General features: G+C 45.0%; 3 protein-coding genes across 13 annotated transcripts in view; 2 read left to right on the top strand and 1 right to left on the bottom strand.

Annotated features, from left to right (window-relative positions):
* LOC122919853 (beta-1,4-galactosyltransferase galt-1-like) overlaps positions 1-2,455 on the top strand; it is a 2,480-nt gene extending 25 nt beyond the window's left edge. The window contains exons 1-3 of the mRNA XM_044269042.1: positions 1-74; positions 736-887; positions 975-2,455. The exon at positions 1-74 is cut by the window's left edge and continues 25 nt beyond it. Of these exons, the coding sequence (XP_044124977.1) occupies positions 1-74; positions 736-887; positions 975-2,121 (1,373 nt within the window). The 3' untranslated portion in view covers positions 2,122-2,455. The remainder of the gene's footprint in view (positions 75-735; positions 888-974) is intronic.
* Positions 2,456-51,533: 49,078 nt separating this feature from the next.
* LOC122919852 lies at positions 51,534-52,950 on the top strand. Its single transcript, XM_044269041.1, has 2 exons — positions 51,534-51,582; positions 51,642-52,950. The coding sequence occupies exons 1-2, from the start codon at positions 51,534-51,536 to the stop codon at positions 52,814-52,816; spliced, it is 1,224 nt and encodes a 407-aa protein (XP_044124976.1). The 3' UTR covers positions 52,817-52,950.
* An 18,713-nt stretch (positions 52,951-71,663) lies between these two features.
* LOC122919421 (beta-1,4-galactosyltransferase galt-1-like) lies at positions 71,664-143,100 on the bottom strand. 11 transcript variants are annotated; one of them, XM_044268434.1, is made up of 3 exons: positions 142,957-143,100; positions 82,397-82,509; positions 71,664-73,876 (listed from the first exon to the last, which is right to left on the bottom strand). In XM_044268434.1, the coding sequence occupies exons 2-3, from the start codon at positions 82,406-82,408 to the stop codon at positions 72,437-72,439; spliced, it is 1,452 nt and encodes a 483-aa protein (XP_044124369.1). In that variant the 5' UTR covers positions 82,409-82,509; positions 142,957-143,100; the 3' UTR covers positions 71,664-72,436. The 11 variants fall into 11 exon arrangements, with proteins under 11 accessions (XP_044124369.1, XP_044124372.1, XP_044124376.1 ...); XM_044268437.1 differs by having other exon boundaries at positions 82,397-82,516; positions 142,957-143,096; XM_044268441.1 differs by having other exon boundaries at positions 143,039-143,085.
* Between the last annotated feature and the right edge of the window lie 1,079 nt (positions 143,101-144,179).

Below are 144,179 nucleotides of genomic sequence, written 5' to 3'. Positions count from 1 at the left end.
TCACAAGAGCAGCCCCCATCCATTCACCTCTAGAGAGTTCTGAAAATAGGCTAACACTGGCCCGACTATTTCTGGTAGGCCAATAATGGTGAATGGAGGTGGCCGTGCATGCTAGGTGCTCTTTCCATTCATCACTATGGAACTTCTGAAAATAACCAAGCGAGCTCGGTCAGCTATTTTCGGAACTTGCATATGAGTGAATGGAGAGCACGCTGGGCATACAGGGTGTGCTCACCTTCACTTCAAGGGCCTCATTCTTGGGAAAGGAGAGAGGTGGGACCTGCACCTACTTGACATTGATGGCCTATCCTAGCGATAAGCCATCAATGTCTGAGACAGACCAACCCTGGAGAGACTATAGAAGAAAACAAGAAAGACTATAAGAATTTAATTTATATAACATTAAGGAAAGAAGGAAAAGGGCGACATAAAGCAATGTCAGACAATATTATTTTACTGAAAGACCAGTATTTGCTTGGCACAAACTTCGAGCAGATTTGTTTGTAAAAACTGTATGGAATGGAAGTAATATAAGTACAGATGGACCATATAATATAATGGACCACCTGGTCTTTGTCTGCAGTCATGTTTCTATGTGTCAACAATTCTTTTTCTAACCCGACCAGCCCGAGGCCAAGCTACACTGTGATTAGGTGAACGACTTCTCCAGTTTTCTTTCCAATAGTTTTTCACTCACCGCTCTCCCATATTAAAAGTGTACACTTTTGTTTGCAGATGTCCACCATTCTTAATATTTTTGGCCATTCGTCCACAGTCACTATGAAGCTGTGTTTTGCGATCTTGATACTGAACATCATTTTCCTTATTTATTATTATCATGCTTTACCTAAAGAAAGAGCCGGAGGAAAAGGCCCGGACATTTCCAGGTATACAATCATCCATGTAGAAAACAATAAAACAATGTAATTTCCAATTACGCCTTAAGATAACAATAAAACCTTTGTCATTTCCAGGGACACAATCACCCCTCTAGAGAACAATAAGACCTTCATCATAGCAGCTTATTATGATGGCAGAGAGTCCAGCCAAGTGCGTGTGTTGACCATTATCCACGATGAAGATGTGAAAGAGCTATATTGTTGGTTTTACTGTATGAATAACCCTGGATATGTTTCCGTAAAAGCAACCATAGAGATCCACTCCCAATGGTTTGGGTTTCCTTATGGGCCAGCAGATGTGGTCTGCCCTGAACCTCTGAACTGCTCTTCTCAGCACATCTCCATCCATTGGTCCAAAATAAGAAACACAAATAATGTTCCTGTGTTTGAGATAAAGAACCGCAGTCCCCAGCCTTTCTCTGCAAACTTCACAGTGTGTATCTCTACCATGTTCGGAAACCAGGACAACATATTGCAGCTTATCCAGGCCATAGAGATGTATCGTCTTCTAGGAGCCCAGAAGGTGGTCATCTACAAGAATGGCTGCAGTAAGGCCATGGGGCGAGTCCTTAATTACTATGTCTCAGAAGGATTTCTAGAGATTGTACCTTGGCCAATAGACAAATTTTTAAGAACATCTGTTGCCTGGCATCAAAGTATGAACCCTAAAAGCCAAATTGGTTATTACGGGCAGCTCTCAGCACTGAATGATTGTATGTACAGAAACATGTACAAAAGTCGATATGTCACCCTCAATGATATGGACGAAATCATTCTGCCGAGACATAACAAAACTTGGAATGAAATGATGGAGACGTTGGAGAAAACCTATCCAGATACGGCTGTATACCTGGTAAATAACTATTACTACCCAAAGAACATCACTGTGCCTAATTTTCAGATGGCTTTTCCCAAAAATGTACCAGGAACCAACATTCTTCAGCTGATATACTATGAGCCAGAAATTCCAAATAGCTTCAACAACCATAAGATGATAATCAACCCGCGAGAAGTCATTCAGGTGTCAGTTCACTGTGCATTAAGAGTTCATAAGAAAAGTGTTCATGTTCCCGATAATATCGTAAGACTTCACCACGGCCGGTCACCAATGCAGCCAAATCTCCCAAAGACATCTCTCATAAAAGACACGACCATATGGAAATACAATTCTACTCTTATTACAAATGTTAACAAGGTTTTAAGACAACTGAACTATCACTGAAATCCAGGTTCTCCATACTGTATGTAGATACTCACCTGTCAGGAGATACATATAGCCAAAAATCAAGAATTCATACGATCGTTGTAAAGAGTTAAAGGAACACTAAACACTAAGCACTTTCTGTGAGTCCCTGAAGCAAGCAGTCAAATAGAAATCTTTGTGTAGAACAAAAGGGTTAATCTAATGATGATCTGCTCCATCTTCAGCTGGAGACGGACCAAGCCAAATAGAATTGGCTTAGTGATCTTCTTGTCCTAGTGCAGATAGGGCACAGCAGGGAGGCTCCTGCTCCAGCCAGCTTCTCACAGTCCTGTGAGGAGGAGGAGGAGGAGGAGGAGGAGGAGGAGGAGGAACATGGCTGACCTCCCAGGACATGGAGAGAAATTTTCTTTATTTATTTCTTGGTTTTAACTATAATGTGAGACAATATAGAACCAAGGGAAGGTAAGAGATGAAGGGATATTTTTTGTGTCTGCATTTTCTGTTTCTTGTTCCTTTAAACGAGGAGGCACTGTTAGCAATCCTCAGTCCTCTTGTGAGAACTGCTGATGTGGGCTCTTTGTAGGGAAAATATCCAAAATTAGGCAGCACTACCGTTAGGTCCAAACTGGACAGTTCATGAAGTGATGGTGCCAGCAGTGTTAGGCCTTAATAATGAAGGATTATGGAGGAATACTGCAGCACACAATGCTTTCAATGCAATTCCTGATTTATTCACCAAGAATGCAACATTTTGACTGCAATGAGTCTTTTTGAAGCCACTCTGCTTGACAAAGACTCATTGCAGTCAAAACGTCACATTCTTGGTGAAGAAATCAGGAATTGCATTGAAGACCTCGAGTGATGCAGTATTCTCCCAAATCCCATCTGTAGAGATGCCGACCTGACAGTGAAACCTAGTGTGTCCTGAGAGTATTTCCACTGTTGATGTGTGAAGGTTCACCTCCAGCGTCACCCTCCTCATCAGTCTGCTAGATGTTGTTCACTGATAAGACCAACACACTGCACCCTCAGTTTATTTCTAAATATGAGCTGATGTCGGCTGACCATCAAATAATGAAAAAATAATAAGTCTGGTATGCAAATTGATCATTTTTGAGTTTCACCTGCAAAAACCTGTAGTGGTGTTCTCATTCAGAAAGTTAAATATATATATATGAGTAATCTTCCGATCCCAAATATACCATGAATTGGCCACCCATATTTAAAATTCAGAAACTTACTTTAAACTGGTTCAGGTGCTCTCTAAAATGACTAGGCCGCAGATTTTTAGAATATCCTGGAACATATTTAATATTTATAGCTTCTATATTATATAATCTTCAGGTAACAAACAGATGAAGAACATACATTAAAGGAAATGCATTGCACACAGACATGGGAAGTCAGCGAGGTGAGCAAGGGGAGTATAGAGCCGCCTCCAGTGGCGGGTGCCGGCTTTGTAATACAGCCGACACCCACCCGCAAAAACGGGCATCGAAGAGAACTCTGGTGCTGGTTATTTAACCCTTAACAACCTCAACACCTGAGAGGTTATTCAGAGGGAAGGGGCTCTCCCTGACCTACAGCTGGACCCCATAGCGAAATCACAGGATTCTGATCTGTTGCTCTGGCGGCCTGGTGCCTTTTTAAGGCTCCCTAATGGAGAATCCCCATAATAGACAGTACTGAAAATCCCCATACACTGCAATAGTAAACAATTGCAGTCTATGTTATAAGTGATCGAATGATGTTCAAGCCCCCTTGGAGGACTAATAAAAAAATCAATAAAAAAAATATAAGAATATATATATTTATTTTTTTTATGCAAAAAAGAGCAGCACTCCAACGCAGGATAAAATAAAATACAAAAAGTTTATTCACCCATAGTGTAGCGACATTTCGGCTCCACAATTGAGCCTTTCTTTATATAAAAACTCACTGAAAAAAGTGGCCCAAATGGGTGGAAATGCTTCAAACCCAGACACTGTGGCGCGTCTATAACCGGGGGGAGCAATTCCTCCGCATGCGCTCCGCAGACAACGGCAATCCCCAGCAAAAAATGCGTACAATGGAGGATGCCTGTGCGGACCGCATGCACCACAAGGACATCTTACACAAAATGATACAATTCCTCAAGCCAATGTTAAAAGCTGGGAACTTTGCCAATATAGTAGTAGGACCCCATGCGTGCTGAGACACGGTGACGTGGTGCATGAGGGGCTCCGATATGTTCCTGACTGGAAGATATTGGCAAAGTTCTCAACATTGGCTTGAGGAATTAGCTAGTATTGTCAGTTGCGTATCATTTTGGTGCATTTTCTGCAGTGACTTTCTTTATATACAAAAAAATAAAATAAAATAAATATATATATTTTTATTTATGTTATTTTTATTCATTTTACTTAAATACCAATTAGATTGAAGTTTCCATTTTCAACAGGAGCTCTGAAAAATGGTGGGATCTGATACTTTAAACCAGTTTAACCGACGCCTTAGGCTACTTTCACACTTGCGGCAGAGTGAATCGGCAAGCAGTTCCGTCGCTGGAACTGCCTGCCGGATCATGCAATCTGCATGCAAACGGACAGCATTTGTAGACAGATCCGGATGCGGATCAGTCTCACAAATGCATTGCAAGAACGGATCCGTTTCTATATTTTATTTTTTTCACATTTTTAACGGAATGTCGGATCCAGCACTAATACATTTCAATGTAGATTAATGCCAGATCCGGCATTCCGGCAACTGATCTGGAATTTTAGACGGAGAGAATACAGCAGCATTCTGCGGTATTTCCTCCGTCCAAAATGCCGTACAGTGACTGAACTGAAGACGTCCGGATGCATCCTGAAAGGATTTCTCTCCATTCAGAATGCATGGGGATAAAACTGATCAGTTCTTTTCCGGTATTGAGCCCCTAGGACGGAGCTCAGTGCCGGAATAGAAAAACGCTAGTGTGAAAGTAGCCTAAGCGTTTAAACCAGTTTTGATCTATCCCACCCATTGTCACAATGTAAGTTCCCTATCAGTACATCTTCGGAGTCTTGTGAGAGGAAATTCGAGCATCTGAAGAAAACCAACACAGGCCGAGGGAGGACATACAAACTCCATGCTGGTGTTGTTTTTGGTTGGATTCAAACCTAGAGACCCAGCTCTGCAGGGCACCAGTACTAACCACTGAGCCAGTCTGCTACCCCCCCCCCCCCCCCCTCCACACTTTTCCAATATCACATAATAAAATAAATAAGCAATAAAAAAAAAGAACATAATTGGTGTCACTGCATCCAAAAATGTCAGCACTACTAAAATATAGTTCATCATGCAAGGTGAACATAGTAGCTAAACAGAAAATCAAAATGGTCTCATCGCCTTGGTCACCTTGCGCCCTGAAAAAAATAAAATGAAAAAAAGTTGTTTGTGCACCAAAAATGTACCAATAAAAATGATCAGTCGTCCTACAAAGAACAAGCACTACACAGCTCTGTGGACGGAAATCAATAAAGGTTATGGGCGTCAGAATATAGCAATGGAAAAATAAGTTTTTGAATTTTTCACACATTTTTTTTTGTATATGTAATAAAACATAATAAAACCTATCTATGTTTGGTGTCGTCATCATGTCATTTTCAGAACACAGTGAACAGTGTAAAAACAAAACCCAAAAAACAATGGCAGAATTAGGGTTTGTTTTTTTACTCTAGAAAGATTTTTTTATCACATTTTTCAGTACAAGATGAGGTAAGGCCTCATGCACACGACAGTATTTTTTCACGGTCCGCAAAAACGGGGTCCGTAGGTCCGTGATCCGTGACCGTTTTTTCGTCCGTGGGTCTTCCTTGATTTTTGGAGGATCCACGGACATGAAAAATGAAAAAAAAATCAAAGTCAAGTTTGCCATTAAAATGATAGGAAAAAACGGACACGGATCACGGACACGGATCACGGACACGGATCACGGACACGGATGACAATCTTGTGTGCATCCGTGTTTTTTCACCGACCCATTGACTTGAATGGGTCCGTGAACCGTTGGCCGTGAAAAAAATAGGACAGGTCATATTTTTTTCACAGCCAGGAAAAACGGATCACGGATGCGGCTGCCAAACGGTGCATTTTCCGATTTTTTCACAGACCCATTGAAAGTCAATGGGTCCGCGAAAAAAAACGGAAAACGGCACAACGGCAACGGATGCACACAACGGTCGTGTGCATGAGGCCTAAGTTAAATGGTGCCGTTAAAGATACAACTTGACTGGCAACCAAAAAGCTCTTATACTATTAATGGAAAGGTAAAAAAAGTTATGACTCTTGGAAGGTGGAGAGGAAAAATGAAAACGCAAAAGTGAGAATTGGCCCGTTCTTCCACATGTCGCATAAACGTAGCAATCAAAGAATGTACAGTCTTAAAGGGCATCTGTCAGCAGTTTTGTACCTATGACACTGGCTGACCTGTTGGAAGCTGAAGACATCTGTGTTGGTCCCATGTTCCTATGTGTCCGCATGTTTTATTATATGCAAATGAGCCTCTAGGAGCAACGGGGGCGTTACCATTACACCTAGATGCAACGGTTGCATCCTTTTTGATTGACAGGTCGAGGCATGATGACATTTTCACTGCCCGCTCCTGTCAAAGTGCAGAGGTCACTGGTAGGTTGGGAACCTGATCATTACAATGGCTATGCTTACATAACATAAGGATTAATGCCTTCTTAATGACGTGTAAGATGTTGCTGGCGTCCTGTTTATATATGCAATCCACTTTCTTATTTAAAGGTATAGATCAGGGATCAGCTGCTGTGAAACTACAACTCCCAGCAAGCAAACATGCTCTGCTGTTCTTCTTACTCCCACAGAAGTGAATGAAGCATGCTGGGAGTTGTAGTTTCTGAACAGCTGGAGTGCCGGAGGTTGCTGATCCCCGATATAGATCATACTTGCCAACAATCCTGAAACTTCCAGGGGGATCTAGGAAAATGGAGGGACCTTCCAGACTCCCAGAAAAGTTAGGAAACCTCCCGGACTCACCTTCTCCTGGAAAGCAGCCCTCGATGTACCGTAACCGTATGTGGCGCCGAGATTCTGCACCACATTAGATGCAACCCTGCGCTGGAGGTGCATTAGGTGACCAGGGTGACGTACAAAGTGGGCAGAGCACCCACAAAAGGATCAGGGCTCTGTACATAGGAGAAATGTCCTCACCCATAATAGGTCACCTGTAGGGTTTCTAAAAGCCTGTGCACGCAGAGTCTGTTTCCTTCTACGAGGGCAGTGACGGATCCATCACACAAGAGACACTTGAAACAAGAACGCAACCCTTATTGGGGTCTTTTGGGTGTCCGTCGTTCAGACAGGGGGGGGGGGGGGGGAGTGTTGCACGCTGCACAATTCTTCCTGACGGCAGAATGCGCCCAACTTAGACAGGGTTAAACAAAAAAAACTGATCCTGTATTTTAGGCATCCGTTAGGCTCAGTTATGCGCATTTCAGCCATTTCAGTCTGCGATTTTTTATTTAAGTCCTACAGTAAGTTTTTTAACGGATAACGGATCTCAGACAGAAATGGCTAAAACAGATGCAAAATGTGCACGACTGAGCATAACGGATGCTTAAAATACAGGATCCGTTTTTTTTTTTTTTTTTTCTGTTCTTCTGACACATCAGATGAACGTAAGACTAAATGGGGATGAGAACCTGGGCTTAAAATTGGAGGCAAAATTTTTACATTAAATGTCCACCAGAGGGGGCTATTAACCAGCAAATCTTCACCAGACGAGACCAATAGTGCAACATAGAGAGGATCTGTGTGATGTGCCTCAGGGAAAGCATTGACGAGGACGAGGACTATGGATCGGGGTATGCATGGTAATATAGACCTACTGCAGGAAGCCTGACTATTACTACCACCATTTTTAAAAGAAGCCTGCAAAATAAATGATTACCCCTCGTTGCACCTTTTCCAACAAAAAATACCAGCCACCAGACTTCAGAAGCAGTAGCTACTTAATATATGGGGTACCACGTTTGTCTATAGGGGGTCAGATCTCTGATCAGCAGTTTGGGGGGACGTTAAGTAGGTAAGAATTGAACTAAGTGGTTCAGCTCTTTCGAGGGACTTGGTTTCGTTAAAGGGGTTCTCTCACTTCAGCCAATGGTAATTATAATGTAGAGGAAGTTAATACAAGGCCCTTACTAATGTATTGTGATTGTCCATATTGGCTCCTTTGCTGGCTGGATTCATATTTCCATTACATTATGTGCTGCTCATTTACGACCACCGCTGCAGCGCAGATACGAGGTGGCCGGAAAGGGAGCTGCTGCGCATGCGTGCCTAGGAGCGATTTTTCCTATAGTGTGTAAGCACGACCACTGCTGATGGATTGCAGGGTGGTCATAACCCCTGGAAATGGGCAGCACATAATGTGATGGAAAAATTAATGAAGTCAACAAAGGACGCAATATGGACAATCACAATACATTAGTAAGTGCCTTGTATTAACCTTCTCTATATGATAAATGCCATTTGCTGAAGTGAGACAACCCCTTTAATAGTTTCTTAAAGTCCCCAAGACTCAAAATGTACACAAAGTTGGTTAAGTACCAACTATAGCACTCAAACTCATCTTAAAAACTAGTTGCTGGTTCCCCTGGAACAGCTAAAGCAGCCCTTTATTTGGATGTACTGGGCAAACAGGACCATAGATCTCAGCTTCCTGTACCTCTTCTGTCTAGTGCTGTGCTATAGGAGAAACATTGGTGGTACCATAGCAGCAATGAATGATTTTCAAGTCCACGCTAGACCATATATGTGCAGGAAGTTGTCACGCAGATGCTTCCACCGTTAGAGATTCTTTTGCTGTACAGTCCCTGAAGAAATGGGAACAGAAACATTCAATATCATCAGTTTTATTATTCAACGCTTTAAAACGATGTCCAACCTGAGAAAAAAAGGCATACACCTTCATAACATACATTGTGCAAGGGTGGACTGAAGGGTCGTGACCACATAAAGATAGTGGACCATGAGGTGGACCTCAAGGTGGCATCACTGACAGCTTTTGATGGTCAGCCCCTCAATCAACTATGGGTCTGTCAGCAGTTTCGATCCTTCAAAACTGCTGACAGTTCTGTGCATGTAATTGTCGAAGACATTCCCGCGACAGGTGGCAGCAGATCGGTGAGACTGGGAACGCGTGGTTTGATCTGACATGTTTTCCATTTGGATCAAATGACGTCTGCGTTGTTTCTGGTGCTTGCCGCACCTTCTTCCCAGGTGTGTGGATCTCGAGTCTGCGAGTTCCTGGTGCTGCCATAGCCACTTGAAGTTAAGTGTTTTCTTTCCCTTTTGTATTTTGTTTGGGCTGTTTTGTGTGTTGCATTTCCCTCTCATTTATATTAAGGCCTGAGGAAGACTCCTGTTCGTCCTTCCTTTTGGAGGAACAGGTTGTCTCAGTCCTGACATTAGCACCAGGGTCCTATAGGGTGAGTTAGGACACTAGGTATTCCTGTGTATGAACTCACCTACCTCTGGGGTCTGTTCATACTGGTAGTTAGTCAGGACTTTGATTAGGGTTTTACTAGGAGATGTCCATCTTCTTTCCCTAGTTTCCAGGCCTTATTCCCTCACCTCTTTCCCTCCTATGTTCGGTGTTTCACTCCCAAACCCAAACGTAACAGTAATGGAGTAAGAAGCGCAAGAATACCTGGTTGCATGGCCAAAAAATCCAACCTTTATTCCCCCTACATTGCGATCACAAGTGCCAAGGAGGTGGACGCTTCATGCTTCTTGCTCTCAGCTCTCTGCACTAACCCCTTCCCCAACCCCTCTCCACAAAGGGAACACCTCAATGGCACCTGAGATCACAACGCCCAGGTGATTAAAAGTTGGATTTTAGTCAAGCAACTTACATGAGCTTCACCCCACGTATGCCGACACTGCTTCTCATCATCATAATAAAACTGTCAGCACTTTTGGGCACTCAAAACTGCTGACAGATGCGCTTTAAGTGACCAAGCACTCAGTGACTTCACCCTTGCCATTATGTATCTAGCTTAAAATGTTTTCTGTATTATTTCCCACTTATGTCAGTCTTGTAAAAAATTCCAAATTTATATCAAGTGTACGGCTCCATGGCGACAGCCAGTCAAAGAAAAGTCACGCGACACAAAAGGATATGACTACATGGCGACATTTGTCTCGTGGCACTTAATATAATTTATTTCAATGCTACGACTGCAACAGTTACAAATAAAACTTGACTTGGATGGATTTTTTTATGACTGTCGTGTCCCATTGCAACATCATTGAAATACATTGTATTAACATGTTGCATGACATTCTTGTGTTGTCACCATGTAGCCATACCCTAAATGAGTTAGGGCTCATGCACACGGCCACAGTTTCGCTCCGCATTTTTTGTGGATCGGATGCAGAACCATTCATCTCAATGGGGCCACAAAAGATACAGACAGCAAACCATGCGCTGTCCACATCCATATGACCGTTCCGCGGCCCCGCAAAAAAAAATAGAACATGTCCTATTAATGTCCTTTTTGCGGACAAGGATAGGACATTTTTGCAAGAGTTTAAAAAAAATTACCGCATGCACTCGTCGCGGATCCCTAATTTGCGGACTGCAAAACCCTTACGGCCGTAAAGGGGTTGTCTCATCTCAGACAATGGGGTCATGTCCTAGCGATATTATGCCCCCATTGTCTGAGATCAGACAACCCCTTTAAAGATATATATAAAAGATTTTACTCCTGTGTCACGGTTGAGGTTGCAGGCTGCCTGTGAGAAGACCTTCTCTGCCTGTGTGCCAATGACAACACTTCCTGTCTCTGTTCTCTGGCAGAGAAACACTGGGCCTCCCAACAACCCGTGACGATGCAGAATGAAATTCTCTGGCGTAGGTAAGAAACCTAGATCTAGTTGGTTGTTTCGAAGCCTCGATGTCTGTACGATAGCTCACACAGCACACAGGCAGGCAGTGTTGTCGTGGGGACCCAGGCAGAAAAGAGTCATTCAACTTTTTTGCTTCCTCAGACATTCACGTAAATGTAGATACAGCTGAAAATTCCCCGGAGAAGTTCCCTTGAAATTATCTATTACGGCAGAGGCTGCGACGGGAATAAAATGATCCTTCTTTTATTAACTCTTTCCCTCCTGTCACACTTCTGGACTCTTTGGTACAAAATAAATTTGTTTGTTTGTTTCATATCACTTAAAAAAAAAAAAATGAAATGTGAACATAAAGTCCCCGGTTCAGGATCAATAAATTCTCTTACAATATGGCTGGAAATTATCTTGTGAATATTGTCTGTCTTGGCTTGGGCAGCACTTAGGAAATGCATTAAGAGTTTTTTATTCCCTTGTGAAACAGTAGTTATTAAATAATCAATATCCACAGTTCATCCTTGCTGTGCAGACAGCGTAGAATACAGTCCTATCGTTTCAGTGCAAAGGAGAAGAAAAGCCGCAATCCCTCCATTGTCCTGGCTTTCTAAGGGTACAGTATGGTCGGCCCATTACAGTCACTGGCCAACCATGTGGCTTGTGAAGAAAGTTGAGCGGAGCCAACAGGAGGCAAATTGGCACTACGCCTACACAGCGACACTGCCACTTCATTCTAGCGAGCAGAGGGGGTCTAGCCAATCAATTATTGGTGGCATGTACCAAAGAGATGTCCCCAACGTCTATCCCTAGACAACCCGTTTTCTCATTCTGAATGTGATGTCCATCATACCTCAGATTTCTTATTCTTTCTATCTCTTGAGCTCATGGTTACCCCCTGGAAGTAATACGCTTCCATGAAAAGTTGAGAAAACTCATTTCTGGATTAGAAAGATGGTCGTAACTTTAGTCCATTTAGCCACTTCTGTGATTTTTTTTATTTATGTAGTGTTTGCTTGAGGGAGTGGCACCTTCAAGTGTGAATGCGCACCTAGTATCTTGGGAGTAGCATTCCTCTGCACTTTTGCCCCCCTCCCCTATCCAATGAGCGCCTTAATTAGGTGGTACATATGGCTGTGCTTGCTCCTCCTCCCATTGGTTGCTTGATGCACATGGAGGTTACTAGGAGCAGCACACCATATGTGCGGCGTCTGCGCTCCTGAACATAGAAGCCCAACGGCTTAGGTAGGTTTAGCGTAGGACCCGCCTGACCTGAGACCACCTTGACGTTCGGTAGGCGGGCTTAGATGTGTTTTGATCAAAATATATTGACTAAGTGTCTCAGACATTATCATATCAGAGTGAGGACTTAGTCCATATATAGTGCTTGCATCTGCTTTAATAAGTGCATTATTATCTTATTTCTGTGGTTTTCTTCAATAATATGGCCAGGGACATCCGCAAATTTGTATCATATCGTGCAGGATGTTTTTATCTTAGTTTTTTCTGTGATTTTTTTGTTTATGTAGTGTTTGCTTGAGGGAGTGGCACCTTCAAGTGTGAATGCGCACCTAGTATCTTGGGAGTAGCATTCCTCTGCACTTTTGCCCCCCTCCCCTATCCAATGAGCGCCTTAATTAGGTGGTACATATGGCTGTGCTTGCTCCTCCTCCCATTGGTTGCTTGATGCACATGGAGGTTACTAGGAGCAGCACACCATATGTGCGGCGTCTGCGCTCCTGAACATAGAAGCCCAACGGCTTAGGTAGGTTTAGCGTAGGACCCGCCTGACCTGAGACCACCTTGACGTTCGGTAGGCGGGCTTAGATGTGTTTTGATCAAAATATATTGACTAAGTGTCTCAGACATTATCATATCAGAGTGAGGACTTAGTCCATATATAGTGCTTGCATCTGCTTTAATAAGTGCATTATTATCTTATTTCTGTGGTTTTCTTCAATAATATGGCCAGGGACATCCGCAAATTTGTATCATATCGTGCAGGATGTTTTTATCTTAGTTTTTTCTGTGATTTTTTTGTTTATGTAGTGTTTGCTTGAGGGAGTGGCACCTTCAAGTGTGAATGCGCACCTAGTATCTTGGGAGTAGCATTCCTCTGCACTTTTGCCCCCCTCCCCTATCCAATGAGCGCCTTAATTAGGTGGTACATATGGCTGTGCTTGCTCCTCCTCCCATTGGTTGCTTGATGCACATGGAGGTTACTAGGAGCAGCACACCATATGTGCGGCGTCTGCGCTCCTGAACATAGAAGCCCAACGGCTTAGGTAGGTTTAGCGTAGGACCCGCCTGACCTGAGACCACCTTGACGTTCGGTAGGCGGGCTTAGATGTGTTTTGATCAAAATATATTGACTAAGTGTCTCAGACATTATCATATCAGAGTGAGGACTTAGTCCATATATAGTGCTTGCATCTGCTTTAATAAGTGCATTATTATCTTATTTCTGTGGTTTTCTTCAATAATATGGCCAGGGACATCCGCAAATTTGTATCATATCGTGCAGGATGTTTTTATCTTAGTTTTTTCTGTGATTTTTTGTTTATGTAGTGTTTGCTTGAGGGAGTGGCACCTTCAAGTGTGAATGCGCACCTAGTATCTTGGGAGTAGCATTCCTCTGCACTTTTGCCCCCCTCCCCTATCCAATGAGCGCCTTAATTAGGTGGTACATATGGCTGTGCTTGCTCCTCCTCCCATTGGTTGCTTGATGCACATGGAGGTTACTAGGAGCAGCACACCATATGTGCGGCGTCTGCGCTCCTGAACATAGAAGCCCAACGGCTTAGGTAGGTTTAGCGTAGGACCCGCCTGACCTGAGACCACCTTGACGTTCGGTAGGCGGGCTTAGATGTGTTTTGATCAAAATATATTGACTAAGTGTCTCAGACATTATCATATCAGAGTGAGGACTTAGTCCATATATAGTGCTTGCATCTGCTTTAATAAGTGCATTATTATCTTATTTCTGTGGTTTTCTTCAATAATATGGCCAGGGACATCCGCAAATTTGTATCATATCGTGCAGGATGTTTTTATCTTAGTTTTTTCTGTGATTTTTTTGTTTATGTAGTGTTTGCTTGAGGGAGTGGCACCTTCAAGTGTGAATGCGCACCTAGTATCTTGGGAGTAGCATTCCTCTGCACTTTTGCCCCCCTCCCCTATCCAATGAGCGCCTTAATTAGGTGGTACATATGGCTGTGCTTGCTCCTCCTCCCATTGGTTGCTTGATGCACATGGAGGTTACTAGGAGCAGCACACCATATGTGCGGCGTCTGCGCTCCTGAACATAGAAGCCCAACGGCTTAGGTAGGTTTAGCGTAGGACCCGCCTGACCTGAGACCACCTTGACGTTCGGTAGGCGGGCTTAGATGTGTTTTGATCAAAATATATTGACTAAGTGTCTCAGACATTATCATATCAGAGTGAGGACTTAGTCCATATAGTGCTTGCATCTGCTTTAATAAGTGCATTATTATCTTATTTCTGTGGTTTTCTTCAATAATATGGCCAGGGACATCCGCAAATTTGTATCATATCGTGCAGGATGTTTTTATCTTAGTTTTTTCTGTGATTTTTTTTGTTTATGTAGTGTTTGCTTGAGGGAGTGGCACCTTCAAGTGTGAATGCGCACCTAGTATCTTGGGAGTAGCATTCCTCTGCACTTTTGCCCCCCTCCCCTATCCAATGAGCGCCTTCATTAGGTGGTACATATGGCTGTGCTTGCTCCTCCTCCCATTGGTTGCTTGATGCACATGGAGGTTACTAAGAGCAGCACACCATATGTGCGGCGTCTGCGCTCCTGAACATAGAAGCCCAACGGCTTAGGTAGGTTTAGCGTAGGACCCGCCTGACCTGAGACCACCTTGACATTCGGTAGGCGGGCTTAGATGTGTTTTGATCAAAATATATTGACTAAGTGTCTCAGACATTATCATATCAGAGTGAGGCCTTAGTCCATATATAGTGCTTGCATCTGCTTTAATAAGTGCATTATTATCTTATTTCTATGGTTTTCTTCAATAATATGGCCAGGGACATCCGCAAATTTGTACCATATCGTGCAGGATGTTTTTATCTTAGTTTTTTCTGTGATTTTTTCATTTAGCCACTTCCCTGACAAACTGCCAGCTGCTAAATTATTGCACCTAAGGATCTGGCCTGACTGAAGGCTCCTTTTTGATGTAGTCAACCTCATTCAATACCCTGTTAACTTTTTCTATCAAACTGGCTTCATATTTTGCTAAAATGTTGTCTTCAATCAGGAAACTCTGGTCGAGCTCTTTTTGCTTGGGTTCTCGGTAATGGCAAAGTTTGGCAATGTCACTGGGAACTTTGTACTCACTACCTGTATACTCAAGTGGAACATGGACCGATACTTGGACAATGCTCCTGGGATTTACGATCATCTTCGTAGGATTGACCTCGTCAGGCCGGTTGGGCTCCCGGTATATATGGTGGAGGATGTTAACTCCTGGGACAGAGATCCAGTCTTCTGGTGTTTTCTGGTTAGTCTTATCTTGAGAAGTGGTCGGAAAGAGATGGTTTTCGAAGATAAACACGCTGAAGGTAGGGTCGATACTGAGAAGATAGTCCAACATTTCTGGCCAGTCTTTGTGGATTATTGGGATGATCAGCTCATCGATGTCATTAAGAGCTATATACTTACTCCTGTACATGTTGCGATAAATGCAGTCGTTCAAAGCTGCAGTCTGACCAAAGTAATGGAGATCTCCGGGATGATCTGGGTAGTGCCAACCCTTGGAAACATTTATGAAAGAGGTAATGGGCCAAGGAATTGGTTCTACAAAGTTCAAGTCTATGTAATAAGACAGAATTTTCTGCATACGTAGACTAGATTCAGTGTGGTAAATTATCACTTTTTGGGCACCCAACATGCGGTACATCTCCATTGACTGAATAAACTGCAGTTCATTGCTGTAGGCACCAAACATGGCTGAGATGCAAATAATAAAGTTATACTGGAAATCAGGCTCTAATACATTAAACTGTTCATCAATGTTTTGTATTTTAAGGAATACAGGTTCAGGGTTGTCCTTTGGGTACAGAGATACGTATTCAGGGGCTACGTTGCCTTGAACGTTGCATAGAAGATCTGTTGTACCATAAGGAAAATCAAAATGGTCAGTGTGGACTTGATGCTCTGCCAAAATGCAGATATTTGTGTAAAATTGACAAAAGTCACACAGCAAAGCATCCGGTTCATTGTCATTTCGATAATCCGGCTAGAACGAAAGTCCAAGTAGGCCGATACAAGGAAGGTTTTACTGTTTTTGACTTTTACTATGGTATCTTTCATTATGTTGGGCTTACATACTGGATATTTTGATGCTGTTGATTAGAGGAGGTGGAAGGTGAAGAAACCGTCAGGCAAACCAACTTTTACAAACACGATAATCTATATCAAGTAGACCAGGGAGAAAGTCGCAAAAATGACAGAAAAGACTTTACAGAGTTTCTTGAAAGATGCACATGGCTTCATTCCTGATAGGTGATCAAGATCCAACGTTTTATCTTCTGTTCTTAACTTCTGCCATTGAAGAGTTACAGTCTATAAAATAATCAAATATGGGTAAGTTTCAAAATTCATATGTTATGATCTATCATTAAACCCCTAGTTTCAATATTAGAACCGTTCTCTGCCCTAGAAATCCCTTTTTGGTAGAAGGATCCTCAGATAAGTCATTTACAGAATGTACCATTCCTGTGATCACCAATGATTGGTAAAGGAACCTAGCACCAAGTGTTCAATTTCCCTGCAGTGCCACCACTGGGGAAGTGAGGCATTACACCATCCCTATTGACATCAATGGGTTCTCCATATCATGCACAGATAAGTTGGGTCCTCCAGAACAAGAGTTAATCTTTGTACTGTCCATTCTGGACAATAAATGAAGGTGCTAAACAGGGGACTCCATTTTGTATATCTATTCTTCCTTTTTAAATATATTATTTGAAAATGAGTGTTTTAGACCACACAACCACTGTAACTTGCACCTATGGGAAACAGGGTCATGGGTGACACCTTTGTCTACTTAAATTGTACTACCACCTTAAAGGGTTGGTCTCAGGACGACAGCCCATGTTCATATGAGTGTCACAGAGGAGATGCCCCAATCTGAACTAGAGTGAATCAGTTCTAAAATGCAGGGATTTGATCAACATTTTCCAAAAAGTTCAGATTCAACAGAATTTGAATTTTTGTGCAATTTGTTTAAAAAAACAATAGCAAAAACAGACAGAAGAGACAGAGAGGAGAGGAATTTAAGTATAGACAGAAGACAGAGAGAGGAGAGAAAGGGGGAGAGAGAGAGAGAGATAGATTTCCAGGCAATCAGGGCACTTGCTTTTTGGGTTAAATTTATCTGGACCCGAGTACAATTGGATCACCAATTTCGGCAATTTGGAGCTGAATTGAATTTTAAGAAATTCACTCATCACTGCTCAGAATCCATCGTTTGGCACCTGAAGATACAGCTGATTACTGATCAGCATCAACTTCCTTTTACAAAGGGGTTGTCAATATTACGCAACCCCTTTAAAGGAATAGAATATTTTGGCATGCAAGATAGAGGGAGCCTCCATGATCAGATGCTATTTCTGTGGTTGGACACTATTATGTGGGAACACAACATAAAGCATTTCATCAAGGGACCCTCCTTGACAGCTCAACATGCCTCAAAGGGTTTGTCCAGCACTTAATTACTAATGATCTATCCTCAGTACAGCTCATCAATATCTAATTGCAAGAGTCCAACTCACGACGACCCCGCCGATCAGCTGTTGATAAGTGAGGGACATGAACATGTGGAGTCACTGTGGGTAGAGATACATGGAGCTAAAAACAACAATAAATTACTAATAGGAGTTTACTATAAACCACCTAATATGCCAGAGTCCACAGAAAATCTACTACTAAACGAGATAGACGAGGCGGCAAATCATAATGAGGTGGTTATTATGGGGGACTTCAACTACCCAGATATAGACTGGGAAACTGAAACTTGTATATCTCATAAGGGAAACAGGTTCTTGGCAATAATCAAAGACAATTACCTCTCCCAACTGGTTCAGGACCCGACTAGAGGGACGGCCATACTGGACTTAGTATTAACCAATAGACCGGACATAACAACAGACGTGCAGGTCGGGGGACACCTGGGAAATAGTGACCATAAAGTAATAACCTTCCAATTATCATTCAAAAGAGCGTTTCTACAGGAAGGAACAAAAATACCAAACTTCAAAAAAGCTAAATTTAGCCAACTAAGAGAGGCCATAGGCCTAACTAACTGGGACAAAGTCCTCAAAAATAAAAATACAGCCACAAAATGGGATATCTTTAAAAGCATCCTAAAATCTCATTGTGAGAGGTACATACCGTATGGTAATAAAAGGTTAAAAGGAACAAATAGAAACCACTGTGGATAAATAGAACTGTAAAGAAAGCAATAAATGACAAAAAGAAAGCATATAATTCACTGAAACAGGAGGGTAGCACGGAAGCACTGAAAAACTATAAGGAAAAAAATAGAACATGTAAAAAACAAATAAAAGCGGCCAAACTAGAGACCGAGAGATTAATTGCCAAAGAGAGTAAAACTAACCCTAAAATGTTCTTCAATTATATAAATGTTAAAAAGTATAAATCTGAAGGTGTCGGCCCTTTAAAGAGTAATGAGGGGGGAGTCGCAGAGAGCGACGAGGAGAAAGCAAAGCTGTTAATATTTTTTTCTCCAATGTATTCACTGAGGAAAATAAACTGTCAGATGACATGCAGAATGCAAAAATAAATTCCCCATTAAAAGTGTCCTGTCTGACCCAGGAAGAAGTACATCAGCGACTTAAAAAGATTAAAATAGACAAATCGCCAGGACCGGATGGCATACACCTCCGTATCCTAAGGGAATTAAGTAATGTCATAGCCAGACCCTTATTTCTGATATTTGCAGACTCTATACTGACAGGGAATGTCCCACAGGATTGGCGCATGGCAAATGTGGTGCCAATATTCAAAAAGGGGCCAAAAACAGAGCCTGGAAACTATAGGCCGGTAAGTTTAACATCTGTTGTGGGTAAACTGTTTGAAGGTTTTCTGAGAGATGCTATGTTAGAGCATCTCAACGGAAATAAGCAAATAACGCCATATCAGCATGGCTTCGTGAGGGATCGGTCATGTCAAACAAATTTAATCAGTTTCTATGAGGAGGTAAGTTCTAGACTTGACAGCGGCGAATCAATGGATGTCGTGTATCTGGACTTCTCCAAAGCATTTGACACTGTACCAGATAAAAGGTTAGTATATAAAATGAGAATGCTCGGACTGGGAGAAAACATCTGTATGTGGGTAAGTAACTGGCTGAGTGATAGAAAACAGAGAGTGGTTATTAACGGTACACACTCAGATTGGGTCACTGTCACTAGTGGGGTACCTCAGGGGTCAGTATTGGGCCCTATTCTCTTCAATATATTTATTAATGATCTTGTAGAAGGCTTGCACAGTAAAATATCAATTTTTGCAGATGACACTAAACTGTGCAAAGTAATTAATACTGAAGAGGACAGTATACTACTACAGAGGGATCTGGATAGACTGGAGGCTTGGGCAGAGAAGTGGCAGTGGAGGTTTAAACACTGACAAATGTAAGGTTATGCACATGGGAAGGAATAATGCAAGTCACCCGTACATACTAAATGGTAAAACACTGGGTAACACTGACATGGAAAAGGACCTAGGAATTTTAATAAACAGCAAACTAAGCTGCAAAAACCAGTGTCAGGCAGCTGCTGCCAAGGCCAATAAGATAATGGGTTGCATCAGAAGGGGCTTAGACGCCCGTGATAAGAACATAGTCCTACCACTTTACAAATCGCTAGTCAGACCACACATGGAGTACTATGTACAGTTCTGGGCTCCTGTGAACAAGGCAGACATAGCAGAGCTGGAGAAGGTCCAGAGGAGGGCAACTAAAGTAATAACTGGAATGGGGCAACTACAGTACCCTGAAAGATTATTAAAATTAGGGTTATTCACTTTAGAAAAAAGACGACTGAGGGGAGATCTAATTACTATGTATAAATATATCAGGGGTCAGTACAGAGATCTCTCCCATCAGCTATTTATCCCCAGGACTGTGACGAGGGGACATCCTCTGCGTCTGGAGGAAAGAAGGTTTGTACACAGACATAGAAGAGGATTCTTTACGGTAAGAGCAGTGAGACTATGGAGCTCTCTGCCTGAGGAGGTGGTGATGGGGAGTACAATAAAGGAATTCAGGAGGGGCCTGGATGTATTTCTGGAGGGTAATAATATTACAGGCTATAGCTACTAGAGAGGGGTCGGGGATCCAGGGAGTTATTCTGATGCCTGATTGGAGTCGGGAAGGAATTTTTTATTCCCCTAAAGTGAGGAAAATTGGCCTCTACCTCACAGTTTTTTTTTGCCTTCCTCTGAATCAACTTGCAGGATGACAGGCCGAACTGGATGGACAAATGTCTTTTTTCGGCCTTATGTACTATGTTACTATGTAAGTAGTTGTAAAGGGGTAGCTAGGTTTTGCCATGTGTATAACACCCCTTTAAATAGGGGGTGAATTGCCAAGCCTGGTTGGGGTTTTCCAGAGATTAGATATCTCAGATGGAGAGAGAAACAGAGAAGCAATGGTCACACCTAGTTTGTTAGTGTGAGGGTTAAGCAATTCTATGTGCTATATACATTGTGATATCTGGAAGACCAAAGCCACCCATACTCTTAGGCAAAGTCAGGAGTTTACAGTGGGATGCGAAAGTTTGGGCAACCTTGTTATTCGTCATGATTTTCCTGTATAAATCGTTGGTTGTTATGATAAAAAATGTCAGTTAATATATCATATAGGAGACACACAAAGTGATATTTGAGAAGTGAAATTAAGTTTATTGGATTTACAGAAAGCTATAATTGTTTAAACAGAATTAGGCAGGTGCAGACATGTGGTCAGTGTTGTTGTCATTTTATTGATTCCAAAACCTTTTGAACAAATTATTGGAACTCAAATTGGCTTGGTAAGCTCAGTGACCCCTGACCTACATACACAGGTGAATCCAATTATGAGAAAGACTATTTAAGGGGATCAATTGTAAGTTTCCCTCCTCTTTAATTTTCTCTGAAGAGCAGCAACATGGGGGTCTCAAACCAACCCTCAAATGACCTGAATACAAAGATTGTTCACCATCATGGTTTAGGGGAAGGATACAGAAAGCTCTCAGAGATTCCCGCTGTCTGTTTCCACAGTTAGGAACATATTGAGGAAATGGAAGACCACAGGCTCAGTACAAGTTAAGGCTCGAAGTGGCAGACCAAGAAAAATCTCGGCTAGACAGAAGCGACGAATGGTTAGAACAGTCAGAGTCAACCCACAGACCAGCACCAAAGACCTACAACATCATCTTGCTGCAGATGGAGTCACTGTGCATCGTTCAACCATTCGGCGCACTTTACACAAGGAGATGCTGTATGCGAGAGTGATGCAGAGGAAGCCTTTTCTCCGCCCACAGCACAAAAAGTGCCGCTTGAGGTGGGCTAAAGCACATTTGGACAAGCCAGCTTCATTTTGGAATAAGGTGCTGTGGACTGATGAAACTAAAATTGAGTTATTTGGCCATAACAAGGGGCGTTATGCATGGAGGAAAAAGAACACAGCATTCCAAGAAAAACACCTGCTACCTACAGTAAATATGGTGGTGGTTCCATCATGCTGTGGGGCTGTGTGGTCAGTGCAGGGACTGGGAATCTTGTCAAATTGAGGGACGCATGGATTCCACTCAGTATCAGCAGATTCTGGAGACCAATGTCCAGGAATCAGTGACAAAGCTGAAGCTGCGCCGGGGCTGGATCTTTCAACAAGACAACGACCCTAAACACTGCTCAAAATCCACTAAGGCATTTATGCAGAGGAACAAGTACAACGTTCTGGAATGGCCATCTCAGTCCCCAGACCTGGTGCTGTGACTTAAAGAGAGCTGTCCATGCTCGGAAGCCATCAAACCTGAATTAACTAAAGATGTTTTGTAAAGAGGAATGGTCCAAAATACCTTCAACCAGAATCCAGACTCTCATTGGAACCTACAGGAAGCGTTTAGAGGCTGTAAGTTCTGCAAAAGGAGGATCTACTAAATATTGATTTCATTTCATTTTTGTGGTGCCCAAATTTATGCACCTGCCTAATTTTGTTTAAACAAGTTATAGCACACTTTCTGTAAATCCAATAAACTTAATTTCACTTCTCAAATATCACTGTGTGTGTCTCCTATATGATATATTTCACTGCCATTTTTTATCATAAAAACCAACGATTTATACAGGAAAATCGTGACGATTAACAAGGTTGCCCAAACTTTCGCATCCCACTGTATAAGATAATCGTGGGCGGGAATTTTTCCAAACAAATGCTGAAAAGAGTTTCTAGATTGGGGCCAAAAAGCTAAATGGGACATGTATCGGGGCAGTTTGCATAATATATAGTAGTTTGGGGGTGATGAAGATTTTCAATACGTTTTTGCGCCCTATCCAAGACATGAACGGGATATTTAAATTGTTTAGTTGTGTAATCTCTTTTAATAGAGGGGGATAGTTTAGCTGGAACAAGGTCTCTGTCTTGGGATCTATGTTAATTCCTAGGTAGGACATGTGCGTGAGGGGCCATTGAAAGGGGTATGTCTGGGAAAGAAATGTCTTTATAGTATGTGTTAATTTGATCCCTAATGTCGAACATTTTGGGAAATTAATCTTGAAGTTCGACAATAAGCCGAACCTGTCAAATAGAATCAGAAGGGCCTCCAGTCAACCCTATCGAACGCCTTTTTGGCATCTGTGCTAAGGAGCGTTAGACCTGTTCCAGTACGATTGGCATATTCTATGGCCTGTATAACCCTGAAGGTACTGTCCTCTACCTTCCCTTCCTTTAACAAAGCCTGTTTGTTCTGGAGAGATTATTTTTTGAAGCAGTGGGGCGATACGCGATGCCAGGACTTTGGCCCAAAGTTTGGTATCTGCATTTAAAAGTGATATAGGCCTGTAGCTGGTTGTTGCTTCAGGGTCTTTAGCCGGTTTAGGCAGCACAACTATGTGTGCTTCTAATGATTGTTTAGCAGGGGGTTATCCTTCCCAGAGTGCAATAAAATATAGTTCAATGCGATGGCCCAATACAGGGAAAAATCTTTTATAATATGAGATAGGCAAACCGTCTGGTCTGGGGCTCTTACCAGAGGGTGTGGAATATAGAGCTGATTTAATTTAATCTAAATGAATTGGGGCGATGAGGGCTTCAGTGTCTTCGTCACTTAAAGGGAACCTGTCATGTGGATATTTGATTATAATCTAACTAATTATATACAATCAGTAACTACTAAAAAGTGCCTTAGATGTATTCACTTACTGGTGTGACAGATGGTTACCTCATAATATACACACAAGATGCCACATGCCGCATGCTAATGAGCTGATCTGAGTCCAGTGTGATGTCAGTGAGTCCAGCGTTTATTTAATTCAGAGCTATAGCCACTGCCCCTGCCCACCTGCTGCTGATTCATATGGAAAAAAACTGTCAATCAGCAGCAGGTAGGCGGGGAGAGTCAGGAGCTCATAAATATTCATGACTCATCATTATCAGCTGGAGCTTTTCAATACAAGATGTTGGCAGATTGACTGGGTCAATTAAAGAAAGTGACCCAGCATTTTGCTAAGAGAAGTCAGTCATTCATTTATGTTGCCCTTAGTTAGGACACCATAAAACTGGTGACAGGTTCCCTTTAAGGAGGGGAGCTGTAAGGAGTCTAGGACTTTTTTGATAAGTGAGGATATTTTTGTGAGGTCTTCCTGAGATTCCTCCTTTCTCAAATTATATAGGGAGTGATAATACGTGGAGAAAGCGGAAGCAATATCTGACGTGTTGCTTAGTACATTGCCGTTCAACGTTTTGATAGCTTTTATGTGGGTTTGTTCCATTCTTTTCTTTATAAGGGCAGACATAATCTTATTCCCTTTTTCGCCATGTGCGTAGTGTTTGTTTTACCCACATATAAGCTTTAGCTGCTCTAATATTCAGTAAATCCTTAAGGGAGTTGCATAACTTTGTTAGTTCTCCGTGGTCTCGCAGCGCCAAAGATCTTTTGTGTGTTTTCTCCAATTCGCTATATTTTGGAGGAGTGAAGTAATTTGAGATGAGCGTTGTTTCTTCAAAAAGGAACCTAATTCTATGAACTTGCCTGATTACAGCTTTATGGGCTTCCCATATAGATGACTTTTGTGTCTGAGGGGACGCATTTTCTGCGAAATACCTATGTAGTTTCTCAGAAAATGCTTGTATCATATCAGAGGAGTCTAAGAGAGTGTGATTGAGTTTCCACATCCACATCCTTTCAGGTAACTCAGTGAATTCTAGAATAAATGTAATGGGAGCATGGTCCGATACAGTGTATGTCAGTTTTCACCACCAGAGGGAGACATCCACTGCTAATTAAAAAGTAGTCCAATCTTTGGTAAGATTTGTGGGCATTGGAGTAGAAGGTGTAATCTCTGACGTTTGCATTGAGGGTGCGCCAGACATCACACAAGTGAAGATCTTGTCATTGACGGTGGATCCCCTTCAAGGCTGATTTCTGAGAGGATATATCTACAACAGGATTCAATGCAAGATTAAGGTCTCTGTCCCAAAATAACAAGACCTGAGGCAAATTGAGATATTATGCATAGTGTCTCTCTCAGCCATTTCACAGTGTAATTATTAGGGGCATAGAGGTTACATATGGTAAGTTCCTTGCTGCCAATTTGGCCTTTAAAGGGGTATTCCCATCACAATGATCACTGTTAAATCTGTTAATGATTTGACAGTGATCATTTTTGTAAATACATTTTATTACCCAATTCCCACCCTTTTTGAGAAAATAAGTCCCCTCTTACCTGATTGTTGTCTTTCGTCTCCCCTGGTTACGGCCACCTCTCGCCTGTTGAATCCTGTGGTCGCGCTTGCGCAGAAGACTGAAGATTTTCTCCCGGCCGGGCCGCACAACGACCTGAACGCGCACGCTGCCGCGCATGCACCTTGATGACTTCTTCCTGGCCAGTATAGTAGAGCCGCGTTCAGGACATTGTGCAGCCCGGCCGGGAGAAAATCTTCAGCCTTATGCGCAAGCGCGGCCCGGCCTGGAAAAGACGTCAATCAAGCTGACTGAGCCCGCCCAGCCGAATCCAGGAAGTGAACGTCGCGCTCGCCGCAGGTAAGTATGAAAACTGCTGATGGGAATACCCCTTTAAACAAGAGATATTTTCCTTCTGGATCGATAAGCTTGTCTGACAATGAAAAGGGAACATTGTTATGAAGGCCAGTGCTGACACCCCTAGACGCCGAGCTATCTTGGCACGCGTGGTACCATTTCTGATAGTGAGAGAGATTGGGATACAGACTCTTTTTAAATGCGTTTCTCGTAACAGAACGATGTTGGCTTTGGTCTTTCTCAACACTTGGAAAACACGACTTCTCTTAACTGGTGAGTTAACTCCTATTTTACATTAAAGGATGCAAAGCCAATATGTAGCTTAGCCATAGTAGGTTACATGGGTTATCAGATGCATTAGGCCTCATTCCCACGAACAAACCAATAACAATGAATAATATAGATAACAGTATAAAACTAAATAAATGTGGTGTTGTATGGTAATGTGAACAAAGTGTGTGGCTTAGGACGTATGGGCTCCGAACGGAGCAGATAAGGGGGAGAGAGGTGATGTTTCATGAATAGCCTAATCGATCAGGCCCCCATCCTAAAAGCCCAGCAACTGAAGCATTGAAGAAATCTCCCTATGTGTATGTATCCATGAGTAATAACGGATATATAGTTGAAAAATGAAATCTGAAAAATAAGGTGAACAGCAGAAAACTAACGGCAACTCAGGTGGAACCCAATTGGGTTACAATAAGAAATCAGAATATAACGTCCCTTGATGGATACCTCCGGACTTTTGGTGGTTTCAGCTTTTTGGCTACTTCCCATGAGGGGGCTGGTTGGAGCTGTGGGAGAGAATGGCCTTCGGACAGTGGCATCCATGAAGGAATTTCCATTGGTGATATACGAAGAGAGTCCCAAACAGATGGGAGATCTTCCGGTGCCCTAACAGTCAGCCTTTTGTTGCCATGGATTGTACAAAAGGGAATAACCACCTATATGGGTTCCCCTCCGCTCTTAGCTTATCTGTAAGATCTTCCGGTGCCCTAACAGTCAGCCTTTTGTTGCCATGGAGAGTACAAAAGGGAATAGCCACCTATATGGGTTCCCCTCCGCTCTTAGCTTATCTGTAAGAGGCTTTAGGAGTCTCCTTTTCTGCAGAGTGGATGGTGCTAAATCTTGAAAAACTTGCACATTTGAGCCATCAAATTGGTGTCACCAAGCTCTCTTGCTTTGCCTAATATGTCTGCCGTGCCGCAGAATGACAAGAGGCCACAAATTATGTCCCTGGGTCGCTCAGTGGGTGGTGGTTTAGAGCGCAGGGCTCTATGAGCTCTTTTAATAATAATGGCGTCTGCTCTTTCTCCCTTTAATAATCCAGCGAAAAATTGCCGCGGCACTGCAGCTGAGTCTTCTTTATCAGAGGCCTCAGGTATACCGCGGATTCTGACGTTTTTTAAGCGGCTTCTGTTCTCCTGGTCCTCTAATAGGAGCAATGGATTTATTGATGCGGGCTGAGTGTGCCGCTTAGATTATCTTAATGTCACGGGAAGTACGAGGAAGGAAAGACAACCAAATGGAACCACAACTAAACAACAAATGACTAGGCCCCAAACCTAGGGAACGAAGAGGTCACCTTCTAGCAATCCCTGATACTCTCCCTAAGCTGATAACCACATGTGCAAATCTCAAAGGTAGAAATGCACATACACAGGAACCTGAGACTGCTGAAACACTGCACCAAACCCTCAGCTTAGGGAACAGGGAAAGAGGCAACCGGCTCCTTCCCAACTGAAGGAGCTAGTGTCGCAAATGTACTGTTCTTATTGTATATAAATTGCTGTTTCTTCATATATTCTTGTAGTACACCTGATGAAGAGACTGGTGATGTCTTGAAAGCTCGCTATGTAACATCATTACTTCTATTTTTGTTAGCCATTAAAAGGTATCAAACCTGCAATACTCTTATTTTGTTTCTCTTAATGAGAGCACTAGACAAATTAGTGAAATGTATTTCACAGTCCACTAGGTATAGCATTGGTATATCACAGCCAAAAATGTGGGATATGTCACCCAACAATGTATCAGACAAATTAGTGAAATGACTTAAAATAACATAAAATACTTAAAAATTTAAAATAATAATCTTGATCTAGGAGGTGGAGGTCCATATAGAGTAGGAGGTTGAGGAGGCGGTGTATGTGGAAGCGGCGGTGGAGGAGGACGAGGTAGCCAACACTAGTTTTTTATTTAAATTTTTTGTTTAAAATAGGGTACACCCCAAAACATTGGGAAATATAAAAAATACAACAATGACAAAGTGCGCTGGAGTATAACAATGGCGGGTGCGGCCGGTATACATGTCTATTCTCCACAAGGTACAAAAAAGTCTTGTGGGATCCATGCCTGGTTCATTTTAATGAACATGAGCTTGTCCACATTGGCTATGGACAGGCGGCTGCGCTTGTCTGTGATGACGCCCCCTGCTGTGCTAAACACACGTTCAGACAATACACTGGCTGCAGGGCAGGCCAGCATCTCCAAAGCGTAAAAGGCAAGCTCAGGCCATGTCCCTAATTTGGAGACCCAGAAGTTGAAGGGGGCAGACCCGTCATTCAGTAGTTGTAGGCGTGTGCACACATACTGCTCCACCATGTTGCTGAGTTGCTGGCGGTGCCCCAGCTGTGTTGGCAACCTCTTCCTCCTTCTCTGCCTTCGCCTTGTGCTTCCACTGTGCTGTCAGGTGGGAATGCCATCAGCAGCACGTCTACCAGCGTGCACTTGTACTCGCGCATCTTACGATCACGGTCCAGTGACGTAATTAAGGACGGTACGTTGTCCTTGTAACGGGAATCCAGCAGCGTAGCCACCCAGTAATCAGCACAAGTTAGAATGTGGGCAACTCGGCGGTCGTTGCGGAGACACTGCAGCATGTAATCGCTCATGTGTGCCAGGTTGCCAAGAGGCAATGAGAAGCTGTCCTCTGTGGGAGGTGTATCGTCTGTGTCCTCTGTATCCCCCCAGCCATGTACTAGGACCGTGGTACGGTTACACTGATGCCAAATTATGCAGTGGGTCAGGATATGGGTAAAATAGTCTATAGTTTTGTTCGTGACGCCAATTGCAGCTTGCACAGGGTACTGTCACAGGGCCCTATAAAGGTGTTATGATACACGTTTAGGAATGCCATAGTGGTGTAATGTCTCTGTATGGTTGTGATAATGTTGTCAACGGTGTCTCCTACCTGGGTATGACTGGACTCCTGGATCCTGGCTCACTTGCAATAAATTTAGTGTAGTGCTAGTAGGAATAATAGAGGGATTTTGCAGCCAGCAGTAATTGAGATCCAGACCTTTGGTAAAGTTCAAACTTGTCTTTACTGATGGTAACTTTCATCCAAGCAAGATACAGCTTTAGTCTTAGGTCCCAGCAGGTATTGGCAATGGTTGGCAGGAATTTATCTTCTGCTCTATCAACCTGGAGCTTGCAGGAAAGGACGTCTTCTTTGTAGCTCTATACTGTGGCAGGAATTTGGCTTCTGCACTTTCTATCTTCTGCTGTATGGGGACTGACTAGCTGAGGAGGAGTATGGCTTCTCCTAGGTCTCTGGACTTTACTCACAGTTATCATCTTAGGGAATGGTTTTTTCCTGGAATTGGAGTTGTCTGCTTGCTTCATCCAGCTGAGGCTGTAGGGCTTAAGCTGGGGATGATGATCAATGTCTCAGCCGACACAAGATCCTGGTTTGGTTCCCTATATCTGGGAGCTCCTAACATGCACACCCTACCCCTAGCAGCGGGTGGGCTACACTACTCTAACTTCCTTCTCTCCCCATGCTGCAGGATGTGGGCACAGCCCACTCTGCTCACAGAGGGGGAGCTAAGCTGGAACAAACTATTTCAGCTTAGATGTACTAAACTGAACCTAAGTCCTTGCTAACACATTGCTGCCACCTGCTGGTGAACATGTAAATTACAGAAACGCCCTGCAATCCTCGGTGGTGGAAGGAGATGCGTCAAACTGCTATCCGCCTCAGGCCCAGTCGCAACTACCCAGTGTGCAGTTAGGGAGATATAACATCCCTGACCGTGCTTACTGGTCCACGTATACATAGTTAGGTGGACCTTGCCACAGATGGCATTGCGCAGTGCACACCTGATTTTGTCCCCCACTTGGTTGTGCAGGTGCAATGAGCAGGACCATGATACGGTTACACGGATGCCAAATTATGCAGTCGGTCAGGATATGGGTACTGTCACAGGGCCCTTCAAGGTATTATAACTCACTCCTTAGGTTAGGAATTCCAGAGTAGTGTAATGTCTCTGTATGGTGTTGATAATGGTGTCAACGGTGTCTCCTACCTCGGTACGGCTGGACTCCTGGATCCTGGCTCACTTGCAATAAATTGAGTGTAGTGCTAGTAGGAGTAATAGAGGGATTTGCAGCAGTAATTGAGATCCAGACCTTTGGTAAAGTTCAAACTTGTCTTTACTGAAGGTAACTTTCATCCAAGCAAGATACAGCTTTAGTCTTAGGTCCCAGCAGGTATTGGCAATGTGTAGCAGGAATATATCTTCTGCTCTATCATATACCTGGAGCTTGCAGGAAAGACGTCTGCTTTGTAGCTCTATGCTGTGGCATGAATTTGGCTTCTGCACTCTCTTAGTGACCCAAGTGGTGGCGTTGCTGGCACATTCTCTGTTTGCAGGGTGGCAGGAGCCACTGTCACTCCAGAGGGGGATGAAGATGCCGAGACTGCAGCAGAAGAGGAATCAGGAGGAGCCAGAGATCTTGGTTTTTGAGGTCTCTACTCCACTGCAGCTCGTGCTTTGCACTTAGATGCCTGGTCATGCAGGTTGTGCTCAGGTTTAGAACGTTTATGCCTCGCTTTAGGCTCTGATTGCATAGCGTGCAAACTACTCGTGTCTTGTCGTCAGCACATTGTCTGTAGAACTGCCACGCCAGGGAACTCCTTGGAGCTGGCTTTGGTGTGCTCGGTCCCTTGCTGCGATGGGTTGTATCAGGCGTACTGTCTAGGGGACGGCCGCTCCGCTTTTGCACCCTGCTCCCTCTTTTGCTGTGTTGGCTGCTCTGTGCGACCACCGCCTTTTCCTCCGAACTAGATAGGTCACTCGCATGACCTTGATTCCATGTGGGGTCGAGGACCTCATCGTCCTCCACATTATCTTCAACCCAGTCTTCACCCCTGCCCTCTTTGTCAGTCTGCACACTGCAGAAAGCCACAGCAGTTGTGTTTCGTCATCATCCAAGATGTGCTGCGGTGGTCCTCCCATGTACTCATCCTGAAACATAAGTGGTTTGGCATTGTTGCACTCAATCTTTCCACTTTTGGGGCAGGGCTATGTGGATGGTCCACGGAAACCCTGCTAGCAGAGTCATCAAAAAGCAGAAGAGACTGCTGCTTGACTTGGGGCTCAGACTGCTTGGCTGATTTGCAAGGGCGTGAGGTGAAAGCAGGGCAGTTTCTAGGGAATTTACAAACAGGGTGAACATCAAAAAAGCACCCCCCCCCCCAACGATTGTGGGCGGATCTCTGCCGTACCCCAATGTATTTGATGGGGGCGGCAGGCATTCAGTCTGCAGTGTCGGATCCTGTGAATTCCGGCAGGCTGTTCTCAGCTGGAACAGCCTGACAGAATCATTAACACAGTTATGAAAGTAGCCTAATACAGGTCCACATACCTCTTACATCCAGTGATGTCTCCTTTGATGTAGATGTTCTCTTTCTTTATCTTCTCCATTCAGACCAGACCGCCATGATGATTTCTTTCAGCCATCTCTTCTCTCTGCAGGGTTTGACAGACATCTTAGTTTCCTACTTTTCCATCATCCTTCCACCTTCTCAACATCCCATCAAACTATACTGCATAAACTGATAAACCCCGGGAAAATACTAGTTACACACAGATAGCGCCCCCTTCAGGAATTATTGGAACACAATGCTCTAAAATATAACTGTACCCGGCAAATAGTGTCCCTGACACTACAGGGAGTGCAGAATTATTAGGCAAGTTGTATTTTTGAGGATTAATTTTATTATTGAACAACAACCATGTTCTCAATGAACCCAAAAAACTCATTAATATCAAAGCTGAATATTTTTGGAAGTAGTTTTTAGTTTGTTTTTAGTTTTAGCTATTTTAGGGGGATATCTGTGTGTGCAGGTGACTATTACTGTGCATAATTATTAGGCAACTTAACAAAAAACAAATATATACCCATTTCAATTATTTATTTTTACCAGTGAAACCAATATAACATCTCAACATTCACAAATATACATTTCTGACATTCAAAAACAAAACAAAAACAAATCAGTGACCAATATAGCCACCTTTCTTTGCAAGGACACTGAAAAGCCTGCCATCCATGGATTCTGTCAGTGTTTTGATCTGTTCACCATCAACATTGCGTGCAGCAGCAACCACAGCCTCCCAGACACTGTTCAGAGAGGTGGACTGTTTTCCCTCCTTGTAAATCTCACATTTGATGATGGACCACAGGTTCTCAATGGGGTTCAGATCAGGTGAACAAGGAGGCCATGTCATTAGATTTTCTTCTTTTATACCCTTTCTTGCCAGCCACGTTGTGGAGTACTTGGACGCGTGTGATGGAGCATTGTCCTGCATGAAAATGATGTTTTTCTTACCTTGCAGACTTCTTCCTGTACCACTGCTTGAAGAAGGTGTCTTCCAGAAACTGGCAGTAGGACTGGGAGTTGAGCTTGACTCCATCCTCAACCCAAAAAGGCCCCACAAGCTCATCTTTGATGATACCAGCCCAAACCAGTACTCCACCTCCACCTTGCTGGCGTCTGAGTCGGACTGGAGCTCTCTGCCCTTTACCAATCCAGCCACGGGCCCATCCATCTGGCCCATCAAGACTCACTCTCATTTCATCAGTCCATAAAACCTTAGAAAAATCAGTCTTGAGATATTTCTTGGCCCAGTCTTGACGTTTCAGCTTGTGTGTCTTGTTCAGTGGTGGTCGTCTTTCAGCCTTTCTTACCTTGGCCATGTCTCTGAGTATTGCACACCTTGTGCTTTTGGGCACTCCAGTGATGTTGCAGCTCTGAAATATGGCCAAACTGGTGGCAAGTGGCATCTTGGCAGCTGCACGCTTGACTTTTCTCAGTTCATGGGCAGTTATTTTGCGCCTTGGTTTTTCCACACGCTTCTTGCGACCCTGTTGACTATTTTGAATGAAACGATTGATTGTTTGATGATCACGCTTCAGAAGTTTTGCAATTTTAAGAGTGCTGCATCCCTCTGCAAGATATCTCACTATTTTTGACTTTTCTGAGCCTGTCAAGTCCTTCTTTTGACCCATTTTGCCAAAGGAAAGGAAGTTGCCTAATAATTATGCACACCTGATATAGGGTGTTGATGTCATTAGACCACACCCCTTCTCATTACAGAGATGCACATCACCTAATATGCTTAATTGGTAGTAGGCTTTCGAGCCTATACAGCTTGGAGTAAGACAACATGCATAAAGAGGATGATGTGGTCAAAATACTAATTTGCCTAATAATTCTGCACTCCCTGTAATAGTGTAACCATAATGTCCCCCAAAAATAACTGTGCTAAGCTGTGACTGTGTCAGGGCGCCCCCACAGTAATAGTGCTCCCAAAAATCCCAACAATAGTGATAATTCTGTGCCAGAGTGCACTTAGTAGTAATAGTGCTCCTACAGTGCCCCCAAGAGTAATTGTGTCCCAGAAGTACGGTAATAATGCTCTCATAGTCCCCCAGTTGTAATAAAGCCCACCATAATGCCCCTGGTAGTAATAATTATATTTATAGTGTGCGCCAGTGCCAAAAATGCCCCGTTGTGTGTCAGTAAACAAAGACAAAAAAAACTAAAAACATCTTAGTGCCCCCAGTAGAGTCAATGTCCCCAGTATGCCCTCATGTGTTCCAATGACCCGTACTGGGTGCCACTAGAAAAAACACTTAGTAGCCCTAGTTGAGCTTAGGTGCCCATAGTGCCACTATAAATTGTGACAGTATAAAATACTCCTATATAGTGCCCCCAGAAGATGCCCCATAGTGCTCCTCCCCTGTCCCCATAGTGTCCTCCATAATGTCCCAGTACAAAATGCCCCTACGGACTGCCAGTACTAACTGTCCCTATATAATGCCCCCATAGTGCTCTTCTCCCCCAATTCTCCATAGTGCCACCTATAATGCGTGCCAGTAAATAGGGCCCCCAGTAAATGCCACCATAGTGCTCCTTTACCCCCCACTTCTCCATAGAGCCCCACATAATGAGTGCCAGTATATAGGGCCCCCAGTAGATGCGTCCCCTCTTCTCCATAGTGCCCCCCATATTGTGCCAGTATATTGGGCCCCCATAGTGCTTCCCCTCTTCTCCACAGTGCCCCCCCATATTATGCCAGTATATAGGGCCCCCAGTAGATGCGTCCCTTCGTCTCCATAGTGCCCCACATATTGTGCAAGTATATAGGGCCCCCATAGTGCTTCTCCTTTTCTCCATAGTGGCCCCCCATATTGTGCCAGTATATAGGGCCCCTAGTAGATGCCCCCATAGTGCTTCCTCTCTTCTCCATAGTGCCCCCCATATTGTGCCAGTATATAGGGCCCCCATAGTGCTTCCCCTCTTCTCCATAGTGCCCCCTCGATATTGTGCCAGTATATAGAGCCCCTTGCCACAGTATACTATAAATAATAAAAACAATAAACTCATATACTTACCTTATGCTGCTGTTAGCGATGCGATGCAGGCCTCTTCCGGCCTGTGTCCCTCTCTGTACGGCTCAGGCGGCACGTTGACGTCATCACGCCGCCTGCACCGGACTCTGATAGGCTACATGCACTAGGCCTGTAGCCTATTAGAGGAAGGGTCAAGGGAGACGCCTCTCCCCTGCTCCTCCGCACCGTTCATCTGTATCGCTGTCCTGAGGACGGCGATACAGATGAATATGGAGATGAGCGCTTCCACAATGGAAGCGCTCATCTCCACTCCTGCTGCCTCCGGACAGAAAGGGCCCCCCTCCGGCGCTGGGCCCTGCTGACGGCGCCCCCCCTTCTGTCCTGAGGGATGCACCCCGTGCAGTCGCACCCCTCGCCAGCCTCTAGAAACAGCCCTGGGTGAAAGACTGATGGCCATGGGCTGCAGGTGCCAACTCTGATCTTTCAGCAGGAGACTGGGTGGGAGACAATGTGAAGGACCTGGCGGCACTGTCAGCCACCCAATCTACTATCTCCTGTACTTGTTCTGGCCTCACTATTCATAGAGCCGCATTCGGCCCTACCAAATAACGCTTAAGGTTCTACTAGCGCCACAGTGTATAACGCAGGCGTGCCGGACTGCAGACACTGCCTGGCAGTTTGGGAGTTAAATCCCACTGTCTTCCTGCTGAAGCAACATAGCTGGTTTTTTCGGTGCTCGCTCCCCCCCTTCCTTGGGGGGGGGGGGTAATAGGTGAAGACACCACCCCTTAGAGTTAATAAAAAGGAGGGTCATCCCTGTGTCTTGCCTCTTAGTCTCCGGCACCTCTGGAAGGATTCCGATGTTTTTGCATGTTTCTTTTCAGTTCTGATTTAAGTCACAGCTGGAGGTCGGAGGATTACAAGAGTTACAACAGAGGGGAAGGCGGACTTGCGCACCAATGTCTGGTGTGGCATAGCGCTTCTCGCACTCCGGGGACCGGCTTTGGGCCGGGCAGTTTATAGTTGATGGTTATTCTTAACCCCTTAAGGACATAGGACGTACCGGTACGCCCTATTTCCCGAGTCCTTAAGGACCAAGGACGTACCGGTACGTCCTAACTTTAAAATTCCGGCGCCCCAGGGGTTAATTTGAACAGGATGCCGGCTGAAATCATTAACCTGTTAAAACGCCAGGGGGGGGTCATGTGACCCCCCCGTGTCGGCGATCGCAGCAAACCGCAGGTCAATTTAGACCTGCGGTTTGCTGCGCTTTTTGCAGTTTCTGATCCCCGCGGTCCCTGACCGTGGGGATCAGAAACTTTAGAGTGCCTAAAATCAATATTGTACACCCCCCCCCTGCACCCCTGCACGATTTGATGGCGGCGGGTGGTGCAGGGGGGGTGTTGCGGGCGGTGGGGGGCGTTGCGGGAGGCGGGCGGCAGGCGGGATCGCGATCCCCCGCCCGCCTCCCATTGCGTAATCGTTGGTGTACTAGTGGGTATACCAGGGTGCCAGCACATTGCTGGCACCCTGGTATAAACGGCTGACATCGTTGATGCGATGTCAGCCGTTTAACCCTTTCCATACAGCGGTCCGTACGGGACCGCTGTATGGAAAAGGTTAACAGTAAGAGGGAGCTCCCTCCCTCTCCGATCGGGGGGCTGCTGTGCCTTTGCAGCCCCCCGATGGGAGAGGGAGAGAGCCCCCAGACAGCCCCCCGAAGCCCCGTCCTCACCCTTCCCCGTCTGCGAAGTTGTGGCAGACGGGGAAGGTTCCCATGGCAACAGGACGCCTGCTCAGGCGTCCTGCTGTCCATGGTGCTGAACAGATCTGTGCTGAAAGCATAGATCTGTTCAGTGTAAGTAAAATACAGTACAGAAACCTATATAGGTTCTGTACTGTATTTTACAGACATCAGACCCACTGGATCTTCAAGAACCAAGTGGGTCTGGGTCAAAATATTAAAAAAATAAGTGAAAAAAGTTAAGATGAAAAAAAACAAACATTTATCACTGAATAAAAATTAAAAAAATAAAATAAACTACACATATTAGGTATCGCCTCGTCCGTAACGACCTGATCTATAAAACGGTCATGTTACTTTCCCCGCACAGTAAACGCCATAAAAATAAAAAAATTAAAACTATGAGAAAATTGACATTTTGCCCACCTTACTTCCCAAAAAAGGTAATAAAAGTGATCAAAAAAGTCGCATGTACGCCAAAATAGTACCAATCAAACCATCATCTCATCCCGCAAAAAATGAGACCCTACTCAAGATAAACGCCCAAAAACTGAAAAAACTATGGCTCTTAGACTATGGAAACACTAAAACATCATTTTTTTTGTTTTAAAAATAAAATCATTGTGTAAAACTTACATAAATAAAAATAAAGTATACATATTAGGTATTGACGCGTCCGTATCGACCGGCTATATATAAATATCACATGACCTAACCCCTCAGATGACCACCGTAAAAAAAATAAAAATAAAACTGTGTAAAAAAAGCTATGTTTTGCCATCTTACGTCACAAAAAGTGTAATAGCAAGCGATCAAAAAGTCATATGCACCCCAAAATAGTGCCAATCAAACTGTCATCTCATCCCGCAAAAAATTAGACCCTACTCAAGATAATCGCCCAAAAACTGAAAAAACTATGGCTCTCAGACTATGGAGACACTAAACAATTTTTGGGTTTTAAAAATGAAGTTATTGTATAAAACTTACATAAATAAAAAAAATTGTATACATATTAGGTATCGCTGCGTCCGTGACAACCTGCTCTATAAAATTACCACGTGATCTAACCTGTCAGATGAATGTTGTAAATAACAAAAAAAAAAAAAGTGCCAAAAAAAATAATTTCTTGTTACCTTGCCGCACAAAAAGTGTAATATAGAGCAACCAAAAATCATATGTACCCTGAACTAGTACCAACAATACTGCCACCCTATTCCGTACTTTCTAAAATGGGGGTCACTTTTTTGGAGTTTCTACTCTAGGGGTGCATCAGGGGGGCTTCAAATGGGACATGGTGTCAAAAAACCAGTCCAGCAAAATCTGCCTTCCAAAAACCGTATGGCATTCCTTTCCTTCTGCGCCCTGCCGTTTGGTTTTACAGCAGTTTACAACCACATATGGGGTGTTTCTGTAAACTACAGAATCAGGGCCATAAATAATGAGTTTTGTTTGGCTGTTAACACTTGCTTTGTAACTGGAAAAAAAATATTAAAATGGAAAATCTGCCAAAAAAGTGAAATTGGGAAATTGTATCTCTATTTTCCATTAAATCTTGTGCAACACCTAAAGGGTTAACAAAGTTTGTAAAATCTATTTTGAATACCTTGAGGGGTGTAGTTTCTTAGATGGGGTCACTTTTATGGAGTTTCTACTCTAGGGGTGCATCAGGGGGGCTTCAAATGGGACATGGTGTCAAAAAAACTGTCCAGCAAAATCTGGCTTCCAAAAACCATACGGCGCACCTTTCACTCTACGCCCCGCTGTGTGCCCGTACAGTAGTTTACGGCCACATATGGGGTGTTTCTGTAAACGGCAGAGTCAGGGCAATAAAGATACAGTCTTGTTTGGCTGTTAACCCTTGCTTTGTTAGTGGAAAAAATGGGTTAAAATGGAAAATTAGGCAAAAAAATGAAATTCTCAAATTTCATCCCCATTTGCCAATAACTCTTGTGCAACACCTAAAGGGTTAACGGAGTTTGTAAAATCAGTTTTGAATACCTTGAGGGGTGTAGTTTATAGAATGGGGTCATTTTTGGGCGGTTTCTATTATGTAAGCCTCGCAAAGTGACTTCAGAGCTGTAGTGGTCCCTACAAATTGGGTATTTGTAAATCTCTGAAAAATTTCAAGATTTGCTTCTAAACTTCTAAGCCTTGTAACATCCCCAAAAAATAAAATATCATTCCCAAAATAATTCAAACATGAAGTAGACATATGGGGAATGTTAAGTCATCACAATTTTTGGGGGTATTACTATGTATTACAGAAGTAGAGAAACTGAAACTTTGAAATTTGCTAATTTTTCAAAATTTTTGGTAAATTAGGTATTTTATTATGCAAAAAAATTATTTTTTTTGACTTTATTTTACCAGTGTCATGAAGTACAATATGTGACGAAAAAACAATCTCAGAATGGCCTGTATAAGTAAAAGCGTTTTAAAGTTATCAGCACTTAAAGTGACACTGGTCAGATTTGCAAAAAATGGCCTGGTCATTAAGGTGAAAATGAGCCCGATCCTTAAGGGGTTAAAGGATAATGAATAATAATAAAGCTGTGACCGATCTTTCACCCACAAAAATTTGGCTGCTAGTGGCGTTTTTTCAGGCAGAGAGACAGGAGTTTGTGTGAGGTGTGTCAGTTGTCTGCAGGCTGTCGCCTACTCGCACCTGAGGAAGGTGTTTCACTTGTGCGTGTAGCTGGCACAGATCGACCACGTCCTCTCCCTGCAGCAGGAGCTCCACCAGCGGCACCACGACCTGGACCACGTCCCTTATTTGACGTGCTCCTCATTCTTTGCATTCACCAACCAAAATAACAGATGGTTTATGTCGGGCGACAACGAAATCCCCAATAGTCAACAATTAGGTTCACTGACAGTAAGGCAGTGCCGGTGTCATAAAGAGGAAAAATTTGTTGAGGTCACATAACAGTGTGACAGGCGAATTTTCACTTCACCCCCCAAAAAATGTTAATTTGTCAACGAACAATGTAACAGCAGTCAGGTATAAAATTGTGAATGACACACCTTAATAATCATTAAATCTGGACCATCAAGTCCATCAACCACAATGCCCAGACATTGGGGTTGATGGACCTGATGGACCGGATTTTATGATTAAGGCGTGTCATTCACGATTTTATTGTGAGTATAATTAGGGCGTTTCATTAACACAACTTTGCAGCCCGGTACCCAAAACTTTGATTCCGTAGGAAGGTTGCTTTGAGAAAAGGCTGCTATCCAGCAGGACTCAGGTGTGCTGGTTGTGTCAAAGAAGATTGCCGCTTCTCTTGAGCTTGTGAATTAAGACGTATACCTGGCAGCGCGACCACCTTTTGTATAGAGACTGATTCATTGCGATTTTACCTGCATCACACGGAGGTCAGTGAAGCCGATTTGACATCAAGAAACGCAGTGGTGAACTTTTTAGTTTTATTTTAGGTTTCTTTATTTTTATTTCTTCTTTTATTTTATTTTAATTAAATTTATATATTTTTTGAATGTAACAGCAATATAGACTGGTTGTATTGGACTGTCAGAAATGCAGCAAAGGCCCCAAATGTAGTATCTAGCACAAAATGGGTGTTTTTTTAATGCCAGAATATAGCATCAGTATTTAACGCTTGTATTGGACTGTCAGAAATGCAGCAAAGGCCCCAAATGTAGTATCTAGCACAAAATGGGTGTTTTTTTAATACCAGAATATAACAGTAGTATTTAACGCTTGTATTGGACTGTCAGAAATGCAGCAAATGTAGTATCTAGGACAAAATGGGTGTTGTTTTAATACCAGAATATAACAGCAGTAGGGTTAAGCGAACCCAAACTGTAAAGTTCGGGTTCGTACCGAACATTAGGATTTTTGGACCCCAAACCAGAACCCGAACATTTCAGTAAAAGTTCGGGTTCAGTGTTCGTCTATTTTATGGCGCTTTTAGAAAGGCTGCAGAGCAGCCAATCAACAAGCGGTTAACTGTCTGCCCTTAGAAGCCATCAAAGCCATGCCTACTAATGGCATGGCTGTGATTGGCCAGTGTAGCATGTGACCCAGCCTCTATATAAGCATAGCATTGCACATTACTCTGCTGTGATTAGTGTAGGGATAGGATGCTGCTGCTGTGAGGGAGAAACTAGGAGAGAATCTTTAATCAGAAGTGCTTGTTAACTCAGCGATCTACCTAGATTTAGTTTTGTGGATGCAGTGCACAATCTTTTTACCCAGCCCTGGACCCAGTAACCCAGAAAAATAACTTTTATCCGTCTGTTAGTTAGCTGGGCGGCGGCGGCAGCCATATTATGCAAGTTCTGTGCAACAGCACAACATATGTGCATTTGTGACAGTCAAATAGAAGCTTGAACTACTGCAATTATATTCTGGGTTCAAAAAAAAATCACCCATTTTTGGCAAGACCCTACATCTGTGGCTTTTGCAGCATTAGTCAGTGTGCAATTTAAGCTAGAAATACAGCAATAATTTTCTGGCTATTAAAAAACACCCTTTTGGAGCAAAATACAAAATTTTACAGCCCTTGCTGCATCTGTACGTGTGAAATTCAAGCATTATATACAGCTTTCATATTCTGTTATTAAAGAAACACCCTTTTTGGGCAAAATACTTCTGTCAGTGTGAGATACACGCTTTAGATACTGCTGTGCTATTCTGTTATTGTAACGGGGTTCCGAAAGTGCACTCGGTCTCCCATTAGCCGCAGACCTGCTGCTTAGCTTCGGGAGCGAGGATCTGTGCTTGACCCCGTTCCCAGGGCGGCTTTGCTAGCTGGGAGGTTCCCTGCTCCTAAGTCTGCCTTGAGCGCCGAGCTGATCACTCGGTGCTCGACTGGTTGGTCTGTCGGTCATGTGACACTGGCCACGTCACATGACCCTCACTCCTCACTATAAATACAGGCAGCCTGCTGGCCACAGGTTGCCTGTTATTTTAGGTTCCACCTGTGATGTTGTATTTCCTGGCGTACTTACCTCCTGCTGTTTCCTGACCATCCTCTGCCTGCTCCTTGTGTACTTTGCTGCTCTCCTGGTATTCTGACCCCGGCTTCTCCTGACTATTCTCTGCTCTCTCCATTTGTACTTTGTAGCTTTCCTGGTATTGACTCGGTCCGTTCACGTTCTGTTGTTTGTCTGTCTGTCATCCCTGCACTTAGTTCAAGCTAGGGATTGCCGTCCAGTTGTACCCTGTCATTAGGACTCTCGAGGCAAGTAGGTAGGGCCAGGGGTAAGGGTGGAGCGCAGTGGTCACTTCCCTCCCCCCGTGTGTGTGTGTGTACGCGACCGTTACAGTTATTATCGTTCAATACGTTTTTATTGAGATTTTTCAAAAGATGAAAATAAAGAAAGTGAAATACAAGTACATTAAATGACAGTGCAATACATCGTACATATGGTATACACAGTGGAGTCTAACAATTCCAATGACTATTCCAATGCACAGGGGTGAGAGTTGCTACCTTATAACAGAAGGAATGTCTAAGCATGAGGAGATAGTATCCCATCTGCAGCGGTGCTATCGGGAGGGGGGGGACTAGGTGCGACTGGAGCGAAGGGAATAGATTACCTCAAGCATTCAGGTAATGCAATTGCGAATCTGCTAGATAGCCATGGAACCCAGTGATTGTGTGAGCGGATGCGGGCAGCAGACGAGGGCCCAAAAACCATTTCACAGTGCATGTGGTAGTTAATTATTTGGATTACATCAGTGATTGTAGGAGTGCACGCCTGTTTCCATTGGCAGGCGATGACATTGCGAGCAGCGGACAAAATATGTGCCACCACCCAGCGTGCTTTTGGAGCGACTTCTGCCAGGCCCTGCCCGAGAATGGAAAGAGCAGGGGTAGGGGTAATTTTGAGATCAGTGGCTTGGAGAATCAGGGTTTCCACTTTGCGCCAAAGTAGGCGGGTATATGGGCACGCCCACCACATATGCAGGGGGGGTTCCTATCCTCCCGCATTTCCTCCAACAAAGAGGCGAGTAACCTGGCGAGCAGTGTGCCAACCTATTAGGGGTCAGATACCACCTCAGTTGGATCCTTCTGGCTTGCTCAACGTGGTTTAACATTTAGAGCTTTTAAAGGACCAATACATTGCGGCCTTCCATTGTGTAACAGTGAACCTGACATTAAGCTCTTGTTCCCACCTGATTATGTATGGCTGTTTAGCGAGAAAAGCCCCGAATACAAAGATGATAACCTAAGGCGGCATGGTGTGGCAGCCGAAAAGTATGCTTGACAAATATTAGTGCTTGAGAGCGTGGTTGCAAGAGACTATTTTGAGGTGTCTAATTCTGAATAATTGGTAGAATTGATGGTGCGGAAGGGAGTAGTTAGAATGTAAGAACTGAAAGTCTACCAGGGATGAGCCTGAGTATAAACAACTGAGATGGTGTATCCCGCTATTGGACCACACAGTTAAGTCCAAGTCCGGGGTAAGATATGTCAGTGAAATTAAGGGAATTTTTTCCCTTGGAATGTTGAATAACTTTAGAGCGGCCGTGAGGTGTGACCAAATATATAGCGTTGCTTGCATCGTGGAGAGAGGAACACTAAAACCAACTCGTTTCAAGCTATAGGCAGCTAGGAGAGCAGGCAGGAACTGTTGTCTAGTGTACAGTCGAGGCCAAAAGTTTTGAGAATTTGATAAATTTTGGAAATTGGAAAAGTTGCTGCTTAAAGGGAACCTGTCACCAGGGTTTGTGTATAGAGCTGAGGACATGGGTTGCTAGATGGCCGCTAGCACATCCGCAATACCCAGTCCCCACAGCTTTGTGTGCTTTTATTGTGTAAAAAAAAATGACTTGATACATATGCAAATTAACCTGAGATGAGTTCTGTCCCTGAGATGAGTCCTGTACGTGAGATAAGTCAGAGACAGGACTCATCTCAGGTTAATTTGCATATGTATCAAATCGTTTTTTTACACAATAAAAGCACACAGAGCTATGGGGACTGGATATTGCGGATGTGCTAGCAGCCATCTAGCAACCCATGTCCTCAGCTCTATACACAAAATCCCGGTGATAGGTTCCCTTTAAGTTTTTATAATAGCAATTTGCATATACTCCAGAATGTTATGAAGAGTGATCAGATGAATTGCATAGTCCTTCTTTGCCATGAAAATTAACTTAATCCCAAAAAAACTTTCCACTGCATTTCATTGCTGTCATTAAAGGACCTGCTGAGATCATTTCAGTAATCGTCTTGTTAACTCAGGTGAGAATGTTGACGAGCACAAGGCTGGAGATAATTATGTCAGGCTGATTGGGTTAAAATGGCAGACTTGACCTGTTAAAAGGAGGGTGATGCTTGAAATCATTGTTCTTCCATTGTTAACCATGGTGACCTGCAAAGAAACGCGTGCAGCCATCATTGCGTTGCATAAAAATGGCTTCACAGGCAAGGATATTGTGGCTACTAAGATTGCACCTCAATCAACAATTTATAGGATCATCAAGAACTTCAAGGAAAGAGGTTCAATTCTTGTTAAGAAGGCTTCAGGGTGTCCAAGAAAGTCCAGCAAGCGCCAGGATCGTCTCCTAAAGAGGATTCAGCTGCGGGATCGGAGTGCCACCAGTGCAGAGCTTGCTCAGGAATGGCAGCAGGCAGGTGTGAGCGCATCTGCACGCACAGTGAGGCGAAGACTTTTGGAAGATGGCCTGGTGTCAAGAAGGGCAGCAAAGAAGCCACTTCTCTCCAAAAAAACAATCAGGGACAGATTGATCTTCTGCAGAAAATATGGTGAATGGACTGCTGAGGACTGGGGCAAAGTCATATTCTCCGATGAAGCCTCTTTCCGATTGTTTGGGGCATCAGGAAAAAGGCTTGTCTGGAGAAGAAAAGGTGAGCGCTACTATCAGTCCTGTGTCATGCCAACAGTAAAGCATCCTGAGACCATTCATGTGTGGGGTTGCTTCTCATCCAAGGGAGTGGGCTCACTCACAATTTTGCCCAAAAACACAGCCATGAATAAAGAATGGTACCAAAACACCCTCCAACAGCAACTTCTTCCAACAATCCAACAACAGTTTGGTGAAGAACAATGCATTTTCCAGCACGATGGAGCACCGTGCCATAAGGCAAAAGTGATAACTAAGTGGCTCGGGGACCAAAACATTGACATTTTGGGTCCATGGCCTGGAAACTCCCCAGATCTTAATCCCATTGAGAACTTGTGGTCAATCCTCAAGAGGCGGGTGGACAAACAAAAACCCACTAATTCTGACAAACTCCAAGAAGTGATTATGAAAGAATGGGTTGCTATCAGTCAGGAATTGGCCCAGAAGTTGATTTAGAGCATGCGCAGTCGGATTGCAGAGGCCCTGAAAAAGAAGGGCCAACACTGCAAATACTGACTCTTTGCAAAAATGTCATGTAATTGTCGATAAAAGCCTTTGAAACGTATTAAGTGCGTGTAATTATATTTCACTACATCACAGAAACAACTGAAACAAAGATCTAAAAGCAGTTTAGCAGCAAACTTTGTGAAAACGAATATTTGTGTCATTCTCAAAACTTTTGGCCACGACTGTATATTGCCACAAAAATTGGGATTTTCAATGTCCCAAAAGCTCAGATGCAGTGCTGGTGCACTGAGCTTGCATAAAATAGCCGCCGCCGCCGCCCACCTAACTGACTTATTAAAGTAATTTTTTTTCGGTCAATGGGCTCAGGGCAGGAAAAAAAAAGAATTAGGCCCTGCACCCACAAAACACAATTTATGTAGATCGCTGAGTTAGATTCAGATTTTGAGCAAAGACTCTCTCCTATTCTCTCCCTGAAATCACCAGCAGCATCCTCTCCCTACACTAAGCACAGTAGAGTGACGTGCAGCGCTACGTGTCACCACCAGACATCTGAGAAGCTCTGACAGATGTCTTTCAGAACCTCCTCCTTGAGCTTCCTTTTGTTTTGCTTTCATTTTCTCATCTCGTTAGCCTCTCTCAGCTGTCATGTAGTTGCACTGATTGCATCCCTTTAAATCCCTTCCCAGACTGCTTCACTTTGCGGTTTATATTACTTCCTGGAGTGTGTGCATGCTGATCCTACTTCTGAGTCTCCTACAGATAAGTTTTGTTCATTCATTTGTGTTTTTCTGTTTGTGCTGGATCCCAGGTGACCCTGACTCCCTCCGTATCAAGTGTAGGGAGCCGGTGGCCGTGTCCCCTCACTATTATAGGTGGTTCAGGTGTTATACAGTCGAGGTACGAGGATATGCGATCATCTACCATTGGGATTTTCGCATAGGCTGAGCAGTCAGGGAGAGAGCCAGGTCTGATGCAGGGCTCTCCCTTTTGTTCCTTAGTTTTGGATCCAGTGAGTCGGATATTCATTTTGTGTCTTCTAGTTTCCTGTACACCTTCCGTGACACTACGTGACTCCAGATTATATAGAGGCTGGGTCACATGCTACACTGGCCAATCACAGCCATGCCATTAGTAGGCATGGCTGTGATGGCTTCTAAGGTCAAACAGTTAACCGCTTGTTGATTGGCTGCTCTGCTGTAACGGTCGCGTACACACATACACAGGGGGGAGGGAAGTGACCACTGCGCTCCACCCTTACCCCTGGCCCTGCCTACTTGCCTCGCGAGTCCTAATGACAGGGGACAACTGGACGGCAATCCCTAGCTTGAACTAAGTGCAGGGATGACAGACAGACAAACAACAGAACGTGAACGGACCGAGTCAATACCAGGAAAGCTACAAAGTACAAATGGAGCAAGCAGAGAATAGTCAGGAGAAGCCAGGGTCATAAATACCAGGAGAGTCGCGAAGTACCAAAGGAGTCAGCAGAGGATCGTCAGGAGGAGGCCGGGGTCAGAATACCAGGAGAGCAGCAAAGTACACAAGGAGCAGGCAGAGGATGGTCAGTAAACAGCAGGAGGTAAGTACGCCAGGAAATACAACATCACAGGTGGAACCTAAATTAACAGGCAACCTGTTGCCAGCAGGCTGCCTGTATTTATAGTGGGGAGTGAGGGTCATGTGACGTGGCCAGCGTCACATGACCGACAGACCAACCAGTCGAGCACCGAGTGATCAGCTCGGCGCTCAAGGCAGACTTAGGAGCAGGGAACCTCCCAGCTAGCAAAGCTGCCCTGGGAACGAGGTCAAGCACAGATCCTCGCTCCCGAAGCAAAGCAGCAGGTCTGCGGCTAATGGGAGACCGAGTGCACCTTCGGAACCCTGTTACATCTGCAGCCTTTCAAAAAGCACCGAACCCGAACCGAAACTTTTACTGAAATGTTCGGGTCCGGGGTCCAAAAATCCTAAAGTTCGGGTTCGCTCAACCCTACTCTTCAGCACATGTCTTTTTTTCAACGGTGGGACTTTGCGGGGGCTTCTTGCAGATAGCTTGGCTTCACATATGAGTAACATTACTCACAGGGAACTTTAGACCTTCTTTGATCTTCCTGGAGCTGATTGTTGGCCGAGTCCTTGCCATTTTGGCTATTCTTCTATCCATTCGAATGGTAGTTTTTTGCTTTCTTCCACGTCTTTCACTTTTTGGTTGCCATTTTAAAGCATTTGCGATCATTTTAGCTGAGCAGCCTATCATTTTCTGCACTTTTTTATATGTTTTCTCTTCTCCAATCAACTTTTTAATCAAGGTACGCTGTTCTTCTGAACAATGTCTGAAACAACCCATTTTCCTAAGAATTTCAGAGAGAAATGCACTTTAATCAGAATGTACAACATTTGCTGCCTTCCTTCCTTAAATAAGGGCAATAATTGCCACCTGTTTTTCAAAGAATGAATGACCTCACTCATTGGACTCCACACTGCTATTATTTTGAACATGCCCCTTTTAATAAGTGATTGAATTACAGAGAATCAGCAGCATGCCTGTCATGAGTGTTGGGTCTGTTGGATTTCTTTAACTGTACTACACCTGCTAGTATATTATTTGCCATGTAGAAATATCATTTCTACCAAAAGCTGTGATTGATCAGGTTAGTGATGTCTGACTGCTATTATTTTGAACACAACTGTAAGTGATGTAATTAGGATGGTAAATGTAGCTGATGTACTTGGAATGGTAGATGCAATTAATGTGGTAGTTGTTGGGCTGGTAGATACAGTTGATGATTTAGATGTTGGCATGATAGATGCAGTTTATAATGTACTTGGGATGGTAGATTTAATCCATGTAGATAGTTTGGTAGATGCAGATGATCATGCATTTGGCATGGTAGAAGCAGTTGATATAGTGGGGATCATAGATGTAGTTGTTGGGATGGTAGATGCGTTGACATTGGGAGGGTAGATACAGTTTATGAGGCAGTTGTTAAAGAGGACCTGTCCCCTTTCCTGACACGCCTGTTTTAGTAGCTTCATACATTCCCCATGTAATAACAATTCTGGAGCATCTATTCTTATGGTTCTATGTTGTGCAATTCCTTTATTATTCCTTCTTGAAGTTATGAATGAATTGCTATCAGTTTGCAGTAAGGGTACAGAGGGGAGGTAACCAGTTGGGGGCGTGTCCCTGCACAGACTCACTCTATCCAATCAGTGCTGCCATTTTCAGATTGTGTAGGTACACCCCCCAACTGGTTACCTCCCCTCTGTACCCTTACTGCAAACTGATAGCAATTCATTCATAACATAGTAACATAGCACATAAGGCCGAAAAAAGACATTTGTCCATCCAGTTCGGCCTGTCATCCTGCAAGTTGATCCAGAGGAAGGCAAAAAAAAACCCTGTGAGGTAGAAGCCAATTTTCCTCACTTTAGGGGAATAAAAATTCCTTCCCGACTCCAATCAGGCAATCAGAATAAATCCCTGGATCCCCGACCCCTCTCTAGTAGCTATAGCCTGTAATATTATTACACTCCAGAAATGCATCCAGGCCCCTCTTGGACTCTTTTAGTGAACTCCCCATCACCACCTCCTCAGGCAGAGAGCTCCATAGTCTCACTGCTCTTACCGTAAAGAATCCTCTTCTATGTTTGTGTACAAACCTTCTTTCCTCCAGACGCAGAGGATGTCCCCTCGTCACAGTCACAGTCCTGGGGATAAATAGATGATGGGATAGATCTCTGTACTGACCCTCGATATATTTATACATATTAATTAGATCTCCTCTCAGTCGTCTTTTTTCTAAAGTGAATAACCCTAATGTTGATCATCTTTCAGGGTACTGTAGTTGCCCCATTCCAGTTATTACTTTAGTTGCCCTCCTCTGGACCCTCTCCAGCTCTGCTATGTCTGCCTTGTTCACAGGAGCCCAGAACTGTACACAGTACTCCATGTGTGGTCTGACTAATGATTTGTAAAGTGGTAGGACTATGTTCTCATCACAGGCATCTATGCCCCTTTTGATGCAACCCATTATCTTATTGGCCTTGGCAGCAGCTGCCTGACACTGTTTTTTGCAGCTTAGTTTGCTGTTTATTAAAATTCCTAGATCTTTTTCCATGTCAGTGTTACCCAGTGTTTTACCATTTAGTATGTACGGGTGACTTGCATTATTCCTTCCCATGTGCATAACCTTACATTTGTCAGTGTTAAACCTCATCTGCCCAAGCCTCCAGTCTATCCAGATCGCTCTGTAGTAGTACACTGTCCTCTGCAGTATATATATATATATATACAGTATACTGTCCTCATCAGTGTAAATTACTTTACACAGTTTAGTGTCATCTGCGAAAATTGATACTTTACTATGCAAGCCTTCTACAAGATCATTAATAAATATATTGAAGAGAATAGGGCCCAATACTGACCCCTGAGGTACTCCACTAGTGACAGTGACCCAATCTGAGTGTGTACCGTTACTAACCACCCTCTGTTTTCTTCTAGAAGAAATAATAAAGGAATGACACAACATAGAGACATAAGAATAGATGCTCCAGAATCGTTATTACATGGGGAATGCATGAAGCTATTAAAACAGGCATGTCAGGAACGGTGAAAGGTCCTCTTTAATAAAGTTGGGATGGTAGATATAGTTGGGATGGTAGATGCAGTTTCCTTAGATGTTGGGATGGTTGATATAGTTGGGATGGTAGATGCAGTTTCCTTAGATGTTGGGATGGTTGATATAGTTGGGATGGTAGATGCAGTTTCCTTAGATGTTGGGATGGTAGATGCAGTTTCCTTAGATGTTGGATGGTTGATATAGTTGGGATGGTAGATGCAGTTTCCTTAGATGTTGGGATGGTAGATGCAGTTGATGATGTTGTCGGGAACTTTAGATGTAGTTGATGATATAGATGTTAGGATGGTAGATACTGTTGTATCAACAGTCAATGATCAGCTCACCGCTCCTGCAATGTGTGGACCTTGTTCTGTGCTTGGACGATTCAGTAGGCAATCCAATAGTGGTAAATATAATATTATCCGACAACAGGCTTTGGTCTCAGTAAAACTTCTTCCGTTTGGTTTCACAATTAAAAGACAGTGATACAACAAGGAAACCCAAGAGATAATCCGCAGTTGGCCTATGAGTTTTGGACTATATCCAGGGTCATGAGAAAGTATTATTTATAGTCCGAAAGTATGCAGACCAAGCGTCATGGGCTGTATTACTGGATTTTAATAGTGGAACTAATAAACTGGAAGATGTCCAACTTGACCTACGCCTGGTTCTATAAATTATTGCCACAATGAGGTAGGTGCTGGAATGGTAAACGTAGTGGATGAGGTTAGTCTGAAACTGACAGTAATACACAATACACACAAAGAGCTAGAAACTCTGCGTTTTCACCAAAACTAAAGAAAGGACAGGGATTAGAATTGGATTTATAAGCTTCCAGGGCAAATTAAGGATTATGAAAACCTGCTGGTTGAACTCAATATGCAATAAAAGGAGATCATATATAATTATAGGTTTTTACAACATGCCTGATTGGACCTGTGGTAAAGGTATTTGGCAGGCTGTTCAGTTTTTTATTTTATTTAACATTTTGGGGAGATTTGTCATCTCCCTTGCACCAGAAAAGTTGCTTTAAGTCTACGGCTGAGCTGTTGTAGATTTCTGTTTAGGAGCATGGACTGCAGGAGGATGCGCCTAATTTATGACGATGCCTGCGACTCATCAAAAGTGTTGTGCATCCTCCAGCAGTGCAGGGGATATCAAGACCGGCACAGAAAGCACCTGTCTTGATAAATCTCCACCTTTGTGCCCCCACTGCCATTTTAACATTACAATTTTTTAATTGCCGATACCTCCTGTAACTGGGACTGACATATTAGTTCCAATTACAAGAGGAATGGAGCTCCAATGGGTTTACAATGTTGTAAAGCCTCACTGCAAAGCTGATCTGGGTCTGCTAAGACCCAGCAGTTTGTGCATACATCCGACCCCTGGTGATCACAAGATTGGTAGGACCAGAGTAGGAAGCGGCTGCATTACTGCTTTTTAATCTGTATATACCGGGCTGATTGAGTGGCAACTACAGTAAAAAAAAAGTACCTGTCTTCTCTGCGGAGAACCTAGCTGTCACTGACAATGGACACCCTCTCTGGCATGATTAGCATGCAGCTGTGATCTCTGCAAGGACGTTCAGGAACATCCTTGCAGAGATAAGCATGGAATGCCCTGATGTCTATAGTCACCGGGTGGTCCGGAAGCAGTTAAAGAACAATCACTGATCTGGTCAACCAATTCCTTCCAGCAAATGATCTTCCTGATGATAGTATTTATATCCATAATAAGGGTAGTTTGAGAATAAGCCAGTAACTGCAGGCCAGTAAGTTTGACATCTCTAGTAGTAAAAATAGTGGAAACTCTCCTGAAAATGAGGACCACCTAACAACCAACCACTTGTTGGACCCAAAACAGCATGGTTTCATTGAGGGCAGATCTTCTCCATCAAACCTTATTGGACTTATTTCACTATATAAAGTGTTGGATGAAGGTGGTACCGCGGACATCACTTATCTGGATTTCAGCAAAGCCTTTAAAACAGTGCTGATAAAGAGCTGATTTATTAGCTGAACATTAATGAAAATTGGACTTAATCCCTGGAAAGTTCAGTGGATTATGGAAACTGGTTGTAAAGTGATTGATCCATCCCAGACATTTATGGCCTGTCCTAGAGATATGCCAACAATGTCAGATAGAAGCGAGTCCCAAAGGTGGGACCAGAACGCATCTCCAAAACAATATTTCTGGTAGACCAATAATGGTGAATGGAGGTGGCAGTGCATGCTAGGTGCTCTTTCCATTCATCACTATGGAACTTCTGAAAATAACCAAGCGAGCTCGGTCAGCTATTTTCGGAACTCGCATATGAGTGAATGGAGAGCATGCTGGGCATACAGGGTGTGCTCACCTTCACATCAAGTGCCTCATTCTTGGGAAAGGAGAGAGGTGAGACCTGCATCTACTTGAAATTGATGGCCTATGCTAGCGATAAGCCATCAATGTCTGAGACAGACCAACCCTGGAGAGACTATAGAAGAAAACGAGAAAGACTATAAGAATTTAATTTATATAACCTTAAGGAAAGAAGGAAAAGGGCGACATAAAGCAAAGTCAGACAATATTATTTTACTGAAAGACTAGTATTTGCTTGGCACAAACTTCGAGCAGATTTGTTTGTAAAAACTGTATGGAATGGAACTAATATAAGGACAGACTAAATGGACCACCTGGTCTTTTTCTGCAGTCATGTTTCTATGTGTCAACAATTCTTTTTGGCCCGAGGCCAAGCTACACTGTGATTAGGTGAACAACTTCTCCAGTTTTCTTTCCAATAGTTTTTCACACTCACCGCTCTCCTATATTAAAAGTGTACACTTTTGTTTGCAGATGTCCACTGTTAATATTTTTGGCCATTCGTCCACAGTCACTATGAAGTCGTGTTTTGTGATCTTGATACTGAAAATCATTTTCCTAATTTCTTATTATCATGCTTTATATAAAGAAAGAGCCGGAGGAAAAGGCCCGGACATTTCCAGGTATACAATCATCCATGTAGAAAACAATAAAACAATGTAATTTCCAATTACGCCTTAAGATAACAATAAAACCTTTGTCATTTCCAGGGACACAATCACCCCTCTGGAGAACAATAAAACCTTCATCATAGCAGCTTATTATGATGGCAGAGAGTCCAGCCAAGTGCGTGTGTTGACCATTATCCACAAAGAAGATGTCAAAGAGCTATATTGTTGGTTTTACTGTATGAATGACCCTGGATATGTTTCCGTAAAAGCAACCATAGAGATCCACTCCCTATGGTTTGGGTTTTCTTATGGGCCAGCAGATGTGGTCTGCCCTGAACCTCTGAACTGCTCTTCTCAGCACATCTCCATCCATTGGTCCAAAATAAGAAACACAAATAATGTTCCTGTGTTTGAGATAAAGAACCGCAATCCCCAGCCTTTCTCTGTAAACTTCACAGTTTGTATCTCTACCATGTTCGGAAACCAGGACAACATATTGCAGTTTATCCAGGCCATAGAGATGTATCGTCTTCTAGGGGCCCAGAAGGTGGTCATCTACAAGAATGGCTGCAGTAAGGCCATGGGACGAGTCCTTAATTACTATGTCTCAGAAGAATTTCTAGAGATTGTACCTTGGCCAATAGACACATTTTTAAGAACATCTGCTGACTGGCATCAAAATATGAACCCTAAAAGCCAAATTGGGTATTACGGGCAGCTCTCAGCACTGAATGATTGTATTTACAGAAACATGTACAAAAGTCGATATGTCACCCTCAATAATATGGACGAAATCATTCTGCCGAGACATAACAAAACTTGGGGTGAAATGATGGAGACGTTGGAGAAAACCTATCCAGATACGTCTGTATACCTGGTAAAAAACTATATCTATCCAAAGAAAATCACTGTTCCTAATTTTCAGACGGCTTTCCCCAAAAATGTACCAGGAATCAACAATCTTCAGCTGATATACTATGAGCCAGAAATTCCAAATAGCTTCAACAACCGTAAGATGATAGTCAACCCGCGAGAAGTCATTCAGGTGTCAGTTCACTGTGCATTAAGAGTTCATAAGAAAAGTGTTCATGTTTCCGATAATATCGTAAGACTTCACCACGGCCGGACACCAATGCAGCCAAATCTCCCAAAGACATCTCTCATAAGAGACACGACCATATGGAAATACAATTCTACTCTTATTACAAATGTTAACAAGGTTTTAAGACAACTGAACTATCACTGAAATCCAGGTTCTCCATACTGTATGTAGATACTCACCTGTCAGGAGATACATATAGCCAAAAATCAAGAATTCATACGATCGTTGTAAAGAGTTAAAGGAACACTAAACACTAAGCACTTTCTGTGAGTCCCTGAAGCAAGAAGTCAAATAGAAATCTTTGTGTAGAACAAAAGGGTTAATCTAATGATGATCTGCTCCATCTTCAGCTGGAGACGGACCAAGCCAAATAGAATTGGCTTAGTGATCTTCTTGTCCTAGTGCAGATAGGGCACAGCAGGGAGGCTCCTGCTCCAGCCAGCTTCTCACAGTCCTGTGAGGAGGAGGAGGAGGAACATGGCTGACCTCCCAGGACATGGAGAGAAATTTTCTTTATTTATTTCTTGGTTTTAACTATAATGTGAGACAATATAGAACCAAGGGAAGGTAAGAGATGAAGGGATATTTTTTGTGTCTGCATTTTCTGTTTCTTGTTCCTTTAAACGAGGAGGCACTGTTAGCAATCCTCAGTCCCCTTGTGAGAACTGCTGATGTGGGCTCTTTGTAGGGAAAATATCCAAAATTAAGCAGCACTACCGTTAGGTCCAAACTGGACAGTTCATGAAGTGATGGTGCCAGCAGTGTTAGGCCTTAATAATGAAGGATTATGGAGGAATACTGCAGCACACAATGCTTTCAATGCAATTCCTGATTTCTTCACCAAGAATGCGACATTTTGACTGCAATGAGTCTTTTTGAAGACACTCTGCTTGACAAAGACTCATTGCAGTCAAAACGTCACATTCTTGGTGAAGAAATCAGGAATTACATTGAAGACCTCGATTGATGCAGTATTCTCCCAAATCCCGTCTGTAGAGATGCCGACCTGACAGTGAAACCTAGTGTGTCCTGAGAGTATTTCTACTGTTGATGTGTGAAGGTTCACCTCCAGCGTCACCCTCCTCATCAGTCTGCTAGATGTTGTTCACTGATAAGACCAACACACTGCACCCTCAGTTTATTTCTAAATATGAGCTGATGTCGGCTGACCATCAAATAATGAAAAAATTATAATTAAGCAAGCTTATACTCACCTCTCCAATCTCCCACTTCATCAGTGTCCAGGTCCCTGATGTGCTTTACTTTTTTCTGACATTTCGACACAGGAATACCACCAATCCCTGCAGAGGGGGGGTCAACGCTACAACCACTGATTGGCTGAGCAGGCATTTTCTGCTGTGATGAGACAGGAGCAAGATGTGGCATATAAAGGGAACTTGGGCGTGGTCCGAACATCAGCAGGGATCGGCAACGTTAGCATAAGTTAGTTTATTTATTTTTTAACCATTTAATGTCTATCTTCTTTTTTTTTTTGTTTACTAAAACAAAAATAATTCCGGTATGCAAATTTATCATTTTTGAGTTGTACCTGCAAAAACCTGTAGTGGTGTTCTCATTAAAGAGGCATTCAGAAAGTTAAGTATATATACAGGTCCTTCTAAAAAAATTAGCATATTGTGATAAAGTTCATTATTTTCTGTAATGTACTGATAAACATTAGACTTTCATATATTTTAGATTCATTACACACAACTGAAGTAGTTCAAGCCTTTTATTGTTTAATATTGATGATTTTGGCATACAGCTCATGAAAACCCAAATTTCCTATCTAAAAAAATTAGCATATTTCATCCGACCAATAAAAGAAAAGTGTTTTTAATACAAAAAAAGTCAACCTTCAAATAATTATGTTCAGTTATACACTCAATACTTGGTCGGGAGTCCTTTTGCAGAAATGACTGCTTCAATGCGGCGTGACATGGAGGCAATCAGCCTGTGGCACTGCTGAGGTGTTATGGAGGCCCAGGAGGCTTCAATGCGGCGTGGCATGGAGGCCATCAGCCTGTGGCACTGCTGAGGTGTTATGGAGGCCCAGGATGCTTCGATAGCGGCCTTAAGCTCATCCAGAGTGTTGGGTCTTGCGTCTCTCAACTTTCTCTTCCCAATATCCCACAGATTCTCTATGGGGTTCAGGTCAGGAGAGTTGGCAGGCCAATTGAGTACAGTAATACCATGGTCAGTAAACCATTTACCAGTGGTTTTGGCGCTGTGAGCAGGTGCCAGGTCGTGCTGAAAAATGACATCTTCATCTCCATAAAGCTTTTCAGCAGATGGAAGCATGAAGTGCTCCAAAATCTCCTGATAGCGGCTGCATTGACCCTGCCCTTGATAAAACACAGTGGACCAACACCAGCAGCTGACATGGCACCCCAGACCATCACTGACTGTGGGTACTTGACACTGGACTTCAGGCATTTTGGCATTTCCCTCTCCCCAGTCTTCCTCCAGACTCTGGCACCTTGATTTCCGAATGACATGCAACAGTCCAGTGCTGCTTCTCTGTAGCCCAGGTCAGGCGCTTCTGCCGCTGTTTCTGGGGAATGCGGCACCTGTAGCCCATTTCCTGCACACGCCTGTACACGGGGGCTCTGGATGTTTCTACTCCAGACTCAGTCCACTGCTTCCACAGGTCCCCCAAGGTCTGGAATCGGTCCTTCTCCACAATCTTCCTCAGGGTCCGGTCACCTCTTCTCGTTGTGCAGCGTTTTCTGCCACACTTTTTCCTTCCCACAGACTTCCCACTGAGGTGCCTTGATACAGCACTCTGGGAACAGCCTATTCCTTCAGACATTTCTTTCTGTGTCTTACCCTCTTGCTTGAGGGGTCAATGATGGCCTTCTGGACAGCAGTCAGGTCGGCAGTCTTACCCATGATTGCGGTTTTGAGTAATGAACCAGGCTGGGAGTTTTTAAAAGCCTCAGGAATCTTTTGCAGGTGTTTAGAGTTAATTAGTTGATTCAGATGATTAGGTTAATAGCTCGTTTAGAGAACCTTTTCATGATATGCTAATTTTTTTAGATAGGAATTTTGGGTTTTCATGAGCTGTATGCCAAAATCATCAATATTAAAACAATAAAAGGCTTGAACTACTTCAGTTGGTGTGTAATGAATCTAAAATATATGAAAGTCTAATGTTTATCAGTACATTACAGAAAATAATGAACTTTATCACAATATGCTAATTTTTTTAGAAGGACCTGTATATATGAGCAATCTTCCGATCCCAAATATACCATGAATTGGCCACCCATATTTAAAATTCAGAAACTTCCTTTAAACTGGTTCAGGTGCTCTCTAAAATGACTAGGCCGCTGATTTGAGAATATCCTGGAACATATTTAATATTTATAGCTTCTATATTATATAATCTTCAAGCAGCTTAAAGGAAATGCATTTCACACAGACATGGGAAGTCAGCAAGGTGAGCAAGGGGAGTATAGAGCCAGTGGCGGGTGCCGGCTTTGTAATACAGCCGACACCCACCCGCAAAAACTGGCATCGGAGAGAACTCTGATCCTGGTTATTTAACCCTTAACAACCTCAACACCTGAGAGGTTATTCAGAGAGAGGGGGCTCTCCCTGACCTACAGCTGGACCCCCATAGCGAAATCACAGGATTCTGATCTGTTGCTCTGGCGGCCTGGTGCCTTTTTAAGGCTCCCTAATGGAGAATCCCCATAATAGACAGTACTGAAAATCCCCATACACTGCAATAGTAAACAATTGCAGTCTATGTTATAAGTGATCGAATGATGCCCCCTTTGAGGACTAGTAGTAAGGCTGAAGCTCAGCCTGCGTTTGTGGGAGGGGCGGAGGAGGCCTATTTAGCGCCGCCTCACGCTCCCATCATGGACGCCGCGCTCTCAAGTGACGTCTCTGTGCATCGAGGTATCAGTGCCGACGTTGCCGCTCACCTACGCTGCTGCTCCTTCCAGCCTCCGCACGCAGTATTCTATCCTCCGGAACTGCGCTCCCCCGGTAAGCCAAGCGGCGCCTCGAGCTGCTCCCTGTCCTGGGAGCCTCGGCGCCGCGCTCTCACATACCCTCATGTCCGCATCCTGGCCCCACCTCCCGCACTGGTCGCCAGGCAGCACTGATGCCGAGTCCCCAGCGCTCCCACCTATTCGCATGTCCGCAACCTGGCCCCACCTCCCGCACTGGCTGGTCTCCAGGCAGCACTGACGCCGGGTCCCCAGCGCGGCCAGCCCCCCCCCCCCCCATTAACCCCTTCACCTGTTGTCGCATGGATAATAGCATTCTGGCTTCAACCAAGGTGCTTCAAAATATATTGGTTTGCTCAGCATTGCAAACCCGACAGCTGAGGCCTCCCGACAGCTGGGGCCTCAGCAAAACAGTACATGCCTGGGCAATGAGCTGGCTTGGGGCACCAGCAACGCCAAAACAAGATTTCCAAACAGTGGAAGCCCATGCACGCCGCCCATAGTCAGGCATTAGATACTTCAATTAAAGTCCCACACATGCTGGAGCCAGGCCCCAACCAAAAAAAAATAATTCTCTCTTATTTTCCAGGTACACACATACGTTTTAAATTTATTCCACGCCATTGTCTGCCACAGCAGAGTCATGTCAATTTTTTCCCTCCTTAAGTTTCATCCACGCTATTGTCTGCCACGCAGCAGATTCATGTAAATTTTCCTCAGGTTCTTTCACGCTATTGTCTGCCACGCAGCAGATTCATGTCAATTTTTCTCAGGTTCGTTCACGCTATTGTCTGCCACGCAGCAGATTCATGTCAATTTTCCTCAGGTTCTTTCACGCTATTGTCTGCCACGCAGCAGATTCATGTCAATTTTTCCTTCCTTAAGTTTCATCCACGCTATTGTCTGCCACGCAGCAGATTCATGTCAATTTTCCTCAGGTTCGTTCACGCTATTGTCTGCCACGCAGCAGATTCATGTCAATTTTTCCTTCCTTAAGTTTCATCCACACTATTGTCTGCCACGCAGCAGATTCATGTCAATTTTTCCTTCCTTAAGTTTCATCCACGCTATTGTCTGCCACGCAGCAGATTCATGTCAATTTTTCCTTCCTTAAGTTTCATCCACGCTATTGTCTGCCACGCAGCAGATTCATGTCAAATTTCCTCAGGTTCATCCACGCTATTGTCTGCCACGCAGCAGATTCATGTCAAATTTCCTCAGGTTCATTCACGCTATTGTCTGCCACGCAGCAGATTCATGTCAAATTTCCTCAGGTTCATTCACGCTATTGTCTGCCACGCAGCAGATTCATGTCAATTTTCCTCAGGTTCGTTCACGCTATTGTCTGCCACGCAGCAGATTCATGTCAATTTTCCTCAGGTTCATTCACGCTATTGTCTGCCACGCAGCAGATTCATGTCAATTTTTCCTTCCTTAAGTTTCATCCACGCTATTGTCTGCCACGCAGCAGATTCATGTCGAATTTCCTCAGGTTCATTCACGCTATTGTCTGCCACGCAGCAGATTCATGTCAATTTTCCTTCCTTAAGTTTCATCCACGCTATTGTCTGCCACGCAGCAGATTCATGTCAATTTTCCTCAGGTTTGTTCACGCTATTGTCTGCCACGCAGCAGATTCATGTCAATTTTTCCTTCCTTAAGTTTCATCCACGCTATTGTCTGCCACGCAGCAGATTCATGTCAAATTTCCTCAGGTTCGTTCACGCTATTGTCTGCCACGCAGCAGATTCATGTCAAATTTCCTCAGGTTCATTCACGCTATTGTCTGCCACGCAGCAGATTCATGTCAATTTTTCCTTCCTTAAGTTTCATCCACGCTATTGTCTGCCACGCAGCAGATTCATGTCAAATTTCCTCAGGTTCATCCACGCTATTGTCTGCCACGTAGCAGATTCATGTCGAATTTCCTCAGGTTCATCCACGCTATTGTCTACCACGCAGCAGAACACGTTAGTTTTTCGGACATGCTTCAGGTTCATCCACCGCCCTGACACGTATCAGGCACAGGTTCTCACGCCTCATGCGCTACTCACTCGCCCCGTCCTAACCCAGGTGCTTCAATGCGCCTCACGAGCTTCACTTCTAGCCGCGCAGCTAGCTCACGGGTTCGGCCGCCTGCAAGGCATCAGACCATTCAGGGGCACCTCACAGGTGTCAGGCACGGTCAAGCTCGACCCAGCCTTCGCTCCCTGATTCACGCCAGGTTCTACCTTCTCCCGCTTATCTCAAACCTCACCCCATGTTTCTAGGGTCACCCCGGAGGTCTGCTCGTTTCAAAATTCGCTAGGCGAATTCCCCAAGGTACCAGTCCTAGGTCACCTTTTCATCCAGGTCATTTTTCGTTTACGATTTCATCAGCCGAGTCCAGGTAAGTTGGTTTCACTACTTCATTCCTTAGGGTCAGGCCAGCATCCGCAGGTCCTTCCTTCGGGGGGCTGAGGCCAGCGCATCAGGTAGGTTGGGCCTCTTAACCTCTTCCTGGTAACGGATTCGGTCACTCTTCGGTGTTATTCAGAGGGTTTCACGGACTCACTCACTGGTGTCAAGTGGCTCTATCACCCTTCTCACCTTCCATTTTCCTTTTCACAGCATAATGTCCCACGCATCGGATATCGCCGAGACTCGCTCCATTCCAGAATCACCCGGCTCAGCCCACGGAAGCACCTTTTCAGGCAGGCAATGGACCATCCCTAAACTCATGGCCGAATTAACCAGGAGAGGCATCCGCTATCCTGCCACAGCCCGCAAAGCTGACTTGTACAGGCTGCTGACGGCAAGGCCTATCCCAGCGGCTGCAGAGCAGGTGTCTCTGTCCACGGTCCAGACAGCGCTGACCCAGCTTCATTCGGCGATCAACACTCTCACCAGCTCAGTGTCCGACATGCAGACCAGGTTGCTAGCGGTGGAAACCAGGCCATCAAGTCCAAGCACTCCCATCTCTCCGGCTCCAGGCCCGTCTGCCATCCATGCCCCAACTCCGAGCCAAGCCCCCAGCTCCTTCACCATTTCCCCATCACATTTTGTTCCCGACAATGTCCGAAAGGATATTTTGGCAGGTAAAGACGTTAACTTGGCTTCCATACTTATTTCCACCCACGACTTCGACGAGAACAGGACCATTGCCTGTGGAGATATATCAGTGGTTCTCAAGTCCAAAGATGCCCGGCTGCACAAAAAGCTCTCCATTCCAGAGTTCGTGCTGGCCTTCAGCCTTTTCCGAGACATCTTATGCTCGGCCCAACCGCACCGCAGAGAGGAACTTGACACTTACCTCTATAGGGTCACTGATTTGGGACACAAGTACGGAGGTCACGCATTTTACGACTATCATCGTTCCTTCTCTGCCAAAGCCGCCGCTGCTCTGTCCCAGTTCCGGCACATCACGGACTGGTCCATACTAGACATGGAGCTCTTCTGCAGGCACTTTGCTGGCCTCAAAGCTCCCACCTGCGCCAATTGCCAGTCCATCCTGCATTCCTCCGACTGGTGTCCCAACTCAGGGGCCCTGGCCCAAGGCAGACCCTCCGCTCTCCCTTCCACCTCTTCAAGTTCAGGGCAGAACACAGACAAATGGGGCAGGCCCATAGTGTTTCTGGGCAGAAGCCAAATCTGTAACAATTTCAATTGGTCCGACTGCTATTTTTCAAAATGCAAGGCCTTGCATATTTGCACTATTTGTTTCAGGGCCCACCCCCAGTCGTCCTGTCCGCAAAGGTCATCAAAACAGCTATGACTGGCCGGAGTCAACGCTGATCTGCTAGCTGCCCTCCTGCTGCATCACCACGATCCCGCCTTCGTGCAGTTTTTGGTCTCCGGGTTCTCACAAGGGTTCCATACAGGGCTAGTTTCCTACCCGCAAACTACTTGGGAGGGCCCCAATCTTCGTTCCGCCTTGGCGGATCCCGAATCAGTAGACTCCCTCATCCAGTCCGAGATCAGCAAGGGTTTCCTCCTGGGTCCATTCACAGTCCCCCCCTTCCGACATCTGGAGGGCCAACCCCATTGGCCTAGTTACGAAAAAAAATTCAAATAAAAAAAGAATGATATTTGACCTTTCTGCTCCTCATGTTTCCAGCACACCTAGCTTAAATTCGCTCATCCCTTCAGAAGACTTCTCTATGCGGTACTCCACCTTGGACGACGCCATTCGGTTGATCCTCCAGCTGGGGTCGGGCGCGTGGCTTTCCAAGGCGGACATCGCCGACGCGTTTAAGCTGCTTCCGGTCTCACCCCATTTGTGGAAATACTACGGCATCAAGTGGAGGGAACGGTACTATTTTTCAGACAGACTGACATTTGGATCAAAGAGCAGTCCCTGGCTCTTTGATCAATTAGCCACAGCTCTTCACTGGGTCTTGGTCAACCACGGCGGATGCTCCAGGGTCATCCATTATCTCGATGATTTCCTGTTGATCGAGACCGCAGACCAGGCACCCAATCAGCTCCAGGTACTTCTCGACTTGTTCTCTAAGTTAAACGTCCCGATTGCCCCAACAAAAGTCGAAGGTCCATCTTCAGTCATAACATTCCTGGGGGTCATCTTGGATACCGGTAAGATGGAAGCCCGTTTGCCGGACTAAAAACTCCTAAAAATCCAGGATTCCATCAGGAGGTCTGTCGCGGCCAGGACCCTCACCAAGGTCGAACTCCAGTCAATTCTGGGGATGTTAAATTTTGCCTCCAAGATTATGCCCCAGGGGCGGGCATTCACCTCCAGACTGCTGCAACTTTTACCTGCTGCTTCGGATCAGGACTCTTTGATCCACCTTGACGCCGCCGCAACGGCCGATCTTCACATGTGGCACCATTTCCTGACCAGCTGGAACGGCATCTCCCTCTTCGTCCCTTCCTGGGACGATAATTCTCCCACCGTGTTTTCCGACGCAGCAGGTTCAAAAGGGTTTGCAGCCATTTTTAAGACCCACTGGTTCGCAGGTCCCTGGCCGCTTCAGATATCTTCCACCCAGAGTTCCATCAGATCCTCTCCACTGTTAGAAATTTATCCCATCGTGGCAGCTGCCCAGACCTGGGGGGAAGTCTGGAGGAACAAGCCAGTCGTCTTCGTCACGGACAATCAGGCAGTGGTAGAAATTCTCAGCAAAGGCCGCTCCTCCTCCCCACAAATCATGCCCTTCTTCCGCAGATTAGTATGCCTTGCCTTAGAATACAACTTTCATTTTTCATGTAGCTTCATACAGGGTTCAGCAAACACAGCAGCTGATGCCCTCTCCCGTTTCAACTTCCCGGTTTTCTTTCAGGTGATGCCAGACGCCGATCCATCAGGGGTTCCTCCACCCGCCATCGAGACACTGATGATGGATTGAGCAAGCACGTCAGAACTGCCAAGTCACTCATCCATAACTCCCTATCCCTCAATACAGCCAGGAACTACAAGACCGGGTGGGAAACCTTCTCTCGATTCTCCATCAAACACCCACAAGGACATCTGGATCAAATAACTCATCTCATGGCATTCCTGGCTTATTGTCACACAGACCTTCACCTATCTTTCAGCACCATCAAATTGTACCTGGCAGGGGTACAGCATTTCCTCACTTTAGATTTTCCAGGCAGCCAGTCCCTATTTTCTTCCCAGGCCATCAAATCCACCCTTAGAGGGATCCAAAAGAGCAGCAATAAGCCGGAGTCCCGCAGGAAACCAGTCACCGGGGCACTGTTCAGAGCTTTTTCCACCTCCCTAGATAACGATCCTTTCGGGCCATACAAAAGCATTGTGATCAAAGCTGCCATGTATCTCTGTTTCTACGGGTTCTTACGGCCCGGGGAATTCACTAGCTCTCCAGGACACGCAGGCCCCACTTCAGACCAGCTGGTCTGGCAGCAGACTCATTGCTCTCCCTTCCACCAAAACTTCCCAGGTAGGTCCTCCAGTTAAAATCATTTACTTCCAGACCTTCAATGAATGGTGCCCGGTGGCCGTGTTCAACAAGCTTCTCGCCATCTCAACAGTTTCCGCGCCAGGCAGCCCTCTCTTTCCCTTCAACTCCAAAGGTCTGTCGACTTCACAGTTCATCCATCACATCAGAACTTTAGCTTCCGGGCTGGGGTTCGATGCCAAGGCCATCTCGGGGCATTCGTTCCGCGTAGGCGCGGCTTCCGCAGCATCAAGTCACGGGGTCCCAGCACACGTTATCCAGAAAATGGGCAGATGGCAATCCTCCTGCTTCACGCATTACATCCCTAATCCACGAACCGAGATCGCCAAGGCTTTCACCAACTTAGCCCTATGAATTCTACCCTCACATTTCCTACCCGTTGACTTTTGCCCCTCATTTAGCTCGCACCCGGCCATGGCTTCCCGCACACCCCAGCCATCTGTAGCGGACAGCCTGTCATCCCTTTCCCCCCCCCCTGTCCTTCGCCACTGTCATGGAACCATGAACCAGACGTACAACAAGAGATAAGTGGAAATAAGAAGGCTTTATTGAAAATCAAGCCGTAAGCAAAAGTCCAAACGGATGGCTAAACCGAAGCAGGGTCTTGCGTAGACAGAGGTCAGGAACCAGAAGGGTAGTCAGACGAAGCCTGAATCAGGAACCAGCAGGGTGGTCAGACGAAGCCAGGATCAGGAACCAACGGGGTAGTCAGACGAGGCCAGGATCAGGAACCAGAAGCAGCAGCAGTCTTAGAAGCATGTGAACACAGGAGGACCAAGCAAGGAACTGAAGCCACAGACCTCCTATATATATGAGCTAGGCAACCAGCTCCTCCCAGTGGGAAGGAGAAGCCGCAGGGTGGGAGGCTACAAGAAACCCAGAAACCAAGATGGCCGCCAGCACATGTCAAACGAAGGAGAACAGTAAGAAGGTAAGACCATGACAGCCACGGTCTCTCACCGTAGCCAGGACCACAAGTAGTAAGGCTGAAGCTCAGCCTGCGTTTGTGGGAGGGGCGGAGGAGGCCTATTTAGCGCCGCCTCACGCTCCCATCATGGACGCCGCGCTCTCACCCCTCCCACCCTTCCCCTTTCTTCACCTTTCTCACCATCAGGCATGCCCCTCATTTAGCTCGCACCCGGCCATGGCTTCCCGCACACCCCAGCCATCTGTAGCGGACAGCCTGTCATCCCTCCCCCCCCCCCTGTCCTTCGCCACGGTCTCTCACCGTAGCCAGGACCACAAATAAAAAAAATTAATAAAAAAAAATAAGAAACAAGTTTTAAAATATATAATATATATATATATATATATTTTATGCAAAAAAGAGCAGCACTCCAACGCAGGATAAAATAAAATACAAAAAGTTTATTCACCCATAGTGTAGCGACATTTCGGCTCTTTATATACAAATATTTTTTTTAAATAAAAATAAATATATATATGGTGTGTATTTATATATATTTATTTGTTATTTTTATTTATTTTACTTAAATACCAATTAGATTGAAGTTTCCATTTTCAACAGGAGCTCTGAAAAATTGTGGGATCTGATACTTTAAACCAGTTTAACCGACGCCTTAGGCTACTTTCACACTTGCGGCAGAGTGAATCGGCAATCAGTTCCGTCGCCGGCACTGCCTGCCGGATCATGCAAACGGACAGCATTTGTAGACAGATCCGGATGCGGATCAGTCTCACAAATGCATTGCAAGAACGGATCAATCTCTCCGTTTGTCATACGGACAAACGGATCAGTTTCTATATTTTTTTCCACATTTTTAATGGAATGCCGGATCCAGCACTAATACATTTCAATGTAAATTAATGCCAGATCCGGCATTCCGGCAACTGATCTGGAATTTTAGACTGAGAGAATACAGCAGCATTCTGCGGTATTTCCTCCGTCCAAAACGCCGTACAGTGACTGAACTGAAGACGTCCGGATGCATCCTGATGGGATTGTTCTCCATTCAGAATGCATGGGGATAAAACTGATCAGTTCTTTTCCGGTATAGAGCCCCTAGGACGGAGCTCAGCGCCGGAATAGAAAAACGCTAGTGTGAAAGTAGCCTAAGCGTTTAAACCAGTTTTGATCTATCCCACCCATTGTCACAATGTAAGTTCCCTATCAGTACATCTTCAGAGTCTTGTGAGAGGAAATTCGAGGACCTGAAGAAAACCAACACAGGCCGAGGGAGGACATACAAACTCCATGCTGATGTTGTTTTTGGTTGGATTCAAACCTAGAGACCCAGCGCTGCAGGGCACCAGTACTAACCACTGAGCCACTCTGCTACCCCCCCCCCCCCTCCACACTTTTCCAATATCACATATTAAAATAAATAAGCAATAAAAAAAATGAACATAATTGGTGTCACTGCATCCAAAAATGTCAGCACTACTAAAATATAGTTCATCATGCAAGGTGAACATAGTAGCTAAAAAGAAAATCAAAATGGTCTCATCGCCTTGGTCACCTTGCGTCCTCAAAAAATAAAAAATGAAAAAAAAGTTGTTTGTGCACCAAAAATGTACCAATAAAAATGATCAGTCGCCGTACAAAGAACAAGCACTACACAGCTCTGTGGACGGAAATCGATAAAAGTAGTTAAGTCTAGGAATAATTAAGGAAGTGACCAAGTTTTTCCTACCAAACCACGACAATGTCTGAAGATCTAGGCGATGGAGCTGGTCAGATATAGATTGAAGTAACGGGTTATAATTGAGGGTGAAGAGGTTATCGGGGTCGGGGCCTATTTTAATTCCTAAGTAAGTAATGTAAGGGCTGTCCCAACAAAAGGGAGATTTAGCTTTTAGGGAGGGTAGTGTGGACGATGGGATGCCCATACCCATGACTTGGGATTTGTTCATATTAATTTTAAAATTGGACAGGGGACTGAACCGTTCTAGTAAATTGTATATGACGGGTAGGGAGGTTTTGGGTTTGTGGTGAGAATTAAAAGATCACCCGCAAAGGCTGCGGTCTTGTGTTCCTGTTTTCCCATTTTTATCCCCCCAATTTTTGAATCTTGCCTGATAGTCTGTAAAAGTGGCTCCATGGTTATTACAAACAAAAGCGGGGATAGGGAGCAACCTTGCCTCGTACCATTTCTAATTATAAAAGAGGGGGAAATGGTGTCATTTACCAGCACTGATGCCGAGGCATTGGAATACATGGCAAAAGTAGCATCTATGAATGGGGTAGGAATGTCAAACGTATTCAGTGCATAGCGCATGAATTCCCAGTTGACCCCATCGAATGCTTTCTCTGCATCAGTGCTTAGCAATGTCAGGGGGATACCTTTCTTTTTTGCAACCCCCAACTCTACAACAAAGCTATCCATCTAACCAGAATTCTTGACTGGTTTCGTGAACCATCCCATAAATCTTGGGTAAAAATGGAGTCCTCCATAGTTCAACTCTCATTCAGGGCACTATTGACGGGTGACAAAGAAAAATTTACCTCCCTTTCCAAAACCAGCCAGATTATAAACTCCTCGCTCAAAGTATGGAAATGGTTTCAAGAATCCAACTGGGGTTTTCCATTACCCTCGCCCTTGATTCAAGTGAGAGACGTGTTGGAGCTGGCTCCATTGGAGTTGAAAAAATGCCTCCCCAAATCCCTATTGTATCATTGTTTGACGTAAAAGGGAAGATGGCAAACAAAAAAGATATTGCCACATTACTCTCCTCTTCGGATTCACTTCCTTCTCCAATATCTTTCCTCCACAACTACATTGCTAAACATATCCCCCTTCAGACTCTTCTTAGACCAATCACTTGGTTTGAAGGATGGATATGCAGCCAAACTCCAATTAGCAAGCCGATTTCTCAACTGTACAAAAGACTAAATACTCCCATTAACATGCCTAAACCAGCTTATGTGGGATTGTGGGAAAAAGATCTGAATACCTCCTTCTCACCACAAGACTTAAACAAGCTATATATTACCCCACATAAATCCTCAAGATGTGTCCTCATTCAGGAAAATGGTTACAAATTATTGACAAGGTGGTACAAAACCCCCAAATATGAAAGCTCTAATTCAGATGTGGAGGTGTTGGAGGTGTAGTGAGTCTAGAGGAACCTTTTTCCATATATGGTGGCTTTGCCCCCCGAGTATTAAGTTGGTGGGAAGATATATTTAATCTGAGCAATAAAATTTGAGAAACCACATCAAACCCCCAGCTTGCCTTGCTAAGTCTGCCCCCACCAGATTCCACCTCAAGGATTCCTCCATTGTTCTACACCCTTCTCATGGCCGCTCGCCTCCTTTTACCTCGTTTCTGGCTTTCAGCCGAACTTCCATCTCCAGATCTATGGAGGGAAAATATCGACTCTATATATAGATTTGAAGAGCTGGCGGCGGCTGAAGCACGCAACTACCAAAAATTTAAAGGTAGATACCCTAATCACGGGTGAAATACCCCTATCAAATAAACAACCTTTGCTGACAGGTTTATATACAGTCATATAATCAATAAATTGGAAAGTAAGGGAATACAAACCTTTCCTCCTCTCAAAGTCTCATAGAAATGTGTTCACTCAACTGCACATATTATTCATCAACTGTGTCCATGTTACAGTTTTATTTCTCTGTTACTGCTTACAACCGAATCACCTATCTTGTACAAATCATCATTGTCTACGTACGATTTATGCTTCTCTATGATTGTACAATTTTGAATACTTTAAATAAAAAATTAAGAAAAAAAAATAAAAAAAATCGATAAAAGTTATGGGCGTCAGAAGATAGCGATGGAAAAATACATTTTAGAATTTTTCACACGTTTTTATTTTTTTGCAATTGTAATAAAACATAATAAAACCTATGTTCGGTGTCGTCGTCATGTCATTTTCAGAACACCGTGAACAGTGTAAAAACAAAGCCCAAAAAACAATGGCAGAATTAGGGTTTGTTTTTTTACTCTAGAAAGATTTTTTTATCACATTTTTCAGTACAAGATGAGGTAAGTTAAATGGTGTCGCTAAAGATACAACTTGACTGGCAACCAAAAAGTTCCTATTCCATGAATGGAAAGGTAAGAAAAAGTTATGACTCTTGGAAGGTGGAGAGGAAAAATGAAAACGCAAAAGTGAGAATTGGCCCGTTCTTCCACATGTCGCATAAACGTAGCAATCAAAGAATGTACAGTCTTAAAGGGCATCTGTCAGCAGTTTTGTACCTATGACACTGGCTGACCTGTTGGAAGCTGAAGGCATCTGTGTTGGTCCCATGTTCCTATGTGTCCACATGTTTTATTATATGCAAATGAGCCTCTAGGAGCAACGGGGGCGTTACCATTACACCTAGATGCAACCGTTGCATCCTTTTTGATTGACAGGTCGAGGCATGATGACATTTTCACTGCCCGCTCCTGTCAAAGTGCAGAGGTCACTGGTAGGTTGGGAACCTGATCATTACAATGGCTATGCTTACATAACATAAGGAATAATGCCTTCTTAATGACGTGTAAGATGTTTCTGGCGTCCTGTTTATATATGCAATCCACTTTCTTATTTAAAGGTATAGATCGGGGATCAGCTGCTGTGAAACTACAACTCCCAGCATGCAAACATGCTCTGCTGTTCTTCTTACTCCCACAGAAGTGAATGAAGCATGCTGGGAGTTGTAGTTTCTGAACAGCTGGAGTGCCGGAGGTTGCTGATCCCTCATATAGATCATATTTGCCAACAATCCTGAAACTTCCAGGGGGATCTAGGAAAATGGAGGGACCTTCCAGACTCCCAGAAAAGTTAGCAAACCTCCCGGACTCACCTTCTCCTGGAAAGCAGCCCTCGATGTACCGTAACCGTATGTGGCGCCGAGATTCTGCACCGCATTAGATGCAACCCTGCGCTGGAGGTGCATTAGGTGACCAGGGTGACGTACAAAGTGGGCAGAGCACCCACAAAAGGATCAGGGCTCTGTACATAGGAGAAATGTCCTCACCCATAATAGGTCACCTGTAGGGTTTCTAAAAGCCTGTGCACGCAGAGTCTGGTTCCTTCTACGAGGGCAGTGACGGATCCATCACACAAGAGACACCCACTTGAAACAAGAACGCAACCCTTATTGGGTCTTTTGGGTGTCCGTCGTTCAGACGGGGGGGGGGGAAGGGAGTGTTGCACGCTGCACAATTCTTCCTGACGGCAGAATGCGCCCAACTTAGGCAGGGTTAAACAAAAAAAACTGATCCTGTATTTTAGGCATCCGTTAGGCTCAGTTATGCACATTTCAGCCAATTTAGTCTGCAATTTTTTATTTAAGTCCTACAGTAAGTTTTTTAACGGATAACGGATCTCAGACAGAAATGGCTAAAACAGATGCAAAATGTGCACGACTGATGCTTAAAATACAGGATCCGGGTTTTTTTGTTTTTTTTTCTGTTCTTCTGACACATCAGAAGAACGTAAGACTAAATGGGGATGAAAACCTGGGCTTAAAAATAGAGGCAAAAATGTTACATTAAATGTCCACCAGAGGGGGCTATTAACCAGCAAATCTTCACCAGACGAGACCAATAGTGCAACATAGAGAGGATCTGTGTGATGTGCCTCAGGCAAAGCCTTGACCGCTGGAGAGCTGGGACTAGACAAGGACTATGGATCGGGGTATGCATGGTAATATAGACCTACTGCAGGAAGCCTGACTATTACTACCACCATTTTTAAAAGAAGCCTGCAAAATAAATGATTACCCCTCGTTGCACCTTTTCCAACAAAAAATACCAACCACTAAGTGGTTCAGCTCTTTCGAGGGACTTGGTTTCGTTAAAGGGGTTCTCTCACTTCAGCCAATGGTAATTATAATGTAGAGGAAGTTAATACAAGGCACTTACTAATGTATTGTGATTGTCCATATTGGCTCCTTTGCTGGCTGGATTCATATTTCCATTACATTATGTGCTGCTCATTTACGACCACCGCTGCAGCGCAGATACGAGGTGGCTGGAAAAGGGAGCTGCTGCGCATGCGTGCCCAGGAGCGATTTTTCCTATAGCGTGTAAGCACGACCACTGCTGATGGATTGCAGGGTGGTCATAACCCCTGGAAATGGGCAGCACATAATGTGATGGAAAAATTAAGGGAGTCAACAAAGGACGCAATATGGACAATCACAATACATTAGTAAGTGCCTTGTATTAACCTTCTCTATATGATAAATGCCATTTGCTGAAGTGAGACTGCCCCTTTAATAGTTTCTTAAAGTCCCCAAGACTCAAAATGTACACAAAGGGTTAAGTACCAACTATAGCACACAAACTCATTTTAAAAACTAGTTGTTGGTTCCCCCGGAACAGCTAAAGCAGCCCTTTATTTGGATGTACTGGGCAAACAGGACCATAGATCTCAGCTTCCTGTACCTCTTCTGTCTAGTGCTGTGCTATAGGAGAAACATTGGTGGTACCAGCAATGAATGATTTTCAAGTCCACGCTAGACCATATATGTGCAGGAAGTTGTTACGCAGAGGCTTCCACCATTAGAGATTCTTTTGCTGTACAGTCCCTGAAGAAATAGGAACAGAAACATTCAATATCATCAGTTTTATTATTCAACGCTTTAAAACGGTGTCCAACCTGAGAGAAGAATGCATTGTTCGAGGGTGGACTGAAGGGTCGTGGCCACATAAAGATAGTGGACCATGAAGTGGACCTCAGGGTGGCATCACTGACTGCTTTTGATGTACAGCCCCTTAATCAACTATGGGTCTGTAAGCAGTTTTGATCCTTCAAAACTGCTGACAGTGCTGTACAGGTAATTGTCACGGACGTTCCCGCGACAGGTGGCAGCAGATCGGTGAGACTGGCAACAGGTGGTTTGATGTGACATGTTTTCCATTTGGATCAAATGACGTCTGCGTTGCTTCTGGTGCTTGCCGCACCTTCTTCCCAGGTGTGTGGATCTCGGCTGAGTTCCTGGTGCTGCCATAGACACTTGAAGTTAAGTGTTTTCTTTCCCTTTTGTATTTTGTTTGGGCTATTTTGTGTGTTGCATTTCCCTCTCATTTATATTAAGGCCTGAGGGAGACTCCTGTTCATCCTTCCTTTTGGAGGAACAGGTTGTCTCAGTCCTGACATTAGTACCAGGGTCTTATAGGGTGAGTTAGGTCACTAGGTATTCCTGTGTATGAACTCACCTACCTCTGGGGTCTGTTCATACTGGTAGTTAGTCAGGACTTTGATTAGGGTTTTACTAGGAGATGTCCATCTTCTTTCCCTAGTTTCCAGGCCTTATTCCCTCACTCCTTTCCCTCCTATGTTCTGTGGGTGTTTCCCGTCCCACACCCGAACGTAACAGTAATGGAGTAAGAAGCGTAAGAATACCTGGTTGCATGGCCAAAAAATCCAACCTTTATTCCCCCTACATTGCGATCACAAGTGCCAAGGAGGTGGACGCTTCATGCTCCTTGCTCTCAGATCTCTGCACTAAACCCTTCCCCAACCCCTCTCCACAAAGGGACCACCTCGATGGCACCTGAGATCACAACGCTCAGGTGATTAAAAGTTGGATTTTAGTCAAGCAACCTACATGACCTTCACCCCACGTTTGCTGATACTGCTTCTCATCAACATCATCACGATAAAACCGGATCCGCAATTTGCGGACTGCAAAACACTTACGGCCGTAAAGGGGTTGTCTCATCTCAGACAATGGGGTCATGACCTAGCGATATTATGCCCCCATTGTCTGAGATCAGACAACCCCTTTAAAGATATATATCAAAGATTTTACTCCTGTGTCACGGTTGAGGTTGCAGGCTGCCTGTGAGAAGACCTTCTCTGCCTGTGTGCCAATGACAACACTTCCTGTCTCTGTTCTCTGGCAGACAAACACTGGGCCTCCCAACAACCCGTGACGATGCAGAATGAAATTCTCTAGCGTAGGTAAGAAACCTAGATCTAGTTGGTTGTTTCGAAGCCTCGATGTCTGTACGATAGCTCACACAGCACACAGGCAGGCAGTGTTGTCGTGGGGACCCAGGCAGAAAAACGTCATTCAACTTTTTTGCTTCCTCAGACATTCACGTAAATGTAGATACAGCTGAAAATTCCCCGGAGAAGTTCCCTTGAAATTATCTATTACGGCAGAGGCTGCGACGGGAATAAAATGATCCTTCTTTTATTAACTCTTTCCCTCCTGTCACACTTCTGGACTCTTTGGTACAAAATAAATTTGTTTGTTTGTTTCATATCACTTTTAAAAAAAAATTTGATGTGAACATAAAGTCCCCGGTTCAGGATCAATAAATTCTCTTACAATATGGCTGGAAATTATCTCGTGAATATTGTCTGTCTTGGCTTGGGCAGCACTTAGGAAATGCATTAAGAGTTTTTTATTCCCTTGTGAAACAGTAGTTATTAAATAATCAATATCCACAGTTCATCCTTGCTGTGCAGACAGCGTAGAATACAGTCCTATCGTTTCAGTGCAAAGGAGAAGAAAAGCCGCAATCCCTCCATTGTCCTGGCTTTCTAAGGGTACAGTATGGTTGGCCCATTACAGTCACTGGCCAACCATGTGGCTTGTGAAGAAAGTTGAGCGGAGCCAACAGGAGGCAAATTGGCACTAACACAGCGACACTGCCACTTCATTCTAGCGAGCATAGGGGGTCTAGCCAATCAATTATTGGTGGCATGTACCAAAGAGATGTCCCCAACGTCTATCCCTAGACAACCCGTTTTCTCATTCTGAATGTGATGTCCATCATACCTCAGATTTCTTATTCTTTCTATCTCTTGAGCTCATGGTTACCCCCTGGAAGTAATACGCTTCCATGAAAAGTTGAGAAAACTCATTTCTGGATTAGAAAGATGGTCGTAACTTAAGTCCATTTAGCCACTTCCCTGACAAACTGCCAGCTGCTAAATGATTGCACCTAAGGATCTGGCCTGACTGAAGGCTCCTTTTTGATGTAGTCAACCTCATTCAATACCCTGTTAACTTTTTCTATCAAACTGGCTTCATATTTTGCTAAAATGTTGTCTTCAATCAGGAAACTCTGGTCGAGCTCTTTTTGCTTGGGTTCTCGGTAATGGCAAAGTTTGGCAATGTCACTGGGAACTTTGTACTCACTACCTGTATACTCAAGTGGAACATGGACCGATACTTGCACAATGCTCCTGGGATTTACGATCATCTTCGTAGGATTGATCTCGTCAGGCCGGTTGGGTTCCCGGTATATATGGTGGAGGATGTTAACTCCTGGGACAGAGATCCAGTCTTCTGGTGTTTTCTGGTTGGTCTTATCTTGAGAAGTAGTTGGAAAGAGATGATTTTCGAAGATAAACACGCTGAAGGTAGGGTCGATACTGAGAAGATAGTCCAACATTTCTGGCCAGTCTTTGTGGATTATTGGGATGATCAGCTCATCGATGTCATTAAGAGCTATATACTTACTCCTGTACATGTTGCGATAAATGCAGTCGTTCAAAGCTGCAGTCTGACCAAAGTAATGGAGATCTCCGGGATGATCTGGGTAGTGCCAACCCTTGGAAACATTTATGAAAGAGGTAATGGGCCAAGGAATTAGTTCTACAAAGTTCAAGTCTATGTAATAAGACAGAATTTTCTGCATACGTAGACTAGATTCAGTGTGGTAAATTATCACTTTTTGGGCACCCAACATGCGGTACATCTCCATTGACTGAATAAACTGCAGTTCATTGCTGTAGGCACCAAACATGGCTGAGATGCAAATAATAAAGTTATACTGGAAATCAGGCTCTAATACATTAAACTGTTCATCAATGTTTTGTATTTTAAGGAATACAGGTTCAGGGTTGTCCTTTGGGTACAGAGATACGTATTCAGGGGCTACGTTGCCTTGAACGTTGCATAGAAGATCTGTTGTACCATAAGGAAAATCAAAATGGTCAGTGTGGACTTGATGCTCTGCCAAAATGCAGATATTTGTGTAAAATTGACAAAAGTCACACAGCAAAGAATCCGGTTCATTTCGATAGGTTATGCCCAAAATCCGGACAATCCGGCTAGAACGAAAGTCCAAGTAGGCCGATACAAGGAAGGTTTTACTGTTTTTGACTTTGACAATGGTATCTTTCATTACGTTGGGCTTACATACTGGATATTTTGACGTTGTTGATTTCAGGAGGGTGAAGGTGAAGGAACCGTTAGGCAAACCAACTTTTACAAACACAATAATGTATATCAAGTAGACCAGGGAGAAAGTCGCAAAAATTACAGAAAAGACTTTACAGAGTTTCTTGAATGATGCACATGGCTTCATTCCTGATAGGTGATCAAGATCCAACGTTTTATCTTCTGTTCTTAATTTCTGCCATTGAAGAGTTACAGTCTATAAAATAAAATAAACAAATATGGGTAAGTTTCAAAATTCAAATGTTATGATCTATCAGTAAACCCCTAGTTTCAATATTAGAAGCGTTCTCTGCCCTAGAAATCCCTTTTTGGTAGAAGGATCCTCAGATAAGTCATTTACAGAATGTACCATTCCTGTGATCACCAATGATTGATAAAGGAACCTAGCACCAAGTGTTCAATTTTCCCTGCAGTGCCACCACTGGGGAAGTGAGGCATTACACCATCCCTATTGACATCAATGGGTTCTCCATATCATGCACAGATAAGTTGGGTCCTCCAGAAGAAGAGTTTATCTTTGTACTCTCCATTCTGGACAATAAATGAAGGTGCTAAACAGGGGACTCCATTCTGTATATCTATTCTTCCTTTTTAAATATATTATTTGAAAATGAGTGTTTTAGACCACACAACCACTGTAACTTGCACCTATGGGAAACAGGGTTATGGGTGACTAATTTGTCTACTTAAATTGTACTACCACCTTAAAGGGTTGGTCTAAGGACGACAACCCATGTTCATATGAGCGTCACATAGGAGATGCCCCAACATTCTAAAATGCAGGAATTCGATCAAAATTTTCCATAAAGTTCAGATTCAACAGAATTTGAATTTTTGTGCGATTTGTTTAAAAAAGAATAGGAAAAACAGACAGAAGAGACAGAGAGGAGAAGAATTTGGGTATAGACAGAAGATAGAGAGAGAGGAGAGAAAGAGGGAGAGTGATTGATTTTCAGACAATCAGGGCACTTGCTTTTCGGGTTAAATTTATTTGGACCCGAGTACAATTGGATCACCAATTTCGGCAATTTGGAGCTGAATTGAATTTTAAGAAATTCACTCATCACTGCTCAGAATCCATTGTTTGGCACCTGAAGATACAGCTGATTACTACACCACATCATTTTACAAAGGGGTTGTCAATATTACGTAACCCCTTTAAAGAATTAGTCTATTTTGGCGTGCAAGATAGAAGGAGCCTCCATGATCAGATGCTATTTCTGTGGTTGGACACTATTATGTAAGAACAAAAACATAAAGCATTTCATCAAGGGACCCTCCTTGACAGCTCAACATGCCTCAAAGAGTTTGTCCAGCACTTAATTACTAATAATCTATCAGTACAGCTCATCAATATCTAATTGCAAGAGTCCAACTCACGACGACCCTGCCGATCAGCTGTTGATATCACGTGCCTTGGTCACAAGACCATTCTGCAGCTCAGTCCCATGCAAGTATGGTATCCAAAAAAGCAGAAATCCAGCTTCCAATACAAACGTGGCAGCTTTTATTTGAATAGTGCATCAAAAACCAATGTTGGAGTCCATGTCTACGTGTTTCGGATCATATACTGATCTTTACTCATTAGTTAGGGGGGTACTATCTCTCCTAAGAGAGAGAGCGCCTTAATCAGCATGAGGAGACTTATAGGCCATACATGCTCCTCTGGAAACCTGGGAGGACAAGCTCTGCCTCTGATGCCACCAGTAAGGCAGCTATCCTATAAGTCAATGTTCAGCTCTTTAACTAAGCCTTGAGACATGACTTGGATATTAAATAAGCCAGCACCTCTTCTGCAGACAGCTGTTTCGGGGTGATTGCCCCTCATCAGTGCAGAGCAGAGAGTACTGGCTTGACTGGGTGAGAGGCCTGTCAGGGTTAGGGGGTTACTATCTATCCTTAGGGAGAGAGAGCCTTAATCAGCGTGAGGACACTTATAGGCCATACATGCTCCTCTGGAATTCTGGGAAGAAGGGATGCAAATGAGCTCTTAACAAGTTCTGCCTCTAATGCCAACAGCCACCCAGTCAAGCCAGTACTCTCTGCTCTGCACTGATGAGGGGCAATCACCCCCAAACAGCTGTCTGCAGATGAGATGCTGGCTTATTTAATATCCAAGTCATGTCTCAAGGCTTAGTCTACTTTCACACTGGCGTTTTGGCTTTCCGTTTGTGGGATCTGTTCAGGGCTCTCACAAGCGGTCCAAAACGGATCAGTTTGCATTCTGAATGGAAAAGGATCCCTCAGAACGCCTCAGTTTGCCTCTGTTCCGTCTCGATTAGGCTTTGGAGACGGACACCAAAACGCTGCTTGCAGCGTTTTTTACTGTCCGTCTGATAAAACTGAGCCAAACGGATCCGTCCTCACACACAATGTAAGTCAATGGGGATGGATCCATTTTCTATGACACAATCTGGCACAATAGAAAACTGATCCATCCCCCATTGACTTTCAATAAAGTTCATGACGGATCCGTTCTTGCAATGCATTTGTGAGACGGATCCGCATCTGGATCAGTCTACAAATGCTGTCCGTTTGCATGCAGATTGCCGGATCACTTTGCCGCAAGTGTGAAAGTACCCTAAGGGACAAGGATAGAACTGTTCTATTAGGGGTCAGCTGTTCCGTTCCGCAAAAAACGGAATGTACACAGACGTCATCTGTATTTTTTTTGCGGATCAGTTTTTAGCGGATCGCAAAATACTGAAAAAGCCATACGTCGTGTGCAAGAGGCCTAAGGATGGACGTACAAGCTGATGATCAAGTCAACTCCACTGCCTATTTATTTATTTTTTAACAAAAAAGGGGTTTTGCAATCATGACTATGCGATGACATGTGATGTTGTAATTGTGACCCTGCTTCATTACATATTGCTGCTAAACTTCCCAAAAGTCCGAGGAATTCCGTTCGGTTAAACCCAGTGTCAAGGTTATGGTCTGACTTTCAGCTAACAGCAAAAACATACTGTCAGACTATAACAAAACATTTTTATTACATGTGCACCATATAGAGAAGCCTCTAGACCAGGCATGCTCAACCTGCGGCCCTCCAGCCGTTGCAAAACTACAACTCCCAGCATGCCCAAACAGCCTACAGCTATCAGCCTACAGCAGGGCATTGTGGGAGTTGTAGTTTTACAACAGCTGGAGGTCCGCAGCTTGAGCATGCCTGGTCTAGACACTATAAAACTGTAGGCAGACAACTGCCCACCCAAACAACTGGAGCCACTAGATCAGGCATGTCCAAACTGCGGCCCTCCAGCTGTTCCAAAACTACAACTCCCAGCATGCCTGGATAGCTTACAGCTATTAGGGCATGCTGGGAGTTGTAGTTTTGCAACAGCTGGAGGGCCACAGTTTGGACATGCCTGCACTAGATGGACCAAGGATCTGGCACATAGAATGAAGCCTCTAAGGAAATTCATGGCGAATCCTATGGAGGGATCTATTATGGAGGGATCTACTGACAAAAGCTATGAACAATAAAGACTAATTGAAAACATGATTTTTAGCCTAAAATAGGTAAAATGCAATGATACAAATCATTGCATTTTACCTATTTTAGGCTAAAAATCATGTTTTCAATTAGTCTTTATTGTTCATAGCTTTTGTCAGTAGATCCCTCCATAATTGGTCAGATCTGGAGCAACAGGACAATCCACCTCAATGTTCAGTTCTCCTGAAAGTGACTGGAAGTGTCCTCCTGCTGGGACCCTCAACAATCATCTGTAAATCTAAGTGTTCAGTCTCACTTCAGCGCCCCCGCAGGAGAAATTAAGCACTACACAATGCTTATTCAACTCAATAGGCTGCTTATGTAAAGCAGGACAGGACAGGTCCTCCAGAGAGAAAGACGCTCTTTATAACTGCTTTATACTTTGTCCTAGAGGTTAGGATCCTAAACACTGGAACACCCAGAATTATATAATAGGGTATATCAAACAGTTTATAAAGTGAAGAACCCCTAGGTTCGGATAACAGAGATTTAAAGGGGTTGTCTCATCTCAAACAATAGGGGCATATCACCGACCACTGATCCCCTTCACTTCTATGGGCCCGACAGAAATAGCTGAGCCAGCGCTCGGCTATTTTCGGCGGCCCCATAAAAAATGAACGGAGGGCGGCGGGGCATGCGCAGTGCGCCCTCCACCACTTTCGGGGCTCCGTTCTCAAAATAAATGGCGTTCTATAGTCAGTTGGCTAAATGTAAATAATAATCCTCTTGGAATTACACCATTGCTCTGCCAAGGGGTCTTATATAAATTAGGAGTTTTGATCCATAAACACAGGGGCGTAACTACCATAGCGGCTGCTATGGCGTCCAGGGCAAGAGGGGGCCCAGTCTTAGTTGGTCTTATCTCCTCTTCTACTGGGGGTGAAAACTTGGTCAGGACTCTACCCAACAACTTTTAGCAAATGAGGCAGTAGAATAAATGGCCCAAGGGTCATTGAAAAGGGTTTAGGCAGAAACCCTTCTGTCCAATGTGGGGGGCCTGGTTTGATCCTTGCTGTGGGGCCCTTACTTCTCTATGTACGCCACTGCATAAACCCAATGGGTTTATCAGGTATTACTGATTACTGAGGCTGGTTTCTCGAGTGACCAGATCTTTTAATAAAATCAAAATAAAGTCATAAAATGACTCACTGGTCAGCGGCCCATCTCCCCATATAAACAATAGATCTGCAGCAGACAACATGCAAACTGAATGGGGATGAATTCATAAAGAAGATACACGACGCGTTTCGGTCCGCGCTAGCCTTTTTCAACTGATCCATTGATTTCCACATGGTCAAACCCTCCAGGACTTCCAAAATTAGCCTTAGCAATTTTTAGAAGTTCCAGATCAGTGGATGGAGCGGTGGCCGTGCATGTGCAGTGTCCTCCACCACTGCTATGGGACTTCTGAACAAGCACGCCATTCATTTTGGAGCCCTGTTCTTCAGAGGTGGAACATGCACCTACCAGACACTTATAGCATATCCTATCAGTAGGGTATAAATGTCCCAGATGAGAATATCCCTTTAAGCTACAAAAGCACTCTAAGTTTCATTGGTGGCACAATGCTACATCACTACATTGAAACCAATCTAGGAGAACCTCACGTGGATGATGGGCTATGCCAACGACCCTAAGGACATGTCTGTCACAGACCATCCTGCCTCTTAGCTTGTAGGAAATCCTTAATAACTTGCGAAACCAAATGGGATTCATTTAGTACACGGCCTGTGGCCATAAAGAAATGTGCAGGGTGAATTTTGTTTTGTTTCCGTTGCGGGGGGACTTTCATTAAGCCAAGGGCCCGCCCGCTATTGTTGAGCAGATTTCCTGTTTCATTGGAAGATACGGCTGACAAGTCTTCAGAGAAAAATTTGCTAGAATTAATCTACGCTCAGTGGTGATCAACAATCACAGGCAACCAGCTCATACCGCTCATCGAAAGTGACACCATTGTATAAACTAGCTAAAATTTTAACTCTGTTTTTGCTTCCTGCAGCAACATTTTTTGGCAGCAAAGTTCTTGAAACGTGGGAGCAACCTGGCCCCATGGGTAGGTCCTGGTATTTCAGTAATAGTTTTCAGACAACTGTTTCCATATGACACAATAGACGAGAGCCGTCTAGTGTCTGAAGGAATGTATCCCGAGGGCGTAAATGCTTTGATAAAACTTAAAGAGTCAAAGCCCATCAGACGTTTTTTTTTTTTTCTTCTTACGTTATTATTTTAAGCTAGAAACTCTCAATTTATGGAGTTCAGCTCTGTTCTTGTTATGATTGGGCTCAGTGCTCCCAACGCTAAAATAAATAGTAGGGATATAGAACATGAGCCGCCATCCCCATCACCAGGCAAAGAAAGCAGATCTAGCTGAACCGTTTCAGAACGTCTGGATCTAAAAAATAACACAAAGTATAAAATATAGGAAAATGTCCGTGTTGCGTTTCTCTCCCTCCTTTCACACATCCGGAATGGAAGATGTATTCCCATTAGAGACAATGGGGGCATATCGCTAGGATATGCCCCTATTGTCTGTGATGGCAAAACCCCTTTAAGGGCTCATGCACATAAACGTCGTTAGGGTTCGCCTCCGAACTACATTTTTTTGTGGCTCGGTTGCGGACCCGTTCACTTCAAAGATGCGGACAGCACTCCGTGTCCTGTCCACATCCGTTGCCCAGCAAAAAAGATAGAAGGCGTCCTATTCTTGTCCGTTTTGCGGACAAGAATAGGCATTTGTATTACGGGCGGCCCGTTGCATTCTGCGAATTGCAATTTGCGGACCACAAAACGCGGCGCGGTCTTGTGCATGAGCCCTTAACGGGGGTTTTCCATGAGTTTTATACTGATGAGCTGATCCGGGACCCCCCAACCGATCAGCTGTTTGAGAAAACATTAGCACTCGCGCCTCGGTTTTCTCCGTGCAAAGTCACGTCCATCAGTCACAGACGCAGATCGGTTGCATTCAAGTGAATGGGGCTGAGCTGCAATACCAAGCACAACCACTATTCAATGTGCGGTGCTGTGCTTGATAAGCAGAGAGAAGGACATGGCGCTACTCCGGGCGCCGCTGCCTTCTCAAGCACCCAGGTGTTGGACCTCCACCGATCACCTAGGACAGGGATGGCCAACCTGCGGCTCTCCAGCTGTTCTAAAACTGCGGCTCTTCTGGGCATGCTGGGAGTTGTAGTTTTTCAACAGCTGGAGAGCCTCAGGTTGGCCATCCCTGACCTAGGAGGAGGATAGGCCATCAGTCAAAAAAACACTTGGAAAACCCCTTTAAATGACCAGTGCGTATAGTGGTTTTTCCACTGACCCCCAGTGGAGAACACGGATAGCGCACGTCTCATTGGGTATCCTAGTCAATATAATCATCAAATGCTAAAATCCAGCATTCTTGTAATATTTTGCTTTCGTTTTCATTTGTTTGCATGATGGAAACCGTCAGCAAACTGCAGCTGATAGATCCGTCGTGACTCGTGCCTATTAACCGTCTCCTTAATAAGCTGCGCTGAAAGATACAGTTAAAATCACAAAAAAGCAGAGTTAAAATAAATAAAGGACATAAAGCAAAAGTCCGCTGTATCAGCAGCAGATTGATGACAGTTTCCTGGCAGCAACAGACTTTTTCTACAGAAACCAGTAATAGAACTAAAAAAAGTACCAGAAAATAGCAAACTTTTTCTGGAGGACATACAGTATAACAAAGATGCCATATTTATGGACGGTGCCCGGAAGAGGTCATAAACCCCATCATTAAAAAAAGGAAATAAATATACACTTTTTCAAGAATTTTTCTCAAAATAAAAAATGCAACTACTTTTGTAAATTGTTTCAAATAATAACACAGTTGTGTATCCATCTTCCCGTGCAGACTCATGTGTCTCCATGGCAACAGACTACAAATAAACCCTGTGGGTAGTCAGATTCTGCTTAACCATATTCTACTCCCTTGCTAACCTACAGAAAAAGGGTGGGACGGATGGAAGAGGGTAACGTATGACTTCGGGGGTTCACACTGTTTGTAGGCGGATAACACGCAAATACAGAGGTCTGCATAGGAGCTGTGTACACAAAACGGGAGCATTTAGTGCTAGATATAGATGAAAGGCGTTTTAAATATTGATGACCTATCCACAGGATATCTTTTGATAGGTGGGGGTGTCCGACTCCTGACTCCTCCACCAATCAGCTTCCTCGACTTGTGGCGTTAGATCCATGTCCTTTGTGCTGCTCAGTTCAATTCAAGTGAATGGGATTGAGCCGCAATACCAAGCACAACCACTACCTAATGTATGGCGCTATGCTTGGCGTGCTATGAAGGGCTCATGCACACGAACGTATTTTTTGTCCAAGTCCGTTCCGTTTTTTTGGCGGAACCATTCATTTCAATGGGGCTGCAAAAAAAAAAAAAAATGGAAATGTCTCCGTGCGCATTACTTGTCTGTTAGAACATGTCCTATTCTTGTTTGTTTTGTTTTTGTGAACAGGCACTGTTACAATAGATCCGCAAAAAAAAAAAATGATGCAACACGGACGCCACATGGATGTAATCAGTTTATTTTTTTTGCAGAACGCATTTTATTTCCGGTTTGCGGAAACGGAAGTTACGCCGTGTGCATTCCGTTTCCATATGTCCATTAAAAAAAATAGAACTTGCCCTATTATTGTCCGCATTACGGACAAGGATAGGACTTTTCTATTAGGGGCCGGAAGTTCCGTTCCGCAAAATACGGAATTCACACGGATGTCATCCGTTTTTATTGCGGACTGCAAAATACATACGTTTGTGTGCATGAGCCCTTAGTCTGAGAGCTGAGACACCTCCCAACATCTGATCATTGACGGTGCTGGGAGTCGAACCCCCCCCACGATCAGACATCGATGACAAATCTCAAGGATATGTGAATCCTGGAAAACCCCTTTAAGCTCGAACTACATTGTATTGCAAGTCGTGTAAATCAAGCATCCTCAAACTGCGGCCCTCCAGCTGTTGTAAAACTACAACTCCCACAATGCCCTGCTGTAGGATGATACCTGTAGGCTGTTCGGGCATGCTGGGAGTTGTAGTTTTGCAACAGCTGGAGGGCCGCAGTTTGAGGGTGCCTGTGTAAATGAATGAAAAATGACAAAAATGGCACGCATACCAACATGCACAACATCCCGAGGCTGCACCAGCAAACCTACAGGAGATCAGAAAGGCAATGGCTTGGACCAGATTACCTGAAAAGGCATGTCACCCACTATGACAGAAGATTTGCTTTGTCCAGAGTTGGAGCCGCTTCCTCCAATTGAATGCACTGTATTGTTTTTCAGGAATGGTTTGCAGCCCCTTCCTGTTCACTGACAACACGGAAATAAATGGATTTAGTGCACATCAACACTGATCGGATATTATCGTGCAGTATAAAGTCAGAGTACACTATTACTAACTGTCTAAAAAATTCTATGTGAGTGAAAAATAAGCTTATGTTAGAGCATACCATCCCTACCGCATGTGATACTCATAATGTAATCACTGGGCAATATGCTATTTATCGACTGCGTTGACCAAGTATGGGATGAATGTAAAACGTATGTATCATTTAGGACAGTGAAAAATAAGCTTATGTTAGAGCGGGAATACCAATAATTTGTATCTAGGACACTGGCTGACTTGTTCCATGTGCGCTCGGCAGCTGAAGGCATCTGTGTCGGTCCCATGGTCATATGTGGCCGCATTGCTGAGAAAAATAATGTTTTAATATATGCAAATGAGCCTCTAGGAGCAACGGGGGCGTTACCGTTACACCGAGAGGCTCTGCTCTCTCTGCATCTGCCGCGTCCTCTGCACTGTGATTGACAGGAACAGGCAGTGTAAACGTGATCACACCTGGTCCTGTCAAAGTGGAGGAGGCGCGTCAGTTACAGAGAGAGCCTCTAGGAGTAATGGTAACGCCCCCGTTGCTCCTAGAGGCTCATTTGCATATAGTAAAACAACATTTTTCTCAGCAATGCGGGCACATATGTACATGGGACCGACACAGATGTCTTCAGCTGCCAAGTGCACATGTAACAGGTCAGCCAGTGTCATAGGTACAAAACTGCTGACATATGGACTGCTAAAGCATACCAGCTCTAGCAGATGTGCTGCATATATGATACCTACTGATATTATATTGCAATATATTCCTTACAAGCAATGCGGAATATGTTGGCGCTATATAAATGATTATTATTCTGATTATTATTAATAAAAATTGCAATTTGTTCAAAAATGGGTAAAGAAATTATTGGTTTTGTAAAATCTATTCTATCACTCAGGTCAGTAAAATATAAGCTTATGTCAGAGCATAATATTTCCAACAGATACGGCATGTATATCCAATAATATTTCTGGGTAATATCCTGCATTTGCCTAAATTGGGATTAATTTGCTGCTAAAGTCCAAAAACAGTATTTACTTAGGTCAGAGAAGGATAAGCTCACGTTAGAGCATAGCGGCTCTACCAGACACGGCACGTGTGATCCTGCTGCGCAATGTGTTCACCACAAACCACAAATAAATTGGTTATATGCACATTACAAAAAAGATATACTTATGTCAATCGATCATAAGCCTATGTTAGAGCATACTAGGTCTACGTTATGGAGAGAGAGATTTATGTTTCTGTCAATCAATCAAAAGCCTATATTAGAGCATGCTAGGTCTACATTATGGAGAGAGAATTATGCTTATGTCAATCAATCATAAGCCTATGTTAGAGCATGCTAGGTCTACATTGGGGAGAGAGAGATTTTTGCTTCTGTCAATACAATTATAAGCCTATGTTAACTAGGGCTACGTTGGAGAGAGAGATATTTTTGCTTCTGTCAATCAATTATAAGCCTATGTTAGAGCATGCTAGGTCTACATTATGGAGAGAGAATTATGTTTAGGTCAATCAATCATAAGCCTATGTTAGAGCATGCTAGGTTTACGTTATGGAGAGACTGTCTAGTGATGGAGGACACTAACCTACACTGAGAATCCGAGGCAGCAGAGACAGTTCTTCTACTTACAGCTATGGCCTTGGGTAGAGCAGGAGACAGTGCCAACACTAGGATCCTGTCACTCTGGATCTGCCCCGTTCTGGGTTTGCAGGACATGTGCACTCTAATGCGACAGAAGTCAGATGTCTACCTGGTGCATGTGCACCCACTACGTCACAACTCCAATTACGATGCCTCTGCGGTGTTCATTGCATCCTCCGATTTTAGCCACAAAACTCAGGAAACAGGCCCTGCAGACACGCAACGTTCACACTTCAAGAAGTGTAGAAAAAAATTCACGTGCAATTTGACTTTCCAGCGCCCCTGTGTGTGCGAACAGGAAGGAAGTCAGCAAAGATGGCGGTAATTGCATCGCGAGTAATTTATCACTTTTTTGTGTCATTAACCTTGGGTGACTAGCATGTGCTATACTAAACCCAAAAGCCCCAGGCGTGTGTAAACACGTGCTCTACCACTAGGAGGCGCTACTATACCAAAGTGACTTAAAGTGACTCTAAAGTCAATTTTCTCCATTTTCTGTCCAGTTGAATACAGTCGATTGCTCTCAGTTATCAGCCACATAAGGCTGGAAAATGGATGCGTGTGGGCAGAATACTGTCTGCATTGCAGCCTCTGTGACTAATATTAGCCGCTGGACTTGTGCACATTAATAGGTTGACCACTTTTCTTACAGAGCTTCTCTCAGGCTTGCAGATATTGGAGCTGGACCCCCTCCCCCCTATCAGACAATTATGGTATAAAAAGTTGCGCAAGGATGTGGTCTACCACAAACCCTCTCCAAATGGAGATAAGACCCCACAAACCTTCTCCAACTCTCAGGAGACCCTGCAAACCTCAGGGGAAAATGGCCTCCCTTTGTTTTTGGAGGGCATGTCTTGCCCGTGCCTTCTTCATGCTAAGGTTACCACCCCAGCCTCCACCATGAGCTGTAGCCGAGAAGGGAGAATTGGGTTTGCCGGTGGGTGAAAAATTTGGTGGCCACACAGATCCCACTCCCGCAAACCTCACACCCATAAAAATATAGATGATTGCCAGCTAGATCCACCGTTTTTCAGCAGGATCAGGTGCTAACCTAATGTGTATGGGGAGCTCCCCGGCAGGGGACACAAAGATCGGGTGTGTAAGGGGTTTTCCGAGATTTTTATACTGATAACTTATCCTCTGATCGGCGGGGGTCCGACAACTGGGACCCTCGCCGATCAGCTGTTTGAGAAGGCTCCGAAGCTTGCAGTAGCTTAGCTTAGCCTAGACCAGTGTTGGCTAACCTCCGGAACTCTAGATGAGGAGAAACTACGACTCCCAGCCTGCTCCAGTCATTTCTATGAAAGTGTGCAAGCTGGAATGCCGGAGGTTAGCCATCACTGTGACGTCATTGGAGCATGTTGAATGAGGTTGAGCTGCGATACCAAGCATACCGACTGTACAATGTACTACAAGATAATTTAGACTAGCACATTCATGGTCACAGGTGCATATCCATAAAGCAGGCATACAGAGAACTAATAAAAGCATGGCTGCACAACATTTCACATGCAAACAATAGAACTGAGAAATGGGGATCATTCTAGTATTATACCTACTATAAATGAAAAAATAGAAGCTCTTTGCGCTCATTTTTGATCAAACGCGTGTTGGGCCCATCTACCTGCGTCAAGGTGGCTTCCGCAGATGGGTCCCTAACACTAACAGAACTGCCTGTCTTGGACTTACCTAAGTCAATGTATACAATGTACGGCGCTTTGATTGGTGAGCAGAGAGAAGGCCGCGCGCGCTCAACTGCGAACGCCGGTGCCTTCTCAAACAGGCTGATAGGCGGGGGTCCCGGGTGTCAGACCCACACCGACAAGCTACTTATCAGTATAAAAGACCCCTTTAATTCAGTGCACATGTTCTCCAGCAGGCAGCTTAATCCTTTCGTACACCTCAGCCGAAGCGGTGTATGGGCAGCCGTCAATGTGTAATCCCAGAAAACACTCTGCGGCGGACAGCAAAATTACAAATAAGATTCTCTAAACCTCTACGTTTTTGCAAAACTGCATAAATAGCAATTCCCCAAGACAGCACTGAGAATATTACTTTCCTATATGTACTTACACACGTTACATTGTATCATTATGACAATACCTTTGTAGCATAAGAAGAGCAGCAGGAAGGGTTAAGGACTTTCCTTTTCGGAACCCAATACCGTTTACCATTAACATATTAAAGGAGTGAAGTCCCCGGCTGCCCCCCCCCCCACCCCCCACATTACACGCTGAGCTGTGACTCTGCTTTACATTTACTTTCTTCATAGAGTGATGGCCGAATTTCAACCCCCGTTTCCTCCCCATTTCCTTCTATTAGATCACAGAGGAGGCTTCACATCGGGCCCATTGTTATACCGCCAAATATCGGACATCTGGGCCGCGGATGTGATGATAATCTCACTCTCTGATTGGATAGATGGTCCATCAGAGAGGATGCTCCTGGTGTTAAAGGGGCTCTCTAGATTAATAAAAAAAAAACACACTGATTAAAGGGGGTGTCTATTAAAGAAAACCTGACATTTGAGGCCACCCCTCCCCCACACTCCGAAGACTGGGGGGGGGGGGGGTTACATTTGGGAAATGAATGGCTTTCTCTGAGATAATTAGCCGGACCCCCTGATGAGCACATGAATAGGACCCCATCCCATTAGAAAGGCTTAAAGAGCTTGTCCAGGATCGACTCAAGATTTTAGTTAGATCCTTACACAAGAACCATCCAGTCAAGCGCTCTGGCTGCATCTGGCGATCTTCCGATCCTGGGCTGCGGACGGATGCGCCAGTTCAGCCAATGACCAGCCTCAACATTAAAGTGTCTCCAAACTGCATTTCATTGCGGGGTCACGTGCCGCTTGCTAGGGGGTAATCCTAGACAACCCCTGTAAGGCCCCCTGAACACAACCGTATCCGTTTTTCAGGTCTGAAAAATGCTGCAATTTTCGCAGGGCCTGCTGTAAAAAGGCCTATTCTTTTCTGCAAAACGGACAAGAACAGGACGGATTCTATAATTTGCGGCGAGGTCATCCCGCGTGCTGTCCCTTTTTAATTTTTTTGAGAACCCATAGAAATGAACGGGTCCGTGTATGATCTGCAAAAAAATACGGTCATGTGCCTAAAGGCTCATGCATACGAACGCATGCAGCCCGTGCCCGTATTGTGGCCCGCAAACAGCGGGCACAGGCCATTTGAGTGGGTCTGCAATCCGCAAGATACAGAGAAGTGTGGCGCGGCGGCACGGAGCACTTCCGTGGAAATTCAGTCCGTGCCTCCGCGCCGCCCCAAAAAAAAAAGAACACGTTTTTTTGGGTTTTTTTTGCGGTGCGGGCCGAATCTTGCGGATCGCTGACCCGTTCAAGTGAATGGGTCTGCATCCGCAAACAACGGGCACAACACAGCCGCTGCCTGTGCATTGTGGACCGCAACATGGGCACATCTGAATGGCTGGCATGCAATACCTCATTTCTCCTGCAGTGGGCGTATGGAGAAAGGAGAGATCCCACCAGACTGAAGAAAGCTCCAGCTGTCCTTTACACCCACTGCAGGAGAAATGAGGTATTGCATGCCAGCCATTCAGAAGAATGGCCTACCATGTAAAGCATGGACAAGCCAGATCCTCCAGGGCACGGGAGGAGGTCCCACTTTCCACCCCTTTAAGCTGAGCGTTGAGCGCTCTACATGCTCACACTTTGAAAAATGTGTATTTCATTTCTGAGAAAGCAGAACTAGAGGACCTGAAAGATGCCATCTGATTACAGAAGAAGATGCTCAGAGCTCTCCGCAGGCTTCATCTGTCGGCCCATAGACCCATCGTCTTCGGATATCAAGTACCCATTGGGTATAATAGGCCACGTCAAACCACGTCAGCCCATAGCAGCATGCTGGAATATAGCTTGAGCAGGGGCGTAGCGTGGGGGGGGCCGGAGGGGCCGTTGCCCCGGGCGCCAAATTGCAGGGGGCGCCAGGCAGCCGAAATTTCAATGAGGGCTACGGGAGCCTATGGCTCCCGTCCCCTCCGTTATGCCCCATAGGCTTCAGGCCTAGTGGCCTGAAGCCTATAAGGCAGTAGAGCGATGCAGGACTCGGTCACGATAACCTCACTGTGACCTCCTGCGTCGGGTCTCGCGAGATGACGCGGCGCAGGAAGGCACAGTGAGGCGTTCGTGACCGCCTGCGGCGGGAACAAGCAGGGATGGAGATGGGTAAGTATTTTTTTTTTATGTTACCTTTCCTAATTGCAGTGCAGAGGCTCTGGGGGCAGTATGGGGGGTGGGAGAGGACTGGAGCAGAAAGGCTATGGCATTGGCATAGTAATAAGAGGGGGCGATTATATTAGCAAAGAGGGGGACATTACATTAGCAAAGAGGGGGACATTACATTAGCAAAGAGGGGGACATTACATTAGCAAAGAGGGGGCCAGTACATTATTAATAAAAAGGGGGGCATTATATTAATAATAAAGAGGGGGCCAGTACATTACTATTAATATAATGGCCCCCTCTTCATTATTAATGTATTGGCCCCCTCTTTATTATTAATGTATTGGCCCCCTCTTTATTATTAATGTAATGACCCCCTCTTTATTATTCATGTAATGACCCCCTCTTTGTTATTCATGTAATTACCCCCTCTTTGTTATTCATGTAATGGCCCCCTCTTTGTTATTCATGTAATGGCCCCCTCTTTGTTATTAATGTGATGGCCCCCTCTTTATTATTAATGTAATGGCCCCTCTTTATTATTAATATAATGACCCCCTCTTTATTATTAATATAATGACCCCCTCTTTATTATTAATGTAATGGCCCCTCTTTGCTAATATAATGGCCCCCTCTTTTTATTAATGTATTGGCCCCCTCGTTGTTATTAATATAATGGCCCCCTCTTTATTATTAATGTAATGGCCCCTCTTTATTATTAATATAATGGCCCCTCTTTATTATTAATGTAATGGCCCCCTCTTTATTATTAATGTATTGGCCCCCGATTTATTATTAATATAATGGCCCCCTCTTTTTATTAATGTAATGGCCCCCTCTTTATTATTAATGTAATGGCCCCTCTTTATTATTAATGTAATGGCCCCCTCTTTATTATTAATGTAATGACCCCCTCTTTATTATTAATATAATGGCCCCCTCTTTATTATTAATGTAATGGCCCCCTCTTTATTATTAATGTAATGGCCCCCTCTTTATTATTAATGTATTGGCCCCCGATTTATTATTAATATAATGGCCCCCTCTTTTTATTAATGTAATGGCCCCCTCTTTTTATTAATGTAATGGCCCCCGATTTATTATTAATGTAATGGCCCCTCTTTATTATTAATGTAATGGCCCCCTCTTTATTATTAATGTAATGACCCCCTCTTTATTATTAATGTAATGGCCCCCTCTTTATTATTAATGTAATGGCCCCTCTTTATTATTAATGTAATGGCCCCTCTTTATTATTAATGTACTGGCCCCCTCTTTATTATTAATGTAATGACCCCCTCTTTATTATTAATGTAATGACCCCCTCTTTACTAATATAATGGCCCCCTCTTTGTTATTAAAGAGGGGGCCAGTACATTAATAATAAAGAGGGGGGCCATTATAATATACAGGGGGAATAATATTATGGGGAATGAAAGCTATCTGTCTGGCTCTAGCTCAGTATTGGGGGGCAGCAGGATGACAGTGTTGAGATACCAGGAAGGAGAGCATGATAGTAAAGTGAGGAACCTAAATTTTTTTCGGTGAAACTCTGCAGAGACGAGAAGCGGCTGAAAGAAGTTATCATGGTGGTCTTATCTCTGAATGAAGACGTCGAGGAGAGTCTACATCACAGAAGACGTCACTGGATGTAACAGGTATGGTGCAGTATTCTACTGTAATAATAATGTCCATCCACATATCTGTTTCATGGTAGGGTTGGGGGAGAAGATTGAGAATTTGGCCCATACTGCCGCATTCTGGCCCCAGACTTCAGGTCACACTGTGTGTGTTCAGAATTCTGGGGCCTCACACCCATCTACTACATTATCTGTACTCAGAGAGTTATCTCTGTGTTATCTGAGGTGTTACATAGGACTGCTAGTGATCTACTATAGTATCTGTTAAAAGTGGCGTGCCTGGGGTAGGCGCGGGGGGGGGGCGCAATTTTTGGCTTGCCCCGGGTGCTGGCAACCCACGCTACGCCACTGAGCTTGAGTAAAAAGTTTAAAGACTGAAGACTGGAATGATAAAAATGTGTAACTTCCGCCCCGTGCAGACATTTGCAAATAACCGTCGTTATAAATTTACCTTCTTGCAAAATTACGAGCGTTAAAGGGGCTTCTCCTCACGGGATGCTATGTGGTTACCAAAGTGGGGATCCGACCACTGGAACCATCCGTGTGGAGGGGAACGCAAGGGACCATCGCCCAGTTTCACAAGGAGACATGGAACCATTGGTTCATATACAATCATGCCTGGCATCTGAAACATGGCACCCCCTATATGCCTCCTAATGGTGCCCACTGCCAACCTCACTGTGTAAGGGGAGCTCCAATTACCGGTAGGTAGGTGCTTCTCCTACATAGCTGAGAGGGTATACATTTTGGGGTGTGCTCACACGTTTCAGATCTAAAATGTGGTGTGAACACGCCCTTAGATAGCGGTCGGCCAAAAGGCTCTCCCCCCCCCAACTGCCCTGTACACATGGTCAGGCGTCCATGTATTCTGATGGGGAGAGGAGCTTTTTATATTTATTTTTTATTTTATTTATGTAAATAAATAGTATTTGTGTCTATAGTATCTATCACTTTACGTTTTTCCCGTTCTTTTAATGTATATAAAAAACATATGACATCCCAAAAACGCAGTCCTCTGAATTAAACGTCATGAAAAACAGCATGGAACAGATTCAGCCTCCCCAGTCCCCACATATGTGCGGACTGGTGAGGCTGTATCCGTTCCATGTCAAAACATAATTTCAGGCGGACTTCCCCTTTAAATTTCCAGCGCTTTCATGGGTATATTTCATGGAATGACCTACAGGTATCGTGGGTATGACTGGGTTCAGAGGGGTGAGCGCGAGACGACAGGTTGCACCTAGCAGAGCAACAGGAGCGGGCCCAGGGGTTGGGCTGAGCGCGCGCGCGCATGTGTTGTCGGTGGGGAGAGAGGAGAAAGATGCTTCCACACACTTCTGGTGGTGACTTACCATGGGTCCTTATTACCTCCAAGCAGGGCCGCCATCAGGGGGGTACAGCCGATACCCCAGTAAGGGGCCCAGACCCTGGGGGGGGCCCGGGCAGTTCCAATGTAAAAAAAAAAAAAAAAAAAAAAAAAAAATTTTTTTTTTTTTTTTTTTTTTTTTTTTTTTTACCCCCTCTCATTTGTCAGTGACTTGAGTTGAACTTTATTGCATCGCTAGAGGGGGGCAATTGATCATTCCTTGCTAGTGATGTCCAGTTCATGAACGAATCATTCATTTGAATCGATTTAGTTCACTGAACCGGAGGAGTCGATTCCTCTGACTGAGCCGATCCGTGTGAAACAGCTCCTCAGTCTGAGTCAGTGAGTCACAGCACACAATAGCAGAGCCGCTGGCAGCAGGGAGGGGAGGGACTCGGGAGGAGTGTAATCTGATCCTAGAGTGGAAGCTGCTTCTGCCAGCCCCTCCCCTCCCCGCCCACCAACCAATCAGAGCTGAGGCAAGGGAAGCACTAGCAGCTCTGAGTCTGAGTCACACTGTGCAGGGAGTCTAGGAAAGAATCGAATGAGTCTCAGGTTAAAAGAATATAAAGATCCGACTTAGGCCTCATGCACACGACCGTTGTGTGCATCCGTGGCCGTTGTGCCGTTTTCCGTTTTTTTCGCGGACCCATTGACTTTCAATGGGTCCGGGGAAAAATCGGAAAATGCACCGTTTGGCAGCCGCATCCGTGATCCGTGTTTCCTGGCCGTGAAAAAAATTATGACCTGTCCTATTTTTTTCACGGCCAACGGTTCACGGACCCATTCAAGTCAATGGGTCCGTGAAAAAACACGGATGCACACAAGATTGTCATCCGCGTCCGTGATCCGTGTCCGTGATCCGTGTCCGTTTTTTCCTATCATTTCAATGGCAAACTTGACTTAGATTTTTCTTTTTATTTTTCATGTCCGTGGATCCTCCAAAAATCAAGGAGGACCCACGGACGAAAAAACGGACACGGATCACGGACCTACGAACCCCGTTTTTGCGGACCTTAAAAAAAAACGGTCGTGTGCATGAGGCCTTAGTAAGAGACTCATTCGATTCTTTGAGTTAAAAGAGCCGTGAGTCACTAGAACAGTTTACACTGAGGCTGATGCTTTTGTTGCAGCAGTGATAAGATTAAGGGACAGGAGCAGAGAGATAAGAGAAGTGACAGATGACTGTTGCTCAGAAGCCATGAGATTTTAAGGCTACTTTCACACTAGCGGCAGGACGGATCCGACAGGCTGTTCACCCTGTCAGATCCGTCCTGCCGTTATTTCGCCGGACCACCGCTCCGTCCCCATTGACTATAATGGGGACGGGGGTGGAGCTCCGTCCCAGCACGGCAGTGCATGGCGAAAGGCCGCCGGACTAAAAGTACTGCATGTCCAACTTGTTGTGTGGTCTTTGCTCAGGGGTAAAATGCAAAGCTGTTTTTTGCATTATCCCACAGGGCCATGATCCTCCATCATTGTTATTAACCCCTCCCTTGCCAGCCCACCCAGCCCTTTTTAGCTTTGTGTTCAGCTTTGAAAAAAATGTTTAGGCCATGAAGGGGTTAATTAAGTGTTGGAGGGGGTGGGGGGTGTTATTGTGTATATTGTGTTTGGGATCCATTTAACAAGTTTGACCAGTTGGGTTTGAGAGTGGTTGAGTGTCAGTGTCATCCACAGATTCCCCCATAACAGTGTGTCATCCACAGATTCCCCCATAACAGTGTGTCATCCACAGATCCCCCATAACAGTGTCATCCACAGATCCCCATAACAGTGTCATCCACAGATCCCCATAACAGTGTCATCCACAGATTCCTCATAACAGTGCGTCATCCAGAGATTCCTCATAACAGTGTGTCATCCACAGATTCCCCCATAACAGTGTGTCATCCACAGATCCCCCATAACAATGTCATCCACAGATTCCCCCATAACAGTGTGTCATCCACAGATCCCCCATAACAGTGTCATCCACAGATCCCCCATAACAGTGTGTCATCCACAGATCCCCCATAACAGTGTCATCCACAGATTCCCCCATAACAGTGTGTCATCCACAGATCCCCCATAACAGTGTCATCCACAGATCCCCCATAACATTGTGTCATCCACAGATCCCCCATAACAGTGTCATCCACAGATCCCCCATAACAGTGTGTCATCCACAGATTCCCCCATAACAGTGTGTCATCCACAGATCCCCCATAACAGTGTCATCCACAGATTCCCCCATAACAGTGTGTCATCCACAGATTCCCCCATAGCAGTGTCATCCACAGATTCCCCCATAACAGTGTGTCATCCACAGATTCCCCCATAACAGTGTGTCATCCACAGATTCCCCCATAACAGTGTGTCATCCACAGATTCCCCCATAACAGTGTGTCATCCACAGATCCCCCATAACAGTGTGTCATCCACAGATCCCCCATAACAGTGTGTCATCCACAGATCCCCCATAACAGTGTGTCATCCACAGATTCCCCCATAACAGTGTGTCATCCACAGATCCCCCATAACTGTGTCATCCACAGATTCCCCCATAACAGTGTCATCCACAGATCCCCCATAACAGTGTCATCCACAGATTCCCCCATAACAGTGTGTCATCCACATATTCCCCCCATAAGAGTAAGTCCTCCACAGATTCCGCCCATAACAGTACGTCATCCACAGATCCCCCCATAACACTGTAACAGTAAACCTTGTGCTTTTTTTTTTTTTTTTAAATGTGCCAGGGGAAGATTGCTAGGGCAGATTAGAACAGGTAGTGTAGTTAGTGTTAGTGGAGGGTCCTGCTTAAAAGAGTCTACCTTGTCGTGGTAGGAGGCTTCATATTATTTGGTCAAAAATTTATTCCTTACTGAAATCACTGATTATCACTTTTTACTGTCTTTGTAGTTGTAAAAAAATTATGAAATTGGGGGTAGGTCCTTGGGGGTGGAGGGGAGGTGGAGTCAGGATGGATTCTAAAGGGGCGGGGTAGGAGGGGGGGCCCAGGCCTTGAGCTGTGTAAGGGGCCCCAAAATTTCTGATGGCAGCCCTGCCTCCAAGTCCCAAGACTGAGAGCCATGCCCGCTGGGCTTTATGGAGGTCTCCATCAGCAGTGAGCGTCCTGCATACGGTTTTACCATCAGTTCATTATATAGTGCTGTATGCAGTAAGCTCCCCCTAGTGGTGGCTGCAGGTGGCCAGAACTGGATAATCTAAAGAAATGTCTATGTAAGCTCTACATATGTAACACTATAAAGGATATATATATAAATTTATATTTTGATATATTATTATTTTGTATTTTTTTTTAAAAGCAAGCATTGTTAATAAGGCTGCTGGGTGGATTGATGGTTATTCAGACCATAAATCTCCCCTCAGAGCAGCAATCCGTGTACTCGTCCAGTTTCCAGCGATGTGCTGGCATTGTGCTGTACAATACTCACCTGGCATCAGCGAATACCTGCTCTTGATGCTGATGTTAATATCCTGTCCTAAATGTATTTAACATGCTGCTCCGCTCCTTGTGGTGTAATAAAGTGTTTGCCCTTGGACGCTGGGGCTGGATATTTCCGCCAAAGTAATATACGGTAATTTCAGAATGGGACGGACACAGAAAAACTCACTTACTGGTGGAAAAACAGCAGCCGAGCTAAAGGTCACTCTGTGTGTACACAGCCTGGATTTCAGAACTGGCTCACAGGTTATTCGGCCGCACCAGCATCGCACACTTTTTCCTATCCGTAGCATATACATGTATACTGCATATTACATATGAGTACATGTCTACGGAGGAGCATTTAAAGCACCCGTCTAGAAAAAACCTTACAGAGGACCGTCACCTCTCCTGACTTGTCTATTTTAGTAAATACTTTCCTCAAGTAATAACAATTCTATGATATGCCATTCCTCTGTTATTCCTGCTAGAAATTATGAAAGAAGTAATAGCAGTTTGTAGTGAAGGTCCAGAGGGGTGTCACCAGTTGGGAATGTGTCCCTGCACAGTGTGATATCCAATCAGTCAGATTGTGCAGGGACACAACTGGTAACACCCACCTGGACCTTAACTGAATACTGCTAGCAATTCATTCATAACTTATAGCAGTAGTAATAAAGGAACGGTACAACATAGAGTCATATGAATAGATGCTCCTTATTACATGGGGAATGCAAGTAGTTACTAAAACAGACATGTCAGGAGAGGTGACAGGTTCTCTTCAAAGTGGTCCTGCCACACGTTTACATGGTTCTGCCGCTGGGACCCGCACCTATATCGAGAACGGAGCCCCGCAAGTAAAGGAGGGTGCACTGCGCATGCGCAGCCGCCCTCTATTCATTTTCTATGGGGCCGGCGAAAATAGCAGAGCGCTGGCTTAGTGGAGGCCGGACCGGAGTCCTCCAGCCACCACCTTGCGGTGCTCTGTTCTCGATATAGGTGCGGGTCCCGGCGGTCCTCTAAGCTATATATAAATCTGCGGCCCTCCAGCTGTTGCAAAACTACAACTCCCAGCATGCCCTAACAGCTGTAGGCTGTCCAGGCATGCTGGGAATTGTAGTCTTGCAACAGCTGGAGTGCCGCAGGTTGGGCATCCCTGTTCTAGATGCGGATCCAATGCAATCCGCACCCATTAAGGGTGGCCACTGCTAGTACTAGTAGTACCGGGTTTATTACTTCTCTCTTTCTCACTGATTTCCCTTGCCTTTTGTCATATTTAGTTATAGCACTTTTTTTTTTAGCTATGGCACTATGTTCATGAAACAGGCAGCTCAGGCTGAACAACATTGATCATTCTTTAAAAAAAACATGTGACTGCACTACTGAAATCTAAGACTGGGTTTCCACATTCCGTTTTTTTTTTTTAGGGCAGTTTCTGAAGCCACAGCCGGGAAGGGATGACACCGAGGGGACACGTATAAGGGGAGGACTGAGGCCCGAATGTGAATCCACTTCTGGTTTTGGCTTCAAAAACTGCATTAATAACCTGAAGGTGGAAACTCAGACTCAGGACAGCATCAGCCCAGGGGTTCTGCCGCGGATTCCACTTCAAAGACACATTGGATTCCTTCCACCGTGTGGACTTTACCCTCGGAGGGCGGTAAAGCGTGAGCATTTGGGGGTCCGGGAGGAAATTTTGCAAATCATTACTCACCTCCTGATGGACAGCAGAAGCGTAGCCGAGCGAGGTCCACGTATCACCCCCCACAAGAATCTGTTAGTGTGAAACTACTTCCCCGAGATAATTTCCTGAGACAAAATGTTTCCGAGTGAAAACAACACCTGACGAGGACGAGAAGAGGATGTGAAACCACACGGCCTGTAACACTCCGTTCACGTGACGGTTTTTGTCTCCATTTACAGGGGTTTTACGGGTCCTCGATAATGATGGCCTATCTTCAATATAGCTCATCAATATCTGATCGATGGAGGTCCAACTCCTGGTACACCCGCCGATTAGCCGATTGAAGAGTCGTGGTGCTCCGGTGAGCGCTGCAGCCTCCTCACAGCTTACCGAGAACAGCGCCGCCCATTGTATAGTGGCTGTGCTTGGTATTGCAGCCCAGGACCATTCACTTGAATAGGACTAGACCAATCCGTGCTGGCAGAGTGAGCCCCAGCAGAACCAAATACCACAGTGCAGCACAATATACCGCCCCAGCAGAACCAAATACCACAGTGCAGCACAATATACTGCCCCAGCAGAACCAAATAACACAGTGCAGCACAATATACTGCCCCAGCAGAACCAAATAACACAGTGCAGCACAATATACTGCCCCAGCAGAACCAAATACCACAGTGCAGCACAATATACTGCCCCAGCAGAACCAAATACCACAGTGCAGCACAATATACCGCCCCAGCAGAACCAAATACCACAGTGCAGGACAATATACCGCCCCAGCAGAACCAAATACCACAGTGCAGCACAGTAGACCGCCTCAGCAGAACCAAATACCAGAGTGCAGCACAATATACCGCCTCAGCAGAACCAAATACCAGAGTGCAGCACAATATACCGCCCCAGCAGAACCAGATACCACAGTGCAGCACAATATACCGCCCCAGCAGAACCAGATACCACAGTGCAGCACAATATACTGCCCCAGCGGAACCAAATACCACAGTGCAGCACAATATACTGCCCCAGCAGAACCAGATGCCACAGTGCAGCACAATATACTGCCCCAGCAGAACCAAATACCACAGTGCAGCACAAAATACTGCCCCAGCAGATACAAATACCACAGTGCAGCACAATATACCGCCCCAGCAGAACCAAATACCACAGTGCAGCACAATATACTGCCCCAGCGGAACCAAATACCACAGTGCAGCACAATATACTGCCCCAGCAGAACCAGATGCCACAGTGCAGCACAATATACTGCCCCAGCAGAACCAAATACCACAGTGCAGCACAAAATACCGCCCCAGCAGAACCAAATACCACAGTGCAGCACAATATACCGCCCCAGCAGAACCAAATACCACAGTGCAGCACAATATACTGCCCCAGCAGAACCAAATACCACAGTGCAGCACAATATTCCGCCCCAGCAGAACCAAATACCACAGTGCAGCACAATATACCGCCCCAGCAGAACCAAATACCACAGTGCAGCACAATATACCGCCCCAGCAGAACCAAATACCACAGTGCAGCACAGTAGACCGCCTCAGCAGAACCAAATACCAGAGTGCGGCACAATATACTGCCCCAGCAGAACCAAATACCACAGTGCAGCGCAATATACTGCCCCAGCAGAACCAAATACCACAGTGCAGCACAATATACCGCCCCAGCAGAACCAGATACCACAGTGCAGCACAATATACTGCCCCAGCAGAACCAAATACCACAGTGCAGCACAAAATACTGCCCCAGCAGATACAAATACCACAGTGCAGCACAAAATACTGCCCCAGCAGAACCAAATACCACAGTGCAGCACAATATACCGCCCCAGCAGAACCAAATACCACAGTTCAGCACAATATACCGCCCCAGCAGAACCAAATACCACAGTGCAGCACAAAATACCGCCCCAGCAGATACAAATACCACAGTGCAGCACAAAATACTGCCCCAGCAGATACAAATACCACAGTGCAGCACAAAATACCGCCCCAGCAGAACCAAATACCACAGTGCAGCACAAAATACTGCCCCAGCAGAACCAAATACCACAGTGCAGCACAATATACTGCCCCAGCAGATACAAATACCACAGTGCAGCACAAAATACTGCCTCATCAGATGAAAATATCACAGTGTAACACATACTACTGCCCCAGCAGAACCAAATAACACAGTGCAGCACAATATACTGCCCCAGCAGAACCAAATAACACAATGCAGAACGAAATTACTTCTTAAACTTCCAACAGGATCAATAGAGGAATAAGATAATATAGATATACGTAATGATACTCCAGAATTATTACTCAGGGAACACAAATAATTACTAAAACAGACATGTCAGGGGAGGTGACAGGTCCTCTTACTTATAATAGGTGTAGGTACAGCAACTGACAGCTGAGGGCCCCAATTACCTGGTAAAGAGATGGCGACACATCAGTCTCTGCTGAACTACAGGGCCATATACACAAGAATAGTGTTAGCAGAAACCACTGATTTCGGCAGGACCAGCCTATCAGCTATTGCAGGGATCAGCAACCTTCAGCACTCCAGCTGCTGTGAAACTACAACTCCCAGCATGCAAACATGCTCGGCTGTTCTTCTAACTCCCATAGAAGTGAATGGGAGTTGTAGTTTCAGAACACCTGGCGCGCCGGAGGTTGCTGATCCCTGAGCTCATGTGTAGCAGACGTCAGGAGTGAGAAGTATGGGACTGCTGGACTTCAACATGTCCAGTCCTTTTACCGCAGAAGAGGCTTATTCTCTTCTTCCCACAGAGAGAACCGAGCATGCATGTGTATGGGGAGGTTGGGAGAGACACTGTCAGTCAGACGTTCTATCCGCTGACAGCACTTTAGGTATGGCCAGCCTCTGGGGGTATTCACGCACCCTTGTCCGTTTTGTGGACCGCAAACCACGGACACCGTGAATGCACCCTTGCAGAAAATGGAGCTCCGCTGATACTGGGGAAGGGAGGGAGTCCCAGTTGCTGTATTTCCTCCAGTCGCACCTTTATGATGTCTGATTGGCACGTCATAAAATTTCACAGCTTTTATCCAGCCATAAAAATTCCTAAGTAAACCTAATGCATCGGAAATCAAAAAGCTTCTTTTTTTTTTTTGCAATATTTTTTTTGCATTTACCACACAAGACACAATATTTTCTCATCATCCCATTAAAAGCAACGTAGGCAAAAATATTCTCAGCAGATAATTAATCCGGAGAGATTTATTATTTAAAGGCTTGTGGATCAGGGAGCGGCTGCTGACACGGACGCTGCTCTCACTTATCAGCGCTGATTTCTGGAAAGCTCAGGGCTTTTATTCAAACCACGGCGGATAGAACGGGATGACAATAGCGCAGGAGCCGCTCCTGGCCGCTTTCCCTCTGGCCTTTTTGCCTCTTCCCTGTTTATGAACCACTTCCAAACTAGGCACATTCCAGTCCTTGCCACCCTGGACCAGGGCACTGTGTATGATGCGGCGTTGGGGGGGAGGGGGTCAAATTAAAGAAAAATCTTCATCTGTTGGGACGGACACTGTACTATCATATCAAAGAAGAAAACCCTGGCAGATACTAACTTTGGGGTGAAATATACTTCTTTAAAAAAAATCGCCGATCGTAGACATTAGCTCTATGTGCCTGCTGTTTAAAACATTAGAAACCCAACGGCTATGACGCCCGCTGAATGATTTTTAAACCCAGGACTTCCGCCCAAGGGGTTAAAGTGTTTGGCTCACGAGTAAATTTGTGTTATCATGTCAAAAAAGCAAACCCTGGCAGATACTGACTTGGGATGAAATATACTTCTTTAAAAATCGCCGATCGTAGACATTAGCTCTATGTGCCTGCTGTTTAAAACATTAGAAACCCAACGGCTATGACGCCCGCTGAATGATTTTTAAACCCAGGACTTCCGCCGAAGGGGTTAAAGGGTTTGGCTCACAAACAAAATTGTGTTATCATGTCAAAGATGCAAACCCTGGCAGATATTGACCAAGTATGAAATATATATCTGTAAAAATCGCCGACCGTAGACATTATCTCCGTGTGTCTACTGTTTAAAACATTAGAAACCCAGACGCTTACTGCACGATTTTTAAACCCAGAACTTCCGCCGAAGAGGTTTAAGGATTGGCTCACGAACCAAATTGTGTTATGTCAAAGAAGCAAACCCTAGCACAGGGATCAGCAACCGCCAACACTCCAGCTGTGGTGAAACTACGACTCCCAGCATGCTCCCAGCATGTGCCATTCACTTCACTGGGAGGTGTGCATGCTGGGAGTTGTAGTTTCTCCACAGCTGGAGTGCCGAAGGTTGCTGATCCCTGCCCTAGCAGATACTGACTTGGGATGAAATATACTTCTGTAAAAATTGCCAATCGTAGACATTAGCTCCATTAGCTCCACACAGTGGCTATGAGGCACGCTGAGCGATTTTTAAACCCAGGACTTCCGCCGAAGGGGTTAAAGGGTTTGGCTCACGAATAAATTTGTGTTATGTCAAAAAAGCAAACCCTGGCAGAAATTGACTTGGGATGAAATATACTTCTTTAAAAATCGCCGATCGTAGACATCAGCTCCATGTGTCTGCTATTTAAAACATTAGAAACACAGATGCTCACTGCACGATTTTTAAACCAAGAACTTCCGCCAAAGAGGTTTAAGGGTTTGGCTCACGAACCAAACTGTCTTATCATGTCAAAAAAACAAACCCTGGCAGATACTGACTTGGGATGAAATATACTTCTGTAAAAATCGTCGATCGTAGACATTAGCTCCATGTGTCTGCTTTTTAAAACATTAGAAACCCAGCGGCTATGAGGCACGCTGAACGATTTATAAACTAGGACTTCTGCTGAAGAGGTTAAAGGGTTGGCTCACGAACCAAATTGTGTTATCATGTCCAAGAAGCAAACCCTGTCAGATACTGACTTGGGATGAAATATACTTCTGTAGAAATCACCAATCGTAGACATTAGCTTTGTGTGTCTGCTGTTTAGAACATTAGAAACCCGGCAACTATGAAACCGCTGCACGGTTTTTAAACCAAGGATTTCCACCGGAGGGGTTAAAGGGTTTGAGATTTATAAAAAATGGTGCACTACAATGGTAAATGCAATTGACAATATATGGCTAAACTCTCACACTGATATTAAAATGAGACTTTTGCTAATATATTCTTATGTCAAGAACATACCGGAGCTCGCCCACCCCGTCAAGGTATCTCAAAGTGGCCCGGGACCTAAAGCTAACCTACCTGTGTCGTATGGGCAGTTACAGGGGCATAAGGTCCGACACACAGCGAACAACTCCCAGTTACCTCCATCGTAAAATCACACATACAATGGGAGTAGGGAGGACGCTGTGAATCGCACCTACCACTGACTCATGTGACGCCGGCCGCACAGGTGCACCTGAATGTTACCCATAGATAAAAATCAAGGCACATGCAAACCTGGAGTTGCCACACCTCCAGGCATGCATGTACAAACAGAATATCAGAATAAAGTGGTCTTAAAAGGCATAAAAATGCTCAAAATCCCATATGTTGTTGCGCATTTCTAACCGGGGGAGCAAATCCTGCACATGTGGTCCATTACTAACAGCAATTCCCAGCAAAAATGCATACAATGGAGGATGCCCACAGCGGACCACATGTACCACAAAGACATCCTACACAGGATAGCCAAATGTGTGGATGCGATTGGCTATATAAAACAGATTTACAAAAGATGGTGCACAACAACGGGACCTAACGCTAATCTACCTGTTCCATATGGGCAATTACAGGGGCATAAGGTCCGACACACAACTCCCAGTTACCTCCAGTGTGAAATCACACAAACAATGGGATTAGGGAGAAGGCTGTGAGTCGCACCTACCACTGACTCATATGACGCAGGCGGCACAGGTGCACCTGAATGTTACCCATAGTGTGGAGGTGGCAGCAGCAGCATCAGGAGGCCACAGAGTGGCACAATGACATTGTGGAGGTGGCAGCAGCAGCATGAGGAGACCACAGAGTGGCACAATGACAGAGTGTGAAGGTGGCAGCAGCAGCATCAGGAGGCCACAGAGTGGCAAGGTGACAGTGTTGAGGTAGCAGCAGCATCAGATGACCACAGAGTGGCAAGGTGACAGTGTGGAGGTGGCAGCAGCATCAAGAGATCACAGAGTGGCAAGGTGACATAGTGTGGAGGTGGCAGCAGCATCAGGAGACCATAGAGTGACCTGGTGACAGAGTGGGGAGGTCGGTGGCAATACCAGTACCAGCTGAAGATGGTGGGTGAAAGAAGGAGAACTTGGCATCAGATGTGTGGCATCAGGCAGGTGGCAGCATCAGAATAGTAGCTGAGGCAGGTAGCCAGAAGAACCCAGTCTCTTTTGTCAAAGTGTTTGTGTGGCACCATGGATGATCTAGTCTGATGCATCAGTCATTGGTGGGTGGAAATCCTGGCTGATCCACGCCTGATTCATCTTGACAAAGGTCAATCTCTCCACATTTTGGGTGGACAGGCGAGTTCTTCTTGGGTTAACTATGGCCCCCGCCGCACTAAACACCTCCTCTGATGCCACACTACTGGCCAAGCAGGACAGCTTTTCCAAAGGCAAACTCTGCCAGTTGCGGCCACAAATAACGTCGCCTCCTCAAAGGGCCTGAGCAAACGGTAGGTGTCACGCATGAGCTGCCACTGGCTGACAGCGAAGTTACACAGGGGAGTACTCCTGTCCGCTTGGATCATCAAGAAATCGTTCGTAAAGTCGGTCCTACATATGAAGGGTGGAAACGTCACATATCAGCCTATGTTGGGGGACGCTGTTCTGCCGCTGCAGCTCAAGGAGGGTGTGCTTTGTGGTGTACGAGTGGCTGAAGTGCATGCAAAGTTTCCTGGCCATTTTTAGGATGTCTTGCAGATGGGTGGAAGACTTCAAGAACCGCTTGACAACCAGACTGAACACGTGTGCCATGCAGGGCGCATGGCTCAGCCCTCCTTGACGCAGCGCCCACACCATGTTCTTCCCGCTGTTGGTCAACCTTGGTTGCGATTTTGAGTTGTCGCTGAGAAAGAAATCTAATCCAGTCTTTCTTTTTTTTTAAACCATATTTTATTTTATTTTCATAGAAAAGGATACAATTGTAAAGTTATACAAAGCAATTTTCATGTAATATAACATTTTTAAACACAACATATCCCTTTAAATCCCTCCCTCCATCCTCTTTATCCCCCCGTTATCTCCGGTGCAATGAAATTACAGTAAGAGACATATGCAAGATATGTAAAAAAAAAAAAAAAAACACGTGTAAGAAAGTGTGAGAAATGCAAAGAATAAAAAAGAAATGCAAGAAATAAAATACTATATTATATTTGGTGTCCTGTTTTGAGTTTATCTTGTACCTTGGGTCTGGTGGTCTTACCCTGGCATACCCTTCTGTGTAAAGAAAAGGGCGGATAGTCTCATTATTTCTGATTCAATGAAGAAGGCCGTCAGGAATACCCTCTATTTTTTAAAGAAGGAGTTTGTCGGTGTCGATCTGCGGTATTCTGTTTCAATGCGTTCTAACACCAGGCATTTTGACGTCTGCTGTCTGACCTCCTTCAGTGGTGGCGTATTGGGTTTCAGCCAGTGTGTTAGGACATCTTAGACATCTTTTAGCTACTAGGTCAGTAACATGGAACGCTGCCACTAGTTTGGTTGAACCTTTCCCCGCATGGAATAGAAGAATTTCTGGATCCATTGGGAGTTGTATATGGCATTCTGTTTCTATCAGGGATAGGAAGGATTGCCAGAAGGTTTCTACCTTGGGATCTGAGATCTGTGTTAGGGTACTTTCACACTTGCTTTGTGAAGATTCCGGAAATCCGTGTGCAAACGGATAGCATTTGTTTCCGGATCCGGATGCAGAGCAGTCTAACAAATGCATTGAAATACTGGATACGTCTCTCCGTTGTGTCATCCGGAAAAACTGATCCGGTATTTATTTATTTTTTGCGCAGACCGGAAAACCGGATCCGTTTTGCTTGAACACTTGGTACCGGATCCAGCATTAATACATTAAAATGGTAAATAATGCAAAATACAGCATTCCGGCAAGTGTTCTGGAATTTTGGAAGGAGAAAATACCGCAGCATGCAGCCAAATACCGTACAGTGACTGAACTGAAGACATCCTGATGCATACTGAACGGATTGCTCTCTATTCAAAATGCATTAGGATAAAACTGATCAGTTTTTTCCCAGGATTGAGCCGCTAGGACGGAACTCAATGCCGAAAAACTTTAACGCAAGTGTGAAAGTACCCTTAGGTATCTGGCATTTGGGGCAATGCGTTATTCTACCCTCAACTTTCACACTAGTGTTTTTCTTTTCTGGTATCGAGTTCCGTCCTAGGAGCTCAATACCGGAAAAAAAACTGATCAGTTTTATCCTAATGCATTCTGAATGGAGAGAAATTTGTTCAGGATGCATCAGTTCAGTCCCTCTTACGTTTTTTGGCCAGAGAAAATACCGCAGCATGCTGCAGTTTTCTCTCCGGCCACAAATTCGGAACACTTGCCAGAAAGCCGAATCTGGCATTAAAGTGTTCCGGCAAAACGGATCCGGTTTTCCAGTCTGTGCATGCACAGACCTTTAAAAATGCAAAGAAAATTAATAAATACCGGATCCAGTATTTCAATGCATTTGTCAGACGGATCCACATCCGGAAACAAATGCTATACGGATTTCCGCATCCGGCAAGCAGTTCCGGCAACGCAACTGCCTGCCGAAATCCTCTAACGCAAGTGTGAAAGTACCCTAAGCCAGCTAGAGCACCTTCAGCTCTGCTGGACACATAGGCCAAAGCCTGAAGCCTCTGAAGCCAGGATCCGTTTGACAAATGCCATCCGTTTGCATCCGAATTGCCAGATCCGGTGGGCAGTTTCGGCAACTGAACTGCCTGCCGGAATCCTCTGCCGCAAGTGTGAAAGTACCCTAAGCCAGCTAGAGCACCTTCAGCTCTGCTGGACACATAGGCCAAAGCCTGAAGCCTCTGAAGCCAGGATCCGTTTGACAAATGCCATCCGTTTGCGTCCGGATTGCCAGATCCGGTGGGCAGTTCCGGCAACCGAACTGCCTGCCGGAATCCTCTGCTGCAAGTGTGAAAGTACCCTATGAATTATTTTAAAATCGCTCTCCCTCCAAACCTCACTGCTCACCATTTTTTTAATTAAAGCCCATCCCTCCAATAGTTGGTCTGGGAGAACTAAGTCTGGGAAGTCTTTAAGTCATGCCTTAAATAAGGATGGGTCTTCCTTTCCTGAAGTTCAGTTCCCTCAGGGAACCCTATATGGTCTCAGGGGAGCCCAGAAAAGGGTCAAAGGCATTAGTAGTGGACTCTGATGATAATACTTTCACCCTGGGACGTAAGAATGCCATTAGTTGGTTATATGCTAGGAAATGATCTGAAGATAGATGGTTTTGGGCCTGTAGTTCTCTGTCTGGTTCCAAATGTGTCCAACTTCGCCTATACCCATCTCTGGCCATTCCTAGAACTGTTTATTTATAGAGGTTGCGCGGAACTCCAGGTGTTTCCAAATCTCCATTCTTTTAGATATTAAAAATGGGAGATTATATAGTTTTCTGACCGTCTTCCAGGTTGCTATTGTGTCTCGTAACAGTACACCATGTTTTACCTGGCTAGGTAAATTTGCGTATTTAGTAAGTAAGATAGCATTTAAGCTCCGGGGTCTAGCCATTTCTTCTCCAATGGATAGTACAGAATAGTGTGAGGATTTATTTATCCAGTCCAGTCCGTGTATCATCAAGCTTGCCAGATTATAGTTTCTGATATCAGGAAGCCCTATGCCACCTCTACTTGTGTGCCTGGTCAATGTGGTCAGAGATATCCTGCACCGCTTGGACTGCCAAATAAATGATTGAAAAGCCTTTAGGAGTAGTTGTATTTCTGCATGCTTCAGTAGGATTGGTAAGGTTTGCATGGGGTATAAAAGTTTGATAAATCCCATAATTTTTTCTAGGTGACATCTTCCCAAGAATGAAACAGGCAGGTTTGACCAGGATTTAAGTTCTGAAAGTATTTTTTTAAATGGGGGGTAGTTTAAATGATTCTAGGGTCTCCCAAGTATTTGATACAGTGGGTCGCTGTGGTGACTAGTATATATTTTAAGTTTTTTTTAGGAAAGGATTGAGATGACGCTAGATCTAGTAGTTCGCACTTGTTTATGTTTACTTTAAACCCTGATATTCAGCCAAACTGAGAGAGAAGTTCAAATAAATTTTGGGAAGTCTCTATGGGGATGTTCCAGAAATAGTAGCAGATCATCAGCAAACAAAGCGTGTTTGAGGACCTGATTGCCAACTGCCATACCTTCGATGTGATTAGGGTTAGTGCTTTTGAAAGTGGTTCCAGGTCTAGATTAAATAATAGTGGTGAGAGAGGACATGCTTGTCTAGTGCCCTTCTGCAGACTGAAAATCTGTGACAGGTGTCCAGGAGTGGAAATCCTGGCCAAAAGGGCCTTGTATAGGCATGTGTGGGGTTTCGCTCTGGTAGACAGGATTAGTGGACACGGTATAGAGGCAACAACAAGTTCTTTGGATAAAACAGTTCAGTGTTTTATTCACACTTTAGGCAAGTGACAAAACAAGCAGTCATAATCAAACAAAAAGTCACCTTGCGGTGTTTGTGCTAATTCACGCCATGCGTCAATTCTGCCTTAAAGAGTCCTTGACCATAGTAGCACCAACCTGTTTTCACGCGAAATAGGTAGCAAGCCTTCATCCTGACACAAGGCTCCCAGATCCCAACACAGAGACCTGGCTTCTTAGCCCAGCTGCCTATTTAAGGACAGCCAGGTGCTGCTAAAACAAAGTGTCACGATCAGTGTGGGAGGAAACTCCACACTGAACACAGGAGGGAAGGGGACCAGTAACTGGGCCTGAAAACTAGGAAAGAAACAGGTCACCTCCTAGACAAGCCTAATCCGTGCCCTGACTACCTATCAATATGAATATACCATGAAGGTAGGAATATTCATAAGCAGGATTCCTAGGCCCTGATTTACCTGTAATGCACTGTAATAAGTATAGGACCAGAGACAACCTATTCTCCCCAGATGGACGAATGGAAGTCTCTCTCTCAGGCCCAGATACAACAACAGGGAATATAACAATTGCAAACAAAAGCGACATTTAACTTCTGTAGAGATGGAAGCCAGAGAGGATCTCACACCAGCTCAGCCAAACCCAAATTAAGCTATCAACCGCATAGTCAGAAGGGTGGGGTGAGACTATAAAGGGTAGAAGTAATGACCACTGAGCAACAGAGAAAAGGGAAGTGGTCATTAACCCTATCAACACTGAATTCGCATTAACATCGGCCACTGGAACCCACATCCTCTCCTCTGGTCCGTAACCCTTCCAGTGGACGAGATACTGGAGGAATTTACAGAGAACTCGGGAGTCCACAATCCTGCTGATTTGAAATTTTAAATTACCGTCCACCATGACAGAAGCGGGAGGTAAGGAGGACGGCTCAAAAGGTTAGACACATTTCTTCAACGACGACTTATGAAATACATTATGATTTTTCAAAGCCTGAGGAAGTTCAAGACGGAAGGCTACAGGGTTAACAATGGCAGTGATCTTATATGGACCAATAAATCTTGGGCCAAACTTCCAAGAAGGTACCTTAAGCTTAATGTTTCTTGTGGACAGCCACACAGAATCACCCACTCTTAGGTCTCCTGTTGCCAATCTTTTTCAGATTATTTAGAATTTTTCGCCAAATCGAAGACAAAGAAGAAGAAAATCGCTCCTCCTCAGGAATACCGGAAGTTTGAGAACCAGAAAATGTGCCAAACTGTGGATGGAATCCATATGCCCCAAAAAACTGTGACTTATCAGTGGACTCCTGTCTACGGTTATTAATGGCGAACTCAGCTAACGACAAGAATAAAGACCACTCCTCCTAGTTCTCCAAAAAAAAACATCTCAAGTAAGTATTTAGATTCTGATTGGTGCAGTCCGTCTGTCCGTTCGACTGAGGATGAAAAGCCGAAGAAAAGGACAATTGTACCCCTAGTACAGAACGCTTTCCAGAATCTGGAAACAAACTGAGTTCCCCGATCAGACACCACATCAGAGGGAATGCCATGTAGTTTCACGATGTTATCGACAAACACCTGTGCAAGAGTCTTGGCATTAGGTAGAGCAGGCAATGCTATAAAATGCGCCATTTTGCCAAACAGATCAACTACCACCAGGATCACGTTTTTTCCCGAAGAATTTGGTTAATCCGTGATTAAGTCCATGGACAAATGCGTTCAAGGTCTGGACGGGGTGGGTAACGGAAGAAGAGATCCAGAAGGCAGAGTATGTGTCACCTTAGCATGAGCACAGGTACAATAGGCTGACACATAGTCCTCAACACACTTACGCAGCCCTGGCCACCAATATCTGTGCGAGATGAGATCGACCGTGGATCTACTCCCAAGATTGTCCAGCCAAGACAGTACAGTGATGTTCCTCAAATACCTTATGACGTAAGGATACTTTCACACTAGCGTTATTCTTTTCCGGCATTGAGTTCCATCCTAGGGGCTCAATACCAGAAAAGAACTGATCAGTTTTATCCTAATGCATTCTGAATGGAGAGCAATCCGTTCAGGATGCACCAGGAGGTCTTCAGTTCAGTCTTTTTGCCTTTTCAGGAAGGAGATAATACCGCAGCACGCTGCGGTTATATCTCCGTCCAAAATTCCGGCGCACTTTGCATTTTTTACCATTGACATGCATTAATGCCGGATCTAGCCCCGAGTGTTCCAGCAAAACTGATCCATTTTTGCAGTCTGCGCATGCTCAGACCACAAAACAATGGGGAAAAAATTAAATGCCGGAATCCTACGCAGCAAGTGTGAAAGTACCCCAAGTCCGAAGAACAAACAATTTCCCTGGAGGACAAGAGTCTGAAGCATCCTCTTGGGCCTCCACCTTAGCCTCAAGATTAGGATATAGGGCAGATATGACTACCCCTTCAGACAAAATAGGACTAGGATCTTTAGAATCACCACTCCCCCACAAAAGCTGCGCGACAAAGCATCCGCCTTGACATTCTTAACCCCAGGTAGGTGACAATAAAGTTAAATCTGGTGAAAAACAGCGACCATCTGGCCTGCCTTGGATTCAGTCGTTTAGCCGACTCAAGGTATTCCAGATTTTTGTGATCAGTAATTACCGTAATAGGATGGATTGCTCCTTCCAACCAATGGCGCCATTCTTCAAAAGCCAGGCCAGCAATTCCCTATTACCTACTACGTCACAATTTCTTTCAGCAGTCGAGAGTTTTTTTTTGTTGAGAAAAATGCACATGGGCGCCATTTACTAGGTGAAGGACCTTACGACAAAACTGCTCCCACTCCTACCTCGGATGCGTCAACCTCTACAATGATAGGCCGAGACACGTCCGGTTGCACCAGAATAGGGGCTGAAGCAAAACATTCCTTCACAGCAGAAAAGGCTTATAATGCCACATCAGACTAAACAGAGAAATCAACGCCCTTCCTAGTCATGTCTGTTAAAGGTTTAACCACAGTTGAATAGTTCAAGATGAATTTACAGTAGTAGTTGGTGAATCCCAAAAACCGCAGTCCAACACTGTACAGACTTTCTCCGGATCCATACGAAAACCTCGGGGTGAGAGCAGGTATCCCAGGAGTTGCACTTCCTGAACAGCAAAAACACATTTTTCCATCTTCACATACACCTTATTCTCTCTTAGGATCTGTAACACCTGTCTCACATGATCCTTAAGAGTCTCCATGTCTTGAGAATAAAATTTGTATGTCATCCAGATATACAACAACAAATCTCCCCACCACATGATGAAAGACGTCATTGATAAAGTGTTGAAAAACCGCTGGAGCGTTGTTTAGCCCAAAGGGCATGACCAGGTTTTCAAAATGACCCTCAGGGGTATTAAATGCAGTCTTCCACTCATCCCCCTCCCTGATCCTTACCAGATTATATGCCCCCTCAGATCCAATTTAGAGAACACCTTGGCACCGACAATCAGACTAAACAAATCCGGAAACAAAGGATGGGGGTAAGGATCACAGTCGGAAATACGGTTGAGCTCACAGAAGTCCAGACATGGTCTAAGGGTTTTTTTTTTACAAAGAACAACCCAGCAGCCACTGGGGATTTGGATGGTTTGATATGACCCTTCGCCAACCTCTCGTGATATACTCTCACATAGCCTTTCTTTCGGGCTCTGAAAGATTATACAACCGAGATTTGGGCAGTTTAGCTCCAGGAATAAGATTGACGGGACAATCATACTCCCGATGCGGGGGAAACTCCTGGTTACCACTCTCGGAAAACACATCTGAAAATTCGGAAATGAACGGTACAGTTTTTGTGGTGACCACAGAGAAAGACGCATTAAGACAGTTGTCCATTCAAAAATGTCACCACCAGACATCTGAGAAGCTCTGACAGATGCCTTTCAGAACCTCCTCCTTGAGCTTCCTTTGTTTTGCTTTCAGTTCCTCATCTCGTTAGCCTCTCTCAGCTCTCATGTAGTTGGACTGATTGCATCCCTTTAAATTCCTCCCCATAGTGCATCAGTTTGCGGTTTATACTACTTCCTGGAGTGTGTGTGCATGCTGATCCTACTTCTCAGTCTTCTACAAGATAAGTGTTGTGCATTCATTTGTGTTTTTCTGTTTGTTTGATGCCAGGTGACCCTGACTCCCTCCGTATCTAGTGTAGGGAGCCGGTGGTCGTGTCCCCTCACTATTATAGGGTGTTCAGGTGTCAAACAGTCGAGGTACGAGGATATGCGATCATCTACCATTGGGATTTTCGCATAGGCTGAGCAGTAAGGGAGAGAGCCAGGTCTGATGCAGGGGTCTCCCTTTTGTTCCTTAGTTTTGGATCCAGTGAGTCGTATATTTATTTTGTGTTGTCTTGTTTCCTGTACACCTTCCGTGACAAAAAATCACTCCAATCGAGAATCTGTCTCGCTTGCCAGTCGATGGTAGGGTTATGTTTGCTTAACCATGGTAAGCCCAAAACCATCGGAGCAGGCAGACTCTCCAACACATAACACGAGACAGATTCCTGATAAAAATCACCCACTCTTATATGGATGTCATTTACCACCTGCAACAGGCATTTTTGGGTAAGAGGCCCTGAATTAATTGCAAAGACAGAAATGCTTCTCTCTAGTGCACTAGTAGTCAACCCATGACAAAACGAACAAACTGTCCCTCAATGAGGTTAACCCTAGCCCCACTGTCGAGAAATATCTAGATTTCCACAGTTAGTGCCACCTCGGCAGACAGGAGAAATCAGGTACCATCAGTAAATGACAAAAGTAAGTTTTCTTGCTCCCAACCCACACCACCAATAGTAATTTAGGGATTAAACTTTTTTTTGTTGTTGTTTTTTACACCTTGACGCTGAATGTACGGACAAATATTCACGAAATGTCCCTTTTTGGGGCTAGTATTTTGTAGAACTCGTTTGTATAGCCGTCTGGCCCAGGGGCTTTGCCGTTTCCAGATTGGCGAATCACCCTCTGTACCTCGTCCTCAGTAACAGGTTGATTTAGGGGCGCCAGATCCTCAGGTGTAACTTGGGGCATTGAGAAACTTTCTAGCCAAGCTTTCCCTGCTCTAAAGCCCTCTTTTGGTATTGTATATAGGTTTTTAGAATAGTCCCTTAGTATTTCAAGTATTTCTTTTGGTTGACGGCATAGTATACCGTGTGTAATTTTTAATAAAGAGATTAATGAAATGGGTTTCATTCCCTTCGCCAAAGATGCCAGGAGTTTGCCTGACTTGTTCCCAAATCTAAATAGGGGCGCTGCCCTCGGTGTCCCATCTAATTCCTTTTTTTTTTCGTCTGTGCCATCTATCATACTCCGCTTTAGTCTCGTTCCATTTATTTTTTGACTGAGCGGATGGGCGCATTTGAACTTCTGTATAAGAATCTCTGAGAGTGTTAGTTAGTTCATTTAACTTTTGATGTGTTATTTTTTTTGACCCCTTGTGTAGGCCAGAATTTTTCCCCGTCACACTGCTTTGCCCACTCTCCATGCCAGTTGTGGTTCACAGGAGAGTGAATTGGTATCCCAGTTTCCCCCCCACCAATGTCTCAACATTTCTCATTGGAGGCCAAATCCGATAGGAATCTCCAAATGAAATCCGTCCATCTTGGGATACTATCTGCAATTTCCATAGTTACTGGGGAGTGATCAGAGATGACCAAGTCATCTATGTCAATAGAGAGCATTTTTTGAATGATGTTTTCCGTCGCTAAGAAGTAGTCTATGCGTGACCAAGAGTTATGTGTGTTACATCAGGAGAGCAAGTGCCATAGTTGTGTGTCATGAACTGTGCAGAAATCCTATCATCTCTTCCCCTATGCAGACTGAGGGCTGTAACTGTGTCCACCATCACCTGCGGAGACTCTGCCCAGAAACAACAGATTAACAGCTGTACTTAAGGTTGTTTACCTGTAAAGCCTTATAAGGGCAATGGAATGTGATAATGTCATGTGACCTGAGATGAGAGAGGGGGGATTCGAAACTGCCTGTTATCCCTCACATCTTGGGGAGGGGGATGTGAAAACTGCTGTTTTACCTCAATAAAGCAGTTTATGTTCTGAGCTCACATGAACCAGAGGTGTGTGGTGTCTTCTCTGAGGAAAAGGGGACATTAGGATCGCAGGTTCTGGATGTCCGAGTGGCATGATGTTGGGACAGTACGGAGCTACTCATTTGGGATATAAGGGCCCCGTTACAATGTGTTGTTGAGAAATGGGTGGATTCTCTCCCCTCTGGGTGTAACTGTCGCCGTGCGTCAAGTAGAGCTGTTTCTGAGGTCAATTTTAATAAAGCTCTATCTCTATGCCTGGGTATTATTTGTTTGATGATTCTCCTCATGGATCATCGTCACCTTATTCATATCGCCTGCAACAATTTGGTGAGGTACAGGGTCTTTAAGTAGCCTATTTCTCAGATGCTTGAAAAATTCAGAATTGGTGTCGTTTGGGCCATATACATTGTAAATACTCAGGGTTTCGGACAGGGAGCAAAGATGTACGTGTAGTAGTCTTCCTTCCTGATCCTCCGAGGAAAATGTCACCTTATGAACTAGATTTTTGTGGAGCAATAGTAATACTCCTCCCTTGGAGCCCCTAGAGGGCGATCCCCCAACACACGACCAACCCATAGTCGCTGCATGCGGGTGAAGTCTGCCCTGGTCAAGTGAGTTTCCTTATTCCACGTCATAATTTTTTGTCATGATTGGAGACAAAACTTAGGTAACTTGTTACTCACAAACTTGCAAGACATTAGTCTACAGCAATGCGTCTGAGATGTAGATAAATGTCCCTCATACCCATCCCAACTAAACATTGAAACAAAACAGAAAAAGAATAACAGCTTGAAGTCACTTAAGTGACAATTATTTTTGACCTCTCTTTCTTCCCAGCATGACCTCAGATCTCAGATTGGGGGCACGCTTAGCAGAAAGAAAGGAGTTGTCCGCCTGCGTTGCTCTTTTTGAAGTGATAGTGGCAAGCAGTTTGGCAAAAACAGTAAGTAAATCCATTTATGTCTATCTATAACCAATCTAGAAACCCAATCATGGTGGTTATTATATATTAACTATCTACTATTATCTACCACCTCATGAGTCCTGTTATACTTCACCGGTGATGGCTACGAGCCTTTCATGAGCCCGGCTGGGTTTTTTCCTCTATTCCTTAGGGTCTTGTGCTGGTCTAGGTTCTGGCGGGTCAGTGGCCAGTTCTTTCGGCGAAGAATGTCTGTGTCTTCGGTTATCATGCGGAGGTAGGCCTGATCTTCTGGAGATTATAGACTGCAACTCGAATTTCGCATCTTAATAGTTGTGGTAGGCATCTGCAGAACTGCAGGATTGCTGGGTACATTAGTGCAAGTCGAGTTCGGAGCAGATGGTCGAGAACTCCCTCCTTCATCGGGTGACCTCTGTGGAAAAATCCTCAAAGAGTAATATATGGTTGGCCCGCAGCTCTAGTGGTGTATTACGTTTCTTATAGGCCCGAAGTTTGACTATAACTTGTCTAGGCCTTTGCGCAAGTGCTGGATGCAGTGAAGGGTCCGTTTTATTACTGCGGTAGGCAGGAGAAATCAGGCCTACTCTGTGTGCCCTCTCAACTTTACAGATGGCGGGTAAGCCTAGTGCTTTAGGTTGTTCCTGTTCGCATATGCGTATGAGATCCTGTACCGGGACGGATTCGGGCACTCCAACTAGCCTCAGATTGTTCCGCCTGGAGAGGTTTTCCAGGTAGTCTTTTTGGTCTTTCATTTGTTTGTTATCTTGTAGTAGTTTTGTGCATTCGGTCTGTAAGCGTGTACCGTACATTCAGCTTCCAGGGAACTTATTCTTTCCTCCACGCATACTGCTGTCTCTTGGCAATCGCTTCGGTGCTCAATTGCTGACGGAATAAATGACTAGGAGTAGGAGCATCAGGACCAGCAGATGATTGGAAGGACAGACAGCTCCCTTCGGCTGAGGCGGTGGAGCCTTGACTGCCTGAAATCGGTTGTGTGCCACTGGGTGATGCAGAGGTTGCTGCGGCAGGCTGGACCACCACATCGGAGCCACGGTTGTCCCAGGCCACTTTATGGTGACGCTGCATATGTTGACGCAGGACCGTGGTGCCAACATTGGCACCCTGGCCACGCTTCACCTTCTGCCCACAGATTCTACAAATGGCAATGTTCACCTCCTCCAGCGGCTTAACAAAAAACTGCCACACCGCCGAGCAAAACTCTGCACTGACTGACTGCTACTGCCGCTGCTTCCGTGAACCCCTGCACCACTACTTCCCGGGCAAGTAGGCTCCTGCGAAGAGGGTGATCTACCGAAGGAAGTGGCGGATCTCTCCTCCACATCTTGGCTGGCCAGCAGCTGCTGACTGTCCTCTAGTAGCTCGCCCTCGCTGTATAGTGAAGCTGAGCCCACAGCATATAATACTTCTCTGGCTGAGGGAACAGAAAAAGACAGAGGCAGGTTGAGGACAGGTGGGGGCACAGGGCCTGCTCCCGGGCCATGCCAACTAAGCGTCGTGTCAGAGGAACCCACCGACTCTTGGCTGAGGGTGTCTGATGTCACTTGGGACAAAGTACAAGACCGAGTCAACCATTCAAGAACCGCTGGGTTACTGGTCAAGACACGACCGCTGGATGACACCTGGAGTTTAGGCCTCTCTCTGCGACTCCTGATGCCATGCCCCCTTACTCTGCTGCAACCTCTGCCTGCGCCAGAAACATTTAGGCCTCTGCCACTCCCCTGTGCAGGGCCTGGCACTTCTCTGTCTGACATACTGTTAGATCAAATAAATAAATAAAAAGGCAGTCATTTTCTCACTTCACCACACAACGGCGCCCTTTTTTCACACTAATACAAGCCAAAAAATGCTTTAGAATAAATAACTTCACCGCACAAGGCCTAATAAGACATAGAAATATTTGCTTGTAATAACCCGTTAATGCCTGTATCACACAGCACCTGCACCCCAATAACAAGAACGGTTTGCTGGAATTACAAAGCTGGATAATGGCAATTTGGATCCCCAGTCAGTGCAGCAAGGTGTAATAGGATTGCTCCTATTCCCCAGGCTGTAACCTCCCCTACTGAACCCTGTTCTGCTTCAATACTGTGGAATGATGCCTCCCTATCATTTTCCTAAATTTCTATACAGCAAAATAAAAGTTTTCAAGTTTTTCCTAGCACTGTCCCTAGCGCCTGCTGACATCTCTCCCTGCACTAAGTGCACTGGAAAATGGCAGAATCCAAGATGGCTGACGCTATTTATAGGGCTGTGACATCACAGGGCTGGCTGGCTGCATGCCTGGCATTGTGGGTGATGCCTCGTTCCCAGAGTTCTTTGCTCCATGTCTTCACACGTGCAGCAGCCATAATGTGATTCATTACCACGAAGCGTGAGGAAATTCGGATTCGGTGCGAATCGAATTTTTCCTGAAATTCGGATAGAATTCTACTTCGTCAATTTCTATTCGCTCATCTCTAGTGATACATGTATAATCACTGGGGGTCCGACTGCTGGGACCCCCAGCGAACCCGAGTCCCCCATGTGAGTAAAGTCATAGTATGAATGCATGTCCACCGCTCCATTCACTGTCTACAGGACCGCTGAGTACAGCAGTAACATCTCATTCCAGGAACCCTTGTAACAAATGGGGGATTGCCCAAAGCGGAAACCCCCTTTAAAGGGAACCTGTCACCGGGATTTTGTGTATAGAGCTGAGGACATGGGTTGCTAGATAGCCGCTAGCACATCTGCAATACCCAGTCCCCATAGCTCTGTGTGCTTTTATTGTGTAAAAAAAAAGATTTGATACATATGCAAATTATCCTGAGATGAGTCCTGTCCCTGACTCATCTCACATACAGGACTCATCTCAGGTTAATTTGCATATGTATCAAATCGTTTTTTTTACACAATAAAAGCACACAGAGCTATGGGGACTGGGTATTGCGGATGTGCTAGCGGCCATCTAGCAGCCCATGTCCTCAGCTCTATACCCAAAATCCTGGTGACAGGTTCCCTTTAAATCCAAGAAGATTAAAGTCTGAAGAAGACTGAAAGCACTGCCATGTCTGCAGTTTAGCGCTAGCAGGATGCACTACATGTGCAAGCATGCATCGTGGATATAAATTGATAGAAGATCGACTCAGCCCATGATAGCTCTCCTTGCTGTCACTAGTAGAAAGAGAAAATCAGAGGTAACCCAGAACCTGCTTACTGACAGTTTCCACTCCAGTCGTATATTTTACAGCTCTGTGCATTGGGCTAAAGATGTACAAAATGTGCACATACACCCATTTCCCCCTGGTACGAATGTTTACAGCTAGCCCTTTCATACCAAAAGTGATTTTATTTATTTTTATTTTTTTACAAATATTAAAATTTCGGTTCCAGAATGGTGTGGCTTGCCCGGTCTTTTTCCTGGCAATACCACCGAAAAAACAAAACTTCAACAACACCGCCTCAGTCCTAGGGTAGAGGAAAAAAAGATCTCACTTGAAGAAGCAGGAACATAGCTCCAGGCAAATAGCCCCCCCGACTACCCACGTCCCCACCCTAAATCTCGTACCTACCAGACAACGACTCCTCGCCATTCAGGAGAATGGAGAGGAGAAGCCAGGGCTCAATTAACCCTTCAGGTATCAAGGAAAAACCATCAGTTTTAACCATTTTTTTATCTTTGTTACTTGTTTTAGACCTGACGACTGTCATCCTGCGTGTAAGGTGCATGCATTGCTTCTTATAGCTTTCATGCTGCACTGTAAAGCATCATGCAAGTGTAGACTCTTAAAGGGGTTATCAGAAATGCTGATATCCTCAGGACGAGTCATCAATATCTGATCGGTTGGGGTCCGATTCCAGGCGGTGCTCCGGTGACGTCACGTTCATCAGTCACATGGTCTAGCCACAGCTGCAGTACCAAGCACAGCCACTATGCAATAGATGGCGCTGTGTTTGGTTAGCTGCAAGCAATTGATCGGTGAGGGTGTCAGGAGTCAGACCCCCGTCGATTTGATATTGATGACTAACGGTGCATTCACACAAACGACTATGTATTTTGCAGTCCGCAAAAAAAATTACGATGACATCTGTGTGATGGTCGCGTTGCATCCGTTTTTTTTGGTTTGTTTTTTTGCGGATCCATTGTAACAATGCCTATTCTTGTCTGCAAAACAGATAAATATCTTTTCTGCGGGACTACATTACGGACCTACGTGTCCGCATCCCATCCGCAAAAAATGCGGACTAAACATACAGTCGTGTGAATGGGGTCTTAGGGTGCAAGTAACAAGTAAATATAAGGCTCTGATGGTGGAACTACAACTCCCAAGATGTACACTTGCTTGGCTGTTCTCAGAACTCCATAGAAATGAATGGAGCATGCTGTAGTGGTCGTTTTTCCACAGCTGGAGGTTAGCCATCACATGGTGACATTCTCACGAATCTTCCAGGTTATGTCGGTTTTTTAATCTCACACCCCTACCTTAGGCCTCATGCACATGAACGTTGTTTGCTTCCGTGTCCGTTTCGTTTTTTTGGCGGATAGGATGCGGACCCATTCATTGCAATGGGTCCGCAAAAAATGCGGACAGCACACAGTGTGCTGTCCGCATCAGTATGTCCGTTCCGTAGCCCCGCAAAAAAAAAAAATAGAACATGTCCTATTCTTGTTAGTTTTAGGCATTGTTACAAAAAAAACGGATGGCATGCGGACCGCAAAACACATAAGGTCGTGTGCATGTAGCCTTATTAGGAGCTGTAATATTAGTAGTCATCCAGCTTTCCCAGAAGCGGATATACTGTAGTTTACGGGTAAATGCACACAATCAGATTTGCGTGCGGGAATATCTGCACCGTAGGTCATGTACATTGTATTCTATGAGAATTTTTAATTCTCATGCACACGATGCAGATTTTTTCCGCGCGGATTTTAAAATCTGCAGCTTGTAAATTTTTTTTTTTTTCCTGACCGGATTTTCTCCATTCACTTCAATGGGGAGAAAAAAAATCTGCATGCAGAAAATCCGCACCAATTGATGCGGATTGACCGAGGGCTCATGCACACGACCGTATGTATCCGCGAGACGTCCGTGTTGCATCTTTTTTTTTTTTACTGTCCTTTTCCGCAAAACGGACAAAAATAGGACACAATCTATTTTTTTGGCGGAACGGATATGCGGAAATACGGACATGGAATGCACGCTGAGTCATTTCCGGTTTTTTTTCAAGCCCCATTAAAATGAAAGGTTTTATTTTCTAAAGGAGTTGTCCTATTACAAAGGCTTATCCCCCTATACACAAAATAGAGAATAAGTGCCTGATGGGTGGGGGTCCGACCACTGATGTAGAAATCGGGGGTCCTGTGTTCCCGTCTTTGAATGGTGTGACAATCATACAAGCCCGCTGATGCTCCATGAAACTCTATATTGAACTGCCACATGTTATGCCCAGAACACAAGCATGAGAGGTATGGTTGGCAAGGAAAGAGTTAACCACCCTGTTCCTCCCCTTTTGGTAGGAGTGGTCTGGTCCTACTTCCTGCTTGGAGGTGGAGTTACAGTTTAGACAGAGAAGATGGTGAAATGACTACTCCAGAACCAAAACTAATTTCATCACCCTGCTGCAGGTGAGGGGCTACAGCTCAGACACCCATCACCTAGACAACATCCAGGCCAGACTTACTCCAAGCCTGTATTACACAGTGGACACCTGTACCCACAAGCGCCAGCATACTGCTGTTAGCCAGAATTACATGAGCGCGGCATCGGCAAGACGCCACATCTGACGTGGCATTAAACTGCCACTTATCCAGCCACCACACCTCATCATCTGGTGACAGAAATTGCACTTTGTAGTAGTATCACGAGTAAAGAGAGACTTTTATACTTTTACTTCTGGCCTGAATTACCTTTCCAGTGCACCATTCCCCAGGAAGCAATGGCCTGAGGGCGTACATCGTGACACAATATCTCATCAGGGCCACTACCACTCCCATCCTCTGCACAGGCTCATCAGGGGCTCGCTGCAAAAGCAGCATAGATCAGTATGATGCAGTGAGTTCGGTTCAGATAAGCCATGGTCAGTCTGGAAAGTGCGACTATCGCACGGACCATTTTTGCTGGACGTTTTTTCTTCCGTGGGTCTTCCTTGATTTTTGGAGTATCCACGGACATGAAAAATGAAAAAAAAATCTAAGTCAAGTTTGCCTTTGAAATGATAGGAAAAAACGGACACGGATGCGGATGACAATCTTGTGTGCATCCGTGATTTTTCACGGACCCATTGACTTGAATGGGTCCGTGAACCGTTGTCCATGAAAAAAATAGGACAGGTCATATTTTTTTCACGGACTGGAAACACAGATCACGGACGTGGATGCCAAACGGTGCATTTTCCGATTTTTCCACGGACCCATTGAAAGTCAATGGGTCCGCGGAAAAAAACGGAAAATGGAACAACGGCCGCGGATGCACACAACGGTCGTGTGCATGAGGCCTTAAGTCACAGATGTTGCTCAGCTGAAAATTAATTTCAAGAGCGTTTTCTATCTGTCTTCCGTGAAAAACACCACGGATGCCATCCGTTATTCATGAACTCAGAGTTCAATGGGCGTGCTTGGTCCGCATTACAGATCAAAGTAGTGCGTCTCTCCGTGATTTTTTTACTCACCCCCCAGTCAGTAAAAAAATACTGAACTGTGAACAGACATATTTAAAGCAATGGGTACGTGTGCTGCCCGTGCAAAAAACGGAAGTGTGGACGACGCCTTAGACTGCCATAAGCTTCTATAGGGGTCAGTCGAACTGGGTGTAAAAACGTGGCCGAAGACTGGGGCAGAAAGAACAATGTGGAAATTCTTTGGGGCCATAAAAGTTATAGCAGTAGATTTCGTTGCTTTGCTTTGGGCCAGGTACATGTGTTCGGTATGTAGTAATACCGTACCCCCTGTAGTATTACCAGTGCGCACATAACATATTAATGTAACTGCACCGAGGTTAACGACGCGTGACCCAGATCTGGCTGCTGGATAAGTCACAAATCATTACAGACTGCAAAGGGGAACAAAGCTGTGAAGGTCGGCATCAATCAATGGAGAAAAACCCGCCACACAGTAAGCGGGGCCTGCAGCCATATAAGCAGAGACCTCCTATAGTACAAAGCCTGAGCATTGCTGGAAAGGGCTCCGCTGTGTATAGGTCACCCGTAGACATATATGGGGACTAGCGTTGAGCGAATCAACTACGATCCGAATTTCCTCGTGCTTCGTGGTAGCGAATCGATTTTCCTTGAATGGCGGTAAATTGCTCCTCTCTGATGGGGACGTTACTGTACCTCTGTGTGCGTCCTATCTGTACAAATCTGAGCTTTTTTACCCTAGAAGCATTGCTAGCAATGAGACTATACACGAGTACAGCACCCTTAGGAGCACTGTATGGCGGCACAAAGACACTGTATGGCGGCACAAAGAATCCATTATAGTTCCACAATACAGAGCTGCCACACAAACTGCCATACCTATGTGCCATGTGCATGAGGCAGCAGGAGTCACAAATCCATTCGCAAAGCTTACGTGGTAGTTAAACTGACAGATAAATCAATAGTAAAATATATAATTCATGTACATATCAGGGGACCCCCAGGGAGGATATTAAAAGGGTTGTTTCATATACAGCGTTCATGACCTCAATAGGACATCTGAAAGCAACGTAATTATTCGGTGTGCCTAGACAGCAGAGTGATCAGTGAAAAACTACAGCTTTACAGACCCTGCTGCAGGTGAGGGACTCCGGCTCAGACACCCATCACTTAGACTTCTTTCAGGCCAGTCAAACACCAAGCCTGTATCACATGATGTTGTAAGTGCCATTTAATTGCCACTTCTGCTAGATCCTCTTCAGGCTAGCAGCTCAGGGGCGTGTCCTCTCAAGGTGTGTTGTCTTTCTGCTGCAGCTCTCTCCCTATAACAGTTCAAGGAGTATGCCCTTTCTGCTGTAACCCTCTCATTATCACAGCCCTGGAGGTGTGTCTTTTCTGCTGCAGCTCTCTCATTATGACAGCTCAGGAGGCGTGTCCTTTCTACTGCAGCTCTCTCATTATGACAGCTCAGGAGGTGTGTCCGTTCTGCTGCAGCTCTCTCATTATGACAGCTCAGGAGGCGTGTCCTTTCTGATGCAGCTATCTCATTATGATAGCTCAGGAGGCGTTTCCTTTCTGATGCAGCTATCTCATTATGATAGCTCAGGAGGCGTTTCCTTTCTGATGCAGCTATCTCATTATGACAGCTCAGGAGGCGTTTCCTTTCTGCTGCAGCTCTCTCATTATGACAGCTCAGGGGGTGTGTCCTTTCTGCTGCAGCTCTCTCATTATGACAGCTCAAGAGGTGTGTCCTTTCTGCTGCAGCTCTCTCCCTGTAACTTTCATGGCTTCTAACAGCAGTCGGGGGATGGAATTGAGCATGGGCGACCACCTCAGTAGGTAGATATGCAAATTACTATACAGATTAAACACCAGGGGGCGTCATTGTAAATGGAATATCTCACAACTGGAGCATTTTTGTAAATTACAAAAGTAACTAGTTTTTCATGCAGAGTTATATTAATATAGCACTTAATGGTGGCACAATTCCAATAAGGGACAAAACCCAGACCTTAATCTCAGGCATTTTATACAGGAAATTCCGTTATTTTGGAACGCATCCATATGTCCGTTCCGCAGTCCCACACATAAGATAGAACATGTCCTATTCTTGTCCGTTTTGCGGACAAGAATAGGCATGTCTACAATGGGCCACCCGTTCCGTTCCGCAAATTGCGGAAGGCACACGGGCGGCTTCAGTTTTTTGTGGATCCGCGGTTTGTGGTCCGCAAAAAACAGCACGGTCGTGTGCACGAGGCCTAAATAGTAACAAACAATGTATGTTGGGTTTCAATTCTTTACCATTTTTTTAAGATCTCTGCTGGCTGTCAGCAAATATTGTTTGCCACAATTATATCTTCTGTGAGCCAAACAGTCTGGACTCCAGGCTGTTACGTTTTACCTGTTCTGATACATTGTAGCAAAATACCAGCATGAAGAACAGTCTTATCTCACAGAAAACCACTACTATTTTGCAGTGCGGAGGAACGGACGGAAAACCCGCAGAAGCGCACCGTAGCTCTTCCGTGCCTCCGTTCCGCACCGCACCTTTCTGATTGCTCACCCATTCAAGTGCACATTTGCGAGAGCAAAAACCAGGTGCGGGTCAAAAAACACAGCTGCAGCAGAATGCACACGCCCGCCTGAGCTGCAGCAGAATGCACACGCCCGCCTGAGCTGCAGCAGAATGCACACGCCCCCCTGAGCTGCAGCAGAATGCACACGCCCGCCTGAGCTGCAGCAGAATGCACACGCCCGCCTGAGCTGCAGCAGAATGCACACGCCCCCCTGAGCTGCAGCAGAATGCACACGCCCCCCTAAGCTGCAGCAGAATGCACACGCCCCCCTGAGCTGCAGCAGAATGCACACGCCCCCTGAGCTGCAGCAGAATGCACACGCCCCCCCGAGCTGCAGCAGAATGCACACGCCCCCCGAGCTGCAGCAGAATGCACACGCCCCCCCTGAGCTGCAGCAGAATGCACACGCCCCCCCCTGAGCTGCAGCAGAATGCACACGCCCCCCCCTGAGCTGCAGCAGAATGCACACGCCCCCCCTGAGCTGCAGCAGAATGCACACGCCCCAGTAAGCAGCAGAATGCACACGCCCCCCCTGAGCTGCAGCAGAATGCACACGCCCCACTAAGCTGCAGCAAAATGCACACGCCCCCCTGAGCTGCAGCAGAATGCACACGCCCCCCTGAGCTGCAGCAGAATGCACACGCCCCCCCGCTGCAGCAGAATGCACACGCCCCCCGAGCTGCAGCAGAATGCACACGCCCCCCCTGAGCTGCAGCAGAATGCACACGCCCCCCCCTGAGCTGCAGCAGAATGCACACGCCCCCCCTGAGCTGCAGCAGAATGCACACGCCCCAGTAAGCAGCAGAATGCACACGCCCCCCCTGAGCTGCAGCAGAATGCACACGCCCCACTAAGCTGCAGCAAAATGCACACGCCCCCCTGAGCTGCAGCAGAATGCACACGCCCCCTGAGCTGCAGCAGAATGCACACGCCCCCCTGAGCTGCAGCAGAATGCACACGCCCCCCTGAGCTGCAGCAGAATGCACACGCCCCCCTGAGCTGCAGCAGAATGCACACGCCCCCCTGAGCTGCAGCAGAATGCACACGCCCCCCTGAGCTGCAGCAGAATGCACACGCCCCCCTGAGCGGCAGCAGTATGCACTCGCCCGCCTGAGCTGCAGCAGTATGCACACGCCCCCCTGAGCTGCAGCAGAATGCACACGCCCCCCTGAGCTGCAGCAGAATGCACACGCCCCCCCTGAGCTGCAGCAGAATGCACACGCCCCACTAAGCAGCAGAATGCACACGTCCCCTGAGCTGCAGCAGAATGCACACGTCCCCTGAGCTGCAGCAGAATGCACACGCCCCCTGAGCTGCAGCAGAATGCACACGCCCGCTGAGCTTCCAGCTGGATATAAATCTAGCAGAGCAATGAATGGGGAGATCTCTGGATCCATGTGAGGTTTGTTAGAAAGAGGTTATCATGTGCTATGATGTCTGATTTTCATTTTTTTACAATAGTCACGGGATCACCCCTTTAAGCTTTAAATAATGGTTCTATCTTGTAAGGCTATTCCTTAATTTAGTAATTAAAAGGGCCCCTCACTCTGACAACCCTTTTTCCTTTTCTATTCCTTTCTGACAACCCGTTTTTTCTTTTCTACGACCCCAGCCTTATTGCTGTCCGGGTCAGGTTTCTGAACCCCCCGGCCACACATGTTCCTTGCAGGGCAAATGAATGGGCGCACAGGGGTATTACATGGCTGCCGATTCTGCCAGAATCAGGAGCTGCTGTTATTATTGGCTGCCCGCTCCGGTTATTAGAGGGGGTCCCCTTAATAGCTTCCATATGCATTGTGAGGGGCTGTTCTCACGAGGCGACCCCTTTCTGGAGGGTGCACTTCACTTTAACGACTGCTCCGTTGTTCTAAATTAAGAAATGCCTGAACCGTATGAGAATTTGGCTCGGACACGGTCATTTTTCCAGTTATACAAGATTTGCCAAAAATGCTGTTTATAATATACGCTGCTTGTGCTAGGAAAACTCTTTCCTTTTACAAAATATTGTTTGCTAGTTACATATTTCGGAAGCTTGAGTTAGAGATAGAAGATAATACTAATATACTGAAGATAAGGCCTGCAAGGGCCCGATAAGCTAGATTTTTTCAGTTTTATGTACTTTTATCTCTTTCGGTAACTTCATGTTTTCTTCACTGCTCATGTCTAAGGTTAAAGGGGATGTCTCATCATGGACAATGGGGGCATATCGCTAGGATATGCCCCCATTGTCTTATAGGTGCGGGTCCCACCGCTGGGACCTGCACCTATATATCGAGAACGGGGCCCCGCAAGTGAAGGAGGGCGCACTGCGCTTGCGCAGCCGCCCTCTATTCACTTTGTATGGGGCCGGCGAAAATAGCTGAGAGCTGGCTCGGCTATTTCCGTCGGCCCCATAGAAATTAATGGGAGCGGGGGCCGCGCATGCACGGTACGCTCTCATTCACTTCTATGGGGAGCCGGCTTGGTGGTGGGCCGGACCGGAGTCCTCCCGCCACCACCTTGCGGTGCTCTGTTCTCGATATAGGTGCAGGTCCTGCACCTATAAGACAATGGGGACATATCCTAGTGATATGCCCTCATTGTCCATAATGAGACAACCCCTTTAAGGCCTCATGCACACGGCTGTTCTTGGCCGGCGACCGTAGGGCTGTCGTATGCGGACACAGTACCCATTCACTTTGGGGTCCGCAATCCGCATCCAACGGTCCGTACTGCAAAAAAGTAGTGCATGCGCAGAGGCACAACAGAAAACCTATGGAAGCACGCCGCAGTTCTTCTGTGGAGTTCCATGCACTCGTTCTGCACCGCACCTTCCGGATTGTGCACCCACTTGAATGATGTGGTGCACAAGCGGCCGGTGCTCGTATATGGCAGACCCGCTGTTTGTGGGCCGTGTGCATAAGGACTAAAGGGAATTTGTCGCCAGCGACTTCCGTATCTAACTGTTTGCATAGACAGGGCATCCTCAAACTGCGGCCCTCCAGCTGTTGTAAAACTACAACTCCCACAATGCCCTGCTGTAAGCTGATACCTGTAGGCTATTCGGGCATGCTGGGAGTTGTAGTTTTGCAACAGCTGGAGGGCCGCAGTTTGAGGATGCCTGGCATAGACACATCTGATGATCCAAGGCTCTGTTCCCAAGTTATGATATTTTTTCTTAATATACAAGTTAGGCCTTAGGTGCAATGAGGGTGCCACTATTGCTCTTGTTGAACGCAAGCTCCACTCCTTTCTGCGGCCAGCCCCTTCCTGGCTGCTTTTCCACTGCCTGGCCCTGTCAATCAACACAGCCAAAGAGAGGACTGGCCACGGAAAAGAGAGGAGCGTGGTGCAACAAGAGCAACGGTGACGCCTTCATTGCACCAAAGGCCTAATTTGGCTCAAAAAAAAAAAAAAAACTGTGTTTATTCAGGTGAAGGTTAACGCATAGAGAGGTCGCTGGGGATAGATTCCCTTTAAATTTGGAGTAATGATGACGCCGACGAGCAGTGTAATTACAGCTGCTTAGTCCCATTCACTGCCTGAGGTGTGTCCATCCATTCGAGATGGATTTTTCTGCGACTGACGCGTCTTAGCATGTCACAGTGCGACACCATAGACTATCATTATAAAAACTGTCGTGCGACAAATGTTGCAGCGTAGTTGTGCCCTATCTGACAAATGTCGCCGTGTAGACCTAGCCGAAGACATTTTCACGATATTTGCTGCATTCGATTTCTCCGCAGTTGTAGAGCGCAGTCGCTGAAGTCATTTGTGGCAGACAACAGATGTGCACCATGCACCAGACCCATTAACAGACACCCGCCCAAGGTCACAGATCAAACCAGAGATCTGACAGTTGTTGGTAATGGACGGTTTCAACATAAGGCGTTGTTGTCCAGAATGACGACAATTATAGATTTGAAAGACGAGACATTCAGAAAGCAGCTGGAGATTTCATAGGTTACATGCACACGAGACTGATCGGGGGAACGAACCGCCCGCTCACGGTGGCTCAGCTATTTTTATTAGTTTTTTTATGCACTTATATAGCGCTACTATATCCCGCAGCGCTTTACAGACACTATCATGCACACCGTCCACAATGGGGCTCATAATCTAAGTTTCCTTATCGGTAGATCTTTGGAGCACGGGAGGAAACTGGAGAACCAACACAAACACGGGGAGAACATACAAACTCCATGCAGAAGTTGTCCTTGGTCGGATTCGAACCCAGGACCCCAGCGCTGCAAGGCACCAGTGCTACCACTGAATTCACATGCAGAAATGGGGATGAACTGATCGCTACTACGATTGTTCATCCCCCTACAGATGTATTTTTGTCGGCAGCACAGCCCTGTTTATATAGGGTGATGTGCTACTCCAAAATGGGATTTTAGGTGCCGCACTGAAAGATGCGATCGCCCGAAGAATGAGCGGTTTGCTTTGCTTCTGGTCCTAATTTTTGCACATGGGATACGGACCACAAATATGGCTGCGAACTCAGAAAGGAACTATGAACAGCAAGGTATAGAAAATGAGTCATCTTTTCTCATGTCGCCTCCTCCCTCTGCTTCCTGAGAAAATCTTGCAAAAAATAAAGATTTCTCAGTCATAATCCGTGAGAAATATAGCTTATGTAGCATTGTACGGAAGATAACCTCCGACGCTTCAGGAAGCAGAAATTATAAGTGCACGCAGTTACTGATAACGGTGAGACAGATCAGACTGGACCAGATGTGGATTTCTGTGCAAAACATCCCTGTAATCTTCATAATTACATAGCCTCCAGGCTCACCGCCTCCGGAGGACTGAATATATATACTGTGTGTGTGTGTATATACCAATCATCTATCAGATTGGCTCCTGGTGGGATATATTAGGCTTTCTTGAAGTCAATGTGCTGGAAGAGTAAGGCCCCTTTCAGACGAGCAAGTTCCACGAATCGGACTTTCAGAGCGAGTATGCGGCAGTTCTGTTTTATCCATGTTAAGTTTTAGAAAGCGAAAGGCGAAGAAGGAGGATGATATGGAAGATAGACATTGTGGGATTCTTGATAGTAAGGTGGTGATGTCTGGACCAGAGAGGTAGATTTGTGTGTCGTCAGCGTAAGAGTGATACTGAAAGCCATGGGATTCTATGAGCTGACCCAGGCCGAAAGTGTAGATGGAGAAGAGCAGAGGTCCTAGGACAGAGCCTTGCAGGACACCAACAGAGAGGGAATGAGACGAGGAGGTGGTGCGGGAGACGCTAAAAGTCCGGTCTGTGAGGTATCCAGAAGAGGGCCAGGTCAGTGATGCCAAGAGATGAGAGTTTGCCACAGAAAGGAGTGGTCAACAGTGTCGAAGGCAGAGGACAGGTCAAGGAGAAGGAGGACAGAGTATTGTTTCTTGGTTTTGGCTGTCAGTAGGTCATTGGTGACTTTGGTAAGGGCAGTCTCAGTCGAGTGGTGGGGTCGGAAGCCAGATTGTAGGCGGTCAAAGAGGGAGCAGGAGGAGAGATGAGAGGACAGTTCAGAATGGACATGTTCAAGTAGCTTTGAGGCATACGAAAGAAGTGATATGGGGCGATAACTGGACGAAGAAGATCGGTCAAGTGAAGGCTTTTTGAGGATGGGTGTAACAGTAGCATGTTTAAAAGCAGAGGGGAAGACACCAGGTAGGGCTGGGATAAACACTGTGGTGAGGTTAGGGATGAGGTGGGATGGGATTGGGTCAAGTGCACAGGTGGTGAGATGTGATCTGGAGAGTAGAGTGGAGAGTTTTTCTTCTGTAATGGTGGAGAAGCGGGTTTTGGGAGAAGAGGACCTAGCAGTTGTGTAGAGGGTCTGTGGGGACTGTGTACTGAAGCTTTCTCTGATGTTGACTATCTTTTGTTTGAAGTTTGTGGCAAAGTCCTCAGCTGAGATGAGAGGAGAAGGTGGGGACGACGGGGGACGGAGAAGGGAGTTAAAAGTTGTTTAGGGCTGTGCGACAGGGAAGATATGAGAGATAAGAAGTCGCCTGTTTTGCATCAGCGAGTGAAGATTTGAATGTGAGGAGGGATTGCTTCTAAGCGGTGAAGTGATCCTTAGAATGGGATTTCTTCCATCGCCGCTCAGCAGCCCTGGAAGCTTGTTTGTCTTTTTTGATCAGGTTGGTGTGCAAGGGTTGTCTTTTAATTTTTCGGGTTTTGTTGTGTGTGAGGGGGGCAACTGAGTCCAGAGCTGTACTTATTGTGGTGTTATATAGGGTGGTGGCAGCATCTGGGTCTTGGAGGAAACAGATGGTAGAGAGTGGGAAAAGAGAGTCAGAAAGCAAGCGAAAGTTGAGTTGTTTAAGGTTCCTGCGGGGGTGTGCTAGTGTGTAAACCGGGGGAGCAGCAGAAGACACCAATGAAGAGAAGGTGAGTAGTTTGTGGTTGGATAGGGGGAGAGGCGAATTATAAAGGTTATATAGGGAGCAGAGGCGGGCAAAGATAAGATCCAGAGTGTGACCATCTCTGTGGGTGGGAGTTGAAGACCACTGTGATAGGCCGAAGGAGGAAGAGAGTGATAGGAGTTTAGAGGCGGCCGAGTGGCAGGTGTCAATAGGGATGTTGAAGTCACCCATGATGATAGTGGGGATGTCGGCAGAAAGAAAGTGTAGTAGCCAGGTGTTAAAGTGGTCAAGAAAGATGGTGGCTGGGCCTGGGAGGCGGTAAGTGACAGCTACTTGAAGGTTGGAGGGAGAGTAGATGCAAACAGAGTGTACTTCAAATGAGGTGAGCGTAATGGAGGGTGGCAGTGGAGTTGGGCTGTAGGAGCAGGTGTCTGATAGGAGAAGACCAACTCCTCCACCATGTTTGCAGCCGGGGCGGGGTGTGAGTGAATTGAAATCCACTATAAGAGAGTGCAGCAGGGGAGGAGGTGTCAGCCATGTTTCTGTGAGACCCAGAAAGAAAAGGTTTTGAGAGATGAAAAGTTCATGAATGTAGGACAGTTTTTTACAGACAGAGCGTGCATTCCATAATGCTTCTGCAAGAGGAACCAAAGGACAGGGGTCAAAGGAATGGTTATTAGGTTTAAGGGGTTGCAGAAATTTGTAGAAGGAGATCTGTAGTAGGAGGTAGAGGCGATAGTGGGGATTTGCTGAGGGGGGCCTGAATTTGGAGAGATATCACCAGCAATAAAGAGAAGCAGAGCAAGTGTTAATAGGTGAGAATAAGAGAGGGCATGATGTATCTGTGTGTGTTTGGGAAGGAAGTGTTTTATGTTTTCAAACAGGTTTGTGCAAGCGGTCAGATGAGAAGGTAAGATGGAGGAAGAGATGAAAAGTTCCTTGCTGGGTGAATGGATGTGGGGGTAATTTCAGGAGGTTGTGGAAAAGTGGGAAGAGTCATGGATCTGCACAGACGGATCCGCGCCGATAATACAACCGTCTCTATCTGTTCAGAACAGATCCGTTACTATTATCTTTAACATTGCCACGGATCCGTCTTGAACACAATTGAAAGTCAATGGGGGACGGATCTGTTTTCTATTGTGCCAAATTGTGTCAGTAAAAACTGATCCGTCCCCATTGACTTACATTGTGTGTCCAGAGCGGTATGGAGACGGAACGGAGGCAAACTGATGCATTCTGAGCGGAGCCTTTTCCATTCAGAATGCATTAGGGCAAAACTGATCCGTTTACAAACGGAAAGCCAAAACACCATTCTGAAAGTAGCCTTATGGTGTATTTGTTATTTTATCACCTGAGAAGCTGAGAGAAAAATGAGACTCGGCAGAAACAGCATTTTATGAATTTCTCCGGAAGCTTAGTTTAGAAAGTAGTAAAAGTGATACAGAGCAGTCACAACAAGCACTGGAGCCGACACCCATACATACACTCAGACGCCAGGAATTTTTTGCAAGGTTACAGATGAGAAGCATAGAGGTCCCATGTCAAGGTCCATACAAAATCCAAAGGAATGCCATATTAGTACATGAAGAGATAACAGAGCGGGTTCCCTTGACTGGTACTTGGCCATATCCAGCCTGGCTCCTGGCTCTATAAGACTGCAGGACGCCAGGAAGACTGGGCGGCTCCGCAGATAATACCAGCTTAGGGGATTCAATCAGCGAGACCCACCACCTTTAGGGTGGGTTCACACGTAGGTTTTTAGTAGTGGTTTTTGTACACTTTTTGCAATAAAAACATCAGCTCCAGATGTTAGCCGAAAATCTACGGAAAACAAGTGGTTTTCTTCCCCTGGAGTTTACCGGGTGTTTAATACTTACGACCTATCCTCAGGCTAGGTCATCAATTTCCGATTGGCAGGGGTTCAACACACAGATCAGCTGTTTGAGGAGGCTACGGCACTCTGGGGAGCACAATGGCCGTCCATTGTATAGAGGCTCTGCTTGGTATTGCAGCTCAGGCCCATTCTGTAAAAAAAAGTTCTGTAGAAAAAAGTGGTTGGCATGGTCATTTAGAAAAAAAGCTGCAAAAAAGCATAAATAAAAACTGCATGCATTATAGAAAAAATGCAAGGGTTTTTTGAAGTAGTAAAAAAAAAAGACAAAAATCATGTGTGTAGGGATGTTAAAGGGAACCTGTCACCTGGATTTTGGAAATAGAGCTGAGGACATGTGCTGCTAGATCGCCGCTAGCACATCCGCAATACCCAGTCCCCATAGCTCTGTGTGCTTTTATTGTCTCAAAAAAAACATGATAGATATGCAAATGAACCTGAGATGAGTCCAGCGTGAAGGAGCCCAGCACTGCCCCGCATCCTCCCAATCTCCTCCTCGCTCCCCAACGTCACAAAGCTAGAGCGCCGTAATCTCGCGATGCGCGAGCTAGCGCATGCGCAGTTCGTTCCCTGAGGCTGATGCCAGCACAGGGAAGGAACACTATGCCGACACTGCCATATCGCGCATCAGGAGATTATGGCGCTCTAGCTTTGTGACGGCTGGGAGCAAGGAGGAGATTCGGAGGATGCGGGGCGGTGCTGGACTCATCTCAGGTTAATGTGCATATCTATCAAATCTCAAATTTTTTGAGACATTAAAAGCACACAGAGCTATGGGGACTGGGTATTGCAGATGTGCTAGCGGCCATCTAGCAGCCCATGTCCTCAGCTCTATACACAAAATCCCGGTGACAGGTTTCCTATTAGATTCGGGGGTCTGTCCCGGGCCTCTTCCCCTCAATCCTTCCTCACTGCACGAGCAGACGAGCCTGCGCAGTGCCCTTCCATTAACAGTCTACAGGACTGATGATGATGGCCAAGCGCAGTTCTGAGTGGAGCACCTGGCAACCCTAAGGCCCCTTTCACACGGGCGAGTTTTCCGTGCGGGTACGATCCGTGCGGCGAACGTATGGCACCCGCACTAAATCCTGACCCATTCATTTCTATGGGGCTGTGCACATGAGCGTTGTTTTTAACGCATCACTTGTGCGTTCAGTTGAAATCGCAGCATGCTCTATATTGTCCGATTTTGACGTGACGCAGGCCCCATAGAAGTGAATGGGGTGTGTGAAAAATCGGATGGCATCCGCAAGCAAGTACGGATGCCGTGCGATTTGCACGCACAGTTGCTAGGAGACGATCGGGATGGAGACCCGATCATTATTATTTTCCCTTATAACATGGTTATAAGGGAAAATAATAGCATTCTGAATACAGAATGCATAGTAAACCAGCGCTAGAGGGGTTAAAAAAAAATAAAAAAAATTTAACTCACCTTAGTCCACTTGATCACGAAGCCCGGCATCTCCTTGTGTCTCCTCTGCGCTGAACAGGACCTGGGGTGAGCTGCTCCATTAAATACCGGTTAAGGACCTTCGATGACGTCACTCCGGTCATCACATGGTCTTTTACCATGGTGAATCACCATGGTAAAAGATCATGTGACGTACCATGTGATTACCGGAGTGACGTCATCGAAGGTCCTTAACCGGTATTTAATGGAGCAGCTCACCCCAGGTCCTGTTCAGCGCAGAGGAGACACAAGGAGATGCCGGGCTTCGTGATCAAGTGTTTTTTTTTAACCTCTCTAGCGCTGGTTTACTATGCATTCTGTATTCAGAATGCTATTATTTTCCCTTATAACCATGTTATAAGGGAAAATAATACAATCTTCAGAACATCAATCCCAAGCCCGAACTTCTATGAAGAAGTTCGGGTTTGGGTACCAAACATGCGCGATTTTTCTCACGCGAGTGCAACGCATGACAATGTTTTGCACTCGCACGGGAAAATCGCGCATTTTCCCGCAACGCACCCGGCTCTTATCCAGGCAAAAAAACTGACGCCCGTGTGAAAGAGGCCTAACTGGTGGGGCCCCAGCGTTCAGACATTTGTCACCTATCCAGTGGATAAGTGGAAAATGTTGGCTGTAAGAAAAATCCCATTTCTTTAAGGTTGTCTAAACTGGGCAGCAGTCACTGTAATTACTATCACTATATGGAGATGATTGAGAATACAATGTAACACCGAGGGAGAGCCATAAATGTAGGCACATAGGCCTTGTGAGAACCTCGGACTCCTTATCACAATTGTTGAGGTTTGTGCTACTTTAGATTCAAGGTCAAGACATGTAAACTACGACGAGACGCACACAGCGCGGATGACGGCGGTGCACGAGAGAGGAATAGTACTAATTACTCCTTATGCATCTGTCTGATCCTGCACTCTTAGGCTGGTTTCACACGGGCGTGACGGATTTGATCCGGATGCGTTCAGGGTGCGTTCAGTGAAAATGCTGCGATTTTGGCACTAAAACAAGTCAGTTTTGTCTGCGATTGCGTTTAGTTGTTCAGTTTTTTCCGCGCGGGTGCAATGCGTTTTGATGCATTTTTCACGCGCGTGATAAAAAAAACTGAATGTTTACAAACAACGTCTCTTCGCAACCATCAGTGAAAAACTCATCGCACCCGCACTTGCTTGCGGATGTAATGCGTTTTTCACTCAGCCCCATTCACTTCTATGGGGCCAGGGCTGCGTGAAAAACGCAGAATATAGAACATGCTGCGATTTCAAAGCATTGCAGAAGTGATGCGTGAAAAAAAACGCTCATGTACACAGCCCCATTGAAATGAATGGGTCAAGATTCAGTGCGGGTGCTATGCGTTCACGTCACGCACTGCACCCGCGCGGAAATCACGCTCGTGTGAAAGGGACCTTAGGCCTCTTGCACACAAACGTTTTTTTTTCCATGTACGTTCGGTTTTTTTGCGTTCCCTATATGGACCGTATATGTAACCATTCATTTCAATGGATCCGCAAAAAAAAAGTTCAGTTCAAGGATAGAACATGTCCTATTATTGTCCGCATAACGGACAAGGATAGGACTGTTCTATTAGGGGCCGGATGTTCCATTCCACAAAAAAAACACAATGCACACGGATGTCATCCATATTTTTTGCGGATCCGTTTTTTGAGGACCGCAAAATACAGCAAATTACATACGGTCGTGCACACAAACGTTTTTTTTCCCATGTACGTTCCGGTTTTTGCGTTCCGTATACGTAACCATTAATTTCAAAGGATCCTCAAAAAAAAAACGTATGCATTCCGTTTCCGTATTTACGTTCAAAGATAGGACATGTCCTATTATTGCCCGCATAACGGACAAGGATAGGACTGTTCTATTAGGGGTCAGCTGTTCCTTTCCGCAAAAAAACGGAATCCGTATTTTTTGCCGATCCGTTTTTTTGAGGACCGCAAAATACAGCAAATTTCATACGGTCGTGTGCAAGAGGGCTTAGGGTACATTCACACGTTGGATTTTGACAGAATCATAATCGGCCACGTACTACTGCTCACGGCATAGAGCTCAACCATAAGCGGACACCTGCTGCGGCTTTAAAGGGAACCTGTCACCGGGATTTTGTGTATAGAGCTGAGGACATGGGATGCTAGATGGCCGCTAGCACATCCGCAATACCCAGTCCCCATAGCTCTGTGTGCTTTTATTGTGTCAAAAAACAGATTTGATACATATGCAAATTAACCTGAGATGAGTCCTGTCCCTGACTCATCTCACATACAGGACTCATCTCAGGTTAATTTGCATATGTATCAAATCTGTTTTTTGACACAATAAAAGCACACAGAGCTATGGGGACTGTGTATTGCGGATATGCTAGCGGCCATCTAGCAACCCATGTCCTCAGCTCTATACACAAAATCCCGGTGACATGTCTTTTCTTGGCAGGGTCTTGGCTTTAAACCTTTCCTATCTTTTGCGGCACGGACCCTCGCCTAAACGGAATTTAACCCCTTGTCTGCTGAAACGGTCCGTTACAGACCCAGAATCCCAAGGAAACACACAGAACTCTTCCGTGGGCTTCCGAGTCCATGCCTCTGCTCCGCAAGCAAAACACATATCCTATCTTTAGCTGTATCTTGCAGATCTGGACCCATTCAAGTCAATGGGTCCACACCGAGATGCGCCAATGCAAGTGTTTTATAGACCGCAGTTTCTGCGGTCTGCAATACAGGCACGGTGGCCCTATGGTCGTGTGAACGGGGCCTTACATCTCTGTTCTACTCCTTCATAGGTTACCAAGACATAGGTGCCATATGGAAGAGCACGCTCAGAGCTTGTTTGTAGTCTGTTAACAATGAGACACAATAGTCTGCATAGATACTGTAGATGCAAAAATTGTATGGGGTTTATAGTGAAGACTCCCTGCAGAGTTGCTATATTTTTCATTTTAGATGCACTGGAACAATAAAAAAAATCATCAAGATGGACTTTCCCTTTAAGCCGGCCGTAGACAAGAGAGACGAGACACCGCCAGAACGCCATGGTCGTTGCTTATCTCTGAGCAAAGCATTTGATAGGCTAAAATTCAACATAGAAAGAAGACAGAAAGCTCTACGGATTTTGTTACTGGATTTTTCGCAACGGTAAATCAGTTCCATTCACTTGAATGGGGCTTGCAGAAATCCATGTGCTTGCCGCCCCATTGAAACGAACGGAACGGATTTTTAGTTGCGGAAAATTCTGCAACACAATCGGCAGCGTGGGAAGGCGCCCTCACCTACACCTGCTAGAGGGCAGTCCGCGCACCCAGGACCCTGTACACTGCACTATGTTTGGGCAGAATATCGCTTACGAGCTACCCGACGAACCAGCATACACATAAAGGTCCCAGTACGCCAGTGACAGGTTGGAGACCTTACAAGTGTCAGGCAGAGCATTTTACAGTAATCAGGAGGATTTAGCAAAATCTTTGCAAGCATTTGGTTTAAATGTAAATTTTCTAACATATTTACTGTAAATTGTACATTTATATGAAAAGAAAAGAGGAAAAAAGAAAACAGGGAAATACCCAAAATACTTTCCACAAACTGAAGTCATGTCCAGAGTCCTAGAATAAAACACCACAGAGTACTTCCACTGCCAATCACAACAGCATTGTCCCTTCTCAGGAAAACCACTGCCGCCACAAACTGCTGCCTCCAGCTGGAGCGCACATATATACTATAACTACAGGTCACACACAGATGACTGCGCTATAACTACAGGTCACACACAGATGACTGCACTATAACTACAGGTCACACACAGATGACTGCGCTATAACTACAGGTCACACACAGATGACTGCACTATAACTACAGGTCACACAGATGACTGCACTATAACTACAGGTCACACACAGATGACTGCACTATAACTACAGGTCACACACAGATGACTGCACTATAACTACAGGTCACACACAGATGACTGCGCTATAACTACAGGTCACACACAGATGACTGCACTATAACTACAGGTCACACACATATATACTATAACTACAGGTCACACACAGATGACTGCACTATAACTACAGGTCACACACAGATGACTGCACTATAACTACAGGTCACACACAGATGACTGCACTATAACTACAGGTCACACAGATGACTGCACTATAACTACAGGTCACACACAGATGACTGCACTATAACTACAGGTCACACACAGATGACTGCACTATAACTACAGGTCACACACAGATGACTGTACTATAACTACAGGTCACACACAGATGACTGCACTATAACTACAGGTCACACACAGATGACTGCGCTATAACTACAGGTCACACACAGATGACTGCACTATAACTACAGGTCACACACAGATGACTGCGCTATAACTACAGGTCACACACAGATGACTGCACTATAACTACAGGTCACACACATATATACTATAACTACAGGTCACACACATATATACTATAACTACAGGTCACACACAGATGACTGCACTATAACTACAGGTCACACACAGATGACTGCGCTATAACTACAGGTCACACACAGATGACTGCACTATAACTACAGGTCACACACAGATGACTGCGCTATAACTACAGGTCACACACAGATGACTGCACTATAACTACAGGTCACACACAGATGACTGCACTATAACTACAGGTCACACACAGATGACTGCACTATAACTACAGGTCACACACAGATGACTGCACTATAACTACAGGTCACACACAGATGACTGCGCTATAACTACAGGTCACACACAGATGACTGCGCTATAACTACAGGTCACACACAGATGACTGCACTATAACTACAGGTCACACACAGATGACTGCACTATAACTACAGGTCACACAGATGACTGCGCTATAACTACAGGTCACACAGATGACTGCACTATAACTACAGGTCACACACAGATGACTGCACTATAACTACAGGTCACACACAGATGACTGCACTATAACTACAGGTCACACACAGATGACTGCACTATAACTACAGGTCACACACAGATGACTGCACTATAAGTACAGGTCACACACAGATGACTGTACTATAACTACAGGTCACACACAGATGACTGCACTATAACTACAGGTCACACACAGATGACTGTACTATAACTACAGGTCACACACAGATGACTGTACTATAACTACAGGTCACACAGATGACTGTACTATAACTACAGGTCACACACAGATGACTGCACTATAACTACAGGTCACACACAGATGACTGCACTATAACTACAGGTCACACACAGATGACTGTACTATAACTACAGGTCACACAGATGACTGCACTATAACTACAGGTCACACAGATGACTGTACTATAACTACAGGTCACACAGATGACTGCACTATAACTACAGGTCACACAGATGACTGTACTATAACTACAGGTCACACACAGATGACTGTACTATAACTACAGGTCACACACAGATGACTGCACTATAACTACAGGTCACACAGATGACTGTACTATAACTACAGGTCACACACAGATGACTGCACTATAACTACAGGTCACACAGATGACTGCGCTATAACTACAGGTCACACAGATGACTGCACTATAACTACAGGTCACACAGATGACTGCGCTATAACTACAGGTCACACACAGATGACTGTACTATAACTACAGGTCACACACAGATGACTGCACTATAACTACAGGTCACACACAGATGACTGCACTATAACTACAGGTCACACACAGATGACTGCACTATAACTACAGGTCACACACAGATGACTGCACTATAACTACAGGTCACACACAGATGACTGTACTATAACTACAGGTCACACAGATGACTGCACTATAACTACAGGTCACACAGATGACTGTACTATAACTACAGGTCACACAGATGACTGCACTATAACTACAGGTCACACAGATGACTGTACTATAACTACAGGTCACACACAGATGACTGCACTATAACTACAGGTCACACACAGATGACTGCGCTATAACTACAGGTAACACACAGATGACTGCGCTATAACTACAGGTCACACACAGATGACTGCACTATAACTACAGGTCACACACAGATGACTGCACTATAACTACAGGTCACACACAGATGACTGTACTATAACTACAGGTCACACAGATGACTGCGCTATAACTACAGGTCACACACAGATGACTGCACTATAACTACAGGTCACACACAGATGACTGCACTATAACTACAGGTCACACACACATGACTGCGCTATAACTACAGGTCACACACAGATGACTGCACTATAACTACAGGTCACACACAGATGACTGCACTATAACTACAGGTCACACACAGATGACTGCACTATAACTACAGGTCACACACAGATGACTGCACTATAACTACAGGTCACACACAGATGACTGTACTATAACTACAGGTCACACACACATGACCGCGCTATAACTACAGGTCACACACAGATGACTGTACTATAACTACAGGTCACACACAGATGACTGCACTATAACTACAGGTCACACACATATGACTGCACTATAACTACAGGTCACACACAGATGACTGCACTATAACTACAGGTCACACACAGATGACTGTACTATAACTACAGGTCACACACACATGACTGCGCTATAACTACAGGTCACACACAGATGACTGTACTATAACTACAGGTCACACACAGATGACTGCACTATAACTACAGGTCACACACATATGACTGCACTATAACTACAGGTCACACACAGATGACTGCACTATAACTACAGGTCACACACAGATGACTGCACTATAACTACAGGTCACACAGATGACTGTACTATAACTACAGGTCACACACAGATGACTGCACTATAAGTACAGGCTACACACAGATGACTGCACTATAACTACAGGTCAGACACAGATGACTGCACTATAACTAGAGGTCACACACACAGATGACTGTACTATAACTACAGGTCACACAGATGACTGCACTATAACTACAGGTCACACACAGATGACTGCACTATAACTACAGGTCACACACAGATGACTGCACTATAACTACAGGTCACACACAGATGACTGCACTATAACTACAGGTCACACACAGATGACTGCACTATAACTACAGGTCACACACACATGACTGCGCTATAACTACAGGTCACACACAGATGACTGCACTATAACTACAGGTCACACACATATATACTATAACTACAGGTCACACACAGATGACTGCACTATAACTACAGGTCACACACAGATGACTGTACTATAACTACAGGTCACACACAGATGACTGTACTATAACTACAGGTCACACACATATATACTATAACTACAGGTCACACACAGATGACTGCGCTATAACTACAGGTCACACACAGATGACTGTACTATAACTACAGGTCACACACAGATGACTGCACTATAACTACAGGTCACACACATATATACTATAACTACAGGTCACACACAGATGACTGCACTATAACTACAGGTCACACACAGATGACTGTACTATAACTACAGGTCACACACAGATGACTGTACTATAACTACAGGTCACACACATATATACTATAACTACAGGTCACACACAGATGACTGCGCTATAACTACAGGTCACACACAGATGACTGTACTATAACTACAGGTCACACACAGATGACTGTACTATAACTACAGGTCACACACAGATGACTGCACTATAACTACAGGTCACACACAGATGACTGCACTATAACTACAGGTCACACACAGATGACTGCACTATAACTACAGGTCACACACAGATGACTGCACTATAACTACAGGTCACACACACATGACTGCGCTATAACTACAGGTCACACACAGATGACTGCACTATAACTACAGGTCACACACATATATACTATAACTACAGGTCACACACAGATGACTGCACTATAACTACAGGTCACACACACATGACTGCGCTATAACTACAGGTCACACACAGATGACTGTACTATAACTACAGGTCACACACAGATGACTGTACTATAACTACAGGTCACACACAGATGACTGCGCTATAACTACAGGCTACACAGATGACTGCACTATAACTACAGGTCACACACAGATGACTGCGCTATAACTACAGGTCACACACAGATGACTGTACTATAACTACAGGTCACACACAGATGACTGTACTATAACTACAGGTCACACACAGATGACTGCACTATAACTACAGGTCACACACAGATGACTGCACTATAACTACAGGTCACACACAGATGACTGCGCTATAACTACAGGTCCCACAGATGACTGCACTATAACTACAGGTCACACACAGATGACTGCACTATAACTACAGGTCACACACAGATGACTGCACTATAACTACAGGTCACACACAGATGACTGCACTATAACTACAGGTCACACACAGATGACTGCACTATAACTACAGGTCACACACAGATGACTGCACTATAACTACAGGTCACACACAGATGACTGCACTATAACTACAGGTCACACACAGATGACTGCACTATAACTACAGGTCACACACAGATGACTGCACTATAACTACAGGTCACACACAGATGACTGCACTATAACTACAGGTAACACACAGATGACTGCACTATAACTACAGGTAACACACAGATGACTGCACTATAACTACAGGTCACACACAGATGACTGCGCTATAACTACAGGTAACACACAGATGACTGCGCTATAACTACAGGCTACACAGATGACTGCGCTATAACTACAGGTAACACACAGATGACTGCACTATAACTACAGGTCACACACAGATGACTGCACTATAACTACAGGTCACACACAGATGACTGCACTATAACTACAGGTAACACACAGATGACTGCACTATAACTACAGGTCACACACAGATGACTGCACTATAACTACAGGTAACACACAGATGACTGCACTATAACTACAGGTCACACACAGATGACTGCACTATAACTACAGGTCACACACAGATGACTGCACTATAACTACAGGTCACACACAGATGACTGCGCTATAACTACAGGTCACACACAGATGACTGTACTATAACTACAGGTCACACACAGATGACTGCACTATAACTACAGGTCACACACAGATGACTGCACTATAACTACAGGTCACACAGATGACTGTACTATAACTACAGGTCACACACAGATGACTGTACTATAACTACAGGTCACACACAGATGACTGCACTATAACTACAGGTCACACACAGATGACTGCACTATAACTACAGGTCACACACAGATGACTGTACTATAACTACAGGTCACACACAGATGACTGCACTATAACTACAGGTCACACACAGATGACTGCGCTATAACTACAGGTCACACACAGATGACTGCACTATAACTACAGGTCACACACACATGACTGCACTATAACTACAGGTCACACACACATGACTGCACTATAACTACAGGTCACACACAGATGACTGCGCTATAACTACAGGTCACACAGATGACTGCACTATAACTACAGGTAACACACAGATGACTGCACTATAACTACAGGTAACACACAGATGACTGCACTATAAGTACAGGCTACACACACATGACTGCACTATAACTACAGGTCACACACAGATGACTGCGCTATAACTACAGGTAACACACAGATGACTGCACTATAACTACAGGCTACACACACAGATGACTGTACTATAAGTACACCACCAGGTCACTACAGGTACAGCACCATGTTTGCCACCAGGTCACCCCAAGTCTCCCCCCATGTCTGGTCACTTCCCCCCATTGTTCACACAGTGCTCCCAGTGCAGCTCCCACCCCTCTATATCCAGGGAGGATCTGACCTGGGACTGGGGCTCTGCCCGGGACTCGGACTGCAGCCCACAGAGAAGGGATCCGGGAGATCCAGCGATCGATCCGTTATACCTCAGCGCCGATCGTCCAGTTGATCTCCTTCCCAGGACATAGTGATCCGCTCTGCTGGGACACGCTGCTGGGCTGGGGGCTGGGGGAGGGAGGAGGGAAACCCCGCCCGGGGAGGAAGGAGAGGCAATGTGCGGGGAGCACACAGCTGCTGCAGAACGTCCTGGGATGGGAGGAGTGATTGACATGTGTGATGGACGATCAGAGAGTCAGGGAGAGATGCCTGTTATGTATAGGATGTGACTGATGAGGGTAGTAACATGTGATATAGGAATGATGAACAGATGATGAACAGATGGGATGTATGGTATAGGAATGATGGACAGATGGATGTATGATATAGGGATGATGGACAGATGGATGTATGATATGAGAATGATGGACAGATGGATGTATGATATAGGAATGATGGACAGATGGATGTATGATATAGGAATGATGGACAGATGGATGTATGGTATAGGAATGATGGACAGATGGATGTATGATATAGGAATGATGGACAGATGGATGTATGATATAGGAATGATGGACAGATGGATGTATGATTTAGAAATGATGGATGGATGTATGATATAGGAATGATGGACAGATGGATGTATGGCATAGGAATGATGGACAGATGGATGTATGGTATAGGAATGATGGACAGATGGATGTATGGTATAGGAATGATGGACAGATGGATGTATGATATAGGAATGATGGACAGATGGATGTATGATATGAGAATGATGGACAGTCGGATGTATGGTATAGGAATGATGGATGGATGGATGCTATAGGAATGATGGACAGATGGATGGATGGTATAGGAATGATGGATGGATGGTATAGGAATGATGGACAGATGGATGTATGATATAGGAATGATGGACAGATGGATGTATGATATGAGAATGATGGACAGATGGATGTATGGTATAGGAATGATGGATGGATGCTATAGGAATGATGGACAGATGGATGGATGGTATAGGAATGATGGACAGATGGATGGATGGTATAGGAATGATGGACAGATGGATGGATGGTATAGGAATGATGGACAGATGGATGTATGATATAGGAATGATGGATGGATGTATGATATGAGAATGATGGACAGATGGATGTATGATATAGGAATGATAGACAGATGGAT

This window comes from Bufo gargarizans, chromosome 9, assembly GCF_014858855.1.
Source record: "Bufo gargarizans isolate SCDJY-AF-19 chromosome 9, ASM1485885v1, whole genome shotgun sequence".
In the NCBI taxonomy this organism is placed as follows: Eukaryota; Metazoa; Chordata; class Amphibia; order Anura; family Bufonidae; genus Bufo; species Bufo gargarizans.
Note: the sequence above shows the minus strand (reverse complement) of the source record. Positions and strands in the feature narration are given on the sequence as shown.

Coding starts and splice junctions, on each gene's coding strand:
- LOC122919852 (XM_044269041.1), top strand. CDS start 51,534: ATGCTTTATATAAAGAAAGAGCCGGAGGAAAAGGCCCGGACATTTCCA. Junction 51,583..51,641: donor AAAGGCCCGGACATTTCCAG/GTATACAATCAT, acceptor TTACGCCTTAAG/ATAACAATAAAACCTTTGTC.